General features: G+C 39.8%; 1 protein-coding gene across 3 annotated transcripts; it reads left to right on the top strand.

Moving 5' to 3' along the window:
• Nucleotides 1-23194: 23194 nt before the first annotated feature.
• LOC140726919 (short transient receptor potential channel 4-like) lies at nucleotides 23195-125179 on the top strand. Of its 3 annotated transcripts, XM_073043920.1 has the most exons (12): nucleotides 23195-23666; nucleotides 66922-67078; nucleotides 80002-80402; nucleotides 100340-100858; nucleotides 103313-103649; nucleotides 109946-110085; nucleotides 111966-112288; nucleotides 114912-115107; nucleotides 116495-116701; nucleotides 116830-116871; nucleotides 118276-118365; nucleotides 119091-125179. In XM_073043920.1, exons 3-12 carry the CDS (start codon nucleotides 80025-80027, stop codon nucleotides 119844-119846), a joined length of 2988 nt encoding a protein of 995 aa, XP_072900021.1. In that variant the 5' UTR covers nucleotides 23195-23666; nucleotides 66922-67078; nucleotides 80002-80024; the 3' UTR covers nucleotides 119847-125179. The 3 variants fall into 3 exon arrangements, with proteins under 3 accessions (XP_072900021.1, XP_072900020.1, XP_072900022.1); XM_073043919.1 differs by lacking the exon at nucleotides 66922-67078; XM_073043921.1 differs by lacking the exons at nucleotides 23195-23666; nucleotides 66922-67078 and adding an exon at nucleotides 24733-24753.
• The last annotated feature ends 19000 nt before the right edge of the window (nucleotides 125180-144179 follow it).

Below are 144179 nucleotides of genomic sequence, written 5' to 3'. Positions count from 1 at the left end.
CTCACACAACATGCCGGAGAAACTCAGCAGGCCAGGTAGCATTCATGGAAATTAATACACAGTCTATGTTTTGGGCCAAGAGCCTTCTTCAGTCTTGATGAAGGGTCTCAGTCTGAAACATTGACTGTTTATATAGATGCTGCCTGGCCTCCTGAGTTACTCCAGCATTTTGTGTGTGCAACCAAGAAGCAAAATGCATAGATTTTGACTAACTTTTTAAACATTATACAATATGATAATAACATGTGTATCGATTTAATGTTAAAGTTGCAAGTTCCAAAACATTTTTTAATTCCCTTAGATTATACAATTCTTCCTAATGGCATCCATCATTAAGAACCCCCATCACCCAGGCTATGCCTGCTTTTCATTGCTACCATCAAGGCACACACTCAATATTTTACGGACAGCTTCTTCCCCACCACTATCAGTATACATGGGTACACACAGTAAATATTGCAATTTATAGTTTCCTTATTATGTATTTCAATGTACTGTTGCTGCAAAACAACTATCTCAGGACATATGCCAGTGATAATAAACCTGATTCTGATTCTGGTAAACTGTAAATTCCCAATCCTATAGTAGCTAACATGCAATTCTACTGACTAGGAATGTTAGTGACTTCCATCTGTATTAGAAAAAATTACTCCAGTCATAGAGTTGGGATAATCGTTTCTGTAAATGGCAAAGTCTCAGTTTAAATTTATATGAGAATTAGAATAATTTGGAATTCAACAAAGAGTCATGTCATTCTACAGTCTTTGACATTGGTTACGTGATAAAAAAATGTACAAGTTCACAAACTAGTATGATTACTGTTTTGGCTTCCTGTCTTTTGTTTACCCTATAATTGATTTTATGGTCGATTTTGAAAAGACTGTAAGTTTAGAGTCCAAAATTTCACATTCTGGTTGCATTTCCAAATTTTGTAAGCTATTTTCCCTTAAAAGGTCAGTTTACATGATTCATATTTCAAGTTAACCAGCTAGTCATTTGGGTAAATAAACAGGCACTTAATGCACTAAATTATCACTGGAGGAATTCCTACTCAGAGTTACAATTTTCTGTGGAGGGCTTCACTGACATTTAAACTGTTCATGGAGCCTCCTGAGAAATTTTTAGGCTAAAAATAACTATGAAAATACAATTTGTTCTTTCTTGATTGGCAATTGTTATAGCAACAGGGCTGTCATGATGGTGTTAGGTAAAGAAACTCCAGGTCTTTCATTCAGTGATTATGAAGGAATACCATACCAAGTTAATATGTGGTATGTCTTCAAATAGCAATATGAATTGTGTGTTTGATAAATCTGTAAATAGAAGAGCTATCACTCACTCAAACAAGTACTGTTACAAACTACACTTGATTGATTACTCCCTTTGATGTTGCATCCACTGCATACACATTTTAACTGAAGTGCATGTGATGTACAGATTGGAATGCATCAATTATTTACTTTTCCATTTGTGTGACTTTTAAATATGAATGTCAAAGCCAATAAAATCATTAAAATCAAAATCACAGACAATTTTGATTTATGGATACTGGGTCCAAAATGGTCTTTAGTTACTCATGCCAAACTGATAATGTAACAGCATGTGTGGACAGAATAAAGCATTTCAAAATACATACCCTCTGATTTTAACAGAATTGAATTTTTGAAATATAATATAGGTTTTGTAATGTGCACGGGCAAAGAATTTCAACCAATCATCTTTCTTTCAACTTTGTGAAATCCACCATGAACGAAAACTGTAGCAACATCAAACCTTAATGGTGAAATGGAATGTTTCACCACAATCTGTTTATTTGCCTCCCAATCTCCCAGTCAAAATATAAATTCCAGGATAATCCTCTGACCAAACAATGCATTGGGAGAAATAATTTAAGTTTAAAATGTTTTATAATCATGAGAAACATTTAAAAAACATACACATACAGGCAATTTGTACTTAGAAACTAATTATGCTTATGCTTTTCAAATTGCTAAAAGGAGTTTACCATTACCAACATACCCCTTGTAATCAAACCATGTTCCTCTGGAACAAAATAAACAGAAAATACTGGAAGTACTCAGCAGGTCAGGCAGCATCTGTGGAGAGAGAATACAAGTTATGTTTCAGGTCAATGACCCTTTATCAAAATATTACAAATAAGGCTGCATCTAGTACCTTTGGTTCTGCTTCCTGTCATCAATGCTTAAAAAAGCTTTTCATCGTGTCCTTCTAGTTCTTTTGGTAATCTTTTACATAGTATGATCCCCCAGTTCCTGTACCTTCCATCCATGAGAACAGTTTATTTCTCTCTGTTCTGACTACTGGCATATTTTCATGATTTTAAACATCTATTATCAGCTCTCCTTGCATTCCTGTCTATCCACATAAGGTTCCTCATACCTAGAATCATTTTAATAAATCTTTTCTGCATTCTATTCAAAGTCTATCCAGCTTTCCTAATGTGTGACATCTAGAACTGGACAAAATTATTCCATTGTGGTAAAATCAGAGATTTAAAGGGATCATTATAACTTTTACACTTGTTTTTGTACTCCATGTAGTAAAGGATCCTGAAGGCTTTTTAGTTAGTTTATCAACCTGGCATGCCACCTTAAATAGACTAGGCACAAATACCCCCAAGATTCCTCTGTTTTTATATCCCCTATTGCCTCTTAATCATTCATTCTTTCAATCAAAATACAGCAATTCACACATTTCTTAGTGTTAAATTTTACCAGTCACCTCTCCATCCATTTTACCAGACTGTCCATATCTCCTCAATCTATTATTAATCTTTTCACAGTTCAGCGTGTTTTCAAATTTTGTGCCATCTACAAATTTGAAAATTATGCTCTGTACACACAAATCCAAATCACTTATACTGAAAAAAGCAGTGGTTATTGTACCAAACCTTTGATATACTGCATACTTCCCACCCTTCTGTCCAAGAAACAAATTTTTATTATCACTTTATCTCATTACTCAGCCTATTTTCCATCCATGCTGCTATACCCCATGTATTCCATGTTTTCAATCTTGATAATGCCTATTATAAGGTAATTATTCAAACACCATTTGAAAATCTATGTCACCAACTATGTTTCCCTCATTGATCCCACCCCCTCCAGTGCTTCACACGAAAAAAAACAAATTCAAGCTTATTGTCACCTAACTGTACATATATACAACCAAACAACATTCCTCCAGACCACGATACACCCACAAAACATATATCACACACAGTACATAAACAAAAACATTACCACAAATAAGTTAATAAAATATACTTCAAACTGCATGTGGTGCACAGCATAGGTAAAAAGTGAACAGTAAAAGCATGCTGTCCCAATGAGGATACCTCAATGGTGGCAGGGTATTAATTAGTCTCACAGCCTAGTCCTGATGCTTCTGTACCTCCTTCCTAATGGTAGTGATTCAAAGAGATTGTAGGATGGATGATAGGGATCCTCATCAATGCTTCAGGCCCGTTGTATACAATACTTTAGGAAAATATCACAAATTGGGGTGAAGGAGTTGCCATTGATCCTCTCAGTGGTCTTTAGTATCCTCTGTAGGGTGTTGCAGTCTGATTCCCTGCAGCTTCTGTATCACACAATGATGTAGCTAGACATGACACTTTCAATCTTGTCCCATGGAAAGCTGTCAGAATGGGGACGGAAAGCCTTATATGCCTCAATCTCCTCAGAAAGTGTAGACGCTACTGTGTCTTCTTGACTAATAAGATCATAAGACATGGGAGCAGAATTAGGCCATTCAGCCCATCGAGTCTGCTCCACCATTCTATCATGGCTGATAGAACACACCTGTCTTCTCGGCATATCCTTTGATGCTCTGACTGTTCAGAAAAGAATCTACTTAAATATGCCCATAGACTTGGCCTCCATCACAGTCTCTGGTAGAACATTCCAGATTTACTACTCTCTAGCTAAAAAAAAATCCTCCTTACCTCTGTTCTAAAAGGTCACCTCTCAATTTTGAGGCTGTGCCCTCTGCTTCTGGACAACCTACCACAGGAAACATCCTCTCCACATCCACCCTATCTAGTTCTTCAACATTCAGTAGGTTTCAGTGAGACCCCCAGACAATCTTCCACTGAGTACAGGACCAAAGCTGCCAAACACTCCTAATATGTTAACACGAGTGAATCTGCAGATGCTGGAAATAAATAAAAAACACAAAATGCTGGCAGAACTCAGCAGGCCAGACAGCATCTATGGGAGGAGGTAATAAAGTTTCAGGCCGAAACCCTTCATCAGGAGTGAAGTAACATGGGATGGTTGAGGGGGGATAAGAAGTGGGGGGGGGGAGGGATAAAGTAGAGAGCTGGGAAGTGATAGGCTGGAGGGAAATGGGCTAGGGGGAAGGTGGAGAATTATGGGAAATAAAAGAGAAAGAAAGGTAGGGCTGGGGGGAGAAATTATAGTGAGGGGGGAAAAGAGAGAGAAAGAGAACCAGACTAAAATAATAGATAGGGATGGGGGTAAGGGTGGGGGGCAGGGGTATAAATGGAGGTCAGTGAGTTGGATGTTCATGCCGGCAGGAAGGAGGCTACCTAGGCGGGAGATAAGGTATTGATCCATCGACCTGCATGTGGCCTCATCTTGACGGTAGAGGAGGTCATGGACAGACATGTCAGAGTGGGAGTGGTCTGTGGAATAGAAGTGTGTGCCCACAGGGAGATCCCGCCACTGCTGGAGGACCGAGCGCTGATGTTCGGCGAAACGGTCTCCCAGTCTGCAGTGGGTATCCCCAATGTATAAATGGCCACATCGGGAGCACCGGATACAGTATATCACCCCAGTTGACTTGCAGGTGAAGTGGTGCCTCACCTGAAAGGACTGTCTGGGGCCTGGGATGGTGGTGAGGGAAGAAGTGTGGGGGCAGGTGTAGCACTTCTTCCGTTTGCAGGGATAAGTGCCCGGAGGGAAGTCCGTGGGGAGGGATGGGGGGGGGGGGATGAATGGACAAGGGTGTCGCGTAGGGAGCGATCCCTGCGGAAAGCCGAGAGTGGGGGGGAGGGGAAGATGTGGCTGGTGGTGGGATCACGTAGGAGGTGGTGGAAGTTACGGAGGATTATACGTTGGATCTGTAGGCTGGTAGGGTGATAAGTGAGGACCAGGGGAACTCTATCCCTGGTGGGCTGGCGGGGGGATGGGGTGAGGGCAGAGGTGCGTGAAATACGGGAGATGCGATGGAGGGCAGAGTTGATAGTGGATGAAGGGAAGCCCCATTCTTTAAAAAAGGAAGACATCTCCTTTGTCCTAGAATGAAAGGCCTCATCCTGAGAGCAGATGCGGCGGAGGCGGAGGAATTGAGAGAAAGGGATAGCATTTTTGCAGGAAACAGGGTGGGAGAAGGAATAGTCTAGGTAGCTGTGGGAGTTAGTAGGTTTGTAGTAGACGTCGGTGGATAGGCTGTCTCCAGAGATAGAAACAGAAAGATCTAGAAAGGGGAGGGAAGTGTCGGAAATAGACCAGGTGAATTTGAGGGCGGGGTGAAAGTTGTTAATATGTTAACCTAATATATGTTAACTTAATATGTTAACCCTTTAATTTTTGGAATCCTCAGAAACCTCCTCTGGACTCTCCAATGTCAACACATCTTTTCTGAGATGTCCTCCATTACTACCTCATCAGCATCATTTTCCAATATCCAATATCAACTCTCACTTCCATTTTACTGTTTATAACTGAAAAAAACTTTTGATATCCTGCTTTATATTATTGGCTAGCTTGCCTTCGTATTTCATCTTTTCCCTTCTTCTAGCTTTTTAAGTTGCCTTTTGTTGGATTTTAAATGTTTCCCAATCTTCCAACTTCCCATTCACTTTTGCTACCTTATATGCCCTTTTCTTGGATTTTATGCAGGGCTTAACTTCCCTTGTCAGCTACAGTTGCCTGCCACTTGAGAATTTCTGCTTCTATGGGACATATCTATCATGTGCCTTGTGAACTATTTCCAGAAACTTCAGCCACCTCTGCTCTGCCATTATCCTCATCAGTATTCTCCTCCAATCCACCTGGACAATCTCCTTTCTCATGCCTCTGTAATTCCCTTTATTCCATTATGATACTGAGATATGTAACTTGTGCTTCTCCCTCTCAAACTGCAGTATGAATTTATTCATATTATAATCATTGCCTCCTAAGGGTTCCTTTGCATTAAGCTTCCTAATAAGATCTGGGTTATTACACAACACCCAATCTAAGACAGCCTTTCCCTGAGTAGGCTCAAGCACAAGCTGCTCTAAAAAGCCATCTCATAGGCATTCAACAAATTTCCTCTTGTGATCTACACCAATTTGATTTTCCCAATCCCCTTGTATATTGAAGTCCTCCATTACAATTGTTATCATTTCCCTTATTTCATGTTTTTTCCAGCTCCCTTTGCAATCTCAACTCTAGATTTTGGCTACTCTTTGGAGGCCTATATATGATTCCCATAATGGATTTTTCACCCTTGCAGTTTCTTAACTCCACCCACAAAGATTCAGCATTCTCTGACCCTATGTCACCTCTTTCCAAAGATGTAATTCTATCTCTTACCAACAGAGGCACCCCACTGCCTATGACACTCTTTCTGTCCTTTTGATACAAAGTATATCCTTTGATGTTAAACTCACAACTAATGATATGGTGTTCTGGGTTCCAGTTAGATTGTCTGTTGTGTGCACACCTAAAAATGTTATGCTCTTCACTCTCTCCATGGCACATGCATTGGAGAGTGGTTGACCTGCACCTTACTGAAGTCCACAATCGTTTCTATTGTGTTGTCCATCTTGAGACTCAGATTGGTGTTTTCACAGCATTTGACAGGCTTCGCTAACTTCATTACTGTTGCTGATGAGGCCAATTTCTATTGTATCAGCAGCGAACTTGCTGATGCGGTTTGACCTGGATCTGGCAGTGCAGTCGTGAGTCAGGAGTGTAAACAGCAGCAGGCTGAGCATACAGCGCTGGCTTACTGGGAGGGGTGGGGGGAGGCACCAGTGCTCAGCATGATGGAGCTTGAGACGTTGTTGCCAACTCAGACTATCTTGGGTATTTCCATCAAGAAGTCCAAGATCCAGTTACAGAGAGGGGTGTTGACTCCCAACAAGGACTCTGAGAGTTGATCGTGTTAAACAGTGAACTGAAGTCAATCCTCAACATCCTGGCATATGCAAGTACTTCTTAAATAATACTAAAGTACCTGTTTCAGCCACTTCCTCTGGCAGCTCAGTTATACAATCACCACCTTCTGCATGAAAAATATACTACTCAAGTCCCTTTTAAATCTTTCCTTCATCCTAAGTTGATGCTCAGAATCCCAACCCCTGCCAATTTAGTTTAAATTCCCCCAAACAGCACTAGCAAACTTCCCTGCGAGGATATTAGTTCCTTTCCAGTTCAAACACAACCTGTGCCCTTTGCGCAGGTCATCTCCACTCCAGCAGAGATCTTAATGATCCAAGAAACTGAATCCCTGTCCCAAGCACCAGCTTCTCAGCCATGAATACATCTAGCCTACCTTTCTATTTCTGACTTTACTTGCAAATGGTGCTGGGAGTAATCCAGAGACCATTATCTTACACGTCCTGTTTCTTAACCTCTTAGCTAACTCACTATACACATTCTGCAGGATCTTATTATTGTGTCGGTGCAACTACATGTCAATTAAATAAAAGCACGCTTTATTTAATTGAGATGGCTTTAACCGGTGTACTCATGTTACAGTGAGAGAGAAAGAGGAAGTTCAATGCACATGCGTAGACAACAGATCAATGTGCATAGATAAGTCATCAGTCCATATGTAGTGATAAGGGGAGTCATTGCTCTAAAACAAATAAATCCATACATTACACTTCCTCCCCCTTTAGATTAATGCAACATAAAACTGTATATATACAAAATATTTAAGTTCCCTTTCACAATTCACAGTAATAGTCCATAACTAACTTCACTAAAGATTCAGTCTTTCGGGTGGCAATCTTTCTCGTTCAGGATAACGCCTCTGGACCTGTGGAGTAGCACCAGGTTTGGTAGGTGTCTTGTCAAAGACAATGTTCTCGGTTGCCGGTGTCACATTGCTGCCAGTGACATGAGAGGTAAGTCCGGTGGCTGTAGTGTATCCATCTTGTTGATTCAATCCACTCAGGTGAGATCTTCAGTTGAGCATCCAGTATCTAGTCCACATGTCATCTCCGTGTATGATCTCCAATGTCCACTGTGTACTTCAGTGGTCCAGTTCTTGTAGCTATCCTATCAGGTTTGAACTGTCTTCTCGGTAATAACACGCTAGGGCTTTCTGTCCAACCTCAAAGCTCCTTGCTGATTCACTTGCTCTGTCTCCTTAACTAAGGCTTTGTGAGTTGTGTGTGCTCGTAATGGTTGAGAGGTCAACACTGAAACTATCGGCTTAGGGCATAGTTTGCAAAAGAATAAGTAAAAGAAAGCAAATTGTAAAATGTTTACAGCAAATGACATCAAATAAAGGTTTCCTTAAGTTGTTACATGGGACAAGCTCCCACTACCTATTAAATGTTCCCAATGGCATGCATCTCAAATAGACTCTGACAACTATGTCCAGCTTCAGGCCTTCTTCACATGTGGCTTAGCTACTAAGCCCAGTAGAACCATTTTTTTACTGACAGGAATAGAGGCAAAGGTGGGTTACTGGTGCCTTAAAACAAGTCACTCCAGGGAGATGGGGTTCATCAGTCGTGGTTGGCAGCTCATCTAGGAGAAGATCTCTGATCTCCAACATTCACTGCCTTGCAGCTATACCCACTCATTAGGGGCCTTGGGAGTAAACCCCAAGGAAAAATCTGGAGCTGGAGTCCCTAAGGCAGATCTACGTTGAATTCAACACTGACTGGCAACTCCTACGAAGCCACTGGTGGCAAACTGTGTCAGTCTCTGCTGTTGCTTTGCATTCATCAGCTGCATGGAGAGGGGAAGCCTGCTGCATGGGTAATTGCTTATCCTCCATATCATATTGCCGTGGGTTGCATATTGACTGATGGCACATAGACAGCTAGGACGCAACATCCATGGTCAACAGCAACTGACGAAGGGCCTCAATAGGTGTGGGAGCACAAACAAGTCACATTTGGTTGTGAAAGTCAGTTGCCATATTCAGCCATTGCGCAAAAAAGAGGAAGAAAATATTTCTTCTCAGTTTTTAGAATTCAAAGTTGAAATATCAGTTTACAGTGGAGATGTGCTCAGAGTAATAGAAAATTATTTAGAGGATCAAAGTTCAGGGTGATTATTTTTCTACATTAACATTCCTGATTAATGCAAAGAATTCCATTTTGCACTAATCACAACTGGAAACCTCCGAGAAAAATCAATATATATTCCTATCTACAAAATCCTAAAGATGTAGATTTAGGAAATCTGAAATAAAAATAAAAAGTGCTGGAAACACACAACCGGTCAGGAAGCATCTGTGTAAAGAGAAACAGAGTTAATGTTTCAAGTTAAAGATACTTAATCAGAACTAGCAAAGAGAGAAAACAAATTAGTGTTAAGTTGAGAAGGTTGGAAAGCCATGAATAAGACAAAGAGAATACCTGATAGGATGATGCCAAGGTTACCTAAATAACGCTCATAGTTAGAGGCATCTAGTTTATAGATTAATGAGAGATACAAGGGAGAAAATAAAACTGAGAGACATATTAAAGCTGTGAAATGCAGGTCAGAGCAGTAATGAAACCTGAAACTGAAGGGAGAATGCTGATCATACCCCACAGAACAGACAGTATCTATGAAAAACAACAAGTTAATACTACAGACAGATAAGAACTGATCTGTTCTGATACAAGAGAAAAAAATGCAAGTTATGTGAAATTACTGAAGTGCACCAGATAGAAGATGAGATGCTGAACCTCAAATTTATGTTGGGCTTCACTGGAGCATATGGGAGACCACAGACAGATAGGTCAAATCACAGAATTAAGGTGACAGGCGATGGGATGCCCAGGAACAACCTTGTAGACTGAACAAAGATGTTCTTCAAAACGGACACTCAATCTATGTTTGGTCTGCAATGTAGAGGAGATCACATTATGCATTTAATTTGGTAGATTGTAGACTTGGTAAATTTGCTTCTCCTTCAGCCACGAATGACTCAACGTTTTCAAATTAGTGCTTGTACATTTCTCTTGTTACAAAACAATTCTGCTGTTTTCTGGTTACAGATGGCAACTTAAGAGTTATAAATTTGCCAGAAATATACTTACACTGAAATAATCAGAGGGAGCAATTGAAGTAACTGGGACATTTTTCTTTGCATCTTGTGTATGATTGAAACAAAGACTGAACAAATGTTGACGAATCTCTTGCAGATAAATTTCTGATACTTCATATGTTTACACCAATTTTACACTAATACTTGTATCAAAGAGATGCAAATACCAGTTCCCTGGACACAGCCAGGTATCTCCCTCTAGAGGCCAATGATAGATATATATGGGAAATATGTAAGTTAGGAACAGGGTGCTCTTTTGTCTTGAAAATTTAGGGTAACGCACATACAGTAATCATATACAGTGACTTGGATAAGCCAAATATCTTGCAATTAATTGAATTTCCTGTTAAGTTAATCTTTTTATAAGAATTAGGATTACACCTAATTTTGGAGCCCAAAAACAAGATATGATTCCAGTTTTAATTGCCTTTTATTCAATCTCAAAATACGCATCATCTTTTGCTATTGTGACTGGCAGATAGCAAAAGGCATGTTGTACGATCAAAATGATGGTGACATTTCAGCCAAATGTTGGGGGAGACTAGTGGTAGAGGGGAGTGGGTGGTAATAAAGGGATTGAGGTCTGAGGTTCATTCATGCATTAATTCACTTAGTGCCTTGCATCTACCAACCAGAAATGCTATCAGAGACAAAAGGCTGTTACCAGCACAAGAGGAAATGGTGAAATGATAAAGAAGATGTGATCCCACAACAAATTAAGAAAATGCTGGAAATACTAAGCTGGTAGAAAGAAGAGTTAATGCTTCAGGATTCATCAAAACCCCTCATCAGAATAAATTGATTTTCAATTATAATGCTCCTCCAATAGCTGTTTCTCTTTTTCTTGCTCACTTCTGGATATTCAGTTTCACTCATAGATTGACACCTTCCTAAGGCAGGGCTTCTTTAACAATCTGTACCTTCACTTCTTGGCTTTAGATGTTTTATTATTTTAAATTAGGAAGAATCTGTTGTTAAACAGCATGTTTTTCTTACAGCACTTATAGCAGCAGAAAATCCTCTCTATATCTAGGATTGAAGAATGCAAGTGCCTAAAACCAGATAAATGGAGAGTCAGTGCTGTTATTGGTGCTCAATTCCAATAGTCTTCTCTTGGTCACATATGTGCATGACTGTTGACCAACATCTTTTATATACCCACCAATTCTCACTGCTATCTTGACTATACCTCTTTCCACCCTGTCTCCTGTAAAAATATTATCCTTTGTCTCAGCCGCATCTGTTCCCAGGATGAGGCTTTACTCTCCAGGACATCAGAGATGTCTTCCTTCTTCAAAGATTGGGGTTTCCTTTCCTCCATCACTGTTGCTGCTCTCACCTATATCTCCTCCATTTCCCGGACATTGATGCTCACCTCATCTTCTCGCTGCCTTAACAGTGATTGTGATAACAGTGACAAGTTCCTCTTGTCCTTTCCTACCAACCCATGAGCCTCTGCAACCAACACATTATTTTCCACAACTTCCGTCATCTGCAAAGGATTCTTACCACCAAACATAGCTTTACCTTCCTTTACTAGTGATTATATTCTTTTTGGTTTTTTTTACTACCAATTATATTAAGAAGTTTGGTTTTAGTATAGTGATTATTATTTCTTTAGAGTTTGGGTGGATCTTTTTTTTATCCTTTATATACGGAGTTGTCTTCTGCTGATATGGGGGTAGATTTAGTTTCATCTTTCCTTTTTCCCAACCTATCCCTGGCTGGGGTGGTCTTTTTTTTCCCTCTTGGGTGGGGGGTGGGAGGTCTTTTTCTAAATCTTATGTTTCTTTCATCAGTTTTTTTTAGTTTTTTCATTTGGGCTGATTTTAAACTACAAAAATGTCCGCAATGTCGTCACTTCCGGGTCCGCCCCTTATTTTTGTTCCTCTTCCGGGTGCATGAGTTCATAATTTGGTTAACCCTTTATATACCAAAGGGTTGATTTCAGAAATATGGCTCAGACCATTAATTTTGTCTCTTGGAATACTAATGGCTTAAACCATCCAATTAAATGGAAAAAGATTTTCAAAGTATTCCAAAGACTTAATGCTCATATTATTTTTGTACAATAAACTCATGTGAGGAAAGAGGATAATTATCACTTTTTTAGGTTTTGGAGGGGTCAACAGTATCATTCGAATTTGAATGCCAAAGTAAAGGGAGTTTCAATTTTTATTGACTCCTCTATTGCATTTGTCCAACATGATATCTTTTCGGATCCAAATGGTAGATTTTTGTTAATTACTGGGTTACTTTTTAACAAGAAGGTTGCTATGGTTAATGTTTATGCTCCAAATGTGGATTGTCCCGATTTTTTTAAGTCCTTATTTACTTCTCTACCTAATCTAAATGAATATAAGTTAATAATGGGTGGTGACTTTAATTGTTGTTTAAATCCTTTGATGGACAAATCTATATCTACTCAGACTTTACCTAATAAGTCAGCCACTTGTATTAACTCTTTTTTGACTGATAATGGAATTTTTGATATTTGGAGATTTCGGCATTCTAAGGACAAAGAGTTTTCATTTTTCTCACATGTTTATCGTTCCTACTCGAGAATTGATTATTTTTTTATTGACTCTTGTTTTATTCCATCGGTAATTGGTTGTAATTATGATATTATAGCCATCTCTGACCATGCTCCATTAAAACTTTCTATTAAATTTACGGATACAGCTTCTAGTGCTAGACAATGGCGATTTGATTCTACCTTACTGCAAGATCTGGATTTTATTAAATTTATGAAGGAATAGATCGATTTCTTCTTTTCAACTAATTCCATGGATGATATTTCTTGCGGAACACTTTGGGACACTTTTAAAGCATATATACGTGGACAGATGATCTCCTACTCTGTTGGTCTGAGAAAACGCATCAAGAAGGAAACTCTTTTATTGGTTGATAAAATTAAAGAGATTGACAAGAAATATTCAATTACTCCTAGTAAGGAGCTTTACAAACAAAGGGTTGAACTTCAAACGGAACATAGTTTATTACTTACATTTTCGATTCAAAATCAATTAATAAAAACCAGATCTGATTTTTATATACATAGTGATAAATCGGGTAAACTGTTAGCTAGTCAATTGAAGAATGCTTTGGTTAAATGTCAAATTACTAAGATCGGTCAGCAGAATGGGGATCTGACAGTTAACCATGATGAGATAAATAAATCATTTCAAGATTTTTATACCTCCCTGTATCATTCCGAATTCCCTCAAGATCGTAATACCATGTGTGATTTTCTTGGGAAATTGAATTTTCCAAAATTATCATCAGATGATCTTTCAATATTTGAAACTCCTATTACGGATGCAGAAATTAAAGGGGTTATTTCCTCTATGAATTCTGGGAAAGCACCAGGTCCAGATGGGTATACAGTAGAATTTTTAAAATGTTTTTCCACTACTCTTTCTCCTTGGTTATGCAGGGTTTTTGAAGAAGCAATTAGATTGGGCAATTTGCCACAATCTTTTTATAGAGCTTCCATTTCTTTAATATTGAAGAAAGATAAAGACCCTACTGACTGTGCATCCTATAGACCAATATCTTTATTGAATGTAGATGCCAAGATCTTTTCCAAGTTACTGGCATCCAGGCTGGAGAAGGTATTACCCCAAATTATTTCGGAAGATCAAACCGGTTTTATTAAAAATCGCTATTCTTTTTTCAATGTTAGGAGATTATTGAATATTGTTTATACTCCTTCACATAGCACTTCAGAATGTGTCATTTCATTAGATGCAGAGAAAGCATTTGATAGAGTTGAATGGCCATACTTATTTAATGTGCTTGAGAAGTTTAATTTTAGTCCGACATTCATTTCCTGGATTAAACTGATATATCATACTCCAGTAGCCTCGGTACTTACTAACAATCAAAGATCTCCCTTTTTTCATTTATTTCGGGGTACTAGACAAGGCTGTCCTTCTTAGTCCATTATTATTTGATATTGCTTTAGAACCCTTGGCAATTGCTATCAGAGAATCACAGAACATTTTTGGCATTAATCGTGGGACAGATATACATAAGTTATCATTATATGCAGATGATTTATTATTATTTATTTCTGATCCTGAGAAATCCATTCCTTCAGTTTTATCATTGTTGGCTCAATTTAGTGATTTTTCCGGGTATAAATTAAATCTTAATAAGAGTGAACTGTTTCCTTTAAATAGACAGGTCCCAATTTATGGAAATTTACCTTTTAAATTAGTTAATGACTCTTTTATTTACTTAGGGATTAAAATCACAAAAAACTATAAAGACTTATTTAAGGTTAATTTTTTACCCTTAATCGATCAGATTAAATGTTTGTTTACTAAGTGGTCACCACTATCTTTATCTCTGATAGGTCGGATTAATGCTATTAAAATGGTTATTTTACCCAAGTTTTTATATATAGTTCAAGCGGTACCTATTTTTATTCCGAAATCTTTTTTTGCTGATGTTGATTCAAAAATTTCCTCATATATATGGCAGAATAAAAATCCTAGGTTAGGTAAAATATATTTACAGAAGGCAAGGAAGGAAGGTGGATTGACATTGCCTAATTTTAGATTTTATTATTGGGCAGTTAATATCCAATATTTGATATGTTGGTTAGAGGATTGGGATATATCTTTTAGCCCTCATTGGGTGAACCTGGAAATTAAATCTGTACAAGGATTTGCATTGGGTTTTATTTTAGGGACTTCTCTTCCCTTTGCTCTTTCTAAATTGCCGAAACGAATTGACAACCCGATAGTTAAACATACTTTATGTATATAGTTTCAATTTCGGAAATTTTTTGGGTTGACTCAGTTTGTTTTAAATATTCCTATTGTATCCAATTGCTTTTTTTTAATCCTTCTATTATAGACCAAGCTTATTCAGCTTGGAAGACTAAAGGATTACTATGATTTTCCAATTTATTTTTGAATAATTGTTTTATGTCTTTTGAGCAATTATCTAATAAATATAATTTGCCTAGATTTCATTTTTTTAGATATTTACAGATTAGGAATTTCTTAAATACTGTACTTCCTACTTTTCCAAATTTTGTGTCTTCAGGTATTTTGGAGAATTTGTTTGAACTAAATCCTTTTCAGAAAGGGCTAATATCAAAACTTTACAATATAATTATGAAGATACGTTCAGAGCCCTTTTATAAGACTAAAAATGATTGGGAAAGAGAACTTAACCTTACTATCCCTATTGAGAATTGGGATAAAATTCTTCAATTAGTTAATACATCATCTATATGTGCTAAACATTCATTAATACAGTTTAAAGTTGTGCACAGGGCTCATATGTCCAAGGATAAATTGGCTCATTTTTATTCCTATATAAATCCTATTTGTGACAGATGTCATTCTGAGATAGCGTCTTTAACTCATATGTTCTGGTCGTGTCCACTTTTGAAAAAATATTGGAAAGATATTTTTGATATTATTTCTGCAGTATTGAACATTGATTTACAACCTCATCCTATTACTGCAATTTTTGGTTTACCAATGATGGACTCACTCCATTTATCCTCTTCCGCTTGTCGAATGATTGCATTTCTTACATTAATGGCTAGAAGATCTATTTTGTTGAATTGGAAAGAAATTAATCCTCCTACTGTATTTCATTGGTTTTCTCAAACTATGTTATGTCTAAATTTAGAAAAAAATTAGAAGTGTTGTATTTGATACTTCTATTAAATTTGAAAAGATATGGAGACCATTTATTCAATATTTTCATATGATGTAATATGACCCTGTTCCAAGCCTATTTGTTTTTCCAGTTTTCATTATATATTTTGAGAGGATCGGAGTTGACGACACTGATGATTTTGTATTTTTGTGAGATATTATAAACAGCCTTTTTCCCCATTTTTTCTTTTTCTCTTTTTTCTTTTTTGTTTTCTTTCTTTACTAGTTATTAGATTATTAGATTAGTTTTTTGCATAATTTTTTTTTCTTTTTCTTTTTTCTGTTTTTTTAATATATATTATGATATACCTAGGTTTGCCTTGTTTATTTGTATATTGTATCGTCCATGATTTGGGAACACTCATTTATACTGTAATCATTGCTTATGTATTCTTTCATGTTCAGTTGAAATGTGTATGTTTGTAATCCCATTATTTATGTATCAATTTTATTTTGTTGATATTAATAACAATAATAAAAAGATTGAAAAAGAAAGAAAGCTTTACCTTCCTGCCCCCACTCTCCACTTTCCACAGGGATCACACCCACTGTGATACTTTTTCCTAATCTCCCTCCTGACACTTATCCCTCCCCCCATACTAATCTTCCTCCCGACACTTATCCCTGCAAGCAGCCAAAGTGCTACACCTGTCCACTCACCTCCTCCCTTACCTCCAATCAGGGCCACAAATAGTCCTTCCTAGTGAGGCAACACCTCATCTGCGAATCTGCTGAAGTCATCTATTGTATCAGTGCTCCCGATGTGGACCCTCTACACTGGTGAGACCTGTCCTAAATTGGGGGACTACTCGTCAATCACCTCCACCCCATCCATCTAAAGCAGAACTTCCTGGTGGCCAAACATTTTAATTCCAATTCCCATTCCCATTCCAACATGTCAGTCCATGGCCTCCTCTTCTGCCACAATGAGGCCATGCTCAGCATGGAGATGCAAACACCTTACATTCTGTCTGGGTAGCCTCCAACCTGATGGTATGAATATCGATTTCTCCTTCCAGTAAAAAATTCTCTCCCCTCCCCTCTTCCTGTATTCCCCATTCTGTCCGCTTACCTCTTCTTACCTGCCTATCACCTCCCCTTTCCCCAATGGTTCACTTTCCTCTCCTATTAGATTCATTCCAATCCAGTCCTTTACCTTTCCCTCTCACCTGGCTTCACCTATCATCTTCTAGCTGTCTTCCTTCCCCTCTCCGCAGCTTTTTATTCTGGCATCTTCCCTTTTCTTTCCAGTCCTCAAGAAGGTCCTAGCCTGAAACCTTGACTGTTTGTTCATTTTCGTGGATGTTGCGTGACGGGCTGAGTTCCTCCAGCAATTTGTGTGTGTTGCTTTGGATTTCCAGCATCTGTAGAATTTTTTCTGTTAATAAAATAAACATCTGTAAATCAAATGGCTACTACCAAACCTTTCCCACTTCCTAAAAATAGAAGTCCACAGTAAGCCTTGGGAAACATATACCACCTTCCATTCCTTGGGAACACTTCTCAGCAATGCAAGCATCGATGATGAAATTCACAATTATGTTTGAGAAAAAGAGCTTAAAAACTTAGAAAATCTCAAACACAGTATAGCAAACTATGAGCAGCAGTGATTCTCTCCCTCCTGTCAGTAGGTTTTGGAGACTACAGATATCTGAAAGCACTGAAGAGGTACCACTACTGTATATAATGTCTCCTAAACCTTTAAATCCATTGTTAGGGTATGTGAATCTGCATCAGCAAGTTCTACTAGTTTAACATCTATAGCATTCAAGCTCTAATAATATTTAGGGAGTTCCAAGTGCAGATCAAGGAAAAGGCTTCAGGCTAAATTTAAAGTCTCCTTTAGGAAAATGTAGCATTGATGAGTGTTATTGAAGGGTCTCAGCCCGAAACAGTGACTATTTCCCTCCATAGATAACACACACAAAATGCTGGTGGAACGCAGCACGCCAGGCAGCATCTATAGGGAGAAGCGCTGTCGACATTTAGGGCCGAGACCCTTCATCAGGACTAACTGAAAGGAAAGATAATAAGAGATTTGAAAGTAGGAGGGGAAGGGGAAAATGCAAAATGATAGGAGAAGACCTGAGGGGGTGGGGTGAAGCTGAGAGCTGGAAAGGTGATTGGCAAAAGGGATACAGAGCTAGAGAAGGGAAAGGATCGTGGGACGGGAGGCCTAGGGAGAAAGAAAGGGGGAGGGGAGCACCAGAGGGAGATGGAGAACAGGCAGAGTGATGGGCAGAGAGAAAAAAAAGGAGGGGGAATAAAAACTAAATATATCAGGGAAGGGGTAAGAAGGGGAGGAAGGGCATTAACGGAAGTTAGAGAAGTCAATGTTCATGCCATCAGGTTGGAAGCTACCCAGCCGGTATATAAGGTGTTGTTCCTCCAACCTGAGTGTGGCTTTATCTTGACAGTAGAGGAGGCCATGGATAGACATATCAGAATGGGAATGGGACGTGGAATTAAAATGTGTGGCCACTGGGAGATCCTGCTTTCTCTGGCGGACAGAGCATAGGTGTTCAGCGAAATGGTCTCCCAGTCTGCATTGGGTCTCACCAATATATAAAAGGTTCAGCAAATAGGATCTCCCAGTGGCCACACGTTTTAATTCCACGTCTCATTCCCATTCTGATATGTCTATCCATGGCCTCCTCTACTGTCAAGATGAAGCCATACTCAGGTTGGAGGAACAACACCTTATATACCGGCTGGGTAGCCTCCAACCTGATGGCATGAACATTGACTTCTCTAACTTCCATTAATGCCCCTCCCCTTTTTACCCCATCCCTGATATATCTTTTTTCTCTCTCTCTGCCCATCACTCTGCTTGTTCTCCATCTCCTTCTGGTGCTCCCCTCCTCCTTTCTTTCTCCCTAGGCCTCCCGTCCCATGATCCTTTCCCTTCCCCAGCTCTGAATCCCTTTTGCCAATCACCTTTCCAGCTCTCAGCTTTACCCCACCCCCTCTGGTCTTCTCCTATCATTTTGCACTTTCAAATCTCTTAGTATCTTTCCTTTCAGTTAGTCCTGACGAAGGGTCTCGGCCCGAAATGTCAACAGCGCTTCTCCCTATAGATGCTGCCTGGCCTGCTGCGTTCCTCCAGCATTTTCTGTGAGTTACTCCAGATTTCCTACATCTGCAGAATTCCTTGTATCTCTACATTGACCTTATCAACTGCCAAACTGTTTTCGAAGCAAGTTATCTTCAAATCTGAGAAACTGCCTGAAAAGAGAAGGGCAAGCTAGAAAAGGGCTTTCCTTATACAAAATCTATTTCTTGTTCAGCTTTTTCTACCTCACACTTCTCTATATGTTAGGTTATTTTAGATGCAAACAAAGTTGGTGATTAGGGGCTGTTCCTCATTTAAAATTTTTAAATAAGCATTGTAAAGACCACCGATCTTTCAAATGTAATTCCATAAACATTTATATCATCAAACAATAGAACATAACAAAAGTTTTTAACAAACGTTTTGGCATTCTTCTCAACTTGTTCTAAGTTCTTCAATAATGTGTGTACATACTAGCCCTAGCATTTTGTTAATTTTGCCTCTGATCCTTCTTGTTAATGATATGCATTACTGCACAAACTTCTGAATTAAATTTCAACTATGAAGTGCCTATCCATTTTGTTAGTTCTTAAACGTGTTACTATCATGGATCACAGAAAAGTACATCACAGAAACAGGCCTTTCCGCCCACAATGTCTTACCTAACTATGATGTAAAATGTAACTAATTCTGTCTGCCTACTTATGTGTTTGTCTAAATGCCTCTTAAACATTGCTATTCTATATAATTTCACCACCTCCCCTGGCAGCACATTTCAGGCACCTACCACTTTCCTGTTAAAAGAACTTGATTCACAAATCTTGTTCAAACTTTCCCTCTGTCACCTTAAGACTATGCCTTCCAGTATTTGACATACCACCCTGGAAATAGACTATCTAGTCCGGCTATACCTTTCATAATTTTAAATACTTCTGTCAGATCTCCCCTTAGCTCTAGCACTCCAGCAAAAACAAATCGTATTTGTCTAACCCATTTTTGGATCTAATACTTCCTAATTTGGAAAAGATCCTGGTGAACCTCTTTTACACCCTCTCCAAGGCTTCCACATCCTTCCTGTAATGTGGCAACCAGTCCAAATGTGTGCTTTCCACTCACTGTTTACAACTGCTGACTTCTATGTCATCTGTAAGCTTGATAAAATGACTCTTGTACCAAGTCTGGGTTACGAGTAACTGTTGAGAGTGCCACAATGGCATTGCAAGTACATAAAATATAGAATAGCACATCCAAGGAGCAGGTCTTTTGGCCCACTATTTCTGCACCAAGCACGATGCCAAATTAAACTAAACCTCTTCTGCTTATACATGATCTATATCCCTCCATTCCCTGCATATTCATGTGTCTAAGAGCCGCTTAATGCTACTATTGCACCTGCTTCCATCACTGCACCAATACACCATTGTCTATGAAAAAAAAAGCTTGCCCCCCACTGGGTACATGTCTCATTGGGTTAGTTATGTGATTGAATTCTGATCTGTCTGTAAAGCGAATAACAGGAAGAAAGGAAGTTTCTCCCTATAACCGTGTGGATTTTCCCTGATCCTACCAGTTCCCTTCTACATGCCAGGATGTAATTGCTAACTATAAATTGTATTGGAGGGCATGAAGGCTAGGAACAGAATGGAGTACAAGGTGGAATATTAATAAGCATAAGAAAGAGAGAGACAGCACTGTGCAAAAGTCTTGGATACATACTGTATATGTGACTAGGGTGCCTAAGACTATTACAGAGTTCTTACATTATGTCTCCCTAGTTACCAAATAAGACTTAATTACTTCTGAGGTAACATCGACAGTGTTTCTTCCTATAGATGCTGCCTGGCCTGCTGTGTTCCACCAGCGTTTTGTCTATGTACTCTTGTTTCTGTTTCCCAATCATCTTCCTATTTTAACCAATATACGTACTGTGCAAAGGTCTTAGGCACCCTAGCTATATATATGTGCCTAACACTTTTGCACAGTAATGTAAGTGGAGCATTTATAAGGAAATCAGTAGAGGAATGAGATAGCTCTGAGTACTAGCATAAACTCAATGGATCTCTTTCTATGTCAATGTCAACCTCTCCCTCAATGTCACAAAAACAAAAGAGCTGCTTGTGGATTACAGGAGGAATGGAGATGGGCATTCCTATTGACATCAATGGATCTGGGGTTGAGAGGGTAAACAGCTTTAAGTTTCTCGGCATCCTCATCAGCGAGGACCTCACGTGTTCTGTACACACCAGCTGTGTGGTGAAAAAGGCACAAAAGTGCCTCTTTCAACTCAGACGGTTGAGGAAGTTTGGCATGGGCCCCCAAATCCTAAGAATTTTCTACAGGGGCACAACTGAGAGCATCCTGACCAACTGCATCACTGCCTGGTATGGGAACTGTATTTCCGTTAATCACAGGATTCTGCAGAGAGTGGTGCGGACAGCCTTGTGCATCTGTAGTTGTGAGCTTCCCATGATTCAGGACATTTACAAAGACAAAGACAGGTGTGAGAAAAGGGGCCGAAGGATCATTGGGGACCCGAGTCATCCCAACCACAATCTATTCCAGCTGCTACCATCCGGGAAACGGGACCACAGCATAACAGCCAGGACCAACAGGCTCTGGGGCAGCTTCTTCTACCAGGCCATCAGACTGATTAACTCATGCTGATTTGAGTGTATTTCTATGTTACACTGACTGTTCTATTTATTATAAATTAATATAAACTACCGTGATTGTACATTGCACATTTAGACAGAGATGTAACATAAAAAATTTTATTCCTCATGTATATGAAGTATGTAAGAAATAAAGTCAATTCAATTCAATCTTTAATTCAAATGGAAAGAAAAGTGAAGAACTTGTTCCTAAAATTCTGAGGAACACTAATGCATAATTTTCCTTTCTTCTGAAAGAACAACCCCTCATCACTACTGTGATTCTTTTCATTAAATAATTTTGCATCCATTTTATCATTCTCCTATTCTTTTTTGTTTTAATTCTGCCCACTCATCTTTTATGAGGCATATTATCAAACACTAGTTCAATGTATATACAGGCTGCATCTATCATATTATCATCATTAACCTTCTCCAGTAGTTCAAAAAATCAATTACGGTAAGTTTATCAAATACGATTTATGCCTGAAGGGGAAAATCCTTCAAGGATTTTCAGTTATTTATGTTTTCTAAGTTCAGATTAACTTTTTGCAAAAAAAAACTGTTGAGGCTGGAATTCCAAAGCAGAAAATGTTATAAGAACTTGGCAAATGAGCACATAGAGCAAGTGCACAGAGAAAAAGAGTCAATGCCTCAGGTCAGTTATCTTTCATCAGTACTGAAAAAGTGAGAAAATAAGCATGTTTAGGTGCAGAAAAGTAGAACGGAGAGCATAAGAGGAGAAGTCTGTGATAAGGTGCAGACCAAAGTCGAGGTGAGTTAAATTGTGACATTTAGAGACAGTAGGGAAAATAAACAATTTGAAACTGAAATATCAAGCAACAGCAGTGTAGAGAGAGAAGTGCAGGTATCTGACATGTCCAGTACCCATACTGAGTCTCTGGAGCTGCAATGTGGCTGGGTAGATGAAGTAATATTCGTCCAGTTTACAATGGGATAGTGTAGGAAACATTAGAGAGGAACGATTGAGTGTGAGACAGAGAATTAAGGTGAGAATACGACTGGAAGCTCAGGGCCACTCTTGCTAGTAGAAAGGAGGCATCCAGCGAAGTGGTCACGTAACCTGCCTTCGCACCAAATGCAATGACTGAATTGGAAGAAGACTATTAATCCTGGTTTAGTGTGATAGCAATTCGCCCTCGGCCACCTTCTCTAAACAGAAAAAGTGTTTTGCGCTCTAACTGTTATATCAGTGGAACCCAATCTCAGAAACGGCTCCCACGTGGAACCGCCACTTCATTGCACGTTTAGCTCAATCTGCCCGGAACCGATGTTAACCCCGTTGACGTAAACAAAAAAGATTGTAGTTTCTGAACCCTGTCCCCTTTGCTTTCCTAAACTTTTTTTTCTTCATGTAAAAAATACAGGTACTGTACGAACTAATGCCTCGCCTCACCCTCGACGGCTTTCCGGGCGGGTCGACCTGCCCCGGGCTCGAGCGGCGGCGGCGGCGGCGGTCGGGGCACGTGCGCGGGGAGGGGCGCCGGCGGAAGGCGGGAAGAGCGGCGGCGCCGGCTGCGGGAAGAGGGCGGCCGCCGCTCCAGTGCGGTCCGAGGGTAGAGCGTGGGGGGGAGCTCAGCATTTCGACGCTTTCGTCCATTTCCAGCATGGGGTTTCTCTTCCCGCTGCAGCCTCGCCTTGTCTGATTTCCCCCCCTCTTGGTCAGAGTACAGAAGAAGCAAGTGGGGAACCGCACGCCGATTTGCTGGGGGGGGGGGGGATTATAAAGCGCTGTTATTGCTCAATGTTGAACAGTACGATGATACCAATGAAAATTTTCTCGCGTCGTCTTGATTTGGGATCGGAGCCTCACTTCCCAATTTATGTCGACGATAAGGAGTTACTGCAAGAAGAGATGTGTTTTAAGCCCCGAGGAACAGAGAATAGACGGTTGCTGAAGTGAATTTCTTGGGCAGATAGTTGCTGTCAAAATGTAAAACACCGAATGGTTATTTTTTTTTCCTCAGTGGGCAAAACCATCACGATGCGGCTTTAGAATACCAAGTAAGTGGTCATCCTCAGGTTGTTGTTACTGTGTTTTACGTGTAGGCGCAACTAGCAAAATATTGAACGATGTCCTTTTTAATTATTTTTAAATGCTGTTAGATTATGCATGTTAGGGTTTTAATGCATTTCGTCTTCAGCGAGTTTGTGTAGAATTTGACAGGGGTGCTTTTGTTAGAATTATTCCCATTCGATGGTTGTATCTAACTGAAACGCGTTCGGCAGCGATAATTGGTGTTTAGCAGATTTTGTTGGTGGTTCGAACGAATAGTTTGCGGGATAATAACGGTCCGTCGTTGACTTTACATCGCAGTTAAACTATTAAACAGTGCGTCAGTGGCTGGTACAGTTTTATTATCGGTAAAGGGCGCCACAAGTGGACAGAGCTGTATCCTGTTGATTTTTTAAAAAACGATGAATTCTCGTATATAGTTGCATTAAATAATTAAGGACACCAGTATCTGCAAATTATCGCAAGTTAAATGTACTTTACAGACCGGTTCCGAAAGTGTGAGAAATGTAGAGCAAGGTGCATGAAGCCTGAAGTTGTTACCTGGCATAACGAAAAAACAAAAGGCGAAGGGAGGCTCTGGTCCAGCTCTAAGTTAACCTTGTTTACCGCAGTTTGGTGTTGATCCATCCTGGCTCCCCTCCGAAACAATATTCGCTGGTGTTTTTGTCTGTGTGTGTCCGCAAGTGCAACGTCGTGCAGAAAAACGAACGCAGTTCGGTGAAATAATTCCTGAGAAATTTTCATTGTCCGGTTCAAGTCAATGAATTTTTATTCCGCTGGTTGTGAAGATGTTCACGAACAAAAAAAAAGCCATTTATTTTTAACAAAATTTCAAAATAAAATATTGAATATTGTGACTGTACGAGGCTTGGTGTAGGGGAGGACTGTGGAAACGTATGACAGGTTATTCGGATGCATATTTTCTCTTCGAAAATAATTTACGAAAATTGAGCAAATATGGTGTCCTTGAAGTTCTACTGCTTGGTTATGAGTTTATCCAGAAGGATTTAGTTTTGGGAATCCCCCCGGTCACTAGTTACAAACAGTTTCGGAGCAACAATTACAGAGGCAACTGTGAGTATGAACGCGGAGTTAGCCCTAGACTATCAACCTATTTTGCGTAAAAGATAGGGTTCTAGTGTATGCTTGATTTTGAATTCAACAAATGCGCCTTTTAAATCTCTATCTAATTTATATAATTTAGTATCAAATATGTTTATAATTCGCAATTTGAAGTGACTCGTTTGCATTTACACTAAGTGATGGGGTTGCTGATGACATTTTGCAAATGCACTGCGTAGAATTTTAGCATATTTATAAGAGCACATAGAATATGAGCTTACCTAATAAGTTATCGGCCATAGAACATTTAACCGGTCTATGCTTTCGTTTAGCTTTGGTAACTTTTCTTGGACGCCGATCTTCGGAGAAACCCCGTGAATAGGATAGAGGGGCAACGTTTCTAATCATTTGTGGGCATTCTTTTGCATTCATTTTAAAATACATTGTGGTAGTTGTTACAGTTATGTTTAATAGAGAACAATACAAGTACTGGCAATTCCTTTCGGAGGCACTGACGCGGGATAATTTCAGACTCCGCAAAAATTATACACGTGATTGGAAAAAATCGTTGGAGACCCCAATTTCATTTTATTGTACTGTACTGCGAATGTCTTTGAAAGAAAGTATGGTCGAACGAGTTCAAGAATATTTACGAAATCTACAGGTTTAACCGATTAACAGGTCGTTGACCGTGGTAACTGCATTGGCGTAATTTGTGTTGATCATTGGAATTTGCATTAAACCAAGTGGAAGCCCAGTTGGCTATTGCTTCAAGATTCTTATCTATGAGGACCAACAGGCAGTTAATAATCCACTATTTTTATGCTTAGCACCAGGAATCGTTGTGAATTCCTTTCATAATTTTAGTTTGCAGTTCATTGGTGCAACTAAGATTTAATGCAGTCTTGCTTAAATAGACAATACTTAACAGCTGATTTATTATTATTTCAGCCAGGCACATGTTCAAATCTGTGCAACTACACTTAGTATGCTCATTGTTATATCAATGTTAAGTAATTCTGTTATTTGCCTGTTACTGATATTGTAACAGGACAATAACCTGCTATTTACTTGTAGGCTATATTGTACTTCCTACATTGGTAGCAGCCAGCATTTTCTACAGGCTATCTCTAATTCAACCAGCGTAGATTTAATTTGGATGTCCTATATCCATATCATAGAGAGAAAAACAGCCCTTTTTGGCATTCTTTGTCACTACTGTAGGAATTGCAAGCCTGCATCCAAAAATAAGGGTTTCTGGTCGGTGACCAATATGCATGGTCTTTGCAACAGAAATTAGTGAAGCCAGACTATTTACTAGTATTACCATCACCATCTAAGCATAGTTCATTCCCTGCTTTGTTAGTGCTAGTGTCCAAGCCAACTTTAATTTCTTGGTCTTTATCCACAAGGAATATACAAGTATACACAATAGGAGCAGGATTAATCCACTTTCCACTTAAGCCTGCTCTACCATTTAATAAAATGGTTTGGTTTATTATTAGTATCACATGTTTCAAAGTCAGTGAAAAATTGTTTTACATGCTATCCATGCAGAGTATTTATCACATCTGTGCAAGGGAAAACAATAACAATTCAGATTAAAAGCTTTACAGTTGTGGTGAAGTGCAGTGCAGGCAGATAAATTGCAAAGCCACTGTCATGACTGGTCTGATTGTAATCTCAGTTCTGCATTCTTTTCTATGGCTGCAACCTTTATTTTTTTTCTGTCTCCCTTGAAACATATTCTGTTTCTACCATCTTTTGAAATGTCTTCACATCTCACCTTGAACACCCTAGTTTGAAATTTTCCCGCAAGAAGAAAAATTCTGTCCACATTCATGCTGTTTATTTACAAAAAAAACCTCAGGATTTTCTATGCTTCGATTAATACCCTTGTTCTTGTAAACCTCTAACCTGTGAACCTTCTTTCATCTGAGAACCAGCTTATTTTGTTTATCCTGACTTGTTGACTCTTGGTCTGGTATAGTGAAGTGAATGTGCAGGAAGAAGCTGCAGAGAATAGCGGATGCAGCTCAGTACATCATGGGCACCTGCTTCACTACCAATAGGCCACGTCATCTTCTGTGGCCTCTATCAGGCCTGGAGTCTCACACCATCAGTTTCAAGAACAGCTCCTTCCCTTCAGCAATTCTGTACTTGAACTGACCAGTACAAACCTAATCACGACCATTTAATAACACTGGACCATTTTGTACAAAAATGGACTTTCGTTCAAATTCTGTGATTTTTGAAAAATTATGTATAATTTATGCTGAATGAATGCTTTAGTTATGAATGCTGCTTGTATGATGATTTGTGCCTATGATACTGCTACAAGTAAGTTCTTCTTTGCACCGGTGTTTGCATTTTTTTTCAATTGTTACCAACAGGTTAAAATCTAGACGTACAAAAAAGCTGGATGAACTCAGCAGGTCGGGCAGCATCCGTTGAAAGAAGCAGTCAACGCTTAGGGCTGAAACCCTTCGTCAGGACTAAAGAAGGAGGGGGTAGGGGTCCTATAAAGAAGGTGGGGAGAGGGTGGAAAACCAATCAGAGGAAAGATCAAGGGGTGGGGGAGGGGATAGGCAGGAGAGGTGAAGAAGGAATCTAAGAGGAAAGGACTATGGGTAGTAGAAGAAGGCAGAGTCATGAGAGATGATAGGCAGCTAGAAGAGGAGACAGAGTAGAGGTGGGATGGGGAAGGGAGAGGGAGGGAATTACTGGAAGTTGGAGAATTCGACGTTCATACCAAGGGGCTGGAGACTACCCGGATGGTATATGAGATGTTGTTCCTCCAACCGAAGTTTGGCCTCATCATGGCAACAGAGGAGGCCATGTATGGACATATCCGAATGGGAATGAGAGGGAGAGTTGAAGTGAGTGGTAACCAGGAGATCCTGTCTGTTGTGGCAGACAGGTTAAAATCTTCCTTAAAAAGCAGCATGCTAACTTCCGGTGCTCCACGTAACTGAATTTCTACTTCCTTTGGCATCGATTGATGATGTTTTGTTACTTTACCTAATTTCTCACTGTACTTACAGACCTTTGTATTCAGTATTTACTGCAGAAGGTTTCAATGCCATTGTACAGTCTGTTAAGTATTAGCATTCATTTGACTATACCTAGAGAAGATTTAAGTTCAGTCATACTCTTGGGTTTTCATAGCGGTTAGCCCAACATTTTCCTGCACCGATGATCAGGGTTCAATTCCCACTGCTGTCTGTAAGAAATTTGTATGTTCTCCCCATAACCGTATGGGTTTCCCTATGGTATTCCAGCTTCCTCCTTATTCCAAAGTCACATGGATTACTATGTTAGTGCCACAGTATGGTGATACTTCTGGGCTGTCCCCAGCACCTAGTCACAAAGTCATAGAAAAGCACAGCATAGAAACAGGTCCTTTGGCCCATCTAGCCCATACTGACCAATTTTAATTGCCTATTTCCATCGACCTGAAGTGGGATTATACTCCTCCATGTACCTATTCAAACATCTCTTAAACGTTGAATTTGAGCTTGAGTGCACACTTCCGCTGGCAGCTCATTCCTCACTCTCATGACCCTCTGAAGAAGTTTCCCCTCATGTTCCCCTTAAACTTTTTACCTTTCTCTTAACCATGACCTCTCATTGTTGTCCCACCCATCCTCAGTGAGAAAAGCCCATTTGCATTACCCTTTCTATACCCCTCATAATTTTGTATACCTCTATCAAATCTCTCGTCTTTTGCATTCCAAGGAATATAGTCCTAACTTTTTCAATCTTTTCTTGCAACTTAGGTCTTCCACACCTGACAATATCCTTGTAAGGTTTTTTTTCTGTACTATTTCAAACTTATTTTCATCTTCCCTGTAGGTAGGTGACTAAAACTGCACACAGTACTCCAAATTAGATCTCACTAATGTCTCGGACAACTTCAACATTACATCCTATCTCCAGTGTGCTGAAAGTACATTATTGGACACTGGTCATTGACACAAGCAACACATTTCGCTATGTTTTGATGTACATGTGACAGCTAATCTCTTGCTTCTAGTCACATCTCAGCCTTTTCCTTGACTGTCTGCATCTACCGTTAAGCCCAATTAAAGCACTTCTTCCTCCATAATGGTACACTTGAGAATGGTAAGTGCCTGGAGTGGGCTGTTCGTGTTGAAAGCAGATATGATATTGGTGTTTAAGAAGCTCTTATAGACACATGAATATGCAGGTAATGTATTGTTAAAGATCATTTGTAGACAGAAGAGATTTAGTTGAATTCAGTTTCGTGTTCACTGCAGACATTGTGGGCCAAAGTGCATATTCCTGCGCTGTACTGTTCTACTTTCTCTTCTCTGGTTCACTAGCATCTATAGGATTTTAAAGTTTCTTAATTGCCAGCATATGCAGGAGTTTGAAAATACCTAATAGTTTGTTGTCAGTAAGAAACAGTTGTTAATGATTGTTTATATTTAGCTTAGTGGGGGTGGGGAGGAGAATGATCCCTGAACCTGACCTGTTTTTTTTTCAAATATTTTGATTGAAGCTTGAAAATTAATGCCTCTTATTTGAAAACAGATTAAACAATTGGACAGAAATGTAGAGACAGACACAGAAGGGAACTAGATTAAAGGGTGTTAACCAAGAGGCACAATGTTTACTTGAAAGTTCATCCCACATTGACAGTGATAAGCACTTTATATAGTTCATCAGACTTCAATTACATGAACATTCTGTAAACACTTTCATGAATGTATTTCAGAGCATCAACATTGGAACAAGTGACTGAAAAAGGAAATTTTTGTATTTGCTGAGAGATGGTAAGGGACAGGTTTTAGCAGGAGAAATCCAAGCAGGAAACAGGGAAAGAGCAACAGCATATTGGAGACATATGAATAAAAGAAAATGTATCTTCTCTGAATTGTTAGCATTATTAATTCCTTAAGCTTGTTATAGCCGGTGGGGGGGGGGGGGGAGGTGTGATAGTGGGAATGTTCCCAGTGTTATGTGTCTCACATAGCCTCTGACAACCAAGTCCAGCTCCCAGCCTTCACGTGTAGCTTAGCTACTAAGTCTGGCAGAACTGTTTCTAATGACAGGAGAAAGGGCAAAAGCAGGTTACTAGCACCTTAAAACCAGTCCTTCATGCAGATGGGGTTCACCAGCTGTGGTTGAAAGCTCATCTAGGAGAAGGAAAACTCTGATATGAAACCTCCACTGCATTGTCATGGGGAAGGCATTGGGAGTAAACCCAAGTAAATATCCAGAGCTGGAGTCCCTAAGGCAGTCCTACATTGAGATCAACACTGACTGGCAACTCCTGCGATGCTTCTATTGCCAAACTGCATTGGTCTCCACTGTTCATTTGCTTTCATCAGCTGTGTGGAAATGGGGTAGCCTGCTACATGAGCTGTCCATATCAAACTGCCCTGATTTGCATACTATGAAGACAGCTAGGCTGCAACATCCATGGTTGACCCTGACCAACAACCCCAATGCATTAATATTCTAAAGATGTTTTAAATATTGGCTGTGAAGTGGCTAGCAGTTTTTGTTTGTAGGGTTATTGCTGGAAAATTAAATGCTATTGAATTAACCTTGCAAAAGACAAGGATTGTTTTCTCTCCTAGCAGAGATAAGATCATGATACACAAGAGCAGAATTAGGCTATTTGGTCCATTGAGTCTACTCCAAGAGCCAACAATCTTTCTTACGTTAACCCTTTCATTCCTGGAATCATTCTCATGAATCTCCTCTGGACATTCTCTTAGATAAAGAGCCCAAAACAGCTCACAATATTTCAAGTGTGGTTTGTCTCATGTTTTAAAGTACTTAGCCTTATATCCTTGCTCTTATATTCTAGTACTCTTGAAATGGATGCTAACATTGCATTTGCCTTTCTCACTACCAACTTAACCTGCAAGTTAACCTTTAGGGATTCCTGCATAGGACTCCCAAGTTCCTTTGTACCTCTGACTTTTGAGTTTTCTCCCTATTTAGAAAATAGTATCTGCTTTTATTTTTTTCTTCTGCTAAAGTTCATGAGCGTACACTTCATTACACTATATTTCATCTGCCACTTCTTTGCCCATTCTCCCAAACTGTCTGTTCTTATGCAGACTCCTTGCTTTCTCAATACTACCTGCTCCTCCACCTATCTTTGTATTGTCTGCAAACTTGGCCACAAAGCCATTAATCTGTCATCCAAATCAGTGACATTAAATGAAATGAAGCAGTCCCAACACCAACTCCTGTGCCATACCGCTAGTCACTGACAGTCAACCAGAAAAGGTCCCCTTTATTCCCACTCATTGTCTCCTGCCATCCATACTAGAATCCTCTCCCTAATACACCAGGCTCTTATTTTGTTAACAGAGTCAATGTGCGGCATCTTGTCAAGGGCCTTCTGAAAATCCAAGTAAACAACATCCGCTGACTCTCTCCTTTCTCTGTCTTGCCTGTTATTTCAAAGAATTCCCACAGATTTGTCAGGCAAGATCTCACCTTAAGGAAACCAAATTTGGAGTATTGTGTACAGTTCTGGTCACCGAATTATATGAAAGATGTCAACAAAATAGAGAGGGTACAGAAGAGATATACTAGAATGTTACCTGGGTTTCAGCACCTAAGTTACAGAGAAAGGTTGAACAAGTTAGTTCTTTATTCTTTGGAGCGTAGAAAGTTGAGGGGGGGACTTGATAGAGGTATTTAAAATTATGAGGGGGATAGATAGAGTTGACGTGGATAGGCTTTTTCTATTGAGAGTAGGGGAGATTCAAACGAGGACATGAGTTGAGAGCTAAGGGGCAAAAGTTTAGGGGTAACACGAGGGGAAACTTCTTTACTCAGAGAGAGGTAGCTGTGTGGAACAAGCTTCCAGTAGAAGTGGTAGAGGCAGGTTCGATATTGTCATTTAAAAAAAAATTGGATAGGTACATGGACAAGAAAGGAATGGAGGGTTATGGGCTGAGTGCAGGTCGGTGGGACTAGGTGAGAGTAAGCATTCGGCACGGACTAGAAGGGCCGAGGTGGCCTGTTTCTGTGCTGTAATTGTTGTATGGTTATATGGTTAAACCATTTTATTATGTTCCTCCAAGTACCCTGAAACCTCACCCTTAAACAATGGACCCAAACATCTTCCCAACTGCTGAAGTCAGGTTTACTGGCCTATAATTTTCTTACTTTTTCTTACCTCCCTCTTATAGAGTGGAGTACATTTGCAATTTTCCAGTCCTGCAGAATCTAGTGCTTTTTGAAAGATCATAACTAATGTCTCTGCAATTGCTTCGGTTACCTCATTCAGAACCCTGGGTTATAGTCCATCTGGCCCAGGTGATTATTATTAAGGAGAAGGTGCTTTGGGAGTTGAAAAGTATGAAGATAAATCTTTCAGATCTTTCGGCCCCAAAGCACCACCACCTTAGTAATAGCAACTACATTTATGTCTCTGACATCCGTGAACTTCTGGCATACTGTTAGTGCCTTTCACAGTGAAGACTGACATTATTTATTAAGTTCATCTGCCATTTCTTTGTCTCCCATTGCTACCTCTTCAGCATGATTTTTCAGCAGTCCGATATCCACTCTCATCTTCCCTTTATTTATGATGTATTTGAAAAATCTTTTGGTATTCTCATTTATATTATTAGCTTGCCTTCCTATTTCATCTTTTCTCTCCTTATGGCTTTTTAGTTTCCTTCTGTTGTTTATTATAATCTTCCCAATCCTCTATTTTCTCACTTAGTTTGCTACTGTGTATTACATGCCCTCTCATTTACTTTCATGCTCTCTTTGACTTGTCAGTCATGGTTGCCTCAACCACCCTTTAGAATATCACTTTATCCTTGGGATATACAGTATCCTGTTCCCTTCCAATCTATTTTGACCAGCACCTCCTCATGCCTCTGTAATTCCTTTTACTCCACTGTAATACTGATTACTCTGACTTTATCTTATCCATCCTAGAATTCACCCTGTGGTTTATTTTATTATGATCACTGCCTTCTAAGGGTTCCATTAAGCTCCCTAATCAAATCTGGTTCATTACACAACACCCACTCTAGAAATGTCTTTCCCCAGTGGATTTAAACCATAAGCTGCTCTAAAAAGCCATCTCATAGGCATTTTACAAATTCCCCCTCTCGGGATCTAGCACCAGTCCGATTTTCCCAATCTGCCTGCATATTGAAATCCCCCATCACCATCTTAACATTCCTCTTTTTTCCATTGCTTTTCAATCTCCCTTTGTAATTTGATTATTATTTGGAGGCCTGTAACTACCATCAGTCTTTTTACCCTTGCTGTTTCTTAACCCTACCCACAAGGGTTCTACATCTTTGGATCCCATGTCACCTATTTCTAAGGATTTGGTTTCATTTTTTACCAACAGAGTCATCCAACCCCTATGTCTACATTCCTGTCCTTTTGATACAGTGTGTAATTTTGGATATTAAGCTCCTAACTATAATCTTCCAACCACAATTGTGATGCCCACAACTTCATACCTGCATATCTCTAATTGTGCTACAAGATCGTAAACCTTATTCTGTATTGACTGTATTCAAATATAGCACCTTCAGTCCTGTATTCATCACCCTTTTTTTATTTTTGTCCCCGTGTTACACTTTTACTCATCCCACTGACTGCAGTTTTGCCCTGTCATCTGCCTGTCCTTCCTCTGTCTCACTGTACACTGCATCTACTTGTATACCAACTTCCACATCTGCAACCCAATCACTCCAGATCCTGTCCCTCTGCCAAATTAGTTTGAACTCTCCCCAACAGTTCTGGCAAACCTACCTACAAGGATATTAGTCCCTCATGGGTTCAGGTGTAACCTGACCTTTTTGTACTGGTCATACTTTCCCAGAAGAGATCCCAATGATCCAGAAATCTGAAACCCTTCCCCCTGCACCAAGGTGATTCAATTCACAAACGAGAAAATCTGCAGATTTTGGAAATCTGAACAACACATGCAAAATGCTGAAGGAATTCAGCAGGCCAGACAGCATCTATAGGGGGGGAGAAAGTACAGTCAACATTTCGGGCTGAAAATCGATTGTTTCAATTGCAATTGATTGTTGAAAAGATACATCTGTACCTGGAAGGTCCAACTGCTGATGAATCAGTACCCTGGCAAAAACCACACCAGGACAAGGAACACTCCAAGCTACTCCATGAAAAGGTTATTGAAGAGCACAAGTCAGGACAAGAAAATTTCCAAGTCACTGAATATCCCTTGGAATACAGTTAAGTCAATCATCAAGAAATGGAAAGAATATGGCACAGCTTCATAATGGCAACAATTATAACAGTGCCCAAGAAGAATAATGTGAGCTGCCTTAATGACTATTGTCCAGTAGCACTCACATCTACAAAGATGAAATACTTTGAGAGGTTGGTCATGACTAGACTAAACTCCTGCCTCAGCAAGGACCTTGGCCCATTGCAATTTGCCTATTGCCTCAATAGGTCAATGGCAGATGCAATCTCAATGGCTCTTCACAAGGCCACAGACCAGCTGGACAATACAAATACCTATGTCAGGATGATGTTCATCAACTATAGCTCAGCATTTAACCCCATCTTTCCCACAATCCTGATTGAGAAGTTACAGAACCTGGGCCTTTGTACCTCCCTCTGCAATTGGATCCTCAACTTCCTAAATGGAAAACCAATCTGTGCAGATTAGTGATAACATCTCCTCCTCGCTGACTATCACCACTGGTGCACCTCAGGGTTGTGTGCTTGGCCACATGACTGTGTGGCTAGGCATAACACAAATGCCATCCATAAATTTGCTGATAATACAATCATTGTTGGTAAAATCTCAGATGGAGATGGGAGTGTGTACAGGAGCAAGATATACCAACTAGTGGAGTGGTGTCACAGCAACGTCCTTGCACTGAATGTCAGTAAGATGAAAGAGCTGATTGTGGACTTCACACCCTTCCTGATGAAGGAACATGTGCCAATCCTCACAGGGGGATCAGAAGTGGAGAGAGTGAGCAGTTTCAAGCTCCTGGGCGTCAAGATCTCTGAGGACCTAACCTGGTCCCAACATATCAATGCAGCTACAGGTTTCCCCCGCTATCCAAAAGTAGAACGTTCCTATGAAACCCTTTGTAAGCTGAAATGTCGTAAAGCGAAGAAGCAATTACCATTAATTTATATGGGAGAGATTTTTGAGCGTTCCCAGATCCAAAAAATAACCTACCAAATCGTATGAAATAACACATAAAACCTAAAATAACGCGAACATATAGTAAAAGCAGGAATGATATGATAAATATAAAGCCTATATAAAGTAGAAATATTGTATGTACAGTGTAGTTTCATTTATCAAAATTGGGAAAACAGTGAGCCAAAATCGATTTGGAGAAAAAAAGTCAGCACGTACACGCATATGTACGTACATGCGTACGCAAGTACACGCATGTGCACACAACTGCCCACACAAGGCTTCACGCTCATGGTAGTCTTTCTCGGGGTAAACACGTGTATAAAGCGGGTGTCTTTTTTCGTAAAAGCGAAAATCCTCTTTGGTTAGTGAAAACAGGTACTAATGTAGGTCTTACGTAACAATGAGCTGTCATAAAGCGAACATTCGAAAAACGGGGGCCACTTGTATAAAGACAAGACAGACTATACTTCATTAGGAGTTTGAAGAGATTTGGTATGTCAATAAAAACGCAAAAAATTTCTATAGATGTGCTGTGGAGAGCATGCTGACAGGCTGCATTACTGTCTGGTATGGGTGGAGGGGATTGCTACTGCACAGGACTGAAAGAAGCTGCAGACAGTTTTAAGTTTAGTCGGCTTCATCTTGGGTACTAGCCTACAAAGTACCCAGGACATCTTCAAGGAGCGGTGTCTCAGAAAGGCAGCGTCCATTATTAAGGACCCCTAGCACCCAGGGCATGCTCTTCTCTCATTGTTACCATCAAATAGGAGGTACAAAAGCCTGAAGGCACACACTCAGCGATTCATGAACAGCTTCTTCCTCTCTGCCATCTGATTCCTAATTGGACATTGAATCCGTGAACCTCACTTTTTCAATATATATTCTGTTTTTGCATGATTTTTAATCTTCAATATACATATACAGTTATTTATTCTTCTATATTATGTACTGCATTAAACTGCTGCTGCTAAGTTAATAAATTTCAACACATGCCGATGATAATAAATCTAATTTTGATTGTGATGGAAAGAATGTAACACAGCTGTAAATCTGCCTAGAGTAGGCTGTCCTCAAAAACTGAGTGACAATGCAAGAAGGGGACTAGTGAGGGAGGCCACCAAGAATGGTATGACACCTCTGGGGCAGTTACTAGCTTCAGTGGCTGAGATGAGAGAGGCTGTGCATACGGCAAGTGTTGCCCAAATGCTTCACCAGTTGCAGCTGCATGGGAGAATGGTGAAGAGAAAGTGGCTGTTGGGGAACAAAAAACCTCATGAAATCTTGGCTAGTTTGCCAAAAAGTATGTGGGAGACTGAAATCAGCTAGAAGGTTCTATGGTCTACTGAAACCAAAGTTGAGCCTTGCTTGGCATAAGTCGAGCACCGCATATCATCAAAAACACACCATCCCCACCCCCGTGGTGGTGGTTGCATCGTGCTTTGGGGAAGCTTCACTGCAGCAGGCCCTTGAAGGCTTATGAAGGTAGAGGTTAAAACGAATGCAGCAAAATACAGGGAAATCCTGGAGGAAAACCTGATGCAGTCTCCTGGAGAACTGTGACTTGGGAGAAGATTTGTATTCCAGCAAGACAATGACCCCAGCATAAAGCCAAAGCTATACAGGAATGGCTTATAAACAACAAAGTTAATGTTCTGGAGTGGTCAAGTCAAGAGTCCAGACCTCAATCCAATTGAAAATTTATGGCTGAACTTGGGGGAAAAAATTGTTCACTCACTATCTCCATGCAATCTGACAGGGTGTGAGCAGTTTTATAAGGAAGAATGGGGAAAAATTGCAGTCCAGATGTGCAAAGCTGATAAGAGACCTGTCTATCCACAGACTCAAAGGTGCATCCACTAAATACTGACTTGAAGAGGGTGAAAACTTGTGCAATCAATTATTGTTTTATATTTGTAATTAATTTAGATCACTTTGTAGAGATCTTTTTTCACTTAGACACAAAGAGTCTTTGTCTGCTGATCAGTGTCAAAAAAGCCAAGTTAAATCCACTGTAACTCAATGTTGTAAAACAATGAAACAAAAACTTCCAGGTTTGTGGGGGGGGGGGGGGGTGAATACTTTCTATAGGCACTGTACTTATTGAGGGGATGGCCACAGGGTGCTTTGCTCCTTGGAGTTCAAGATCAAGGCTAGGCTGCTGAGAATCGTGGAGGGGCAGAGAGTAGTGGGATGTAGTAGTTGCTTCAGATGACGTTGGGTAGATTGTAATAAAATTGGGAATGTTTAGGTCATTTACATAGGAGGTGTGGGAAACAAGATAGAGAAAATCTAGGTAATTGAGTTTTTTTTAAAGGTACCTAGCTAAGTCCTTTTTCACTGACAGCATGGGATAAGCTCATAAACTCACAGATACTAGAATCACCAATGTATCTGCTGTGTGAGGTGTCTGGACTGCACAAGCCACTGTTTGCTTTTGAAAACTATGGGTGCCATTAGATGCTCTTGTATGTTTTAGATATCCCATGCTTCATAAATCAAGTGCTTAGTAGGTCCAACAATGAAACTTGTGCACATTAATGAAAATTGAGGATTTCACTTTTTTTAACATTTACATTTCAAACAAAATGCATTGTTTTGCATACAAAATGAACACTCAGTTTTCTAGAATATTTATCTTACTTGGGGAGATCAACCTGGTCAATTGTTTTGGGTTGTTCATATTGAAATATATTTGTCACTTTTCACTCAGTTAATAATAAAATAGATTCTTTCAAAATTAATTACATTGTGCTCATTGCTTGATCTACTTTGTTTTTCTATCATTTGTAACATGAATTCCCAGCTTTTTTTATATATAGTATTCTTACTTACAAATTGGATTTCACCCATATTTGTGGGCCAAGATGGGGGTGCTATGTTCTGACACAGTGAGATCACCAAAGAATCATGAAATTTAAGCATTCTTGCTTTTAGAAATCATGTATTCACAAGCAGCAGCTGTTGCCTGAGCTTATGGATGCCTGGTCGGTGCGGGTCAGAACCTGGCAGGTAGGTTCTCATGCAAGTAAAGGAAAACAATGAAGAGGGAAGGAATCACATAAATAACAGAGGAGGTGGGTGTTAGTAACGAGTTTTAAGACTAATGCAAACAGGTTTAAAATTTACGTAGGACAAGTAAATAGGCAAGAATGTGACAGATGGTCTATAAGCAGGGGTGTCAAACTCATTTTAGGTCACGGGCCGGATTGAGCAAAATGCAGCTTCATGCGGGCAGGATCAGTCGGACGCGTGCGAACGCAGCTTTCATTGCCTCCGTTTTTTCAGCCTGCTCTCATGTAGATAGATAGATAGATATTTTATTCATCCCCATGGGGAAATTCAACTGTGTCTCAGTCTCTGCTATAACTACAAAGTGTTTCACTTTACAAATTCCGTTTCTTATGAAGAAGACTGCCGAATAAACACTAAAAACCCTGAAAACCTGGTACCTGAATAAACTCAGCATTAGCCATATCATACGCCATAGGCGCTTCGATTACTGGGGCCAGCTTTAATAGTAATTAGATATTATCTCGCGGGCCAGAGATAATTCCACCGCGGGCCGGATTTGGCCCGCGGGCCTTGAGTTTGACATATATGGTCTATAGTGTAGGAAATGTGAAGTCATTCACTTAGAACAGTGAGATTGTATAAGGTTAGTGTTCTTGGGGACTTCTGTGTCTTTGTATCAGGATCAGGTTTATTATCACTGACATGTGACATGAACTTTGTTGTGGTAGCAATACAGTGCAAAGAAATAAAATGACTATAAGTTATGAAATAAATAGTGCAAGAAAGGAATAATGAAGTAGTGTTCATGGCCGTCTCAGAAATCTGTTGGTAAAGGGGAAGAAGCTGTTTGGGAATCATTAAATTTGGATCTTTAGGCTCCTGTACCTTTCCCTGATGATAATAGTGAGAGGGAAGACAGCATGTTGTGGCTGGTAAGGGTCCTTCATGATGGATGACACCTTGAGACACTTTTGAAGATGTCCTTGATGGCTGGAGTGCAGCTGGTTTGATCGACAACCCTCTACAGCCTCTTGCAATCCTGTGAATTGGAGCCTTCATACAAGTCATGCAACTAGTCAGAATGTTCTCCACTATACATCTATTAAAAAAAATTTACTGATATCTTTGGTGACATACATATCTCCTCAAACTCCTAATGAAGTGGAGCCAGTGGTGAGCCTTGTTTGTAGCTGTATGTAATTTAATAAAATGTTAAAGGTAGAAAGAACAATTGAGAAAAATGGAATGCCAGTCCTTATTGCTTGAGGGTGGAATGGGGGTGGGGGATGCTAAATCTTAAGAGCTAATATTAAACAGACTAGACTTATGCAATTATAAGTTTAGAAGAATGACAGGTGATATCATTGTAGCAAGCCCTTAAGAGGTTTGAAAAGGGTTGGTAAAGGGCTGTGTATCACTGGCTGCATTGTTAGAATCTGGGTTATGATCTTAAAGGAATAACCTTTTATGGCTGAGAAGATCATCTAAATGGTTGTGAATCTTTGGGATTTTCTGTCCAAGAGGTGTTAGAAGCTGAGTTATTGAGTGTCTTCAAAGTGGAGACTAATAGATTTTTGGATATGAAGACAATGGATGTGCCAATTAGTGCAACAAAGTGGCACTGAGATAAAAGGTTAGATGTGATCTTGCTGTATCAAGGATCTGCCATGAAAACACAAGAAGCCTACCCCTGATTTTCTCTAACCTGTAGTTGTAACCCCCTCATCCAAGGAACTATTCTCACACATCTTTTCTGTACCCTTTCTAATGCCTGCACATCCTACCTCTTAAAATCCAGAACCAATTGTGGTGGTACAGAAAGTGAACTGGATCCAGACCATCTTTGAACTAGGAGTTGACCATGACTAACCTCTTAAAGCACTTCATTACAGTCAATGTAAGTGCGGCTATCACTTTCTTCTTGGGTACTGGTACAATAGATGTATTTTTATAGCAGATGGGAACCTCAAGCTCCAGAAGGGAGAGCTTGAGTGTATATATATAATACTTAAACTAGTTTGTACAGATCTGTGGCACTTAGCTTGGTATACCATCTTGACTAGATGCCTTTCCTGGATGCACCCATTTGAGGGATGTCCAATATCAGCTTTAAAATAGATTGCATGGTCATCTGGAGATGTGATGGCTTGTGTGTGTGCGTTAGGGTTCTTCAGATCCAATAGTGCATAAAGACCTTGAGCTCATCTGGGAGTAATTGCCACTTATGCTTCTCCATCTCTCCTTGTATGAATATTGTTAAGCCCTGCCATCGATGTCAAGTGTCTATCCATGATTCCTGTTCAGTCTGAAATTGCCTTTCTGAAATGAAGGCAGTGGTTCCATCCACTTGAGCCACTCAGTATTTATGTTTAATGCATGCTTACACTGCTGCTGTAACAGAGAGGTCCAAGATTTTAACCCAGGAGTGAAAGTAGTACAGATTTATATTTCCTGTAAAAGGCACATGACTCATGGAAAATCATAGGGGACAACTTTGTGGCTACAGCTCGTGTGCTAGAATCCTAGACAAGGCTGTACACTTGGGAGCTGTGGTCAACAAATTCTTGGGAGTCACTACTGTGCATTTGATGTAGTTATAGTGTGTTGATGGTGGAGTGCCCAGTTTTTGTTTTGGCAGAGTGTTGCTATGCTCATGATTGGAGTCCCAGTTGGGCAAGTTTCCATATTCTGGAAAGTACTGAGCTTGTTGAACGATTAGGATTGTAGTGAATATTAGTAAATCAACATCAAACTTGAATGACGTGGATGTATGGAACTCCACGAGTAAGAAATATTCCATCCTACCTCTGACTTGTGCAGTTTAGGCAGTGGAAAGACTTCTGATGACCAGCAACTGAGCTAACTTCCACAAAAACTTATGGCACTTGTATAGCACTTTATGGCACCAGTTTTCACTGTGGAAGTAATATGCCAGGGGTTAAAGAGTGTCAAGGGGCAGAAGTAAGTGCAATTGCTAATACTAGGGAGATAGTGCTTGGAAACTGAGAGATCTGAGGGTAGATAAGGCACCTGGACCTGATGGTGTACACCTCGGGGTTCTAAAAGAGGTGGCTAAAGTGATTGCGGAGTCATTAGTTATGATTTTTCAAGAATCAATAGATTCCAGCATGGCTTCGGAGGATTGGAAAATTTCAAATTCCACTCTTCAAGGAGGGTGGAGGCAGAAGAAAGGAAATGTTAGGCCAGTTAGCCTGGCCTCAGAGGTTGGGAAGATGTGGAGTCAATTGTTAGGGATGTGGTTTCAGGGTACTTGGAGTAACATGACAAAATTGGCCAAAGTCAGCAGTGTTTCCTGAAGGAAAACTCTTGCCTGACTAATCTGTTGGAATTCTTTGAAGAAGTAACAAGTAGAATAGACAAAGGAGAATCAGTGGATGTTGTATATTTGGAATTTGAGAAGGCCTTTGACAGGGTTCCAAGCATGAGGCTGCTAAAGAAGAGCCCAGCCTATTACAAGAAAGATACTGGTATGATTGGAGTATTGGCTGATTCGCAGGAGGCAAAGAGTGGAAATCGAGGGACCCTTTTCAGATTGACTGCTGGTGTCTAGTGGTAGTGTTCCACAAGGGTCCGTTGGAACTGGTTTTTACATTGTCAATGATTTGGATGATGAAATTGAAGGCTTTGTGAAGTTTACAGGCAATACAAAGATAGGTGGAGGGGCCTGTAGTGTTGAGGAAGCAGCGAGGTTGTAGAGGGACTTAGATTAGGAGAGTGGGCAAAGAGATGGCAGAAGAAAGTATATGGTCATGCACTTTGGTAAAAGACATAAAAATATAGACTATTTTCTAAATGGAGAGAAAATTCAAAAACATGTAGTCCAAAGAAATTTGGGAGTCCTTGTTCAAGATTCCCTAAAGATTAGTTTGCAGTTTGAATTGGTGGTGAGGCAGGCGAGTGCACTTTAGCATTCATATAAAAACAATGGTGTAATGCTGAGGCACTAGTAAAGGCACTAGTATAAGGCACTAGCCTTATACTAGTAAAGGCACTAGTATAAGGCACTAGTAAAGCATCATTTGGAGTATTATGAGTAGTTTTGGGCCTCTTATTTAAGAAGGGATGTGCTGGCATTGGAGAGATTTCAGAGGAGGTTCACAAGAATGATTCTGGGAATGAAAGGGTTATCATATGAGGAGTGATTGAAGGCTTTTGGCTGTACTTGCTGGAATTTAGAAGAATGAGGGGGGAATCTCATTAAAACCTATCTAATGTTGCAAGGCCTAGACAGAGTGGATGTGAAGATGTTTTCTCTGGTGGAGGAATCTATGATCAAAGGGGTCAGACTCAAAATAGAGGGATGTTCAATTAATACAGAAATGAGGAATTTCTTTAACCAGTGGGTAGTGAATATATGGAATTTGTTGTCATATAAGTGGTAGCTGTGGAGGCCGGGTCACTGGACGCATTGAAGGCAGAGGTTGATAGGCTCTTGATTAGTCAGGGTATGAAATGTTCTAGTGAGTAGGCAGGGAAATGGATCAGCCATGATGAAATGGTGCAGCAGACTCAATGGGCCAAATGGCCTAATTTTGTTCCTACATCTTATGGTCTTGTACGTATTCGCCCTAACCACATGGGTTTCCTCCAGGTGCTCCAGTTTCCTCCCACATTCCAAAGACATACAGGTTAATAAATTAGTCATACGAGTGTCATTGGGTGGCTTGAGCTCATTGGATCAAATGAATATGGTGAAAGATTTTAAAATGATATTCATAAAGTTCTGGAATTATATACATTCAGCTAAGAAGAAAGAATAAATCACTCACAAGATTCCACAAATGAATAATGACATGAGGTCAATTGACAGTGCATAAAGAGTTATCCATTATTTACATATACATCGGAAGGGACAATATTAAGAGTCTAATTAGGAGAGGAGGAACTCGGAAATTAAATTACCATGGAATGTGAAACAAGAGCAAAATAATTTACAGGCACTTCAACTAAATGGAAGGTTTGAATGTGACTAGCATCATTAGGGACAGAGGGTTCAATGGCACAGATAATGATAAGATGACATGAATTTATTATTTTGCTTTAGTCTTTACCGAGTATATAAAACAAGTTGACATGACATTGGAGGATGGGATGAATAATAAGTTAACTACATTTAAAATAAGAGAATATATTAACTAAACTAAATTTAGTGAACAGATTTCACAGATGTGACTACACATATTTAATAATTTGCTGGAGTGGCAGAGGACTTGCACTCATCTAATCTCTTAATTCCTCTTACATAATTGGACCAATATGTCTCTATTACACTCAAATCTTTGTGCAATGAAGGGCAATGTACCAGTTAGCTTTGAAATTGCTTTGCTGAACCTGTATTTCAACTTTTAATGATTCCTCTAAATTTAGGAAAGGTACAGAACCATAGCAGTTGGGATATCGCCATTACAGTGTAGGCAACCAGGATTCAATTCCGCCGCTGTCTGTAAGTACCGTAGATGCCGGATTATAAGCCGCTACTTTTTTCCCACGCTTTGAACAGCTTTGAACACTGCGGCCTTTACTACGGTGCGGCTAATGCATGGTTTTTTTTCATGCCGCCAAAAACATTTTGCCTCGTAACAGTAGACCAATAAAATTGATGAGTAGTTCACAGAGGTCCAATGAAATTGTACGATAAATCAAGCGCACTTTCACAATTAAATTATTGTAAATCAGTCATTTGTACTCACCCTCATCAACATGGAAAACACTCGAAGCATTGTGCTGCCTTTATGGCAGTTATTTAGTTTATAATATTTTTGCTTAGTAATTCATTTGTTAGTATTTTCTAGTTAAAGTTAGAAGTGTTTTAAGTATATTTGTTTTCTGTACTACATCCCGGGATGCTATGACGTCACATCCGGTTTCGCTGCGTCTTGTGGGAAAATACCGGTTTGCGATAAACGGAAAGGTGGGGGCGAGCGCATTAGACCCGCGCGAGAACACTGCTTTTAAGTTAAAGGCGATCAATAACTTTTCCTGGTAGGCTGCAGTATATATTTTTTTACCAGTCGTTAGGAGATATTGGAATGTTGTTCGTGCACTGTTCAGTAAAAAAGTATACGCAACGTAATTTGTGTGTTACCGATACGTATGTATATTTAAAAGTAGCCGTGTTACAGGCACGGTTCGAAAAAAAGCATTTGCAATATGTATTTGTTTATGTTACCATACGGATTTAATTAAAAGTTAAAAAATCCTCAGGTGTAATATCTTTCTGTGTAAATATCTCATATTACAACGTGGGACACCTGCAGCTTAAAGTCCGGTGCGGCTTGTACAAGTACAAAATTGATTTTCTTTCTAAAATTAGAGCCTGCGGATTTTAATCAGGTGCGCTCTGTAGTACGGAATCTACGGTAGTCGGTATAAGTTAATTGATCACACAGGTGTAATTGGAAGTCATGAGCTCATTGGTCTAGAAGGGGCTGTTACCATGCCATATCTCTAAATTTAAAAAAAAAGTCTAACAAATCATTGACACAGTAGCCACAGAGGTAGTAGGAATATAAAAGAATCACAGACTCCACAGACTCTCCTATCTACTCTTCCTGTCACCACTGCTTTCCTCTTTTGGCTCCTTCCCTTTTGAGCCTCAGTGCCAGAGACCCAGTCACTGTGGCACCTCCCAGTAGGTTCCCCCCTCCACCTCAGTATCCAAAACAGTATACTTGTTATTTAGGGGAATGGCCACATGGTTACTCTCTACTAGCTGCCTATTTCCATTTCCTCTCCTGACAATCACCCATTCACCTGTTTTCTACAACCTGGGAGTGAGTCTCTCCCTGTAGCTCCTATCTATGATCTCCTTAGTTTCCCTTTTGAGCTGAAGACTATCGAACTGCAGCCTAGTTCTTTAAGATCTTCTCGGTGCAGATGTGGTTATTTGGGAGACATTCTCCTTACAGACAGTGGCAGATTTGAATCCTGGTCGCTAGTGCTGTAATAGCCAAATGCTAAACGTGATGTTGTTGTGCCACTCCTATGTTCAGAGGAATCATTGAAAGTTCAGCAAAGCAATTTTGAAGGCAACTGATGTTTATTGCACAAAGATTTGAGTGAAATAGAGATAATTTGTTCTAATTATGTAGAAGGAATTAGGAGATTGCATGATTAGAATATGAGATCCAATCTCTTTGATATGTACAAAATTCATCTATCACCTTAAATATACAGTATATATTAGGTTAGGTGACTAAGTTCTCTGCCACAAGCAAATTATACTGTATAGCCTACAGTATAATAAGGGACTATTTTATGTTTTAGTAACACGTCATTGAATGTGCTATTAGGCGTGTATTGATCTGTACGTGTGTGTTAAAGTTCAGATTCTGCTAGTTAAAGCACCATGAAACTTAACTCCCGTCTCCAGCGTTTTTATTAATAGCATTATTGTGTAACCAGGCCATGTACGCAACAAATTGGCGACGAGGTTGATGAACCTTAATCTTATCAGAATGCCGTGTTTTAGTTGATAATGACATTTGGAGGAAGAGCGCAAGGAACGAGCCAAGGAGAAGGAGGTAGAGTGAGGCTGCGAGTCCGAAAGGAAGTGGGAGCACAGCCGGGGTCGGGAACATCGGAAGACCAAGAGATACAGTCAGAACCGCAGCACGTTCAGGCGAGACCACAGCCGGCACTGACCCCCAGGGGCTGAGGGTCTGCCTGCCCCAGAAGTGAGATGAAAAGGAGCGATACACACATCTAGAAGGAGTGCGCTCATGGTGCTAGCAAAATGACACGCGAGTCAAAAAGAAAGCAAGGGGAAAACGGGGCTAAATTAACATAACAAAGATGGCAATGATTGGAACCATTACAGCATTTGATAGTGGCATTGAAGACTGGGCAATTTACATTGAGAGAGTGGAGTTATATTGTGAGGCTAATGGTGTTAATGATGAAAAGAAAGCCAGCATCTTAGGCTATGTCCACACTAGACCGGATAATTTTAAAAATGCTGGTTTCATGTAAAAATGATAGGCGTCCACACCAGGAGTTTTTGAAAATACCTCCATCCACATTAAAACGGGTATTTGGGCAAATCTCCTCCTGCTGGGCAATGGCAGGACACGTCTACAGAAAACAAGTGAAGAGGAAATGGTATACTATTTCTGTCTCCGTGGTGGCGTTGTGCTATTTCCATTGGTCAAAAACTAGAGTACCTACAATAACAGCGAAAGAAGGTTTTCAACAATGTCTTCAAGGAATACAAAGAAAGGGGAGTAGTGAAAACCCATATCAAGTTGGGCAGCATTTATGAGCAGGAAAACTGAGTTAACATTTCAAGATGACAACATTGTTTTTATATGAAAATTGTGAAGTCTAGTTATCTAAAATTGTTCAATTCAGTGATGGCTGTAGAATACTCATAGAAAATGTGATGCTGTTCGTTGAGCTTTGCTGGAGCAGGAAAAGGTCAAATGGGACGCAAATGGGTTGGTATCTGCTGCATCTGTTCCGACACATCATGACAGCGTTTTTAAAAAGCTCCAGTTACCCTGTACACACTACACCGCCCAACTGGCGTTTTCAGATTTACACACTCCTGGAGAGCGTTTTAGAAAAGCTCCATTTTTGGGGGAGGAAACCGCCATTTCAGTGTGGACGGAGGGTCAGAATGAAGAGAAAAAGCTTCAGTTACGGATTTATCCGGTCTAGTGTGGACATAGCCTTGCTCAGTATTATGGAAGCAAAAACACACGGGCTGCTACGGAACTTGTTAACCCCTGGAAAGCTAGCTGACAAAACATTTAAGCAAATAGTAGACACTCTCCAACAGCATTTAAACCTGAAACCACTGGTCATTGCTAAAGGAATTAAATTTCACAAACGGAATCAGAGCAAAAATGTAAGCATTTCTGAATATTGTGCTTAATTGCGCAAATTATGAGAACATTGTCAATTTGGAGCTGGTCTATCGAACGCATTGAGGGACAGGTTAGTGTGTGGCATGCACTGTGAAACCACACACAATAAGCTCCTTGGTGAGAAAGACCTTACATTAGAGAAGGCGCTGAGCATGCAGTATCAATGGAAACAGTACCACGGAGTGCTTCAGAGATACGACAAAAATCTCTGGAATATGCTACCAATAAAATGTCACTGAGCAGAAATGAAGGAAAGAAATGTTACTGTTGTGGAAACATGTCACATGACCCTGATGACTGTTGGTTTAAAGACAAAAGAATGCAGAAACTGTGGCAAACAGGGTCTCACTGGTAGAGTATGCAAAGCTAGTAAACAGCAGGAAAGAGACAAAATACAGAGAAACAAGGAATCCCAGAAAGGAGAAAACAACAATGTACACAAACTGGAAGAAAGCAGTTTTGATGAAAATGACTCAGACAAAAGTGAATTGTCTTGTCTGCAACTTCACAACGTGAAAGAGACAGATGATGGAAGAGTAATATGGATCACTCCACGAGTGGCAGGTGTGAAACTGAAAATGGAGTTGGTTGGAGGCTCAGCTTTAACAGTGATCTCTGTACACGACTACAAATGACTGTTTTCTCACATACCTCTGAAATGAACTAAACTATTGCTAAAGACTTACACAGGACTGAGAGTGCGTCCCAAAGGAAAAGTTAAAGTGACAGTGACCTACGGAGACAAAACAGCAGCTCAACCTCTATGTACTGAAAAATGGAGGACCACCATTGCTGGGACGTGAATGGCTCAGGAAAATCCCGTTGGATTGGCACACCATCAAGGCACTAGATGTGTCAACAAAGGAGGGCAGCTCAGCGGGGAAAATGTCCACAGCTCTCCTCTCATCCATTATCGACTATTACAATGTCGAGGAGGAGCTAGACAGTGTCAACGATGAGAGTGAACGCAGTATCGGTGGCCACAACTCAGATGAAGATAGAGAGGATGCAAGGGGGACCGATATTGCCAATAAGCAGGATGTTGAAGACTATCTGGAAGGAAAAGAGCAGAAGAAATTGACATCTCTCAAAAGATAACTACAGCAGCGCACTTTGCAGGAGTATTAGAAACGGATGAAGAAACTAAATCGACAATACAAGGAAAGAATACGAAATGCAGAGGTTTTTCTGCAACTGGAGACAGAATAAGTGGAAAGGAATTAAAGAGAAGTAAGCAGCAGTGAAGGAATTTGAAGATAAGTGAGTTTGAAGAAAAAGATAATTGAGAATGAGAGGCTAACAATGGAACTCACAGGAGATTCTATGGAGGTAAAGCCAATAATGACTAGGAAACTAAGGAGGAGACCTAATGACCCTGTTCCAATTACAGACAAAAGACAAAAACCTGCACCTGTGCAGTTAAATTACTTGTTAACAGATGAACAGATAATAGAAGGTCTGCAAACTCTCAATAAGCTTATATCTCCAAAAAGACCAGCATCTCTGTCTTCTTCTCAGCATCTTCCCAGAACTCCTGCTGAATCACCAGCACAAATAGAAGATGGAAAGTTATATTACGATCAGAGATGGTATCATAAAGGTCAGGCTATCTATTTGGAATCTAAGGAGAATACAAAGTTTTGCTGTGTAATTAGCTCAGTTGGAACAAATGAGATATAGGTAAGGAAGACAGGTGATAGCAGACAGATACGTACATATTTAGGACAGCTGCACAGAGGAGTCCTTATTATGCGGAGCCTATCTGCTGCCTAGAACTCTTAGCGAGTTAGAGACACACATCTTTTTAACTCCCTATGCTCAGAGGTCAACTTTTCATGACTTTTATATGAAAATCTGTATTAAAACAAACAAGTTATTGACAGACGTTACCCAAAGAGGCAGAGAAGACCCCTCCCCCCCGAGGCTTGAGTTATAAATAGTTCTTAAACCAAAAGTTTTTTAAAAAGGCTTGTTATAACTTGATACTAAGTTACAAAGTAAACAAATGGTAGGTATCTGTATGTTAAGGGTAAAGATACTTGTTTAGCATAGTGCCCCAGTAAAAAAAAACAGTCAATACACTATTAAATTAAAAGGGAAGGAGTGTACCGTATAGCCTACAGTATAATAAGGGACTATTTTATATTTTAGGAACACGTAATTGAATGCGCTGTTAGGCACGTATTGATTTGTAGGTGTGTTCAAGTTCGGATTCTGCTAGTAAAGCACCATGAAACTTAACTCCCGTCTCCAGCTTTTTTATTAATAGCATTGTTGTGTAACCAGGCCACATACACAACACAAATTATTAAATATGTGTAGTCATGCTGTCGATCTGCCTTTGTTATCTGTGGTGGGATATGCTTCAATCCATCTATTAAAATTATCAAGAATTATAAGACAATACTTAAAATAGTGCACACGCTGTAATTTGATAAACTCGATTTGTAGTTGGCAGAAAGGGTGTCTTGGCAAAGGGATATATCCCTTTGGACATGAGATGCTTTTTCCTGGATTATGTTCTTGCCATATCAGACATTGTCCAGTAACATTCTCTGCTACTTTCTCCAGGTCTGGGCTCCACCATGTTTCCAATCATTGCCTTACCATTCCCTCCTTGCCAAGGTAAGTATCGATACATTCAAAATCTACAATATTGCCCAATGTAGTTTCAGGTACGCAGACCTGATGGGCAGGAGAAGCCAGAGGTCCTCGGTCGGTGAGTAAAAACATCCAGCCAATTCCCAAGTGGCTTTCTCTTTTTCAGAGGCGTCACTCTGTAAAACACATACATCCTCAATTCCAGGCTTACAGGCCTTTGATTCGGAAATGGAGGATTCAGTTTTTCCCTGGTGATTTGTCATTTGGAGAGCAATCAGTGCTCCAGTAAGGGCAGCTTGTTTTGCAGCTGAATCAGCTCTGTTGTTTCCACGGTCGGTCTCAGTAGTACTTTTAGTGTGTGTAGAGCATTTAATAATGGCCAATTGTGAAGGAAGACAGATGGCGGACAAAAGGTTGTCATCGTAAATTTTATTAGTGATGGGCATACCAGAGGAAATGACATAACCCCTAGCTTTTGTAAGTTGTCCGAAGTCATAAGCGACTCCAAAGGAAAATCTAGAGTCTGTAAGAATATTGGCTGATTTCTCAATGGCTAGGATGCATATGCTCTAGTGAGCGCAAAGAGTTCAGCTTGCTGCGCCAAGTGAGGAGAAGGAAAGGAAACGGACTCCACAGTTTCTATATCAGAAACAACAGCATAGCCTGCACAGCGCTGGCCTTGGTTGTCTATAAAGGAGCTTCCATCAACGTAGAAGATTAAGTCTGGGTTAGCGAGGGGGACGTCAGTCATGTCAGGTCGGACTTCTATCAATTGGTGATTTATTGTTGCACAATCATGGGTGGTGAATCAAGATACTCAGATGGGCATTCTAAAAAGGTGGCTGGGTTCACAGTAGAACAGGGGGAAAATGGAGAAGGGGATTCTGTGGGAGAAAGACCTAATATCTAGTGCGGCGGGAATTGACAAGGCCCAGGAATTTAGACATCTGAGTCAGTGTAGTGTATTAACAATGGGGGTTAATTAGCACAGGTCAAGGGCTGAATCTGGTACCTTCTAGTCTATTAAGATTGTACCACATTGGTGCCACACTTGATAACAAAACATTTTAAAAACAAATCGTTCTTACAAATTTTAACACACTAGATTTTTTTTAGAAAAAGTATGTGACATTATATTGTTCAGAATTGGACAAATTCAAAACTTCAAAGAAAGAAAACGAATGTTAAAATATAGAAGATTGCGCTAGCCACCCACTGGAAAAAGTTAGTACCCGGTACTAAAATTAAAATGAACTTTTTTCCCTTTTGGATGGCCTCTGTGCTTTGAAAAACTGAACTAGACACTTCTTTCTGACAAGGCCACAGAATGCTAATACAGTTACAATGATAAATAATGAACGTCTTCTATCTTATTTACAGCTTTCCTAGAAATACTTTCTTTGCGAACTACTAACTAATTTAAAATGGCTTTCTGAAGCTTGAGTGGATTCTGACCAGTTAATTTTGTTGACTTTAATCTTGTCGGCCAACTTGCTGGGTGGGGCTTGGAGGAGGTGAAATCCGTACTTTGGGGACTGGTTCCCTGCTGTGTACAACGGATCTCCCGATCATGCAGAATAAACAGCATTGAAGCATTCTAGGGAATCATCAGGGGTCTCACCTTTCCTGGGTTTACACTCTTAAGACATTAGTTACATCTGCGGAGGGAGCCAGAATGTGGGACAAAGGCGCCCAATCTATTTTCAATCATACGCGGTTCGGTTTGCCCAGTCACGATTAACTGGTCATAATTGCCATGTCCGCGCCAAGTCATGAATTGTGGCTGATCAGTAGGAGTAAGGGTGGCCATAGCCAGAGGGTACAAATCTTGGGAGTTGGCAGAATAAATAGGACCGTTCTTAAATAACTACAGAACCATTGGGGGCCCACCCTTTTGTCAGGGGCAGCATTCAGTATATCACAGAGTTCGGAAGGGATCCAGGGTTTATAGATTTGCATAGTAGGTGCTTGTCCAGCCACTCTGGCTTGTGGGTTAGGAACGGTCCTCGTGGGCAATTGATACTGAGTCTGTATTGGTCCCGGTAAAACCTCTGGCCCTTGTTCAGGGGTCCAGTCTGATTGCACGTGTGGGCAGAAACAGATATTGGGCTTCCCAACTGTTCTGGAGGAACTACATCAGTCGGTGGCGATGCAATGTCTGTTGAGTTGGTGACTGAGGCACCAGGAAGAGAACCATATGGGGGTAGGGAACTTGACCGTGATAAAACAGGCGCTGACGCAATTGTGGGTAGTATGACGGGATTATAAGGTTGCCTTACCCATTCCCAGTAATGTAACATGATGTCTGTATCAGTATGTCTGGATAGAGGCGGGGTGCCCTAGAATTATTTTTATTTTCTGTTTCCCTTTTCCCATTATTTGTTCTTCCATGGCCATTATGTTTTCTCTGATACAATTTCTTTCTCAGTCTCCTTTGTCTGTTTCTGTTCCTTATCCCATTCTTCACAAATCGCTCTCAACTCTTGCCAACTCCTCGGATTGCCTCTTTTAGTGAGTGTGTCAGTCCCTCTTCACGGAGCGTTATTGGTCCAACAATTTAATTTGTGTCTGCCTTCTTTTATTTCTGCCTCTTGTCGCCATAGGCCAATTAGGCGACCATACTCTTTCCCTGCCTTCCCTTTCCATATTCCCTGTTCGCTGTTAAATCAAATGTACCTCCTGCAGGCTGGTTGTCTTTTCCCAAATGCTTAGATAATTGGAACGACATTTGTCTGTTTCTTTTCATCATCTGGATATTTGTCTTATTATTTTCTGTAATGGACTACTTCCCTCCCCCTTTGTCTAAGCATGCACCCATTACATTCGGAGGGACTCAAACCACCCATCTTTACTGTTCGGAGGGACTCGAACCGCTTGTCTTGACTATACCCTTTGGGTCCCGTCTGGATTTTCCCTGCCAAAATGAGGGAACAAGCAGTCATCAGAGAGCAGAGAGGAACCACGGTTAAAGCTTACCTTGTGGGCCTGTTCATCTCTGACAGTTTACTTAAAAGTACATGCTGTTTATTAGCAAGCTTGAGTGTCAGTTGGCAACACAGTCTCCGCTCACCGAACTTGAGAAAATCTGCAGCCAAGTGAGCCCAGAATACTGTTGGGAGCTACTGATATACAGTGTTATCACGTACATATTCTGATAAGGGGTACACAGTGTAGTTCTCATGCAATAAACTCTTCTTTGTTCATACATTATTCTCACAGCACGACTTGTCAAGCTGCCAATTTAGGATTTAGCTCTTTTAATTCTGCATATAATTACTCAATGCCTGTGAAATCACTTCCCTGGATTTAGTGTGAATTAGTTTACTTAACATATTCTCTTATTTTAAATGTAGTTACCATATTATTCATCTCTTCCTCTGATGTTATATTAACTTGTTGTATATACTCGGAAGAAACATCATGAATTCATGTTATTGTCACATTTTCAGTTTGTTCATTGCAGATTTACAAAAGGATCAGCAGTGTTATGTGGCTTACTTAAGGCCATATCCAGCACATTGCACAGATAGGAAAAAGATTATGTAACTACTTTGTGTCTTGACAGCACCATCTCGGGAAGCTTAAAGTGTTGTGACATAGTCAAAAATTATGGGTACCATGGTCCTTCTTCTGCCCATGGTATTTGAATGGTTGTCAAAGTCAGTACCATTCTCTGCTTCAAAGTCTCGGAATCTTTCCATGGGTCATTTGCAAGATATTGTAATTGGTTACCACTAAACTAAATGATGGGTAATAATTCTTGATTTCTGGAATGTAGAAATACATGAATTTTAACTGTAATGTTACAGGTCATAATGATGGCCACCAGTTTCAGTTTGGATGAAGTGCAGGGTATCAGTGACTGAAGGCAATCCCTTGATCATTCAGAAGTAAGCATTACACACAAGGACTACCACTGGTATGCACATAGACAGAGCCTTTTCTGTTGATGATCTTGTATGAAGATGAAGCTAACTGTCTGGGGGTTGAATATGTAGATAGGTGCATGTACAGAAAGGATTGGGAATATGTGCAAGATAAGTTAGTGTGATATGCTGAAGTAGGTCTAAGAAAGCAAAGTGATAGGTTTGGGGTGAAATGCAGAACAGATATATGTGGGTACCCTGGACCTTCTGCCCATGGTATTTGAATGGTTGTCAAAGTCAGTACCATTCTCTGCTTCAAAGTCTCGGAATCTTTCCATGGTTTTTCATGTGTCGTTTGCAAGATATTGTAATGTGAACATTTGTGCCATTGTTCGCATCTTTTCTCATCTGGTTTAGATTGGGTGACCAGGAGTTTCCATATTGCACACTAGGAAGGCAAGGAGGTAAGTGATATGCAGTAGAGTTTTAGGACAGTGTTACATAACTTGGTTGATTGTGGTTTTCATTGTGGGATCCATAACACTTCTGGTTCTTCTGGATTTATACAGTTTTGCAACTGCTTTAGCAGACTTCTTTGCACTTCAGAATAGTTTCCCTTTTGCCTTTCAGAAAAGCTGTAATATGTCTATTAGCATTATATTAAAATGCAAAGGATAATCTTTGATTTATCATGGCCCATGTTTGCATTAAGTAATGACACTCGTGCTTCCTTTCATAGTGTGGTTAACTCCAGAGTGCATAGTTAAAATACCTGAGTAAGTAATAATCCTCTCTTTTACCTGTAGACTCCTGCTGGATGGGGGAAAACGTTGTGGGTACTAACCTCTGGAACATGGCAGCCTAAAACATTCATTGTTTTATTTTACTGCAGCTTTGAGAAGCTTAGATTTGAAACTATATTTGATATGTTAATAATTTTTTTTGCTAGGACACAGCAGTACATCTATATAATCTTTTAATCTTGCACGTCCACATGTTACTATTTAAAAACATAGAAACATGGAAAATCTACAGCACAACACAGGCCCTTCGGCCCACAAAGTTGTGCCGAACATGTCTCTACCTTAGAAACGTATAGGCTTACCCATAGCCCTCTATTTTTCTAAGCTCCATGTACCTATCCAAAAGTCTCTTAAAAGACCCTACAGTATCCACCTCTACCACCTTTGTCGGCAGCCCATTCCATGCACTCACCACTCTCTGAGTAAAAAAACTTACGCTTGACATCTCCTCTGTACCTACTCCCCAGCACCTTAAGCCTGTGTCCTCTTGTGGCAACTATTTCAGCCCTGGGGAAAAAGCCTCTGACTATCCACATGATCAGTGCCCCTCATCATCTTATACACTGCTATCAGGCCACCTCTCATCTTCCATCACTCCAAGGAGAAAAGACCAAGTTCACTCAACCTATTTTCATAAGGCACAATCTCCATTTCAGGCAACATCCTTGTAAATCTCCTCTGCACCCTTTCTATGGTTTCCACATCCTTTCTGTAGTAGGGCGACCAGAACTGAGTACAGTACTCCAACTGGGGTTTGACCAGGGTCCTATATAGCTGCAACATTACCTCTCGGCTTCTAAATTCAGTTCCACGATTAATGAAGGCCAATACACCGTATGCCTTCTTAAGTACAGAGTCAACCTATGAAGCTGCTTTGAACATCCTATGGTCTTGGACCCCAAGATCTCTCTGATCCTCCACACTGCAAGAGTCTTACCATTAATACTATATCCTGCCACCATATTCAACCTACCAAAATGAACAACTTCACACTTATCTGGGTTGGCCTCCATCTGCCACTTCCCAGCCCAGTCTTGCATCCTATCAATGTCCTGCTGTAACCTCTGACAGCCCTCCACACTATCCACAACATCTTCAACCTTTGTGTCATCAGCAAACTTACTAACCCATCCCTCCATTTCCTCATCCAGGTCACTTATAAAAATCATGAAGAGTAAGGGTCCCAGAACAGAACACTGAGGCACACCACTGGTCACGGATATTTATAAAAGTATTTGTAATACTTTTTCTGAAATTATCCTTGTTTATAAAAATCTAATGCATAATCTTTTTTTATTGACGAACAGTCCCTGGGTTTTGTAGATTATCCTATGAAATACCTTATTTCAGAAGTTAGAATACAAGTAAATTTAATGTGTTGCTTAGTGGACTCAGTTAAATCCCTTACTGATTAAAATTTGGGGAGTAAAGAATTCTCCAAATATGAAGTGGTCTTCAAAATTTCAGTTTTCCGTTTTGCACTTTTCTGTCTTTAACATTACCTGAAGAAAACCTGTATCTAGTAAATCTAGTAAAAATCTAGTAAAAACTAGATGTCATGTTTATATACCAGTCCGTGCCTAGCACTTGCATTCAAGGTTTCAAAGGTACATTTAAATGTCAGAGAAATGTATGCAATATACATCCTGAAATGTTTTTTCTTCACAACCATCCATGGATATAGGAGTGCCCCCAAAGAATGAACGACAGTTAAACGTTAGAACCCCAAAGTCTCCTCCAGTTGCCCCCCCCCCGTGCATAAGCAGCAGCAAGCAATAATCCCCTCGCCCCACTGCAGAGTAAAGCATTGGCATCCGCGACCGAGCGTGAACAAAACAACAGCAAAGATAGACTTGCAGTACTCCAGAGACTACTTGTTCACCTGGTGTTCGACATACCACTGTGTGTGTGTGTGTGTGTTTCCCCCCTCTCTCTCCCCCCATAAGGGAGAAGTGTGCCTCCATTTCACAGTGAGAGGGGAGACATCACAAACAACTGGCTGCTTTACAATGTTAAAAGTCTGTTGCATCGCTTTTTCCGAGCTCTGTGCCCAGAGATCTCGGGTCTCAGGGCACACAGCCTTAGATCTGTCATCTCCCACAACACACTGATCTGCCCAGAGACCAAACTTTGATCCGCCCATCTCCAGAGCCACATCATTTGTTACTTCAGTACGACCTCCTCCATATCAGCAAAGCTAATTGCAGACTCCACAATCATTTTGCCAAACACCTACACTCAATCCATGATAGTTATTCTAAGTTCCCAGTTGCAGACCATTTCAACACTTCCTCCCATTTCTATACTGACTTGTCCATCATTTGCCTTCTCCACTGCCAGATGAAACCCAATGCAAACTGGAGCTTACTAAATAATGTAAAGGAGGAAGAGTAAGTAGTAAGACACTGTGGAAGATATTTGTTCTTTAACAGTAGATACTTTCCAAACTCTGGAAGGCCATGCTTGGATTTTCTAAATGATAATGGTGTAGCGATGTGCTACACACAGCGCTGAAATAACGACACGCAGTCGGTAAGTCGTTTCGAGACTAGTTTATTCAAAACTCGCGGTGCTGGTATTTCAATCCCTAGTGCCCACCCTCTCCGGGCAGAAATGACATCAGAGGTGCATTACCAAAGTCTCTCCCCACGTGCTGGCTATTTGTGAGCCGGTTCGCCTGCGCAGAAGTGGGTCGCCACATAAACCCCCCCCCCCAGAACCGGCGATACACCCCTCAATGTCCTCAGTCTGGGTCGGACTCTGTTTGGGAGGTCTGCCTCTGCGCTGCGGTGCCTGAACCGCGACCGGCTGCACCAAGTCCACATGGGCTGGTTTGAGTCGGTCCACTGTGAAAACCACCTCTTTCCCCCCAATGTCCAGAACGTACGTGGACCCATTGTTGTTGATCACCCTGAACGGACCCTCGTACAGCCACTGTAGCGGCGCCTGGTGTCCGCCCCTTCGTACAAACACAAACTTAGTTTTGCAGTTCTTTGGTTACATGGGTCGGGGTCAGTCCGTGCTGTGAAGTTGGTACAGGGGCCAGGTTGCCGAGCCTTTTGCGTAGCCTGTACAGGACTGCTGCGGGTTCTTCCTCTTGCCCCCTTGGGGCTGGTATGAACTCTCCCGGGATGGCCAGGGGTGCGCCGTACACCAACGAGGCGTGCAGATCCTCTTTGGGTGCTGTACGAATTCCAAGCAGGACCCAGGGAAGCTCGTCCACCCAGTTAGGTCCTCTCAGGCGGGCCATGAGAGCCGACTTCAAGTGACAGTGGAAGCGTTCCAGCAGTCCGTTCGACTGTGGGTGGTAGGTAGTTGTGTGGTGCAGCTGTGTTCCCAACAGGCTGGCCACAGGCTGGAGGTGAACTGGGCGCCTCTGTCGGAGGTAATGTGGGCCGGTACCCCGATGCGTGCTACCCAGGTTGTGATCAGTGCTCGGGTGCAGGAATCGGCAGATGTGTCGGTGAGTGGGACCGCCTCTGGCCATCTCGTGAACCGGTCTACCACCGTTAGGAGGTACCGCGCTCCTTGGGACACTGGTAGGGGGCCCACGATATCCATGTGAATGTGGTCGAACCTCCGGTGGGTTCAAACTACTGTGGCGGGGCTTTAGTGTGCCGCTGTACCTTGGCTGCTTGGCACTGCGTGCACATTCTGGCCCATTCACTGACCTGCTTGCGAAGTCCGTGCCACGCGAACTTGCTGGAGACCAGCTGGACGGTTGTCCTGATAGATGGGTGCGCCAAACCGTGTATGGAGTCGAAAACCCGCCGCCTCTAGGCTGCCGGGACAATGGGGCGAGGTTGGCCGGTAGCCATGTCGCACAGGAGGGTCCTATCACCTGGGCCTACGAGAAAGTCCTGCAGCTGCAAACCCGAGACTGCAGTCCTGTAGCTGGGCATCTAGTCGTCTGCCTGCTGCGCCTCCGCCACTGCTGCATAGTTCACCCCCAGGGACAGGGCCTGGACAGCTGGTCTGGAGAGTGCGTCCGCCACGACGTTGTCCTTTCCCGAGACATGCTGGATGTCGGTCGTGTACTCCGAGATGTAGGACAGATGTCGCTGCTGGCGAGCCGACCAGGGATCGGACACCTGCGTGAAGGCGAATGTCAATGGTTTGTGGTCCGTGAATGTGGCGAACGCCCTGCCTTCTAAGAAGTACCTGAAATGCCGGATTGTCAGGTATAGCGCCAACAGTTCCCAGTCGAAAGCACTGTATTTGAGCTCGGGTGGTCGCAGGTGTTTGCTGAAAAACGCCAGGGGTTGCCAGCGACCCTCGATGAGTTGTTCCAGCACCCCACTGACTGCCGTGTTGGATGCGTCCACTGTGAGGGCGGTAGGGACGTCCATTCTGGGTTGCACTAGCATCGCGGCGTTTGCCAAGGTTTCTTTCGTTTTAATGAAAGCGGCGGCAGACTCCTCGTCCCAGGTAATGCCCTTTCCTGGACCCGACATCAGGGTGAACAGGGGGCGCATGATTCGGGCAGCTGAAGGGAGGAAGCGGTGGTAGAAATTCACCATACCCACGAATTCCTGAAGGCCTTTGATTGTGTTGGGTCGGGGGAAATGGCGGACTGCGTCTACCTTAGTGGGCAGAGGGGTTGCCCCATCTTTAGTAATCCTGTGGCCCAGGAAGTCGATGGTGTCGAGCCCGAACTGGCATTTGGCCGGGTTGATTGTCAGGCCGTATTCACTCAGTCGGGCGTAGAGTTGACAGAGGTGGGACAGATGCTCCTGACGACTGCTGCTGGCTATGAGGATGTCGTCCAAATAGATGAAAGCGAAGTCCAGGTCGCGTCCCACCGCGTCCATTAAACCCCTGAAACGTCTGTGCGGCATTCTTTAGGCTGAACGGCATGCGGAGGAACTTGAAAAGGCCGAAAGAGGTGATGAGTGCCGTTTTGGGGACGTCGTCCGGATGCATCGGGATTTGATGGTATCCCCGGACGAGGTCCACCTTGGAGAAGATCCGTGCGCTGTGCAGGTTTGCTGCAAAGTACTGATTGTGCGGCACAGGGTAGCGGTCCGGTGTCGTAGCCTCATTCAGCCTGCGGTAGTCGCATCATGGTCTCCAGCCCCCTGTCGCTTTGGGCACCATGTGCAGGCGGGAGGCCCATGGGCTGTCAGACCGCCATATGATCCCCAATTCTTCCATCTGCTTGAATTCCTCCTTCGCCAGGCAGAGCTTTTCCGGGGGAAGCCTTCATGCGCGGGCGTGGAGGGGTGGTCCCTGGGTCGGAATGTGGTGCTGTACCCCATGTCTGGGCATGGCTGCCATGAACTGCGGTGTCAGAATCAATGGGAAGCCCGCCAGGAGTCTGGTGAATTTGTTGTCCGACAGCATGATGGAGTCCAGGTGTGGGGCTGGCAACTTGGCTTCACCCAGGGAGAACGTCTGGAAAGTCTCGGCATGTACCAGTCTTTTCCCTTGCAAGTTGACCAGCAGGCTGTGAGCTCGCAAGAAGTCCGCCCCCAGGAGTGGTTGGGCCACTGCGGCCAGTGTAAAGTCCCACGTGAACCAGCTGGCCCCGAACTGCAGCTGCACTGTGCGGGTGCCGTAGGTCCATATTGTGCTGCCGTTTGCAGCCCTCAGGGTGGGTCCTGGCTTCCTGTTGCAGGTGTCATACCCGTCGGGGGCAAGACGCTGATTTCCACTCCGGTGTCGACCAAGAAGCGGTGTCCCGACTGTTTGTCCCAGACGTACAAGAGGCTGTCCTGGTGGCCAGCCACCATAGTCATTAGCGGCAGCTGGCCCTGGCAGGGCGGGCGACAACGGCGGACTTTTGTGCCCCACCGCTGGTGGTAGAAACACCACTGTTCACTGGCCTCCTCACTCCTGTCTTTGTGTTGTGTGTGCTCCCCTGCTGGGCCTGGTCTGGTCTGCTATTGGGCGTGTGGCCTGGTAATCTGACCGACAGATGCCACGCTCTCCCTCTTGGCTTTCCACAGCACGTCTGCCCAGGCCGCCACCTTCCAGGGGGTCGCTGAAATCTGCGACGGCCAGCAGCAGATGTATGTCCTCGGGCAGTTGCTCCAGGAATGCTTGCTCGAATATGAGTAAGGGCTTGTGTCCGTCAGCCAGGGACAGCATCTCGTTCATCAATGCTGATGGCAGTCTGTCTCCCAAACCATCCAGGTGAAGCAGGCGGGCACCCCGCTCACGCCGTGAGAGGCCAAAGGTCCCAATGAGCAGTGCCTTGAATGCTTCATATTTGCGTTCTTCCGGGGGCGACTGTATGAAATCCGCAACCTGGGCGGCCGTCTCCTGGTCAAGGGTGCTCACCACGTGGTAGTAACGCATGGAATCAGAGGATATCTGCCAAATCTGGAACTGGGCTTCTGCTTGGCTAAACCACACGCGTGGTCGCAGCGTTCAGAAAGTCGACAGTTGTAGCGAAACTGCGTGAACAGATGAAGAGTCTGTCATCTTTGGTCCAAATCCCGTTTGGACCGTTGGGGTCACCAATGTAGCGATGTGCTACACACAGCACTGAAATAACGACACGCAATCAGTAAATCGTTTCAAGACTAGTTTATTCAAAACTCGCAGTGCTGGTATTTCAATCCCTAGCGCCCGCCCTCTCCGGGCGGAAATGACGTCAGAGGTGCATTACCAAAGTCTCTCCCTGCGTGCTGGCTATTTGTGAGCCGGTTCACCTGCGCAGAAAGTGGATCGCCACAATGGCTTGATATTATGTTCAGTGAAGATCACTGACAAATCCTGATTACCTTCTGAATGCCTTCTACCTCCCACTTCTGGAAGATGAACTGCATTGTACATCGGAATTATTTTTAGTTGAACCTGTCCACAGTAACACTGTTTGACCTTTGTATTTTAATGAGTCAGCAGCTCAAGAAAATGCATCAAGAAAATGACAAATTTGCATAGTTCAAATCCTTCCTACTGGAATTAGAGAAACAAAGTTAAGAGCTATTCTCTTCTAAAGCTCTAAGTAGCAATTTAATACTAGACAAGCATACCTTTGCCGGAAAACCAACATATGTTCCTGTGAGGTGAAACTAATAGAACATTTTACTCTTAGAGACATATATCTACATTGCCACTTTCAGGGAGCTGTGGGCTTGCATCCCAAGATTTCTCTGTACATCAGTTCCCCTCAGGGTCCTTCCATTCACAGTATAGTTATCCTTTTACATCTGAGCTAAGTGCAAATCTAAAATTAGTCTGGATTGAACACTCTGCCACATTTCCAACTGGTCTATTTTTACTTGCAATAGAAGGTATGGAGGCCCAGGAACAACTGCTTTCCTACAACCCTAATCACATTTCGTCAACTGAGCATAAAGAACCACCTCTTGCACTACTATGGACCTGCCTCTAATTGTTTTTACAGGCCGTTTAGCCCACAATTTGTGCCAAAGTAATTAAATTAGTTATTGAATTCCCAATTAAACTAACTCCCTCATCTACACAATGTCCATCTAATAGTATCTTGAATGCCTCTATAATTTTAACCTGCACTGCCACTCCAGGCAATGTAAACTAGGTACCCACCACTCTCTGTGTGTGGAGGAAACTTGCCCCGTACACCTCCTTTGAAATTACCTTCTCCCCCCCCCCCCACCACCACCCACTCACTGCACCTCAGTTTAAATGTTTGCCTTTGAGTTTTAGATGTTTCAACCCTAAGAAAAAATATCGGCTGTCTTCTGTATCTATGCCTCTCATAGCTTTATAAACCTCTATCAGATCTCCCCTCAGTTTCTGCTGCTCCAGAGAAAATAACACATTTGTCCCACCTCTCAAGGCACATTCCCTCTAATCCAGGTAGCATTCTGGTATGCCTTTTCTGCACCCTCTCTAAAGTCTCAACACCCTGTAATGGTTTGATTAGAAATGAGTGCAATACTCCAGACGCGGTATAACCTGAGTATTATACTGCAACATAACCCCCCGACAATGATGCCAAATGTCATCGTTACCTGTGTAGCCTCATTCAGGGAGCTGTGGACTTGTACACTAAGATCCTTCTGTACATCAATATTGTTACGACCTTGCCATTAATAGTGTTACTATCTTTTTACATCCAAAGTGCAACACTTCACATTTGGCCAGGTTAAAACTGGTCTGCCTTTTTCTCCACCCATATCTGCAACTGATGTATATCCCCGTGCCCTTTGCCAGTCTTCTATGTTATCTACAAAGGCACCAGTCTTCATATTGTCTGCAAACTTATTAACCCAGCATCCACATTTTCATCCAGATCATTTGTATATATCACAAAGAGCAGAGGTCCCAGTACAGATCCATATGAAACACTACTAGTCACAAAATTCCAGCCAGAGTAAGTCCCATTGAGTACTACCTTCTGCTATCAATAGGCAAGTTAAATTTGAATTCAAGGGGCCAATTCACTATAGATCCCATGCAACTTAATCCTCTGGATGAGCCTCCTATGAGGGACCTTGTCAAATGCCTTACTAAAATCCATGTAGACAATATCTACAGCACTATCTTCACCATTCACCTTTGTCACATCCTTGAAGAGCTCAATCAAATTAGTAAGACTCAACTTGTTCCACACAAAGCTATTTTGTCTGTCACTAATTGGGCCATGGTTTCCCAGGTATTCATAATTTTTACCATTGACATAGGTAGGAAAAGGAGGAGGTTCTAAAGAGAGCATGTAGGGAGTTGGGTAGAAATCTGAAAAGCAGGACCTTCAGGGTAGTAATCTGTGTCATGTGCCAGTGAGGGTTGGAATAGGATGATTTAGCAGATGAATGTGTGGCTGAGGATTTGGTACACGGGAAGGGTTTCAGATTTCTGAATCATTAGAATCTCTTCTGGGAAGGGTATGACAGATACAAAAAGGACGGTTTACAATTGACACTGACGGGGATCAATATCCTTGCAGGCAGATTTGCTAGCTCTGTTGAGGATGGTGTAAACTAATTTAGCAGGGAGGTGTGATCAAGAGTGATAGAGCTTAAGGATGGGCAGTTGGTATACAAGTAGATGCAGTATGTAGTCAAACTGAGGAAGGACGAGCCGGATGATAGGGCAAAATTGCAGTCAGTAGGATGAGTTGAAGTGTAACATGGGGGCAAAATTGAAAAAAGTGCTGAATAGAGGACTGAAGGTGTTATATTTGAATGCATGCAATATAGGGAACAAGTTGATGATCATGTAGTGCACTTGGTCTTTAGGAGTGAGTCATAATTTGAAGTAGCAAGAGAGAGGCATAATTGCAAGGCAAGAGCCATTTTACAGGAACAAGTCACAGTGAGAGCACATTCTATTTAAGCCAATAAAAAGGAAGATGCAAGTGGAACAGCCATTGTTGGAGTAGACTGAAGTTGGAGCATGAGACTTTGACATAATAGACTTGGGCAAGCGCAGACCAAGGTTCTAAGAAAGTTTCTAGTAAGTTGTTTTTTTTCCTCTTTCTTTGTCTGTTAGCTGACAGTGACTCCAGAGTTAGAGGTACATTCTTTGTGTGAGATGTGGGAACTCTGTAAGATCTCTTGTCTCCATAATAACTAATCGGCATGGTGTATCAAGCTGCAGCTCCTTGGAGACCATGTTAAGGAAATGGAGCTTCAGCTCATATGGGTGAATGAGGAGGTAATAGATAAGAGCTACAGGGAAGTACAGGCAGTCCCCAGGTTACGTACGAGTTCCATTCCTGAGTCTGTCTTTAAGTCGGATTTGTACGTAAGTTGGAACAAGTACATCCGGTATTATTTAGCGTCAGTTAGTCAAACGTTTGTCTTAGTATATAGTATATATTTTACCTTACTATGCATAGAAAGCACTTAAGAAACGTATGTAGTCCAATAATTAAACTATAATTATTAAACCACTGTGTTGCTTAGTAATAATTGTAGCTTTCATCGGGGCAAGGCCTTTCACATGCTCCATTATTCTCACTTTATCCGTTATCCTTTAAAATTGTTCCGATCGTTGACCGACTGTAGCCTAAAGCTTTTCCAATGACCAATAGTGTTTCACCTCTTTCCAAACACTTTATTATTTCCACTTTATTTTCAGTCGCGATCACTTCCCATCAATGGAACAGAAACACTGCGGGTGGCAGGTCCTGAGCTCCGCTGGCTCCCGAAGTCCACTGGGTCTTAAGGACCACCGCACTGAGACAGGCTAAATGGGACAAGTGGGAGCTGTGCTGGGTTTGGGTATTTGATCCTCCACAATGTTCCGCATGGGAATTTAAACTGGAGGTGGCAGTGTTTTATTTTAAGAGGTCGAGTTGCAAGCTCAACATCAACCCGGCACGAATGGTACAGGAGTCACTGGATTGACATCAACCCGATACAGGAGTGGTCTTGTCACTGGATGGAACTTGAGCCCGGCACTGATCTCACTGCGCCACCAGCCCACCGGAATGGGGGGTGAGGGGCGGGGGTCAGGGTGAATCTTACTAAGAAAAATTTAAGCCAAAGTTAAACACTCAACACAGCGTCAACAGCAACAACTTAAAATGGCGGACGGCATTCTCCTTCCTTGGTTCATAAGTACGAGTTGTCCATAAGTCGGACATTCATAACTCGGGGGCTACCTGTAGTCACCTCTAAGTTGCAGGAAGCAAGTACCTGAATGACTGTCAAGAGAGGAAATGGGAATAGGCAGCCAATGCACAGTACTACTGTGGCCATTTCCCTCAATAATATTTGGGGGGGGGGACTGCCTACTGGGAGAAGCTGTTGTAACTGGGTTTCTAGCAGTGAGTCTGTCTCTATGGCTCAGAATGGAATGGGAGAGAAGAGGAGTGCAGTAGTGATAGGAGATAGCAGACAGAAGATTCTGTGGATGTGGGGGGAGAAGAGCCTGTTTGGTATTTTCCCCCCAGGTGCCAGGGTCAAGGTTACTCAGATCGTGTCCACAGCATCTAAAGGTGTAAGGCATATATGTCAAACTCAAGGCCCGCGGGCCAAATCCGGCCCGCGGTGGAATTATCTTTGGCCCACGAGATAATATCTAATTACTATTAAAGCTGGCCCCAGTAATCGAAGCGCCTTTGGCGTATGATATGGCTAATGCTGAGTTTATTCAGGTACCAGGTTTTCAGGGGTTTTAGTATTTATTCGGCAGTCTTGCTCGGCAGTCTTCTTCATAAGAAACGGAATTTGTAAAGTGAAACACTTTGTAGTTATAGCATAGACCGAGACACATGAGAGCAGGCTGAAAAAACGGAGGCAACGAAAGCTGCGTTCGCACGCGTCCGACCGATCCGGCCCGCATGAAGCTGCATTTTGCTCAATCCGGCCCGTGACCTAAAATGAGTTTGACACCCCTGGTGTAAGGTAAAGAGCCAGAAGTCCTGGTACAAATTGATACCAAAGACCTAGGAAAAGGGAGGAGATACTGAAGAAAAAATACAGGGATTTAGGTAGAAAGCTAAAAATCAAGACCTCCAGGATAGTAATCTCTGGATTGCTGCCTGTGCCATGCACCAGTGAGGGTAAGAAAAGGATGATTTAGCAGATGAATGCGTGACTGAGGAATTGGTGCAGGGGTCAGCATTTCAGATTTCTGAATCACTGGGATCTCTTATAGGGAAGGTATGACCTAAACAAAGAGGATAGATTACACCTGAACTTGAGAGGGACAGTTTCCTTGCAGGCATGTTTGCTAGACCTGTTGGAGAGGGTTTAAACTAATTTAGGAGGAGAACGGTAATGAGCACAGGACTGAAAGTGTTATATTTGAATGCATATAGTATATGGAATAACAGATGACCTTGTGGTGCAGTTCGAAATTGGTAGGTATGACGTTGTGGGCATCACTGAGTTGTGGCTGAAAGATCAGCGAGGGAGTTTGTAAAATGCCTACAAGATAGTTTAGAATTGCTTGTGGTTGAGTCACTAGGAAAGAGACATTTCTGGATTGTGTGTTATGTAATGAACCAGTTTTGATTAAGCAGCATATGATAAAGGAATCCTTAGGAGGCAGTGATCATGATATGATAGAATTCACACTGCAGTTGAGAGGGAAAGGATGAAATTAGATGTATCAGTATTACAGTAGAGTAAAGGGAATTACAGAGGCATGAGACGGGTGCTAGCCAAAGTTGATTGGAAGAGCACACTATCAGGGATGACGGCAGAACAGCATTGACTGGAGTCTCTAGGGCAATTCTTTGAAGAATCACTAGATTCTGGAATGGTTCCAGAGGACTGGAAAATTGGAAATGTCACTCCACTCAATGAGAGAGGGTGGCAGGAAAAAGGAAGTTACAGGCTGACTTCAGTTGGGAAGATGTTGGACTTTATTATTAAGGTTTAAGATTTCAGGGTACTTGCAGGCACATGATAAAACGGGCCAAAGTCAGCATGTTTCCTTAAGGAAAATCTTGCATGACAAATCTTTGATATTTGAGGAAATAACAGGCAGGATAGGCAAAGGAGAGTTGGTGGATGTTGTTACTTGAATTTTCAGACGACATTTGACAAGCTACCATGCATGAGGCTGTTTAACAAGATAAGAATCCATGGTATTACGTGAAATATACTAACATGGATAGAAGATTGACTGACTGGCAGGAAGCAGAGAATGGGAATAAAGGAGTCTTTTTCTAGTTGGCTGTATGTTTCCTCCTTTATCCATAAGTGGTTCTACCTGCTCCCTAGTTATGCCCTTGCTCTTGATGTATTTATAGAATACCTTTGGATTATTTTAAATCCTACTTCCAAAGGACTTTTCATGGCCCCATCTGGCTTTCCTACTTTCCTTTTTTGAATCCTTTTCTGGCTTCTTTATAATCCTCAAGTCTTCCTAAACCTTGTGTATTTTTTTTATGACTAAATTCACCATTTTCCTCAATATTCAAAGTTCCCTTATCTTGCTATCTTTGTCCTTCTTACTAGATTATATCCATCCTGTACCTGTGGAGATGATATTTAAACACACCCCACGTGTCAGATGAGGGCTTATGCAGAAACTGATTTTCCCAATTAACTCTCCCTCGTTCCTGCCCAATGCTCTTGGAATTCACTCTGCTGGAACTTGACACTCTCCCATAAGGTTGGTACTTATCAATAGCTGTCTTAAAATGAAAGAAGTTGTGGTCACTGTTTGCTGTTCCACTGAAAGGACTGTCAGCTGGCCAGGCTCATTATCCAATAATGAAATTCAGTATGGACTCCTCTTGTTAGGCTATCCACATATTGATTTAAGAAACTCTCCTAGATGCATCTAACAAATTTTGCCAAATCTAAGGTGTCCCAGTTCATCAGGGAAATTGAAGACACCCATCACAACAACTCTGTTGTACTTTTCTGTAATCTGCCTGCATATCTATTCTTTAGTGTTTCAGTGGCTATTGGGGGGGGGGGTGGTTCTGTAGTATAATCCCTTCAGGGTGTTTGTACTTATTTTTGAGTTCTACCCAGACAGATTCAGTGGATGTGTTTGTCCCTCTAACTGCAGCTGTGAAATTGTCCCTGATTAATAGTGCAACTATCTCCATCCTTTTACCACCTCCCCTATCATTTCTAAAGCATCAAAACCCTAGAACATTAGGCATCCATTCTCTTCTGAACAAAGTCTCATGGCCACAACATCATAGATTCATATACTGATCCATGAGCTTTATTGATCAGGTCTTTCAAACTACATTTATCATCAAGGAAAATGTATGTCACCATATTGTGACTAGTGGTGTCCCACAAGGATCTGTTCTGGTGTCAACCTGAAATTATTAACCTGCTCAGTTGAGGAAAAACACCAGAGACATGAAATTACCTCTGAAACGGTTTTTATTCAGAAAGGAGTTTGCAGCCCCACGCACTTCGGGCGTAAGGTAGCCAACTCCCAATTTGTCGGTTTACAAAGGTCATACTTATACCCAAAAGCAGGGTACTACATTCGCAAATATGGTTACTGATTCAAATCCATCAATTGATTGGCTATTGCATAGCTAAGCACGCAAAATACTCGGAATAAGCATAGATGCAAGCGTAATACTTGGAATAGGTATGGACGCAAGCAAAACACTCAAAATAGGAATATAGCTCAAAATACTTTGCCGAACACATTGTCTTGTGGTCGCAAGGTTCCTCTTCTTTGTGGTTGCCACATGCTGTCTGGAATCTTATTTTATCTACCTCTTCCCAATTCTACTACACTTCCCCAATGACGTATCCTTTCCCTGATCCTGTCAACATATTTTGCTACACTTACCCCTCGCCCACCCCTTCTACGCGTACCCCTTACCCTCTTCACATTCTCACTGGGACCTCTACTTTTTGTGATTTTCATTAACGACCTGGATATGGGGGTAGGAGGGTGGGTTGGCAAGTTTGCAAACGACACAAAGGTTGGGGGTGGTGTAGATAGTGTAGAGGATTGTCGAAGATTGCAGAGAGACATTGATAGGATGCAGAAGTGGGCTGAGAAGTGGCAGATGGAGTTCAACCTGGAGAAATGTGAGGTGGTACACTTTGGAAGGACAAACTTCAAGGCAGAGTACAAAGTAAATGGCAGGATACTTGGTAGTGTGGAGGAGCAGAGGGATCTTGGAGGTACATGTCCACAGATCCCTGAAAGTTGCCTCACAGGTAGATAGGGTAGTTAGGAAAGCTTATGGGGTGTTAGCTTTCATAAGTCGAAGGATAGAGTTTAAGAAACGCGATGTAATGATGCAGCTCTATAAAACTCTAGTTCGGCCACACTTGGAGTACTGTGTCCAGTTCTGGTCGCCTCACTATAGGAAGGATATGGAAGCATTGGAAAGGGTACAGAGGGGATTTACCAGGATGCTGCCTGGTTTAGAGAGTATGGATTATGATCAGAAATTAAGGGAGCTAGGGCTTTACTCTTTGGAGAAAAAGAGGATGAGAGGAGACATGCTATAGGTGTACAAAATATTAAGAGGAATAGACAGAGTGGACAGCCAGTGCCTCTTCCCTAGGGCACCACTGCTCAGTACAAGAGGACATGGCTTTAAGGTAAGGGGAGGGAAGTTCAAGGGGGATATTAAAGGAAAGCTTTTCACTGAGAGAGTGGTTGGTGCGTGGAATGCACTGCCTGAATCAGTGGTGGAGGCAGGTATACTAGTGAAGTTTAAGAGACTACTAGACAGGTATATGGAGGAATTTAAGGTGGGGGGTTATATGGGAGGCAAGGTTTGAGGGTCGACACAACATTGTGGGCCAAAGGGCCTGTAATGTGCTGTACTATTTTATGTTTTATATACAACCCTGAGATTCATTTTCCTGCAGGCATGTTCAATAAATCCATAATAGAATAATAACCATAATATAATCAATGAAAGACCATTTCTTTTGTTCAACCAGTGTGCAAATGACAACAAACTGTGCAAATACAAAAGAAAGAAATAATAAACAAATGGGCAATAAATATTGAGAACGTGAGATGAAGAGTCAGTGAAAGTGAGTGCATAGGTTGTAGGAACATTTTGATGATGAGGCAAGTGAAGATGATGAGTGAAGTTATCCCCTTTAGTTCAAGAGCCTAATTGTTGAGGGGTAATAACTGTTCCTGAACCTGGTGGTGTGAGGCCTGAGGCTCCTGTACCATGGCAGCAGCGAGAAGAGAGAATGGCCTGGGTGGTGGGGGTCCCTGATGCTGGTCACTGCTTACCTGTGACAACACTTCGTGTAGATGTGCTCGATGGGAGGGCTTTACTCGTGATGAACTGGGTCATATCCACTACTTTTTGTAGGATTTTCCAGTCACAGCCTGGTATGGAATTGTATTTCCATACCAAACTATGGTACATCCAGTCAGTATACTACTGTAATATACTAACACACACAAAATGCTGGTGGAGCACAGCAGGCCAGGCAGCATCTATAAGGAGAAGCACTGTCGACGTTTCAGGCCAAGACCCTTCGTCAGGACTAACTGAAAGGAAAGGAATATCCAGGGATATTCAATATTCAGGAGGGATAGACAGGAAAGAAAAGGAGGTGGGGTAGCATTGCTGGTTAGAGAGGAGATTAATGCAATAGAAAGGAAGGACATTAGCCTGGAGGATGTGGAATCGATATGGGCAGAGCTGCATAACAGTAAGGAGCAGAAAACGCTGGTGGGAGTTGTGTACAGGCCACCTAACAGTGGTAGTGAGGTTGGGGATGGCATTAAACAGGAAATTAGAAATGCATGCAATAAAGGAACAGTAGTTATAATGGGTGACTTCAATCTACATATAGATTGGGTGAACCAAATTGGTAAGGGTGCTGAGGAAGAGGATTTCTTGGAATGTATGCGGGATGGTTTTCTGAACCAACATGTCGAGGAACCAACTAGAGAGCAGGCCATTCTAGATTGAGTATTGAGCAATGAGGAAGGGTTAGTTAGCAATCTTGTCGTGCGAGGCCCCTTGGGTAAGAGTGACCATAATATGGTGGAGTTCTTCATTAGGATGGAGAGTGACTTAGTTAATTCAGAAACAAAGGTTCTGAACCTAAAGAAGGGTAACTTTAAAGGTATGAGACGTGAATTAGCTAAGATAGACTGGCAAATGATACTTAAAGGGTTGATGGTGGACATGCAATGGCAAACATTTAAAGATCACTTGGATGAACTACAACAATTGTTCATCCCAGTTTGGCAAAAGAATAAACCAGGGAAGGTAGTGCACCCGTGGCTGACAAGGGAAATTAGGGATAGTATCAAGTCCAAAGAAGAAACATATAAATTAGCAAAAAAAAGCAGGACACCTGAGGACTGGGAGAAATTCAGAGACCAGCAGAGGAGGACAAAGAGCTTAATTAGGAAAGGGAAAAAAGATTGAGAGAAAGCTGGCAGGGAACATAAAAACTGACTGTAAAAGCTTTTATAGATATGTGAAAAGAAAAAGATTGGTTAAGACAAATGTAGGTCCCTTACAGTCAGAAACAGGTGAATTGATCATGGGGAACAAGGACATGGCAGACCAGTTGAATAACTATTTTAGTTCAGTCTTCACTAAGGAGGACATAAATAATCTTCCGGAAATAGTAGGGGACCGAGGGTCTAGTGAGATGGAGGAACTGAAGGAAATACATGTTAGTAGGGAAGTGGTGTTGGGTAAATTGAAGGGATTAAAGGCAGATAAATCCCCAGGGCCAGATGGTCTGCATCCCAGAGTGCTTAAGGAAGTAGCCCAAGAAATAGTGGATGCATTAGTGATAATTTTTCAAAACTCCTTAGATTCTGGATTAGTTCCTGAGGATTGGAGGGTGGCTAATATAACCCCACTTTTTAAAAAAGGAGGGAGAGAAAAACCGGGGAATTATAGACCGGTGAGTCTGACATTGGTGGTGGGGAAAATGCTAGAGTCGGTTATCAAAGATGTGATAACAACACATTTGGAAAGAGGTGAAATCATCTGACAAAGTTAGCATGGATTTGTGAAAGGAAAGTCATGTCTGACGAATCTTATAGAATTTTTTTGAAGATGTAACTAGTAGAGTGGATAGGGGAGAGCCAGTGGATGTGGTATATTTAGATTTTCAAAAGGCTTTTGACAAGGTCCCACAGATTAGTGTGCAAACTTAAAGCACACAGTATTAGGGGTATGGTATTGATGTGGATAGAGAATTGGTTGGCAGACAGGAAGCAAAGAGTGGGAGTAAACGGGACCATTTCAGAATGGCACGCAGTGACTAGTGGGGTACCGCAAGGCTCAGTGCTGGAACCCCAGTTTACAATATATATTAATGATTTAGACGAGGGAATTAAATGCAGCATCTCCAAGTTTGCGGATGACACGAAGCTGGGCGGCGGTGTTAGCTGTGAGGAGGATGCTAAGAGGATGCAGGGTGACTTGGATAGGTTAGGTAAGTGGGCAAATTCATGGCATATGCAATTTAATGAGGATAAATGTGAGGTTATCCACTTTTGGTTGCAAGAACAGGAAAACAGATTATCTGAACGGTGGCCGATTAGGAAAAGGGGAGATGCAACGAGACCTGGGTGTCATTGTACACCAGTCATTGAAGGTGGGCATGCAGGTACAGCAGGCGGTGAAAAAGGCAAATGGTATGTTGGCATTCATAGCAAAAGGATTTGAGTACAGGAGCAGGGAGGTTCTACTGCAGTTGTACAAGACCTTGGTGAGACCGCACCTAGAGTATTGTGTGCAGGTTTGGTCCCCTAATCTGAGGAAAGACAGTCTTGCCATAGAGGGAGTACAGAGAAGGTTCACCAGATTGATTCCTGGGATGGTAGGACTTTCATATGAAGAAAGACTGGATCGACTAGGCTTATACTCACTGGAATTTAGAAGATTGAGGGGGGATCTTATTGAAACGTATAAAATTCTAAAGGGATTGGACAGGCTAGATGCAGGAAGATTGTTTCCGATGTTGGGGAAGTCCAGAACAAGGGGTCACAGTTTAAAGATAAAGGGGAAGCCTTTTAGGACCAAGATGAGGAAAAACTTCTTCACACAGAGAGTGGTGAATCTGTGGAATTCTCTGCCACAGGAAACAGTTGAGGCCGGTTCATTGGCTATATTTAAGAGGAAGTTAGATATGGCCCTTGTGGCTAAAGGGATCAGGGGGTATGGAGAGAAAGCAGGTACAGGGTTCTGAGTTGGATGATCAGCCATGATCATACTGAATGGCGGTGCAGGCTCGAAGGGCTGAATGGCCTACTCCTGCACCTATTTTCTATGTTTCTATAGTAAGAGATTTGAAAGTAGTGGGGGGAGGGGAAAATGTGAAATGATAGGAGAAGACCGGAGGGGGTGGGGTGAAGCTAAGAGCTGGAAAGGTGATTGGCGAAAGTGATACAGAGCTGGAGAAGGGAAAGGATCCTGGGACAGGAGACCTCGGGAGAAAGGGGGGGGGGGGAGCACCAGAGGGAAATGGAGAACAGGCAAACAACTAAATATGTCAGGGATGGGTAAGAAGGGGAGGAAGGGCATTAACGGAAGTTAGAGAAGTCAATGTTCATGCCATCAGGTTGGAGGCTACCCAGCCGGTATATAAGGTGTTGTTCCTCCAACCTGAGTTTGGATTCATTTTGACAGTAGAGGAGGCCATGGATAGACATATCAGAATGGGAATGGGACGTGGAATTAAAATGTGTGGCCACTGGGAGATCCTGCTTTCTCTGGCGGACAGAGCATAGGTGTTCAGCGAAACGGTCTCCCAGTCTGCGTCAGGTCTCACCAATATATAAAAGGCCACACCGGGAGCACCGGACACAGTATACCACACCAGCCAACTCACAGGTGAAGTGTCGCCTCACCTGGAAGGACTGTCTGGGGCCCTGAATGGTGGTAAGGGAGGAAGTGTAAGGGCAGGTGTAGCACTTGTTCTGCTTATAAGGATAAGTGCCAGGAGGGAGATCGGTGGGAAGGGATGGGGGGGATGAATGGACAAGGGAGTCGCGTAGGGAGCTATCCCTGCAGAAAGGGGGGGGGAGGGAAAGATGTGCTTGGTAGTGGGATCCCTTTGGAGGTGGCAGAAGTTACGGAGAATTATACGTTGGACCTGGAGGCTGGTGGGGTGGTAGGTGAGGACAAGGGGAACCCTATCCCGAGTGGGGTAGCGTAGGTGTTCAGCGAAATGGTCTCCAGGGAATATACTGTAATATACTTGTCATTCTTGCCCATAATATCCTAGCATTAAAATGCATATTGCAATCCTTCCATCTGATTCTGTTTATTACTTTGCCCTGCTTGCCCTTACTGGTCATGACATCTACCATCCTCTCAATCCTTGCACTTTCTGACCTGGTGCTCTCGTTCCCAAACCCCCTGCCAAAATAGTTTAAACCCTCCTGGCCCAGATATAGGTTTCCTTCCCATTAAGATGCAACCTGTACCTCGGGTACAGATCACCCTTGCTCTGGAAGCCATTCCAACGATCAAGAACCTGAACCCTGCCCCTTGTACCAATTCCTGAGGCACACCCGTGTTCTATCTTTTATTCCTGCCCTGGCTAGCACATAGCACCAAGAGAAATCCAGATTACTGCCTTTGAGGTCTTGCTTTTCAATCTTTTTACTAACTCCCTATACTCATTGCACAGAACCTCTTCCCCCTTTCTACCAATGTCATTAGTGCCAGTGTGCACCATGATCTCTGGCTGTTCATCCTCCCCTTGAGGATGTTCAGCAACTGCTCTGAGACATCCAGACCCGAACACCCTGGAGGCAACACACAATCCTTGCATCTCTTTCACAGCCACAAAATTTCCTATCTGTCCCCCATCAAATCTCCTATCCCTCTTGCTCTGTCTGAACTTGCCTTTCCTTGCCTTGCCAAAGTGTCAGAGTTGGCCAAGGTACCACTAACCTGGCTGCTGCTATGCTCTAATAGTCATTCACTCCCAGCAGCATTCAAAAGGTATACCTGTTCCTGAGGGTAATGGTTATAGGAAGGTCCTGCACTGATTGCCTACTCGCATAATCTTTCCTTGATCATCCATTTATCTGAAGCCTGTACCTTGGCTGTGACCACTTTAAGTAAAAGCCCTCAGTTTCCTGGATGATCCTGAGTATGTAAGACTCCAGCTTCAGTTCATTGATCATGGGATTCCCTCACTTCTTACATCTTGCAGTAGGAATATTCCACTGCCCTAATTCTATCCTGCCTATACTGAATTAAGGACTAAAGATGAACAACTGCCACAGCTATCGACTTGGCAGCACAGCAGATTGGGCAGTTGTGCTCATGAATATGCACATTTCAGATAATTATATTATTATGGCAGTATTTACCACCCTTTTCGTTGCTGTGCCTGCCAAGGCTAGAGCAAAGCACAGCAACAATACATTGCCTGCTTGCATTCAGCCTTACCTGATCGAGTGGACTATTGCATCGACTGACGCTAAAGACTAACAGTATTTGTTTTATATTTAGATATTCCATCTAGTTTTCCATTTGAGAGTTTTAGTAAACAACCCAGTTTGTCCTAATATTTATTGTTTTCCTTTCCCTTAAAACCTTGTTCACATCAGAGTCTTCAGTTTCTCTCCCTGACAGCAAGTCTCAAACACACAGAGGGCCCAGCAGAGAGAGAGCAGCTGACCTTGGCCCTAAGATTCATTGGTCAGGTAGGGGACAAGCTACAGGCAGTTGAATCTGTTTTAGGTGAAATTACTGAAGCAATGAAACAGAAAATCTTGTGCCTACAATCCCAGTCTCATCTGGAGGAACAGGTATCATCCCTTACCGCAGCTGTTCAACAGTTCACGACAGACAATTGGAATCAGGTGTCTGTGATTTCCACTCTCTTGACCACCATCTACAAATTCCCTGTGACAGTCAGTGTGAGCTGACAGCCATTAGTGCTCTCAACAACGCAATTCAGCAGTATCTGGCCACGTCAGTCCCACTCCTTCTGTCTCGCAGGCCGTCTATTTCTGCTGCCCTAATGCTCCCACTCCGTGGTCCAGAGTTGACTCCCACTGTTGGGCCACCACAGACTCGCACATCCATAGAAGGACCAAGTATTCCACGACCAGGCAGAAACCGACATTTTGTTGCAGAGTTAAGTAGGGTTTTTGACCTTCCAGTACAGGGTCAGGAAACTGCCCACTGTCTCTTGGACCTGCACTAAAGCAGGGGTCAGTGAGGACCTATGCAGTTAAACTCCGCAAGCTTACAGTTGAGACTGGGTGGAACGAGAGATCTCTCATCGCTGCTTTCCAGAATGGACTGAATGCAGGGGTCCGGCATGAGATTGCTATCCATGACAAGCAGGATAGTCTGGATGACCTGATGAATCTGGCTATTTGAGCTGACAACCAGGTAACTGAGTGGCGCGGGGAAAGAATGCTTCCCATGCGCTGACTGATTACTGTCTTTCCTTGCTGTCTCCCTCACCAGTCCACAGAGGAGCCTATGGAAGTGGAGTGTATGCGCCTGTTTCAGGAGGAGCAAGAGCAGCACAGTAGAACAGGTTCCTGCTTCAATTGTGATTCAGGACATTTCCACTTGGCGTGTCCCAGGCGTTCAGTAAAAGAGGATACCTGTCAACAGGGAGGGGAGTCTGATGGTTCGGTTCTTTCTGCAGTTCAGCTTCCCCTAATTGGACAATGCGTACAACTTCCTTACCGTGAGGGTCTTGGACCCATGAACTTAATGTGTTTATCGACTGTAGCTGGGAATCTAATGGACACTTCTCTAGATCAAAGATGAGGCATTCTGACTCTGGAAATAAGAGGAATGGTCAATGTTAAGGCCCTGGACAGCTGACTTCTGGACACTGGCCAGATCCACCTTTCCACCCAAGCCCTCCAACTTGTGCTCGAAGGCAATCATTGTGGAGAACCACCACTGGTGCTTGGTCTCCCTTGGTTATCCTGACAACTCACCAACCAATTGGTTTCTTAAAGAACTCCCAAAAGTGAGGTATCGGCATTCCTGTCTACCTGTTTGGATCTAGCTCAAGCTCCATTCCATGAATTCCCTCTTGTGTCAGCTAAGGATGTTGACCTGTCTGGGATTCCAGCTGAATATGCCAATCTTCTTGAGGTCTTCAGTAAAGGGAAGGCCACCTCTGTAGCCCGCACTGGCCATAAAACTGTGTCATAGACCTCTTACCTGACACTTGTCTTCCCGGGACCAGCTGTTTTCCCCCTCTTGTCCTGAAACGACCATGGATAGAGAAGGCCAAGCACCAGCGGCAGTTCAAGTGGATCAACCAGACAGTAGGAGAGTTGTTCCCTATTGTTGTGTTCAAGAACAAGTTGGAGGGTTCTGTGGAAAGATGGATCTTACTGATGCCCAGTGGTCAACTATCTAAGCCCTTGATGTCGATACTTTCTCTCTATTTCTGAGAAGGAATGCTTTATTTTACAGCTAGAGAGGTATCAATGATATTCCTGTTTGCCCTGGAGTCAGTAAATGCCTTGGCGTTCCTGGGTCTGAGACCCACACGACAAGGAAGCTGGGCTATCACACAATTAGAGAAGCTGACGGCAGGGAGAACCAACCCAGCAGATCTCCCCTTCTTGCTGATGGGTATCCTCTTTTACTGGGCGCTTGGGACATGAAGCCTGGAAGTGTCCTGGATCACTGTTCTGCACTGATCTCATTCCTCAGACAGGTGCATGTGCTCCATCTGCATAGCCACCCTCCGTGGACTGGGTACTGAGTGATGACAGACGGTGATCACAAAGCTCAGGATATTCTTTCCCTGTGCCACTCAGTGGTACAGTTGTCAACATGAATCAGATCATCCAGACTGTCCTTCTCATCTCAGATGGCAATCTCGTGCCGGACTCCTGCACTCAGTCTGCCTTCCAGTGCAGTCATGAGATGTCTCTCATTCCACTCCACCTCACCCCAAGCGTGCAGAACTTTATTACATTGCCCCTCACTGTCCATCTACCTTAGTACAGGTCCAGGAGTCAGTGGGCAGCCTCCTGACCCCATCTTGGTAGATCAAACTCTCCTTGCCTTGACAACAAATTGCCGAAACGACTGGGCTGTGGAGGAACCTTGCTCTTGTAGAGCATTGAACAGGTTGAATGAGGGTCAATCTAACAGGTTAACCACATATCCCAGACTATGAGCATCATCACTGAACCAACTAGACTGGGCTTTTTCTGTCAGATCACGTTGGTTAATAAAATTCCTGCAGCCGTCAGGATCACCGGAGTGTCTGCCTGGTGGAGGAATCCTTGGTTCTAGTCTGAATGTGGGAGTTGGGATATTAGTAGCTGAGGTTGATGGGGCAGTAGAAAAAGAGGACCTACAAATGAGACTGGTATGACCAAAGCTGCTGAATTGCATTTGTGAGAGCAGTAATGGCTGTCACCTAATGCTGGTTGTCAGCTGTAAGGTCCTGGACTACAGGTGTGAGAGCAGAAATCGTTGCCACCTGATTCTAGTTGTCTGCTGAACTGTCACTCTGAAGGCTGATACCCATTCTTCCAGCTGGGACTGAGCTTGTATCAAAATTATCCATCGCATTGCTTCAGTCGCTTTTCCCAACATTGATTCTACTGCTGTAACTGCGTATATTCATGTGCATATGACACTAAACAGTAATATACTGTTTAGTGTCATCTGCATTACTACATGCATCATGTTCAAGTTTATTGTCTTTCAACTGTATACATTTTATACTGCAAAACAAAACAAGGTTCCTAAATCAAGGTTCACAACACAAACACAAACTCTCGCACAACACAAAGTAATATCAAAATACACAAATCATAAGGTGCATTTATGGCACAGATTAATAAGTAAATAGTATAACACTACCAGCGCATCATATGTAGTGAGACCTCAGTAGTGGCAGAGAGTTCAGTAATCTCACAGCCTAGGGAAAGAAGCTCTTTCCTATCCTAACAGTCCTTATAGTACTGTAGTTCCTCCTGCCCTAATGGCAGAGGGTCAAAGAGATTGTTGGACGGGTGAGGAGGGGCAGTGTTGACTGGTGGAAGAGAGACCCTGATAATCCCCTCAGCAGCCTTTGCAATCCATAGTAGGGGCTTGCAGCCTTGCAATTCCCACATCAGATGGTGACACAGCTGGTCAGGACATTCAGAATGGTGCTCCTGTAAAAATTGGTTAGAATGGAGGAGAGCGGAGTTTCCCTCGCCTCAGTCTCCTCAGTAAGACTTTCTTGACTAAAGTGATGTTGAGAGACTAGGTGAGATTATTTGTTATGTGCATGACTAGAAACTTGGTGTTTCTAACTCTTTCCACAGAGGAGCCACTTGTGCTGCACCTTCCTAAAGTCCGCAATCATCTCTTTAGTCTTATTTACGTTAAGACTCAAGTGCCAGCCACTCAACCTCCTCTCTACACCATCTCGTCACCGCTGTTAATGTGGCCAACCACTGTGTCATCAACAAACTTGATAGTTTGGTTTGTATAGGTGCAATGAAAAATTTGGTTGAAGCAACATCACAAACACATATCATCTCATTCACAGAAAAACATAAATGTAACTTGTTCTTAATTTTTACAACAAAGAAAACGTAGATTGTTGTGCAAAGTAATCAAAGTGGTCATAGTCGTGTAAAGATATAGTGATTAGGTTTGTGCCAGTTGGTTCAAGAACCAAATGATTGAAGAGAAGTAGCTGTCTGTGAACTTGGTGAAGTTGGACTTCAAACTTCTGTCCATCCTGCTAGAAGATGGCATGGCATGGGGATATATTTTGATGGATGCTACCTCCATGAGGCAGCACTTCCTGTACATATTACCAATAGTAGGGAGGGATGTGCCATGATGTATTGGGCTAAATCTAATACTCACTGCAGCTGTTTACATTCCTGCACATCTGATTGAGATACCAGACCATGATGCAACTAGTCTGGATGCTTTCAACATTACATCTGTAGAAGTTTTTTTAGTATGTTTGGTGATAAGCCAAACCTCCTTAACCTCCTAAGAAGGACTAGTGGAATTGAATGTGCTGAGAGGGTGAGAGGCAGCCTTTCCTTTCCCTTGCCAGAAAGAGATGCAGTGCTTCATGATTCCTTTTGTAAGGTTAATTATTTCAATCTTTGAAAAAAAGATTTGTTAACAAAATAACAGGACTCAGAGCCTTTTCTTTTATCTTGAGGTGGCAAGTGTCTGAACAGAGAATAAGAAAATCTTAGGCTTTTAATGTGTTTATTGCAAGCATGTTAGTTTTCTTAGTTTTGCTGTTTTCTGTACTATTTATAATTAAGGTAATTTAACAATGTCAGAAGTAGGGGAATTGTTTGTTGTTTGATTTGTAAAATGAAGTACAACCATCACAGTTAGCCAGTAGCACAATCTATTAATTATTTTAAATAAGAATTTAAAAATCAGCATTTTAAGAATGACAGCAACTTTGATGACAAAAACAAAATTAATTATTTCAGGTCATTGATGATTTTGTCAAAATGGTCATCAATTAGCATTAATTCTGTTTCATCACAAATGCTGCTTGATTTGACAGGTATTTTTGTCACTTACCATTCTTATTTCAGATTTCCTGAATCTGTATATTTTGCCGTTATAACAAAAATGTAATTCATTATTTTTTCTCTTTAAGGAACACTTTGACATGCATGAAAGATGGCTCAGCTGTACTACAAAAAAAGTGACAATGCACCATATAGAGACCGAATTTCTCTTCGCATTGTGAGAGCAGAATCTGAACTCTCTCCTGCAGAGAAGAGTTACCTAAGTGCTGTTGAAAAAGGTGATTATGCAAGTGTCAAGCAAGCACTTGAAGAAGCTGAAATTTATTTTAAAATCAACATTAATTGCATTGATCCTCTGGGACGGACTGCACTCCTCATAGGCATTGAAAATGAGAACTTGGAAATCATTGAACTTCTTCTGAGTTTCAATGTGTACATAGGGGATGCTCTTCTACATGCCATCAGGAAGGAAGTTGTTGGAGCTGTTGAATTACTATTAAATCATAAGAAACCTAGAGGAGAAAAGCAAGTAAGTTACTTGAAATATGAAGTGTTGTGTAAGTGACATCTGCAATCTTCTAAGTATATCAATTATCACACAGCATTATTTTCATTTTACAGTTTCTTTGTTGTACAAGTGCAATTCAAGTACTGAGAATTTTGAATTTATATTGGAAATTGCACTCAGTGGCCTCTTTATTAAGTACCTTCTCTATCTAATAAAGTGGCTGCTGAGTATATGTTCATGCTGTTTTAGCCCATCTGCTTCAAGGTTTTATGTGTTGTGCATTCAGAGATGTTCTCCTGCACACCGCTGTTGTACTGCATGGTTATTTGAGTTACTTTTGCCTTCCTTTCAGCTGAACCAGTCTAGCCATTCTCTTCTGACTTATTTATAAGCTGTTTTTACCCATGAAACAGTCACTCACTAGTGTTTTTTTCCACTATTCTTTGTAAACTCTAGAGACTGTTGTACATAAAAATCCCAGATCAGCAGTTTCTGAGATACTCAAGTTACCCTGCCAGGCACCAATAATTATTCCATAGTCAAAGTTACTTAGATCTCATTTCTTGCCAATTCTGATGTTTGGTTTGAACTACAACTGAACCTCTTGACCATGTCGGGATGCTTTTATGCACTGAGTTGCTGCCACATGATTGGCTGATTAGATGTTAGCATTTAATGAGCAGGTATCCAGGTGTACCTAATAAAGTGGCCACTGAGTGTACATAGTCTAGTTGTCATCATTTGACATACGCAATTTTTTCAATATACATAGAAAGTAGATTGAGCTCTGATGCAACAGGTAGGCAATGAAAACATAATAACACAGAAAGGAAATTAAAAAGCTAATAATTACATTCAAGATAAATGGGATTAGTACTTAATTGTCAGCTTGGGTTAAAGAGCCTGTTTCTATGCCCTTTGGCTCTAGATTTTTGATACAAGTTTTAATAAATTATTCATTTGAAATTATTTAATGGACTTCTGCTTTAGATCATCAGCAATATCCATACTTTTAGTCTACTACACAATTGCTGTGTACACAGGAACAGGCCCTTTAGTCCATGATTTTATACCAAACTAATTAAAATGATACCTAATTAAGCTAATCCTTTCTGCCTGCACGCGGTTCATATCCTTCCATTTGCTGCATATTCATGTGCCTGTCTTGTTTTTGTTTTGTGTTCACTTATTGGGAATACGGAGGAATGTAAGAATAAGTACTTTCAATAATAATGGTGCTGAATTTCTTATCTTCACCCTTTCTCCATTTCTGGATATTAGGAAGCACTAAATGGCATTAGGGATAACACATTTTAGTATATCAACATGCAAGTTACTGGTTATCTCTGACGAAGGTTCTTTAAAAGAAAATTGAAGGAAAGATATTGCTCTAGAAGGAATGAACCCCCACTATCTTCACCATTCCCTTTTCTTGCTTCTAGCAGGACATGCAAGAGCCTGGAAACCCACACCTTAGTGTGCAACAACAGCTACTTCCCGACTAAACCGGAACCGACTAAAAATCCTTAATAATACTCTTATTTCCCTCAACTTGCACTAATGCCTTTGTTTATTTTTTGCTTATTTTGTTATGTCAGTTATGTAAACTATATTTTGTTATGTATTATATACATTGTTAATTTAAGTTTATGTTGTATGCTTGTCATGTTTGTAATGTACTATAATGCAGCTGCAAAAAGCTAATTTTCATTGCATTTATAACCTGGTTATGTACATATGCCTATGAAAATAAATTAGAACTTGAAGTATATATATTCCATTATTAGGCCAAAGTAAGAGGATATCAAAATGTAAAAGGCAGACAGTAAAATTGAGTGGTATTGTTCGACAGTAACAGACGTAGTATTAAATATTTTGGATGCAATGATTTCTGTTCCTTACCCACTTACCAAACCGTTAAGTGTATTCAAGCTTATTTTGCACATTTAGGAACTTGGCCTCATAGAAATTCCTCATCAAAGCTTAAAAATCCTTTTGAATTTACCTTCTACTGTCCTTACAGTCATACAACAATAATGGAATTACCAACTAATTCTAATAATCAAACACTGGCATTTAGCCTACTATAAACACAAAGACAAGGAAGCCACCACAACCTCCCCCACCCGCATCCCTTTGAGAAACTTTTGGCTAAGTCTACTGTGTCCATAGTCGACTGTGGTCTCCTCTTCTCCACCCTAAGCACTCTCCACTTAATACGTTGCTTCAAATAGCTCAAATGCTTTTCTAGACTAAATGTGTTCAAACTGCATTTGAATGAACCAGTGTAACTTGTTTCCATCATTGCTCGATAGTGTGTTCTTTTTCATTAGTGCACGCAGAAATAATGGCCCAGGATCTCCTGAAGCCAATTATCTCATAGAGATCTCTGAGTTGATGTATTTTCCCCACATCTCTCATGATCTTTTTTTCTGAGGTGACAAAAGCATTACAGCATCAATAACTTGGATTAGTCAGGCAGGGGCAAGGATTACAACCTTTAGTCTTCCCTTAACCAATGTATCAGCACTCCTCCACATTGAACACCATCTGGAATAAGCACAGGTACTAGCAAGGACAGAATATAATTTTTGCTGGGAACTTCATTGTTCAATATTAAAATGGCTGGCATCAGTGACTCAAGTGATACTACTGTTTAGAATATAGCAATGTTTTGGATTATACAACAAGTGGTAAGAGATAATGAATAAACCTGCTTTGAACACATTATTAACAATCCAACTGCTACATACGCATTTGTCCATGATGCCAACACCACGAGCAATTGCTGCAGTCCTTGTGATGAGGAATTCTTCACTGAGAATATCTGTCATCATCTACTTTGCATTACGTGACTTTAACATTGTGCTAAATAGTATGCAAAACAGATCTACTAATTCGGATCTGTATATCAGGAGGCTCTAAACATAATTGAAGCACAATTGTAGTCACAATCTATGATTTCAAGGTCAGTATATCTTCAATCTTTCGAACAAGTTAAGAGCAGTGACATTTATTTGACCATGTTGAAGATTGCCTTGGTGTGTTTCACCCAAGAATATTGGGACAGATGCAGTCAGTCTGTTGCTGATCATCAATAAAGTGTGGAATGTGTTTCTGATAGGCATAAGAAGGTCACAGTCTAGGAACCCTGTTGCAAGCACCAGCGAGATCATAGCAGCCCACTTGAATTGTACTCTATTCACGTCCATTTACTCACTCCAGTGGACAGTAGCAGCAGTTTGTGCCATTGGCACAAGCAGCAACTGGCCAAGACTCTTGAAATCACCTTATAAACCCACCACCTCTACCAGCTGAAAGACAATGGCAGCAAAATAGTGAGATCACCACCACCTGGAAGCTCTGTGTTGCTTTCGAGAACACAGGCCACCTTGGCTTGGAAATATTTTAACCATTAGTACACCATTGTTGGGTCAACATCTGGATCTCCTTCCCACTTTGTGGGTATACTTGCACCTCAGGGACTGCAGCAGTTCAAGAAGGCAGCTCACCAGTACCTTCTCAAGGACATTTAGGAATGACCAATTACATGCTGGCTCAGCCTGAGAGCCCCACATCCTATAAGTAAATAAAATAAAACTTTAATATGGCTGCAGTATATCTAGCAAAAGGTTAGCTGTGGATTTTGGAATTTAATTATTTCAGCCCCAGGTGTCATTTGCAGGAAATCCTTTGAGGATTGTCCTAGATGTAGAAATCACCACTATCCCATCTATGACCTTCCTAGGTACAAATGGAGAGTGCCTTGAGACCTTTTTATCAAAAGAGTAGAAGAGAGATATTTGTCGATATTTGAATTTTTAATCCCAGTGGCTACTTCTAGCTGATATGAAACAATACGTACATGCATATACACAGCAAAACTTGAACAAATTTAGCTGTGGGCTGATAAGTTGACATAACATGTTTTTAATGGGAAATAGTGTCCATCTTCAACAAGGATATACCAATATCTTCCATTGATATTCATTGGCATTTAGCTTCATTCCATTGCCTTTTAACAAACAGTTAACAAAATAATCACTTATTGTCCAGAAAATTAAAGCAAGCAAGCACAGTGGCTTTAGGAAGAAATCTGAACCTGAGTGTTTTCCATCATGTCACTGACTTCCTTATTGCCCAAAACCTTTTCACTTACTAGAATAGTATAAAATAGTATAGAACCTTATTGCCTTTGCTCAAGAAAGCAATATGGTGGCGCTAATCAAGACTGTGCAAAACAGATATTTGCAATGCATGTGGTATGGCTTAATTGAAAAAAAATCCCCAAATTTACATATGTTCCAAAACATGTCGGGGATTGGTGGCGTTATAGAAATATGTCTCAATCTGTACTTTATGTCTATACTTGGTGGTCTTGATTCCTCTCTTAATAGACAATAGGTGCAGAAGTAGACCATTCGGCCCTTCGAGCCTGCACCGCCATTCTGAGATCATAGCTCTCTTAAGATTCAATCTTCTCTTGCAGTATGCTTTGGTGTCACTGGATCTGTAGGCAGTGTCACGAGCTTTGAGCAGGTTCCGTAACTCATTCATCTAAGGCTTCAGTTTCGGGAATATCCTGATGTTTTTGGTAGTGATGACATTCTCTAAGCAGAAGTTGATGCAGCACATAACTGTCATTGTTTATTCCTCTAAATCAGTGCCTGAGTCATGCGTAGCCTGGCGTGCAAACAGACTCTCGAAGTCAGTACTCTCAAAGCAATCTTGAAGACTGGAGGTGGCTCTTTCAGGCCATACCGTCACTGCCTTGGAGGTTGGTTTCTCCTTCCTTACCAATGGTCTATATGCTGGGATCAGATGTAAAGACAAATGATCAGATATTCCCAGATTAGGACATGGGAAGGCTCTATATGCGCCTGCAATATTGTGTTATTACCCATTATTCCTACAAATCAGAAATGTGATAGAATAATCAGCATTTCTCTTGAGAAGCACAGTTCCAGCGTAAAGGCTGATTTATACTTGTGCGTACGGGCGACGCCATGACCCTAATTTTCACTTCTGCGTCGCTGTATGCCGTAGCGAGCATGCATTGGTGTGCGCCAAAACGCTAGCTGGCGGTGGGGTTTCTATGCCACTGTGTTGAGTTTCTTCATTAGAGACATGGACGAGGAGATACATTTCAAACGTTTTCGCATGTCGGCAGGTAGATTTGACGATTTGGTTCATCTATTTTGTATCAGTGTACGCATAGCCTACAATCATGGTGGAGAAGAAGCAACCGGAAATGCGTAGGAGGAAATGCCATGCTACCAAGCAGACCACTCAGTTGTTGAGGTCTGTGTCGCCGCGACGCATGAGTAACTTTTCTGGAGAGGTGCACGTTACCCTACAGCTTAGGGTACAGCGTAGGTACGGCTTAGGGTACGCGATACCTACGGCGTAGATGCGACGCACAAGTATAAATCAGCCTTAAGTCGAAAATCAGTACCACTCAAGTCAGTGATGTTTTCTTAATCAGCATTAAATCCATTTGCTATAACGTGATTGCAGTGAGTTGAGTACCATTTACAAAATCCATTGTGGTAACTTGACAGGTGTCTGGGTAGAGTACATCCTGCAAGTCGTCTTCTTGGTAATGGATCCATTGTAAAGCATTTTGAATTACATTGTATGAAAAGTGATCTATAAATAAGATACTATTTTTATTATTCACTGTCACCAGGTCTAACTACTGGAAGTCTCCACCTATATCACTGATATTATCATAATTGAATGTACTACAGCAATTCAATGAGCTGATTGACCACATTTTCACAAGGAGAATTGGGAGCAGGTAGTAAATGCAGGCCAAGTTCTTCAAACAACTCTTTCTGATTATATTTCTTTGAGTTATTTCTGCAAGTTTAATCAGATAAAAGCATTAGACTATCTGTAATAACAGAATTTGTGTTACCTTTCAACTGACACAACTTGGGACAACACAGAATTGTGATGAGTATGTTAATCTTGGATGCAAAATAGATCAGCATGCCAAAACTTTCTTCTCCACTGATATCAATGAAAGATGTAATAGGTTGAAAATTGACTACTGAACACTTATCTCGATTAGCACCCAAATTCATCCTAACTGGTTCAAGTAGTCATATTAATTGTGCTTTCCTTCCACATTCAATCATAAAACAGAAAAACATCTTGAAAATCCATGACCTAGAATCACCTGCAGTTATGCTCTGCAAGTACTGGGACAGGAATAATCGAGACCTCTTATAGACCAGCTTGTGTTCTAGGGAGAAAGGATAACCTGCATGGCCAAAGATAGGTTTGCTACCAAGCACAGAGAGGTCATGATGCTCTGAACCCATTGAAGTGTTTGGATGAAGAATATAAAAGCTACAACAAAAAAAATGAGAAGGTTTGATTAAAAGTGAGAATACAGGCTGAGAAATGGATTTCTGTGGCAGAAGGGACTTCCTTTCTTGGTTTCTTGCCCTAGTCTAGAAAGAAAGCCCCTTGTACCATTATTAATCACTTTCTCAGTCTATATTCTCACTTGTAAAACGTGCTATGATGAGTAATGATTGAATCCTAGCAGAGGATGCCATGGAGGTCCTTGAGATGAGGTTCCAGTATGTGGTACAATATGGGATCACAATATTATATTTCCCAGAAAAGGAATCCCATATTGTTATCATCTGTTGCATGAGGAAAGTACAGTGGATTCCAGTTAATCGGACCATTGGTTAATCAGGGAAGCTGCTTATTTGGGACAATTCTTAAAGAACAAAAACTAATCAAGAAAATAGATGGGATTCCCTTAATTTATTTGGGATACTATGCTGCTTAATTGAGACAGGAGACTGATGTCAAACAGTTTCTAACTAATGTCACTTGTGCACTTGCATGGCCATTAGACACTTCACCATGCTTTCAGCAAACCATTTTTAAATAGTGTAAATTGTTTGTGTTTGTGTTCAAAAAGCAGTGATTTTTGTCACTGATAATTGGTAAAAAAATAAGAACTACTTTGCTCACTGTGGTTTCAAGCATTCAGGATTGGAGATGCCAGAAAAGGCTGGGAGTGAAAATGAAATGATTTCACTACTTCAGCAAGTTAGAAACTCAGATATCAACAATCATTTTGAATGTTACAATAAAAATGAAGACTTGGAGGATGTAATGGTTGAAAGCATTATATGAAAGCAGTTCATTAACTGTACTAGGTATCTGCTGAATTTGTTTATTGACAGTCAATCAAAAGATTGACTTATAGTGTTCTAACTTGTTCTGTAATTCCTTTAAATACATAATTTGTTACTCTGTTAAATAGTAGTTTGTTCATTTTATACCTTTTTAACTATTTCCATGAAACTTCAGCTAACTTAAGCAGCCTTTTAATTGAACCAAAATGTACTGGTTCCAATGTGTCCCAATTAACAAGAATCAACTGTATCAGATGATAGCCAAGAGATGCTGTCAGAACACACCTCATGGCTTAAATATTTTTTTAAGAACTCCAAACTAATCTTCAAAGACATGAAAATGCTCTGCTAATTCATAGAGATGGCTTCTGCCCCTGCCAAATCTTTGAAGAACACTGAACTTTCACTTTTGGTTACGTTGACTGCCAGCAGGCTCAATTACAAATTAGACTATAAGTGCACGATTCATTTAACATACAGAGGCATCTTGGGGTCCAAGTCCATAGCTCCTTGAAAGTGGCTACACAAACTGATAGAGTGTAAAGAAGGCCTATGACATGCTTCCCTTTTTTAGTTGAGGCAATAAGTCAAGAATTTATGTTGCAGCTTTACAGAACTCTGGTTATGCGACATTTGGAGTATTGTGCTCAGTTCTGGTTGCAACATTGTAGAAAGGATGTGGAGGCTTTGGAGTGAGTGCAGAAGAAATTTACCAGGATACTGCCTGGATTAGAGGGTGTGCACTATAAGGAGTGGCTAGACAAACTGCATTTGTTTTGTCTGGTAAACTGGAGGGGAGACTTCATAAAAGCTTTTATTTATTTATCAGAAGTTTAGGTAGAGAACAGTTGTGTTCCCCTCCCCCACCCCAGGTTTGAAATGTCTAATCCTGCAGTATGCACTTAAGGTGAAGGGGGAAAGTTTAAAGGAGATGTACGGGGCAAGTTTTTTTTATACATAGTGTGGTAGATGCCTAAAATATGCTGCCAGGTGTAATTGTGGAGGTGTTTAGGGTAGAGTTTAAGAGGCTGTTAAATCTGCATGTGAATTTGGATAGGGACTTTGTGCCGGCAGAAGAGATTAGTTTCATCAGGTGTCATTAGCATAATTAGTTCAGCACATCACCTTGGACTGAAGGGCCTATTCATGTATTGTACTGTTTTATGTTATGTATCATCATTTAGAAACATTCCATTATGACAAATGCATAACTTCCTTCAATGTATGGATTGCAATGGATCTACAAGATTTGTCTTCCAACATAAAAGGAAAATAGCAATAGCCAAATACCAACTGCTGTCAGCACACAGGAAAGTGAAAGAATAAAGAGAAATAGTTTTTAAACATCCCATGGATTCCCTTGTTTGTCATAGTCAGTGCTTGGTTGATTTTAAAGTATTCAATGCTTGACTGAAAGTAATGATTTAGTTATATTTGTCTCACATAAGCTAAAGCTGTGCAGAGCAAGCTCTAAGGCAACAAAGTAATGTGTGTTCAGTTTTATGGGTAAGAGAACTTCCAGCTCTGTACCCCTTTGGCTGTAATGTGATTAACAGTATTTGAGAGAATATGTAAGAATAGAATTGGTCAATATGAAAAGGAAATATTGAATGCCTGTTCTTTAGCAAGTGAGTAGGATTTACTGTGTTTCTAGATTTTAAATGATAAGCTGTCTGGGATTGAAAACATGAAGTATCTTTTCACATAAAGCATCCACTGCATGCTGTATCATTTGAAATTTCCAAGATTTGACATTTCCAAGATTTGAAATTGATAGATTTTTATTGTACAAGTTCATCAAGAAATAGGGATCAAATGCATGTAATTGCATTTTAGATACTGTATAGGCCAGCCATGGATTGAGTTAATATTAAAATAAGCCTGCGGTCAGTAAATTATTTTGATTAGGAATTATTTAAAATTTACAATAAAGTTAACTTTTAAATCATGCATTTAAAATCTTTCAAGAATGAGCATAAGGGGACTGTGCAATTAACATGTAGTTAGAACAGAGAACGAAGTTCAAAGTAAATTTATTATCAAAGTACATATATGTTACAACCCTAAAATTTGTTTTCTTGTGGGCATATTCAGTAAATCCAAGATCCATAATAGAATCAATGAACAACAGCACCCAACAGTACAAACAACTCCATGATCATCTAATTCTTCTCTCCTACATGACCGATAACCCTCCATTTTTCTTATATCCATTACTAATGCCTGTACCTTCAGCTACCTCTTTTAGAGCCCTAGGATAGTCCATCTGGTCCAAGTAACTTACCTTTCACTTCTAAAGCACCTTCTCCTTAGTATTAGCAACTACACTTAATTCTGCCCCTTGACACTCAGATTTCTGGCATACTGCTAGTGTCTTTCATAGTGAAGACTGATACAAAATACTTATTAAATTCATCCACAATTTTTTGTCCCCTCATTACTACCTCTCCAGCATCATTTTCCAGCAGCCCAATATCCACTCTTGCCTCTCTTTTACTATTTTTACATCTGAAAAATCTTCTTGTATCCTCTTTTATCCTCCTTTGTATTATTCAGTAGCTTACCTACCTTCATGTCTCATCCTTACTTTCCTTAATTTTTTTTAGTTAATTTCTATTGTTTTTTTAAAACTTCCCAATCCTCCACTTGCCCACTAAGTTTTCCGATATTAAATGAGTTCTGTTTTCCTTTTATGCTGTCTTTGACTTCCCTTGTCAGCCACAGTTGCTTCATCCTCCCTTTAGAAGACTTCATTTTTGGGATGTCTCTGTCCTACATTTCTAAATTGCTCCAGAAACTCTAACTATTGCTGCTCTGCTTTCATCCCTGATAGTGTTACCTTCCAATCAACTTTGGCCGGCTCCTCTCTCATGCCTCTGTAATTTACTTTACTCCTCTGTAATACTGATACATCTGACTGTATCTTCTCCCTCTCAAACTGGAAGGTGAACTTAATCATATTATGATCACTGCCTCCTAAGGGTTCCTTTACTTTAAGCTCCCTAATCAAATCTGGTTCATTACATAACACCCAATCCAGAATTGCCTTTCCCCTAGTGGACTCAACCATCAGCTGCTCTAAAAAGCCATATTGTAGGTATTCTACAAATACCTTCTCTTGATATTCAGCAGCAACTTAATTTTCCCAAGCTACCTGCATATTGAAATCCCCAATCACTATTGTATTATTCCCCTTTTGACACGCATTTTCTATCTGTTGTAATTTGTAGCCCACATCCTAGCTACTGCTTGGAGGCCAGTATATAACTCCCATCAGGGTCTTTTTATCCTTGTAGTTTCCTAACTCTACCCACAAGAATTCTACGTCTTCCGATCCTATGTCACCTCTTTCTTTGGATTTGATTTCATTTTTGCCAACAGAGCCACCCCAACTCCTCCACCTACCTGCCTATTCTTTCAAAACACCGTATATCCTTGGATGTTAATCTCCCAAGTAATGTCTTCTTTCAGCAATGACCTAGTTATGTCCATAATGTTGTACCTGCCAATCTCTAAATGTGGTGCAAGATCATCTACCTTGTTCCATATGCTGCGTGCATTCAAATATAACACTTTCAGTCCTGTATTCTTTACACTTTTCAATCCCTCTGACTGCAATTTTGCTCTATCCTCACAGTAGCGTTACACCCTGCATTTATTTGTATACTAACTGCCCCGTCCTCAGTCCTATCATTCCATTTCCCAACCCCCTGCTATAGTAGGTTAAACCCTCCCCGACAGCTCTAGCAAACCTGCCTGCAAGGATATTGGTCCCCCTCAGGTTCAAATATAACCCATTTTTTTTGTACTGATCATACCTTCCCCAGAAAAGATCTGTGTGATCAGGAAATTTTAAACCATTCCCCCTGCATCAATTTCAAGTGAGGTTGGAGGCAATATCAGAAGCAACAGCAATTCTGGCAGGGGCTGCAAGACATTACTTCCTACAAAGCGAAACCCAATATTATGAATGGCAGTGATGCTTCACTACCAGATGAACTCAATGCCTTCTATGCACACTTTGAAAGGGAGAACACAACTACAGCTGTGAAGATCCCTGCAGCACCTGATAACCCTGTGTCTCAGAGGCCGATGTTAGACTGTCTTTAAGAAGAGTGAACCCTCGCAAGACAGAAGGTCCCGATGGAGTACCTGGTAAGGCAACCAGTTAGCGGGAGTATTCAAGGACATTTTCAACCCCTCACTGCTATGGGCAGAAATTCCCATTTGCTTCAAAAAGACAACAATTATACCAGTGCCAAAGAAGAATAATGTGTGCTGCCTTAACGACTATCACCTGGTAGCACCCACATCGACAATGATGAAATGCTTTGAGATTTGGTTATGAATAGACAGAACTCCTGCCTCAGCAAGGACCTCAACCCATTGCAATTTGCCTATCGCCACAATAGGTCAACGGCAGATGCAATCTCCATGGCTCTTCACATGGCTTTAGACCACCTAGACAACACAAACTCCAACATCAGGATGCTGTTCATCGACTATAGCTCAGCATTTAATACCATCATTCCCACAATCCTGGTTGAGAAGTTGCAGAACCTGGGCCTCTGTACCTCCCTCTGTAATCGGATCCTCAACTTACTAATCAGAAGACCACAGTCTTTGTGGATTGGTGATAATATATCCTCTTCGCTGATGATCAATACTAGCACACCTCAGGAGTGTGTGCTTAGCCCACTGCTCTACTGTCTGTATACACATGACTGTGTGGCTAGGCATAGCTCAAATACCATCTACAAATTTGCTGACGATACAACCATTGTTGGTAGAATCTCAGGTGGTGACGAGAGGGCTTACAGGAGTGAGATATTCCAACTAGTGGAATGGTGCTGCAGCAACAACCTGGCACTCAACGTCAGTAAGACGAAAGAGCTGATTGTGGACTTAAGGAAGGGTAAGACGAAGGAGCACATACCAATCCTCATAGAGAGATCAGAAGTGGAGAGAGTGAGCAGCTTCAAGTACCTGGCTGTCAAGATCTCTGAGGATCTAACCCGGTCCCAACATATTGATATAACCATATAATGTATTAACCATATATAACCATATTGATGTCATAAAGAAGACAAGACAGTGGCTATACTTTATTAGGAATTTGAAGCGATTTGGCACGTCAACAAATACACTCAAAAACTTCTATATTTGTGCAATGGAGAGCGTTCTGACAGACTGCATCACTGTCTGGTATGGAGGCGCTTCTGCACATGACCGAAAGAAGCTGCAGAAGGTTGTAAATCTAGTCAGCTTCATCTTGGGCACAAAGTACTCAGGACATCTTCAGGGAATAGTGTCTCAGAAAGGCTGCGTTCATTATTAAAGACCTCCAGCACCCATGGCATGCCCTTTTCTCCCTGTTACTGTAGAAGATACAGAAGCCTGAAGGCACACACTCAGCGATTCAGAAACAGCTTCATCCCCTCTACCATCCGATTCCTAAATGGACATTGAAGCTTTGGCCAATACCTCACTTTTTAAAAAAATATACAGTATTTTTGTTTTTGCACATTTTAATAATCTATTCAATATATGTAATTGATTTACTTATTTATTATTGTGTTTTATTTATTATTTTTTCTCTCTGCTTGATTATGTATTGCATTGAACTGCTGCTGCTAAGTTAACAAATTTCACATCACATGCTAGTGATAATAAAGCTGATTCTGATTCAATTCTTCAGCAACGCATTTATCTGCCAGTCATCCTATCCGTACCCTCACTGGCACATGACATTACCAGCAATTCAGAGAATACAGACTACAGAAAAGGTATGTTCCTGTTAGAAGGAAGGATGGGAATGGAAAGATAAGAAAATCTTGGATGTCCAGAGAGGTGATGAATTTAATCAAAAAGGAAATGTAGGTAAAGCTTCAGAAGTTAGGATGAAATGAAGCACATGAGTAGAAAGAAGACAGAAAAGAAATAAAGAAGGGAACTAGGAAAGCCAAGAGAGGCCATGAAAAGTCCTTGGCAAATAAAACTAAGGTGAATTCCAAGGCATTCTATACAAACATCAAGAGCAAGAAGATAACTAGGGAGAGAGTGGAATGACTAGGATAAAAGAAGGAACATTTGCTGGATGCAAAGAATGTGAGTGAGGTACATAATGACTGCTTTGCTTCAGTTTTTGCAAAGGAAAAAGATATGAAGGGCCAGGATGTCAATACTGAATGTATAAATATGTTAGGGCATTTAGCGTTCAAGAAGGAGGAGGTATTGGGCTTTCTAATGAGCATTAAGGTGGATAAGTCCCCAGGGTTTGATGGGATTTGCCCTAGGTTATTAAAGGAGGCAAGAGACGAGATTGCTGGGCCTTTGACCAGTATCTTTGTGTCCTCTCTAGCCACAGGTAAGGACCCAGAGGACCAGCGAGTGGCTAATGTTGTACCTCTATTTAAGAAAGAAATAGAGCTTTGACCAGCGACCTTTCCGAACGTCGGAAATTTTGAGAGGAGGGGATTTCACTCAGGTCCACTGTCCGAGTAGAAAAGGGAGCAGTGGGTAGCTGCTGCAACACAATAGAGCTTTGACCAGCAACCAATCTGCATTTGTAATTGATTAACAAAAGCAAATTAAAGGAAGGCAGGAGTAAGCATAGCAGCCATTGTCTGAGTGGGCAGAGTCAGAGTGGTGATCTTGAGGCTTTAGCTTTTTGAAGCTTCAGCGAAGAAAGGCTTCAGTCAGACAAAGCAAAAAAAAGAAAAACTCTAGGTTAGGTTTTTTCTCCTTTCCTTCTTTATGTCTGCTCAGTTAGGACAGTAGAGATGTCAGGCAGGATCTTGAAATGCTCCTCTTGCAGGATGTGGAAAGACAGGGAGACCTCCAATGTCCCTGAGACTACAACTGCAAGAAGTGTATCCAGCTTCAGCTTGGATCACTGGATGAACACCAGATCATTCAGGAGTCTGAAGGGGTGATAGATAGGGCACCCAAGGTGCAGGACACAGGAAACTGGATAACAGTCAGGAAGGGAAAAGAGGTTAAGGAGCCAGTGCAGAGTACCCCTGTGAACATTCCTCTCAACAACAAGTTTGTCACTTTGGATACTGTCAGGGGGGATGCCTTAACAGAGGAAAGTCACTGCTCTGGTCTCTGGCACTGAGTCTGGCTCTGTGACTCAGAAGGGAATGAGGGAGAAAAGGCATGTTGTGGTGATAGGGAATTTGTTTGTTAGTGGAATGGATAGAAAGTTCTATCGGCGAGAACGAGATTCCTGGATGGTATGTTGCCTCCTGGGTGCCAGGGCCCCGGACATCTCAGATTATGTTTTCAGCATTCTTAAGTGGGAAGATGAACAGGCAGAGTTTGTGGACTATGTAGGTACCAATGACATGGGTAGGACAAGTGACATGGTTCTCCGTCTGGACCTCAGGGAATTAGGTACTGAGTTACAGGGTAGGACCTCCAGCATTGTGATCTCAGGATTGTTACCCGTGCCACATGCTAGTGAGGCCAGAAATAGGAAGATTATACAGTTTGTTATGTGGCTAAGGAGTTAGTGTAGGAAGGAGGACAGAAGATTTTTGGATCATTGGGCTCTCTTCCAGGGAGGGTGGGACCAGTACAGAAAGAACAGTTTGCACCTGAACTGGAGTGGGACTAATATCCTAGCAGGAAATTATGTTAATGCTGCATGGTGAGGTTTAAACTAGACTAGAGTTGCAGGGGGATATGAACCAGAGTGCCAGAACAGTTAGTGGAGAGGTTGTGGAGTGAGATGTTGGTAAGTCCTCAGACAAAGCTAGGAATTAAAAGGTTGAGCATGGTGTGACTAGTATCCTGAGCTGCCTACATTTCAATGCAAGAAGTATCGTAGGAAAGGTGGATAATAGCGCTGAAGATGAGGTAGCCAGTTTATAAACAGGGGCAATGTGTAGTAAGGAGAAGCTATTGATAGGCAAAATTGCAGTCAATAGGACAAGTTGCAGCATAAAAGGCAGAAAAGATCAAAAAGGGTGAAAACAGGATTGAAGGTGTTATATTTGAATGCATCCAATACTCAGAATAAGGTAGATGAACTTGTAGTATAGTTGCAGATTGGCATGTATGATGTAGGCATCACTGAATCATGACTAAAAGAAGATTATAGCTAGGAGGTTAATGTTCAAGGATACACATTGTATCAACAGGACAGGTAGGAAGGCTCTGTTGGTTAAAAAATTAAATCATTAGAAGTGACATAGGTTTGGAAGGTGTTGAATCATTGTGGATAGAGTTAAGGAACTGTGAGAGTAAGAAGACCCTGATGGGAGTTGTATATAGACCCCCAAGCAGTAGTAGGGATGTGGTCTACAAATTACAATGGAAGATAGAAAATGCATGCCAAAAGAGCAATGTTGCAATATTCATGGGAGATTTTAATATGCAAGAAGATTGGGAAAATCATGTTGGTGCTGGATTCCAAGAGAGGGAATTTCTAGAATGCCTAAGAGATGGCTTTTTAGAGGTCTGAAGGTAAATAAGTCACCTGGACCAGAAGGGTGTACACGCCATGGTTTGAAAGAAGTAAGAATCACTAGATTCTGGAATGGTTCCAGAAGTCTGGAAAATTGCAAATATCACACCACTCTTCAAGAAGGGAGAAAGGCAACAATATGCCAGTTAGTCTGACCTTTACAGTGGTTGGGAGGATGCTGGAGTCAATTATTAAGGATGAGGTCTCAGCGTAATTGGAGGCACTTGATAAAATAGGCTAAAGTTAGCATGGTTTCGTCAAATGCATAAATAACAAGCAGTATAGGCAAAGAGAAATCTGTTGTTGTTGAGTACTGGATTTTCAGAAGGCCTTTGACAAGGTGCTACACATGAGGCTGCTTAACAAAGTTATGAGCCCATGGTATTACAGGAAGAATTCTAGCATGGATGAAGCAGTGGCTGATTGGCAGGAGGCAAAGACTGGGAATAACGGGAGCCTTTTCTAGTTAGCTGCCAGTGACTAGAGGTGTTTCACAGAGGTCTGTGTTGGGTTCAGTTCATTTTATGTTATATGTCAATGATTTGGATGATGGAATTGATAGCTTTGTTGCAAAGTTTAAGTTTGCAGATGATATAAAGGTAGGTGGAGGTGCAGGTAGTTGTGAGGAAGTAGAGATGCTACAGAAGGTCTTGGACCAATTCAGAGAATTGGTAAAGAAGTCATAGATGGAGTGCAGTGTTGGGAAATGTACGGCTATGCACTTTGGTAGAAGAAATGAAAGGGAGAGAAAAAACAAAAAATGGTGCAAGGGGACTTGAGAGTCCTTGTGTAGGGTTCTTTAAAAGTTAATTTGCAAGTTGAGTCTGTGGTGAGCAAGGGAAATGCAATGAAGACGACTAAAAGCAAGGATCTAATCTTGAGACTTTATAAAGCACTGATGAGGCCTCATTTGGAGTATCGAGCAGTTTTGGGTCCCTATCTTAGAAAGGACGTGCTGAATCTGGAGAGAGTTCAAAGGAGGTTCACAAAAATTATTCCAGGATTAAATGGCTTGTAATAGGAAGAGTGTTTGATGGCTCTGCGCCTGTATTCACTAGAATTCAGAAGTATTAGTGTGACCTTATCAAATGGTGAAAGGCCTTGATAGAGTGGATGTGCAGAGGATGTTTCCTGTGATGGGAGCTTCTAAGATCAGAGGACAAAGCCGCTGAATAGAGGGGTGTGCTTTTAGAACAGAGATGGGGAATTTCTTTAGCCGGAGAGTGGTGAATCTGTGGAATTCTTTGCAAAAGGCAGCAGTGGAGGCCAATTCTTTATGTATGTATAAGACAGAGGTTGATAGATTCTTGATTGGTCAGGGCATGATGGGATACGGAGAGAAGATAGAAGATTGGGGCTGAGAGTAAAATTGGATCAGCCATGATGAAATGGCGGAGCAGACTCAGTAGGACAAATGGCCTAATTCTGCTCCTGTATCTTATGGTCTAAATCCTGGGAACTATAGACTGGTGAGCCTTGTGTCAGTTGTCTTAAAACTGCTGTAGAAAATTCTTAGGGATAGGATATATGAACATTTGGAAACCCATGGCTTAGTTAGGGAGAGCCAGCATGGCTTTGTGTGTAGCAGGTTGCGCTCCACCAATTTGATTGAGTTTTTAGACAAAGTGATGAGAGAGATTGATGAGGGTAGGGGAGTTAATGTTGCCTACATGGATTTTATTAAGGCGTTTGATGAAATCCCTAAAGGGAGGCTAATCCAGAAGATTAAGATGCATGGGGTCCACAGCAAGTTGGCTGTTTGGATTCTGAACTGGCTTCTGCATAGAAGATAGAGGGTAGTGTTTGAAAGGACCTATTTGAATGGGAGGTTTTTAATTAATGGAGTTCTGCAGGGATCTGTGCTGGAACCTTTGCTATTTGACTTGGATAAAAACGTAACACACACAAAATGCTGGTGAAACGCAGCAGGCAGATGCGTGGGTTAGTAAATTTGCGGATGATACCAAGATTGGTGGAGTTGTGGATGGTGTAAAAAACTAGCAAAGAGTACATCACGATATGAATCAGTTGTAGATAATCGGCAGATGGAGTTTAACCTAGATAAGTGTGAAATGTTGCACATCGGTAGGGCAAATGTAAGGAGACAATACACTTTAGAGGGAAAGATCAATAACAGTGTTACTGAGCAGAGAGATCTTGGGATCCAAGTTCATTGCTTCTTGAAAGTGGCCACACAGGTTGATAAGGTGGTTAAGAAGGCTTATGAAATACTTGTTTTTATTGGTGGAAGCATTGAGTTCAAGCATCAGGAGGTTATATTGCAACTTTATAGAACTCTGGTTAGCCACATCTGAAATATTGCCTACAGTTCTGGTTGCCCTAATATAGGTAAGATGTTGAGGATTTGGAGAGGGTGCAGAAGAGGTTTACTAGGATGCTGCCTGGTTTAGAGGGCATGTGCTATCACAAGAAGCTGGATAAACTTGGGTTATTTTTTCTGGATCACCAGAGACTGAGAGGAGATCTGATAGAGGTTTACAAGATTATGAGTAGCATAGATAAAGTGGACAAAGACTATCAGTTTCCAGGGTTGCAAAGTCCTTTACCAGAGGGCATGCATTAAAGGTGAGAAGTTTCAAGGGGGATGTGAGGGTACGATTTTTACTCAGAGTCATGGATGCCTGAAATGTGCTGCCTGGTATGGTTGTAGAGGCAAATACATTAGAGGTTTTAAGAGAAGTTGGATAGGCACATGGGTGTAAGGAAGATGAAGGGATATGGACATGGTGCAGTTTGGAGGGATTGGTGTTTAGGTGTTTTTGATTTCCTTTTTAGCTGGCTCATCACAAAATTGTGGGCCAAATAGCCTGTTCCTGTGCTGTACTGATCTATGTTCCGTGTTCTGTTACTACGTTGGAGGTCCTGCTTCTCAGCTTTCTACCTAGCTCCCTGTATTCTCTTTACTGGACCTCCTCCCTTCTCCTACCTATGCTGTTGGTACGAATAGTTACTACGACTTCCGGTTGCCTTTAGAATGCTATGGACCAGATCCGATACTTCTTTGACCCCAGCGCTCAGGAGACGCAATTCCATCCAGGTTTCTTTTTCTTGTCCACAGAATTTTCTTTCCCTTATCATCACTGCACTCATCTTTTCCCACCTTCCTTTCTGAGCCAAGGAGCTATACTCAGTGCCAGAGACCCTGTTGCTGTGGCTTCCTGCTGGTAAGTTGTTCCCCCCCCCCCCCCACACCCTCCAACAGTAACCGAAGCTGTATACTTATGAGGGGAATGGCCACAGGAACACTCTGCACTGGCTGCTGATTCCCTTTCCCTCTCATGACAGTCATCCAGGTTCCTGCCTCCTGCAACCTAGGGGTGACTACCTCCCTGTAGTTCCTATCTATCTCCTCATTCTCCATATGAGTTGAAGGTCATTGAGCTGCAGTTCTACTTCCTTAGCACAAAGGAGCTGCTGCTTGATGAAATTCGTGAAGATGTAGTTATCAGCGAGACTGGAGGTCACCCAGAGTTTCTATGTCACACACAAAGAACATACCACTAACTGGACTAGTTCTCAGTGCACTAGCTATGTTCTAATAGAAAAAAAGAAAAAAACTTAGAAGCTTTCTTAGAACCTCCACCTGCGCTTGCCCAAGACTGTTCTTGCTGAATAAGCCTTTTGAGCCAAAGCCTCCCACTCGAACACTGGTTGACTCCAACATTGGCTGTTCTGCTCACCCCACCTTTTTATTGGCTCAAATAAAACTACCACAAAACTTGTTCATTTCAAATAGCTCTCACCTTATAACTATGTTTCTCTGTCTCTTACTTGTTACTTCAAATTAACCATGTACTCTGACTTTAAGTTTAATTTTCCAAATTGTATCACTTCACAATTTTCTGTATTCGACTCTATTTGTCACTTCTCAGCCCAGGTCTGTATCCCATGTATATCCTATTGTAACCTACAACACATTTACACTATCCACAACACTACCCACCTACCTCCTAATCTCAGTCATCCAAGATAGACTGAATTAAATAAAAATACAAAGAAAACTGAATCAGTGCTTTTTGATGTAACCCAATTTGAAATTCCTGATTTTTGTCATTGGACCAAAGGGCTTGTTGTTCCACTCTGATTGCACATAAAACCAACAGAACCAAACTTAAACACAAGAGATTCAGCAGGTGTTTGATCTCTAGAACAACACACTTAAAATGTTGCAGGAACTCATAGATCTGGCAGCATCTATAGAAAGGAGGAAACAGTCAACATTCTGGGCTGAGACCCTTCATCAGAAAAAAACATGGTATGTTCAGCTCAAAATAATATAATTTCTTTCTGTTCAACAGGTTCCACCGATACTACTGGATAAACAATTTTCAGAATTTACACCAGATATTACACCTATTATTCTTGCAGCTCACACAAACAATTATGAGATAATAAAGCTTCTTGTCCAAAGAGGAGTTTCTATACCACAGCCTCATGAAGTTCGTTGTAACTGTGTTGAGTGTGTTTCCAGCTCAGATGTTGACAGTTTGCGTCATTCCCGATCAAGGTTGAACATATACAAGGCTTTGGCAAGCCCATCTTTGATTGCTTTATCAAGTGAAGACCCCTTTCTAACTGCATTTCATTTGAGCTGGGAGCTTCGGGAACTAAGTAAAGTGGAAAATGAATTTAAATCAGAATATGAAGAATTATCACATCAATGTGAATCATTTGCTAAAGATTTGTTGGACCAAACAAGGAGCTCCAGAGAATTAGAAATTATACTTAATTATAGAGATGATAATAGCATTCTGGAAGTTCAGGCACTAAATGATCTCTCCAGGTTAAAGTTGGCCATTAGGTATCATCAGAAAGAGGTAAGATTTTTAGTTATAATATTTTACTTTTGTGCATGAGTGATGAATAAAATGTGCTCAATACGTAATTGAACCAATGAGTCAGCACCATTCTAGTTTTAATAATGTGTAAGTCCTTATGAAATAATAATCTAGATATTTTCCAGCTTCACAAATAACATTTTAGCATTGTTTAGGAAAAAGGACAAATGAATGATAACGGTAGTTCATTTTAAACAGGATATTACTTTTATTTTGGTGTAATTAATGTAATCAGAGTGATATTACAACACAAAATGATAACTTTTATTACAATTTCCTTAGGTAGTTGTAAGTATGTGTATTTTTCCATGAAGAGATCTATACAGCATTTTTACAGTTCAGTCACTGAATACAGAACTGAGAATGGACCATTGTTTATTGGGTCAGTGTTGATTTGAAAATGAGCTAGCATAATTGCAGTTATCACCATTAATGCTGACTTATTACTTTATATATTAAAAATGTCACCCTCTGTTGAATTGTATCATAACTTAGAACTCTGGAATTATCTCATCAAATTAAAACTGAAAATTCTGTATCCCATTTGTTGCAAATGTCAAGTTGCGCACATTGAAATCATTGGAACAGACTATCTGGAGCAAATAGCAATTGGAGCCAAATCTATAAAAGCTCTTCAGTGGAAGCAACAATAAAGTTGTTTCAACCAATGGTTAATTTAGTTAATTTGGTTACATTTTTTCTATGTTGCTGATTTCCGTGTTATATTTATTTTGAAGCGTTATTACATGTGCACAGTGAAACTAGCATTGGTAACATTATCAGAGAAAAAAGCCTCTTATGCTTGTGTGAATGAACAAGAAGTGTTTCATCAGGCAGGGCACTGTGGGTCTTATCTATCACTGATTTTTGGTGCTTTGCAGCTGTGCACAAAATTGGTTCATGGTTTCTTTCCGCACCCTACCATCACTATTGCTGTAAGACAATGTGATGCTTTAATATATCTGCATTCCCACAAACACTAAAGGATTTCTAACTTATTAAGTTTTAATTAAGCATTTTCAGTACTCAGAAATTGTTTTGAATAATTTACTCACTCTGCCAATCTAAAATTAGAGTCAATTGGCCTAAGATTTTATTGAGTGCATTAATAATGAAAGATTACTCTATCTACAATAAGATTAGTTTTCATTTGGACTGAATTTGAACTTTGTTTAAGGAAACCAAGATGTTACCTTATCCATCTTGGCATGTTACAGCACAAGCAACAACATAGAAACAGATACTTAGGAGAAAATAGTTGCTGACCTGGAAAGGGTTCTTAACCAAGTGATTCTATTTTAACCATTGTATACTAGTCAGAGAGAGAACCAGGGAATATAAAGATTCTCAGAAGGTAGTACACAGAAAGCAAAGTCCTAGAAGTCCAGAGTAATTGAGAAGTATTGATGTTGAAAGCTTTGTATTGTCTTTTATATTGGAAACCTCCATAGTCTAGACATCACCATCGATTGATTTGATGAAGTGTTGCAAAATTGGGTCTCAGCAATGCATCTAACGGCATGTATTTGATGCACTCCAGTATAGCCAATATATAGCAGACATTGTCTTGGTCATCTCTTAGTCTGTGTAATTACTGAAGGTGCTAATCAGAACAGTGTTATATACAAAATTATGACAGAAAGTGCTGAAAATGCAAAGTAGACCAGATAGCATCTGTGGAAAGAAGAAGAGTGTTAATGTTTTGTGTGGGATTTAAGATTCCATCAAATGCAGTTTTTTTTATAAACAAGAGAAAATGTGCTGATGCTGGAAATCTGAGCAACACACTCAAAGTACTGGAGGAAACCAGAAAACCAGGCAGCATCTAGGAAAAGAGTATAGTCGACATTTCTGGGGCCGAAACCCTTCGGCAGAAATGCAGGTTTTCCCCTCTTTTTGATGTTAGTTTGTTACTACTTACAAATGATAAAAAATAATCATATTTGCATATGAAAACCAAGAAAAACTGCCTATGCTTGAAATACCAGATAGGTCAGGCAGCTTCTGCGCACTGACATACTGTTATCCCTTTGGCTGATGCCAACTATTCAATGAAGAAGAATTGTTTTGGAAGACAAAATTCACCTTGCTCTACACTTTGAAGCTGTGGTGTAAGAAAGCACCACTTTATATAATGCATTAATATAAGTTACTTGTTAATGGATATTTGGTAAAAGTGGCACTGTGAGCACCTAATACTAATACTAATGGAATAAAATACTAATGGAATGCTTAGTATCTCACCTTAAAGATAGCAAATCTATATTTTAAACTGAACTACATGATAAATTTGTAATTGTATTCATTTAGTATAGATATTGGTTGAAGGAAATGGTGAGTACTTTCATTGAACGTAACTTTATCACTCACAGTTCTTTTTCTTGTGCATTAAATCATTCTGCATTTCTTAAATTTATAATTTTTGTCTTCTAGTTTGTTGCTCAGCCAAACTGTCAGCAGCTTCTTGCTTCTCGCTGGTATGATGAGTTTCCCGGCTGGAGACGGAGACATTGGATTGTCAAATTCATAACCTGCATCAGTGTTGGATTATTATTTCCAATTTTTTCTGTGTGCTACTTAATAGCACCAAAAAGCACATTAGGCCTTTTTATTAGAAAACCATTTATTAAGTTTATCTGCCATACAGCATCATACTTGACCTTTCTTTTTCTGCTATTACTGGCTTCTCAACACATTGATCGAACAGATTTAAATATGCAAGGTCCTCCACCGACTATTGTTGAATGGATGATACTGCCTTGGGTACTAGGTAATTTATTTGTGTATATATGTAAACATTATCTTAAATGTGTTGAAATAATAGCTTAACTGTTATTATTGTGTATATAATAGTGATTTTTTAAATTATAGTTTTAATGAAATAAACTCAAATTCATTACTGGAAATACAAATTAGTTGCTAAAACAATTTGAAAACATTTCAAGTGCTAAAATATGTAAACTTTAAAATTACATCATGTTTCTTTCTGTACATTGAAAGAAATGTCAACTGCATTTTTCTTAAACTGGTGTTTAACTGAACAAAAGAGCCAATTTGTATCTTAATCAAAATTTTAAATCAAATTGAAATATAGAATCACAGGAGACAAAAAGGACTGCAGATGCTGGAATCTAGAGCAACAAACAGTCTGGTGGATGAACTCAATAGGTCAAGCAGCAGATGGAACTGGAACCAGTTGGTGGTGGGTGGGTCTTCTTCTGGTTCTTCCCATTTTTGTCCCCCTCCCTAAAACCCCACCCCTCCGCTCTTGGTTTCATCCACTTACTACACTGCTCACCCATAGGCTCCCCATCTCTTATCTATCTGGTTCCATCTGTTATTCGCCTATTCTCTGGTTAATATCCATTTACATTTCAGATTCCAGTACCGATAGCTTTTTGTGTTCATGCTTATCTCAAACAGTTGTCTCCGACCTTCACATTCCTTTCAATTTTTTGTCTCTATTTCTCTCATTCATATGCCATTCCACCACCTCCCCCTTACCTCCCCTGACATCCTCCACCTTCCTTCAATCCACCAGTCACCTCAGACTTTTGCTTCACTACTCCCCTTTTCCATAAGAATTAGGCCATTGAGTTTGTTCTGCCAATCACGGCTCCTCAACCCCAATCCACTGCCTTCGTCCTATAACCTTTGATGTCATTACTAATCAAGAAATCAACTTCCCCTTTAAATATATGTAGTGGCTGAGCCTCCTCAGCTACCTGTGGCAATGAATTCCACAGATTCACCATCCTTTGGCTCTCCTCTTTATACTGACTATCTTGTATCTTTATTCTCAGTCCTGATTCAGGGTTTCAATCAGCAATGTGAAAAGTTCCTTTCCTCCCACAACTGTAGTTTGACCTACTGAGTTCCTTCAGCAAATAGTTTGTTGCATGAAATATGGAACAACAGATCTCAATGCAACTATCTCAATGAGAAAATGTAAAGAAGCTATATTATAAAATTCACTATGTTCCATGTCCAGTTAGAGTTCTATACTGAATTGTCATAGATAGGGCCTTGAATTTGATTTTGGTTGAAGAGCGTGTGGAGGGAATACCATGGAAGATTCTTTGTCTTAATCACCATCCTATGACACTTGTTGGAAAGTTTCAACACGTGAATTGCATAATTACAGAATTTGGTTGTGGTCTGATGCACATGGTTGTGAAATACCCTTCCAAAATAACTATATACATACTAGAAGAATGATTCCTCATAGTATAGGATGTCACAGAAACGGAGCAGTTAGTGCAATGCTATTACATCTTGGGGCATCAGAATTTAGAGTTCAATTCCGGCGACCTCTGTAAGGAGTTGGTACGTCCCCATGACTGCATGGGTTTCCTCTGAGTGCTCCAGTTTCACAGTCCAAAGATGTACCGGTTATTAGATTAATTGGTTATTGCAAATTGTCTTGTGATTAGACTAGGGTTAAATAGGTGGGCCATGTGGCTCAGGGAGCTGGAAGGGCCTGTTCTGCACTGTAACTGTAAATAAAATAGATGAAAGTATACTAAAGCAGAATTACACAAGGTATTGGTTTCCCTTGTTTGTAAATACCAGAATCTCTAATCATTCCACATAACACTGCATAGTAGGAGGAGGTTAATTCCATGACCATAGAATGGAAATTTCAACCTCACTGGACCAGCAGAACATTATTTATCAGTATACTTTACAAAATAGTCAAATAATAGAAATGAGGGCTGCCTGAGAGTTTAGGATTATATGTGGACCTAAATAAGTTAAATTGTTTTATTTATTTATTGATGAGGTAAATTACTTGAAATGTTGGTGATTGATTGGAGTCACACTGTACATTTTACCTTTCTGTTCCACCATGTGCATATTTTCAGTATTTATGTCATTCAACAGTTGTTAAACTGAGCTCTTTGAAAATACCAGTCTAGAAATTTGGTGGTCTCCATTTGGTAGCTCCTTCTTCTATGTGGCAAGGAGCAAGATGCATCCAGTTTTTGGATCTTTGGCCCTGTTGATGTGGAGCCGGCGCAGAGGATACCCAATTATGAACAGAAAGCAAATATCAGATTACTTGTTCATTATTACAGCTGACACTCAAATTAATGAATCAGGAGTTGAGAATCCTAGAAAGAAAGATGGTTTATAAGTATACCATGATAAAGGGGAAGGATAATGGAGAAAGATCAAGGTAGTAAGTGAGAAAGGGCGGGAAGGATTTGACTCTGGAAAGACATACTGGATTAGCAGACTGGGAGGTGAGATTATGGATGTTGATATTCAGGATTGTCAACAATTTTTGAGCTTGAGTTTGGGAAGAGTGTAAATTCTATTGGCTTCAGTCTTAGGTAAGTATATGGGAAAAGCTTACTGTGTCAGTAGTGAACAGGTGCAAGGTCTTATATGACTGACTACAGCCATTTCAGGCATGGGCTTCATCAAGGAATCCATTCCTGTTAAATCCTATTTCATTGGGGGTTACGGTAATTCCTATTTTTCCCTTTTCTAAGATGTTGACTTGCATGCACCAGCTATGTTGAATACTTGTGAAAATAATAAACATCTAGGAATAGTTCACAAAGCCTAACACTTTTTATAGGCAATAAACCATATGTTTTAAATGTATAAGTATAACCATTAAAATAACTAAAACATTTGTATTTGCTCTATTAAGTACCACAGTTAGCATGATGCTAATACAGCTCTGGGTATCACAGTTTAGAGTTCAATTCCAGTGTCCTCTATGAGCAATTTTGTACATTCTTTCCCTGTGCACATGAGTTTCCTCTGGGCACTCTGGATTCCTTCCACAGTCCAAAGATGTACTAGTTAGTAGGTTAATTGGTCATTGTAAATTGTCTCATGATTAGGGTAGGGCTAAATCAGTGGGTTGCCTGGTGGCATGGCTCAAAAGGCTGGAAGGGCCTATTCTGCACTGTATCTCTAAATAGAAGTGTTCATACACAATACCAACTGTGTCATTTTTAACACTTAGATTTTATACTTAATAAATAGTAACTGTCTTTTTATATTATCTAAAGTATTACCCTTTTTCATAGATGGTAATGCTCTTTTGTAGTTTTTCCTTCCTGTCCACTCAACTTATGTTTGCAAACATGGTGTCAACTGCATCTGAGAGCATGATTCTTTATTCCTTTATCTAAGTCAATGCAAAATATGTTGAAAAGCTAGTACTCCAGTGCAAATCCCTAGATGCTTCACATATCATATCCTGCCAACTCCCACTCTGTAACTCCTGCTGTCCAACCAATTACCAATCCATGTCACAAAATTATGTCCACTTCTATGCACATTTGTTTTCACTAATAATCTCTAGGTTTTTTTAAATGCCTTTTGAAATTCCATACAAAAAAGATCCATTGATATTCCTCTTTCTTCATCCTCTTGAAGGCATTTGGCTGGATCAGTCAGATAGAGACTTTTCACAAATTTCTGATGATTTTGTTCGATAATTCGTTGTCTGGGTGTTCAGTCACACTATTTTTGATAGTCCCTTACAACTTCCTCTCATCTGCTCTTAATGTGATCAGTTTGTCATTATCTCGCAATTCCATCGCTTCCTTAAACATGGATTGACATTCGTAGTTTCCCATTTCAAAGTAGAGATCCTTAATCGACACTGCCTTGGAAAATGTGTAAATGAAAGCACTGGAAATACTAATCAAGGCTGACCACATTTGCAGAGGGAGAAACAGAATTAATGTTTTATTGGGACTCATAATTGAAAACTATAATCTGAAATTATCACACCTATTTTAAAACACAGCCTGGAGTGTTATTTATCTCAGATCCCATTATCTTCTACAGTACTGCTTACTTACTGATATAAAATCCACTAAGTTCCTCCCTTGACTTATTTTTAGGTTCTCTTGTACTGCTGGTAATTTGTCCTCTTCCTTCACAATGAAAATGGATGCAAGGTACTTATTTAAGAAATTTGCCATTTCCATGTTTTTTTCATAGTCTTGCCTTCAATTGCTATTCATAGGCTCACATTCCCATTTACAACTCTCTTTCAATGAAAGTAATTATAACATTTTGCTGTCACCTTTGATATCCCTTCTAAATTAATTTTTACATTTCCTATTTGCACCACTTATTATTTTCCATTGCTTTGCATATGCATATGCTTTTTCTTTTGCTTTATATTTGTTTTTCACAGCTGCTTAATTACACAAAGTGAAACTTTCACCTGTTAGGGGTATGCACTGGTTTTCTATCATAACAAATTTTCATTTGAAAAATCTGAAGATTTCCCTATTTACAGTACTTCATAGTCTAATGGATATATTTCTCATCGCCTGAAGGTTTTTATTAAGTTTAAAATTTTAATTTATAATTTCCTTAGCACTTTCTCAATCCATTCACCAAATTCAGTAACATTACGGACATCATTTACAAGATGTCCTTATTGTCAAATTGTAATCTGATTCTTTATTCTCGGTATTAAATCACTTGGCTATTCAGTACTAAATATGTACTTATCCAAAACATTGTGAAGCACATAATAATAATTTGCTTCTTTTATCATGGGAGCAGTTTTGCTTACTGCAGTTATTGAGAGCATTAAAATCTTCAAACACACCCCCTATTTTTGCTCTATCTTATTAACTATTTCTATTTCACTCTGCCATCCTTCCCTTACACACACACACCTGCACACACAGTTCTACCAATGTTTTAAGAAGGCCTGCTGTTATTTCTATAAACCAAAGTTTATCCAAAGTTATTTCTATACTTCTTCCTTTTCTTTGACAATATAAATCATTCTGGCATCCTTTGACTTCAGTGCTTATAAGCATATTCACTATTTTGTGCCAATGACCCCCATTGTATAAATACTACTACTTACAACATTATCGCATAGAATCTAAACAAAAGATAAAATATTCTGGCCACCCATTATTGCTTCAGTTTGGTTAGATACAAAGTAATGTACAAAATTTCTACTGGATCTGTGAGCTATAAAGCCATTTATCCATCAATTTAATGGATGGCTTAGGGTTTATTGTTAGCTGTAAAGGGGAGCACTTTTGCGCCTGAGCTATTCCAGAGATCTAGGCAGAAAATTGTAGCACAGAAATGCTGCCCCATTATCTTCTGAATGAAATTTTAAACTGGGGTACTTCGTTCTCACATGGAAGATTGTTGGAAGGGTGGAGAGGTTCTCCATATTATCTTGCCCAACATTTATTTCTCAATCCACAATAGTAAAGGAAATCTAGTCATTATCTCATTAATGTATATAGAAGCTCAAGTGCAAGTTAACTATTCTTTCTGTTACTGATGGTGACTACACTTGCTAAGAAGTATTTTTTAGTCAAAATGTTCAATGAACTGTCATTAAATTATAAATGATACCAAAGTGGTTCTAAGCATTTTATTTGTAAGAGTAGATGTATAATGAATACATTTATTTTCTAAAAATAAAATGCAGAAATATTGATGGCATATTTAAATTTACAAATACATATTTTCTCTAATATGTAGATTAAATTGCTGGAAATCATGTCAAGGCTGTAGAGGAATGTTTCCATCCTAAAATAGAACATGATTATTATAACAGGTTTAAAATTAATTTTTGAATAACATTGTGGCTTGTGAAACATGTGGAATGAAACGGTTTCAAAATTGCATATTTTATCATGTTTAAAAATATAAAGTACTTTATTTGCTTCTGTAGCTGTCAAATCAGAAAGTTTGCCCTGTTATGCAATCCAGCTGAATTCCATTTCATCAAACTATGGAGTGAAATTCAGACTAGGTTTATATTGGGCAGACAGTTTATTCTGCATGATGAATCTAAAACGTTTAAGATCAAAATCTACCTCATAATGAGAAAAATGTTTTTTTAATGAATTGCTGCAATTAGGCATTCAGTAATTTATAACTTGAGAAACTTCAGGCAATAAAATATGTGAAATGGCAAAATATAGTTTGACTAAGTTAGGAGCAATTCACAGCTGTTTTTATTTAAGAATTTTGCTGCTGTGTATATTTTTATTCTTAAGAAAATCTAGATGTATTTTCAGAAGTACCTTCTTTCTTTAATAACAGGTTTCATTTGGGGTGAAATAAAGCAAATGTGGGATGGTGGACTTCAAGATTACATACATGACTGGTGGAATCTAATGGATTTTGTGATGAATTCTTTATACCTAGCAACAATTTCTCTTAAAATAGTTGCTTTTGTTAAGGTATTTATTTTCCATATCTCTATTGGTTTCAACTGAGGAAAAAATACTATTGACAAATATTTAACTCCAACTCAGTCAGAATATTAAATTGTGCATGGTTTGAAACAGCAAAAATAAATTTGTATATTCAAACAACTAAAGTCCTGCTCATTTTTTATTTTCTACAATTATGAAAAGACAGAAACAAAAGAGAAAGTGAAGTGAAATAGAGTAAAAGGGAAGAAAAAAAACATGAGAGTGAAAAGTATCTCAAAAAGTATGAGGAGAAAAGCCGTAGTGGAGGACAAATGAGGGAGGCATATCGAATAAGTGGAAAAAAAAACAAATGCAACCAGTAACATGTTGGAGGATGAGATGCTAATAAAATAAATAGATGACGAGGGTTAAAATAGACTAAAAGAATGATAAAGAGAGTAACAGAAAAATGTAAAGTTCTTGAGAGAAGCTAGTGATAGAAATGTTAAAACGGAAAAATAGAAATACAAAATATGACTATATATAAATATAAGAAATTTATCCCAGTAGTATGTGTTTCCAAAAGCACTAGGTGGCAATGTTAGTACATTCAACTCCTCCGCAGAAATTCATTGTGCAATGGCATTACATTTTGAGGCAAGTTCTAAAAAGTAAGATTAGTACTGTAGACTAATTTGTAGGCAGACTTACCCAGATATTATCACCAAAACCTCTGAAAGTATAGTCAATAAGAAACCAGGATCAATATACCAGGATAGAATTTTAGTGAGATTCTGACAAAAGAAAAGAGAAAATGAATTGATAAAGTATATAGTTTACCAAGTGTATTCTACAACTAAATATTCAAGATCAGTATAGTCTTTATATCATTTTTTAAACTCCATTTCTCACACTAAGACTGCTTCTTCATTACCTACTTGGAATATGAGTGTAATCAGATATCTTACCATGAGAAAATACTTAGAAAATCTAGCCTTTGATAGCTAATATTGCTTAAATAAAATTATAAGGAACTAAATATTAATTACAATGAAATTAATATAATATTGGTGTTTTAATTCGTACTTTAAATTACAAATTGATGTTTTGATTAAAACAGTTTCAAAGGCATATCTTTCAGTGTAACTTTATATTTAGAAATTTTCAAACATATTGGTAATTCACAATTTACTATATTTGTTTTGTGAAAAGCCCAGGAAGTTTGTCTTAGATGAAAGTTGATAATATTTTGAAATGAGATGCACTCGGATAAATGGTCATGTGAAAAGCTATTATTAAAGCATTGAATTGCACTTCTCAGAACTACAATTCTTCATTTATGAAATGTTTTGAATTCTGTTTTCCATTTTTAATCAAATAGTATCCTATAATTAACCAGGAGTTTGAAGAAAAGATTGTCTTCTGCATCATTTCCAGATCAATTGTAAAAGCAGTAGTTTTCACAGCAGTAACAATTATGTTTTCAAATAGATAAAGATATCTTTTGAATTTAAAAATATATAAAAATGCTGTCCATACAACACTAGTATTTGTAAGCACCCAGTTACTATACTTAACGTCTACTCCAAAATCTCAATAAAATAGCAAGACAAGTCAGTTATTGGCTTCATCATTGTATTTGATATCCTTATAAATAACAATAATTAAGTTAAAATAATTATATTCTAAGTATTTTGAAATAGTTATCAAATACACGTTAAGGATGGTAGGCTTTATATTTAGATTGCATTAAGTAAGCAAGACAAAACTCGTTTCTTTAAACGTGTTTTAGTATGAATATTTTATGATTTATAAAATAGAAAATGTTATTTTTGGGACCTTGCAATCAATCTTTAATAAGTCCCTGAAATAAGGAAATCAAAGTGAATACATGTTTTTTACTGACATTGTTATTTTGTTTAAAGTACAGTGGTTCACGCCAACGTGAAGACTGGGAAATGTGGCATCCGACCTTAGTTGCTGAGGCATTATTTGCCATTGCAAATATCTTCAGTTCTCTTCGCTTAATCTCACTTTTCACCGCTAACTCTCATCTGGGGCCCCTGCAAATATCTCTTGGACGTATGCTCTTGGATATTCTGAAATTCTTGTTCATATACTGTCTGGTATTGCTAGCTTTTGCAAATGGACTGAATCAGTTGTACTTTTACTATGAGACAAATGCATCAGATGAACCGAATAGCTGCAAAGGGATAAGGTGTGAAAAACAGAACAATGCCTTTTCAACGTAAGCACCTTTATTCATTTTAATTACGACAGTGTTCTTTATGGATGTAATTTTCCAAGTTTGTGGCCATGTTTCTGCTATGCATGGGGAAATTAAAGATGCTTTGTAAGGAAATAGGATCAAATGTTATTCTTTGAACAACCAGTGGAATCCTGGATCTCAACCTTCAGCTCATCTAAATTACTGCAGAAAACTATATTAAGGCCTTAGTAAGTTCCCAAAAAATATTCAAATGTTTTCTCTGTGCACCTTTCTATGATTGAGCTTGGAATTGAGGAGACTGCGCAGAGGTCCTTGGAAAATAATGGCGTGTTTTCTTTACTTTTAACATCATATATTGTTAACATGGAAGTGTCAAATAAAATGGATTACTTTTACCTGGCTGTGTTGGGGAGGTGGCATCATTGTTCAATAAATTTAAATACATTATTTTCAGTTTTGTTTCTTTCTTAGTTGAGAATTTTAGATTTGTTAACATTGTTCTGTTTTTTTTAATTTTTTTATGAGTTTTTACAATGCAACAGCAAAAAAAACAATAAAAAAGAGGTATATACAGTGCAAAACAAACATATCCAAGTATAATTCATAACAATTAAGCAAAGCACCCATAGTAGAATTGTGTAAAGTTAGTTACCACCCCACCCTCCCACTACCAACTCCAAGTCAACCTTACAATATATAAAAAAGTTAATCAGAACCATATCACCATAGAGCTGTATTTATAAAAAGAAGTTATATTGCCTACTACCTAAACTATAATATGCTTACAAATAAAAAAACCATAAATCTTAACCGTAAGAAGCTGGAAGTAAGGGATTTAAATGCAAAAAAAAGGGCTGGGATGCACCCTTAATCTAAATGGGCATTATGAAAATATTCAAGAAAAAGTCCCTACACCTTTTGGAACTTTATATCTGAATTAAGTAGTGAATAATGAATCTTTTCAAGGTCTAAGCAGGACATAATATCGCTGTGGTGAACTACATATACCTGTCTGGACACGCCTCCCCCCCCCTCCCCCGCTGACTGCTCCTGTGGCTCCTCCCACTGACCGTGGCTCCTCCCACAGACCCCGGTATAAAGGCGATTGGGGCCTGAGCCCTGTCCTCAGTCTCCAGGATGTAGTATGGTGGTCAATTGCTGCTTGTTCTTTCTTCCAGCCAATAAAAGCCTATATCTCGCCTCACGTCTCAGAAAGTTATTGATGATGCATCAATCGCTAAGCCATTGAGCATGGGTGGGAGGGGCAGCATCTCTCCACCTAAGAAGGACTGCACGTCTGGCCAAAAGAGAGGCGAAAGACAATGTGCGATGTTTAGTCAGAGTTAAATGCATGTCAGCTTCTCTCAAAGTACCAAAAAGAGCAATCAGAGGGTTAGGTTCCAAATAGTAATTAAGTATGTGAGATAAAGTTAAAAAAAATCTCTCCATAATTTCTCCAAGCTAGGCCAAGCCCAATACATATGAATAAGAGAGGCCTCGCCCCCTTTGCACTTATCACAACAGATTAATATCAGGATAGAACCGTGACAATTCAGTTTTAGACATATGAGCCCTGTGTACCACCTTGAACTGTAAAAGGCAGTGGCGAGCACATAGAGAAGTTGAATTAACTGACTTGAGAATTGAATCCCAAACCTCATTAGACAAAGAAAAATTTAAATCATGCTCCCAGGCAGTTTTAATTTTGTCAAAGGGGGTTTGTTTCAACATCGTTAACATATCTTGAATAGTAATAATTAAAACTTTACCCAATGGATTCATATGAAGAAATAAATCTACAATGTTTTTAACGGGTACCTCAAGAGAATTTGGTATTAAAGGGTTGATAAAATGTCTAATTTGGAGATATCTGAAGAAATGAGTGTTAGGTAGGCCAAACTTTACAGACAATTGTTCAAAAGTTGCAAAGCACTTATCTATAAAAAGATCTTCAAAACACCTAATGCCCTCTCTGTGCCTATCTAGAAATATTAAATCCTGCATAGAAAACGTCATTCTATTTGAACGATATGGCCACTACTGTGAAGTGCAGAGAGTTATTGTTGCTGAGTTCATATTTTGTTTTGAATTATTGCTTTCAGGAGACCCAAGGATATGGGAATCAATACTTGTTCTTCAGAAAAGAAAAACCTTGGAGCTTGAGATTTGTATTAAAGGTCACAGGAGACAGCAGAATTTGTTTTATTTCACAATGGATAGAAATCCAGTAGGAATTTTTAATAGCGGATTGGGTAAATACTTGAAAGCAAAAGAAGGATAAGTATGGGAAATAACACAAAAGTGTTAGTAGTTGGATAGCTCATTTTCAAAAGCAGGCAGGGATACAATGCACAAAGGCCTAATTTTGAAGTGTAATCTATGAATGTGTTTTTAACCAAACAAGGTGGATTTGAATGCATCTGATAAAAACATTCGTTGGCACTGAAACTTCATGTTGCTTTAATTACCTAAATTATTCCAAACTTGATAGGCAGCCATCTACTATCTTACTGGTTGATCTTTTGAAGTAGTTTTGGTAACTGAAATTACTTCATTTATTTGCTCATTTTTAAATTGCTGCAATATGCCAAATGTCTTCTTTTAAGCAATTAACTTGATGGTCACTTTTTTAATTTTGCAGGTTATTTGAGACTCTTCAATCACTGTTTTGGTCAATCTTTGGTCTCATTAATCTATATGTGACCAATGTGAAGGCTCGGCATGAATTCACGGAGTTTGTTGGAGCCACTATGTTTGGAACATACAATATAATTTCTCTAGTGGTTCTCTTGAACATGTTGATTGCTATGATGAACAATTCTTATCAGCTTATTGCAGTGAGTTCTTTCTGTATATATTTCAATGTATCAATTAAAATATGTGTTCGCATACTAGTCATAAAGCTAGAGATTAAAAAATCAATACTCTTACGTAATACTTTTGTCCATTTATAATTATTAGGATATTTATCTGCCTTTTCAGTTTGTATCCTGATTTGATTCTATATTGCAATTTCTATATTATTTTTAAGTTTAAATTCAATCTGTTTAAATTGATGTGGAATTACTTACATTTGGCTATTATAAAGGCTTAAGATAGATTGTCAAACTTTATAGAAATCTTAACAGCGAGTGGGAATAAAGGGGGCCTTTTATGCTTGGCTGCCAGTGGCTAGTGGTGTTCTTCAGGAGTTATTATTGGGACTATTACTTTTCACATTATATGTCAGTGATTTAGCTAATGGAATTGATGGCTTTGTGGCAAAGTCTGCAGATGATACGAAGATAGTTGTAGGGGTAGATAGTGCTGAGGAAGCAATGCAATTTCAGAAGGACTTAGACAAATTGGAAGAACAGGCAAAAAAGTGGCAGATGGAATACAGTTTTGGAAAATGTATGCTAATTCATTTTGGTAAAAGGAACAAAAGTGCAGACTATTATCGAAATGGGGAGGTGCAAAGGGACTTAGAAGTCCTCATGCAAGACTTCCAGAAGGCTATTTTACATGCTGAGTATGTGGTAAAGAAGGCAAATGCAATGTGGCATTCATTTCAAGGAGAATAGAATATAAAAACAAGGAAATAATGCCAAGACTTTATAAGTCACTAGTCAGGGCGCATTTGGAGTATTCTCAGCAGTTTTGGACCCCTATCTCAGAAAGGATGCTTTGTCATTGGAGAGAGTCCAGAGGAGGTTCACAAGGATGATTCCAGGAATAAAGGGGTTAATATATGAGAAGCGTTTGGCAGCTTTGAGCCTGTACTCACTGGAATTTAGAAGAATGTGGAAGAAATCTTATTGAAACCTACCGAATGTTGAAAGGACTAGATAAGGTGGATGTGGAGAGGATGTTTCCTATGGTGGGAGTGTACAGGATCCTTTAATTTCCATGACCATGAAAATATTAAAGTGAAAATTGATAGTTTCCTGATTGGTCAGGTCATCAAAGATTATGGCGAGAAGGCAAGGGTATGGGGTTGAGTAGGATCCAGCAGCAGCTATTGATGGAATGGTGGAGCCGACTCAATGGGCTGAATGGCCTAATTCTGCTCCTATGTCTTATGGTCTAATATACAGTAAATGACAGAAATGGTTCAGAAAATGATTACTCCAAAAAGGAATTGCCATTCACTTTTGTTTATGGTTCTAGAATCTAAGTACAGTAAATTAAACAACATCATAAACAATAACAAGTGATGTCACCATCTGATTTGATATGTTACAGGATCATGCTGATATTGAATGGAAATTTGCAAGAACAAAACTTTGGATGAGTTATTTTGAAGAAGGTGGAACTCTTCCAACTCCTTTTAACATCATTCCAAGTCCAAAATCTGTTTGGTATTTACTGACATGGATAAGAAATCATTTATGTGTCAAAGTTTTCTGTAAGCAAAAGCGAAGAAAGCCTGAAAGTCTTGGGTCTCTTGGGGTAAGAAATGAAATTTCTTCGTGCATATTTTATAGACGTCAATATTTTAGCAAACAGTTTCATTTACCTCCTCAAATTAAAATGCTTTATATGTTTATTTCATTTATATATTTTTTTTATTTTTAAAGAGGCGTGCAGCTAATAATCTAAGACGAAATCACCAGTATCAGGTAAATGTATTTTTTTAACATCTCCGTGTCTGAAACATTTATTCATGTAAATAGAATCATTACTGAGTATCTTATAGAATCAACAAGAAGACTTTTTTCAACTCTACAGTAGGATCTATGTGCATTTTTATTTTTCTAAAATCATTAACCAATCCTTAATACGTATTTTTGTGTTTTCTAAGTTTAATTTAGGTAAGATTTGGACACATTTCAAGTTGGAGAGAAGGGGAACAGTAGAAAGAACAGAAAGATGTCTGTGGCTAAAGGGGGGCCAAGAGGAGACTATTTTGGCAATAGTAATTGTACTAGCCAATAGAGGGAGTGATGCTTCTTGTTTACAGACACTCTGTCCGGATTAGATGGAACAAAATGGTGATGATAAAAGCACAATTACTTCTGAAAGTTGATTGAAATCTTTCTGTAAAGTGTGGTTCCATCTGCCTTTGGTTTCTTCAATTTAGAGAAGATCATATGGTGAGCACAATGTGCTGCACTTAATATGAAATTAAATACTTCGTCTGAAAGGAATATTTTAGTGTGTGGATGGTGGGAAGTGAAAAAGTAAAGTGGCAGGTGTTGCATTCCCTTCAGCTGGAAATGAATGGGGTGTGTGTTTTGATGGAGATTGAAGAGTAAACCAAAGAGTTACAGAGACACAGTGCCTTCAGAATACTGAAAGGGAGGGAAAGCTGTATCTAGTAATGGCAACCTATTGAAGCTGGTGGAAATGATAAGAAATGATCTTTGAATGTGGAGGCAGTTGGGGTGGAAGTTGAGGACAGGGAAACATGTCCTTTTCCACTTTGGACAAGAACTAAAATGAGAAAAATCAAATAAACTCATTTGAGGGTTTTTCCACAATAATGTAAGGAAGTGACAATTAAGAAAAAAGGAAGATTTCTCAAAAACACTGGCATAAGAAATACAATCATCAAAATAGAGTCTTTGCAAGTATTTGCCCATGAGTTATTGGATTCACTAGGTTAGTGTTTCTTTTTATGTATGCCTGGTGCCGCATGTCATTCAACACTTATATTCTGAGTACATTTCTGTCTTCGCAACTATTAAGCTTGCAGCCACCAATTAAATGCTTCTTTGTTCCCAGAACATTCAGTTTAAACCTTCAGCATACTTTAAAGTGGTAGAAATTTTGTAACCTTCATTGAGTTTACAATAGAACCATATGTTCCCAATCTTTTATTCTAATACTAGTTGGCAAGTTAACTCTGTATGCAAACCAAATGACAAATCCCTATTTTAATGAAATATTTTATTAATCTGTTTAAAATGTATGTTTTCTGCAAAGGCACATCAACATAATATTTCATTCCAAAGCTCTAACTGCATGACAGCATAGCTTTCTATAATCTATAGTATAAGTAATGTTTCTTTTTGTTCTTCCAGGAAGTCATAAGAAACTTGGTGAAAAGATATGTTGCTGCAATGATAAGAGATGCCAAAACTGAAGAAGGGCTGACTGAAGAGAATTTCAAGGTGTTATTTTTCAAATATTGTTTAACAAATTATTCTTAGCAAAATAATATCAGTAATATACAGTATGCATAATTTTAATAGTTGCCACTTTTAACAGAAAGTAAAAAGGAAAATATCTCATTAAAGACGGATAATTCTTTTAAGAATGCTGTTTATCTGGGGAATAGACAGGTAAATTACAGATACAACATCAGCCACTATAGTTCTATATATCAGGTGTAGTGAAACCATGACTCCATTCTTTCTAAACATCCTTAATGATTTGGTATATCATTTCAACCCTGTTCTCCACCTTTTCCAAAATAATATATAATCTTGAATATTAGAAAGTTTGCATACAAAGTATTACAAAGCAGGTACGTTATTGTTGCGTGCTTGACTTTAAAAAAAGGCATCGATATACTCAAAATATTATATAAAATGAGATTTTTCTTTGAAATTGCTATTATTACTAATGCAAATTTAATTATACTCTTTGTTAACTACTAAAGTGGAGTTTTAATAATATTCTCTATGGTTTAGATACAAAACCCAATATTAAATGCCATTTACGCAGAGTGGCTGAGCAATATGGTATTTCTCTGAATATTCCTGATTTTAGCAGCTTGATTTTATGAGACTTTTAACTAAGGCTATTGATTTATCATTTAAAAAAAATATATGTTTGCTTTGCTATGGGTTCACTGAATAATTTTTTTTAAAGTTAAATTTCATTGTGATTAAAGGAACTGAAACAGGATATTTCCAGCTTCCGCTATGAAGTTCTGGGTCTTCTAAAGGGGAACAAGCTCTCTGGTGTACAGGCCTCCAGCTTTAGCACAGCATCCAGAATATCAGATCTCAATGAAGTATTTAAGAATGAAGATCGAACAACTGAGCACACGACTGTTTCAAAAAAGTTAACACATGCAAGTGAACCGAAGAACAAACTAAGCTTTTATGACTTGACATCTTTAGTTTGTTCAAAACCAATGTCTAAAGTATCGGATTCTCCAGCACCTTGTAATACCTTAAGCAATGGATCAACTCCAAAAGCAACTGACATATCCAAGGAAAAGCAAAACAGTAAAAGTATTGTTAAAGAATCTTTCAAAAATTTAGGATTTTTTCGAAGACGAACAAAACCATGCAATGCAGATCAGAACTCTAATAAGATTTTCACAGTTTCTGAGGAAGTTACACAAGAAGTAAACCTACTGAAAAACAGAGGAAACTCCAACAAAGGTGGTGGAAGAGACTTGGAGCAAACTTTGGTCAGTAACAGTGACTCAGACAAGAAAGATCTAGATACAAGTAATATATGGAAATCAGAAATAGGAGAAAAGGTTAATGTATTTTCGCAAAGACAATCAACAGATGGCACTACAAGTGCTAATTCATTAGAAACAACGGAGGATACTCTGGCAAATGAATCAGGGAATGAAGACCACGTGAACCAATGGACTGTGACACAGGGTGATTACGTGACAACTAGATTATAACAGTATTTATTTTTCAGATTGCTTTTAAAAATATGAATAAAATAATTATATTAAGAAGATATGACAAACTCTCACATTAGCAGTGTTTGTTTCTATAATTTGTTCATTTTTCTTCCTAGTGCTCTTATATGTAGAATTTTGAAATGACCCAATTTGGAATGAGCCTCTGTAACCGAGAAAAGATCTGATTAACAATCCCTCATATTCATAAGCAAAAAAAAATCGGAACAGCACTTTATTTCCTGAGAAATAATGCAGCCACTGAAAGTGGAAGAACTCCTGTTACCTCTGACATCTGTAGCATTAGCCTGTTCAGTCTACTTTCTGTGGCAAAGCTTAATATACAGATGAGTTATAAATTTTTGTCAATTAACTTTGAAGTGATGAATATACATCATTTGCAACAGTGTAAATGAAGACTATATCAGAAACAATATTTTTACAGAAGTCATTTTCTGAATATGTTTTGGCTAAGATACCATATCAGGAGTACATAGGAATTTGCTACATGTGTTTTGTTAAGATTATTATGATCTAAGTATTTTAAATGGGATTTATGTTATAGTAAAGCACAATCATTTACTTCAGAACTTCACAGCAGTACCACACCTGTAATAGGAGAAATAAGAACAGAGGCTGTTTCAGATGTTTATTGATTTTTATGTGTATAAACGAGCTCTTAATGTCCCTTCTAAAATATCTTCCTCTCATATGAATAATATTCTTCTTGATTCCAGAATGGGAATTAGATTTTTAAATCCTTTTTTCATTATCTGTACCTCAGTCTCCTTGTATATGCAAACTAAGTTTTTGCAGTTATCTGATAGTTCAAGGTGCTGATGATATTCTTAAAAAAGAGCTTCTATAAAAAAGAGACTAATGAGGCAAATTTGGGACAAATATATGGGATTAAACAGATACTGTCTTTATGAAGAATAACATTAAAAAACAGCTATACCAGAGAACTAAGCATCATGTGCAAATAAGGAACTAAAATAAATCATTATTATTTAAAATGTAATACTGAGAAAAATTAATGAACAAGAAAACTGATGAGTCTCAAGAATCTGATGACCTGAATCCCAGAGTTTTGCAAGGTGGGGTTTGATAAGTTCTGTAATAGTTCCTACAAATTTAAGGTAACAAATATGACCCCACTATTTAGGAGAGGAGGGATTTAAAAACAAAACTAATAATCTGTTAGCATGACATCAGTTGTTGGTAAAGTCTTGGATTCAATGAAGGATATCATATCAAGTAAGAAAATAGTATGTTTGAGCAGAAACACCATGGGATTTTCAAAAGAAAGCCATATTTAGCTAATCATTCAGAGTTCTTTGTCTTTGTATCTAGTAAAGTAGACGAGATGGAACCAGTGGATTAGAAATATTTGGGCTGTCAAAAGACTTGCAGTCAGGTCCCATATAGGAGATTGCTGAATAAGGTTAGAGCACATACAGTTGGAGGTAATATACCAATATGGATTGTGGTTTGGTTAATATAGAGAAAGCAAATGGTAAAAATAAATTAGTCTTTCTCAGGTTGAGATACCATGACTAGTGGGGTGCCACAGAAACTGGTGCTTGGGCCTGACTATTCACAGCAAATATCATAATGTCAGAGAGGACTGAATGTATTACTCCTAAGTTTTCATGAGACCAAGTAGGATTGTGTGTAGTGATGAAGATGCAACACAGCTTAAACAGGACATAGACATGGTGAGTGAAAGGGCAACAGCATGGCAGGTAGTCTACAATATGAAAATGTATCCATTTTGATAAAAAAGCAGAAACAGTGAGTATATTTTAATGATGATAGGTTTAGTGATGTTGATCTTCAAAGGCACCTAGTGCATTGGGTAATTAGGAAGGAAAATGATATTTTAGCCTTAATTATAAGGGCACTGAATACTGAGTAAAGATATCATACTACAATTAAGTAGGGCCTTGATAAAACAACATCTGGAGTAATTGTGTACTGTTTTAGTCTTATTTAAAAATGCATAGATTGCAGTGATGATGGTTTGACATATGAAGAGACACTGAACACAAGAAATTCTGCAGATGCTGGAAATCCAGAGTAACACATACAAAATGCTGGAAGAACTCAACAGGTCAGGCAGCATCAATGGAATTGAATGAACGGTCGATGTTTCTACCTGAGACCTTCATCAGGACTAGAAAGGAACAGGCACCCCCATTTCCTTTCCAGTCCTAATGAAGGCCCTTGGCCTGAATGTTGACTGCTTAATCATTTCTTTAGATGCTGTCTGACCTTCTGAGTTCCTCCAGCATTTTTGTGTGTTGAAAAGATTAAGTAAGTTAGGTCTCTATGCTTTAGAATTTAGATTTGATACAGAGAGGATGTTTTTTCTAGCTAAGGGGTTTTGAAATCACAAAATAAGGGCTACATTTTTAGGATTGAAATTTCTACACTCAAAGCATGATGGATCTTTGGAATTTTCTACCCTGGAATAGTGTGAAGTCTTTGTTGCTGATTGCATTTGAAACTGAAATTGATAGATGTCTGGATATTTATTACACGAGTTGAATATGCATTGAAGTAGAAGATCAGCTGCAATTTTAGTTAATAGTGGATAGGCTCAAAAGGGTTGAATGAAGTACACATATGTAGTTCCCATGATATAGCTCAGTGATGTATTACTGATGCATTGAACCCTGTGGTGGCTCCTGTAGGTTCAATTTTCACTGCATTTAACTTCAGGGCGAAGCAACATAATGCAGAGCCAAAAAGACCACAGGCATCACCAAAAGCATTAAAGTGGATTTCAAGTGATATTTATCAATGAAGTGTTCTCTCAGCCAACCTTAATGTGAGATTAATAGAGCTTACAGATCTACACCAAGCCAGAATGTCTGTGTAAACAAAGAGGCAGATCTGTAAGGATACAAACTTGGCTGATTGCAGCCAAAGATGCAAAAGGATACTGCTGTGAAATCCTGTGGCATTTGTGGGGTGGATGCTTCAGGTGTATTGCTATTAGTATCATTTATTACTTTAAAATATTCTTGTGAATGGAGCAATTAATGCCACAGTCGGACAGCATTTTTTGCTATCCTATTGCAATTCTGTCTGAAATATTGGAGTAAACAAAAAATATAAACCTGTGTGACTATTTTCTGATTCAGAGCTAAAGGAAGATGCTTTTCTGTATTCTTTGTTGAAAATCCTGGAATTATATGCAGTATTTTGGTTTTGCATTAACTGCAATCTCACTTAGTAGAAAGTAGTCTTACAGCAATATCAGGAAGTATAACCACAGCCTAAATAGTTTGATTGGTTGAAACTATGCCAATAAATTTAACACCTTAATAAAGCATTTATTTCCTCAGCTACCCTTTCATTTTCATCAATTGATACCTTCATTCAGCTTTCCCAATCAGCAAAATAACTTGGACCACAATCAAAGTTGATTCCCAATTGTTAATAAGAAGATTCTCTTTACCCTACAGGTAGGCCTTTTTTTGTGTCTTACTTTGAAATTGAAATGAAAGTTCTGCCGTTGTGAAGAACTTCATTTTGAAAATTAACCAAGAATCATGAGAATCCAGACATAGAAAGGGATATCCAAAATGGAATGCAGCTCAAAGTTGGGTATCTCAGTTTGAGTCCAGTACAGTTATGCTGCAGTTGTTGAACTATCTAATGTTTATTCCATAGGAAATAGCGTCAATGACTATTTAAAAGTTCATGTGTTGTAAAGTAGAAATACAATTTAATTGATTATCCATGCTTTTTGATATTGATGTATACAATAATTTTACAAAATGCATCTGCTTTAGTGTATTGTTTAAACTGATCCAAAGACTGTAGAAACTGAACATTTGAATAGTGGTCAAGAAACCAGAAAACTCAATTATCTCAAAGTATTTCATCAACTGTCACAAATCAATCATATCAAGGACCGTCACCTGGAATTTCTGTAGAAGTTTTCCCTAAATGTCTAAACTTTTCTAAATGTCTAAAGGATAACATTGCAAAAAATCCACCAAATATAAATATTGTCCATTGGTAAAGTAATTGGCAGGTTCCAAGTTCGTAAACTTAGTTCCCACTGATTTTTATTTAAAATGATTGTTTTGGTTAATATATATATAGGTGTGTTAGTTCTCATAAACCACTAAGGTTAAAATATGAGTTATATTCCAGAACAGAGAGGCTTTCTATGTTATCAGTTTATATTATACCTAAAATATAATACTCACTGGTATTTCAGCTTATTTGTAGGTGTACAAATTCCTTGTCTTAATCACAATTTAGGAAAAAAATTGTCAAAGTACAAAGACCTGTAATTTAAAGAGAAATCTGAGCTTTAAAATAAATATTGCACTACTGCTGAACAGGAGCACATTTTCTATTCAGTTTGAATATTATAATTTATTGTCCTATATTGATACACCCTATTATAACAGTGACAATCTTAGAACTTTTTGACTTCATACTTTACATTTAAATCTGAATAATTAAAGAATGCTGGAATGTACTTGCCTAGTGATAAAATAGTATTTGCAGCAATATCTTGAGTGTGTAGTTTTGTTATTGGGTATATAATGAACAGATGCACTTACCTTCAATATCTCAGTCTCCTGGATGCTAACCACTTAAAAATAAATGGTTTAACACATGTAGAAGAGTTTCTGTGTTAAGAGTTCATCTACAAGTATCCTATGGTTTATTTGCTTTAATTCTTACACTTTATTTATTTTTTTGGATATTAAAAAATCACTTTACTTTTTTACTTCTTATTAAAGACAATAAAACACATGTTAGTCATGAGAAAAAAATCATATACATCTTTAATGCTTGATTATTAAGTTATATCAGATGTAGACATAAAAGCATGCCTTCCTGAAATTTAAATGTATTCAACATTCAGAAATCTTGCAAATACTGTAAATGATAATGGCTGTTTACCCTTTGGAACTGGTCACAAAATTCTGCATTCTTTCTTTAATCAAAGTTATCAAGTGCCTTAAATCTACGCTCTGTTGTAAACCTTGTTGTGAGATTCTAATTTCAAATTTACTGTAAACAATGAAGTTTTTTTAAATGTAATTTGTAATGATTATGTTGGCTAGTTATTGATTACAGAGTTTAGATTTGCATCCCCATCTTGCTAATGCTGTTTGCTACCATTTAAACATTGTTTGTGATTATTCACTTATCAGATCAATGATATACAAGACTTTCTTTTAGATGTTATCCAAATCAAGACTTTTATCCATTCAGAAGATTTTAATAAATTCAGGCATGCTGTGAACATTTTGTATATCATAAAAGAAAAACATGGATTTATATAGCACTCCCTTAAAAATATCCTCTGTGCTTCATTTATAATAAATTATTTTGAAGTGCAGAGACTCTTGTTATGTGAACAAATATATATAGCTTGAAAACAATATTGTGTTAAACAAGTAATATAAAAAAATCAAATTTAATGTGTTTTCTATCTTGCCATTTAATACAGGCTTGGAAACATTCTTTGTCTTGAATCAAAGAAAAAGTTTTCAAATTTATTAATGTTCAATGCAAATGCATAACACCAAAGTAGTTATGAATCCTGACTTTTCCCTTTGCTTCATGTTCTTCGTTACATTTTATTATCCAAAGTTCCACAGAAAATCTGAATCATGGCATTAGGAATATAAGACTGTGTAACATGAAGAGGACTTGTCCAATAACCCCTTTGAGTTTTTTATGGCATTCAATAAGATCATGACTGAACCAATCTGAACATTACTATTTCTCACTCTCTTTTCCTACCTCTCGGCCCAAATCATTGACTACCCATTCATTACCATAGATGCTGCCTGACCTGCTGAGTTCCTCCAGAATTTTGTGTGTGTTGCTTTTACTTCATCATTTTTCAGGCTCCATCTTTAATGTATTCAATAACTCCGCCTCCACAGCTCACTGGGAAAGAGGATTCCAAAGATCCATTAACTTCTGTGAGAAGAAGTTTGTTCTCATTTCTTCCCAAGTAAGCAGACCATTAGTTAACCTGATTTAGGGAAACACTCTATAAGCATCCACTATGTCAGTCCACCTCAGAATCTTGAATAATTCAATAAGAGCACCTCTCAAGTACCAATAATTTTTGGCCTATCCTGCTCAACCTCTTGAAATGCCAACTTCCTAAGAAACAACAGTGAACTTTCTCCACACTGTTCCCAACACAAGTTTATCCTTCCTTAAATTTGAAGACCAAAAGTAGAATTTCAGAAGTGGTGTCATCAGAATGTGGTAAAGTTTGTTACAAATTTACCATCCTAATCCATACTCCAGACCAAGGCCAAGATTCCATTAGCCTTCCTAATTACTACCTACTTAATAGTTATCTATGCTTCAGGCACCTAAGAATCCAAAACCTATTTGTATTCAATATTTTGTGGTTTCAATGCATTTAAATAATACTCTTCATTCTTCCTTCCACATTGAATATACACAGATCTTCCCACATTATGTTATGCCAATTTGTGAACCATGAGAATTGGTCAACACATAATATCATTTTGTTTTCAAATTATTAGACTTAAAGGGCATCAAGCATATGAGCTTCATTTAGGAAGGTGGCACTCAGATAGGCATCATCTTACTAAATAGTGAAGTTACCATAAAGAGCTGAAAGATCAACTGGTGCTATTTTTAAGTTATTTATGGTCAAACTTAATAAATTCAGCGGTTCTTAGCATATAACTTATAATGGTGTAGTAATCTAGGATCCTAAATATTTGTTAAAATATTACTACGGAAACTGCTGTTAATAATGGTGATAACAAAACAATGTAATTCCAAAAGCGCTTCTTGTTCCTTTGGAGAAAGCAAATTAGCTTCTTTGACCTACAATTGATATAAGTCCCAGAAAAACAGCAGTTAATTGGTCATTTCAGAGGACATTTAAGTGACTCTTTCATACCAACGTGCCACAATAAGAAGACTTGCACAAAGTATTAGAGGAACTCAGCACGTCAAGCAGCAAAGCTGGAGAGGAATAAACAGTCAATGCTTCAGTGTTGGCCTGAGATGTCGACTCAGAATCAAAATCAGGTTTAATATCAGTGGCATGTGTTGTAAAATGTTTTTGTTTTGTGGCAGCAGTATATTGCAATACATAATTTTAAAAACTAAATTACAATATATAAATTGTAGTGCAAAAAGAGAAGGAAAAACAGGTAGTGTTCATGGATTCGTTGGAGAGGAATAGACTGTTTGCTCCTCTCCGTAGATGGTGTCTGACATGCTAAGTTCCTCCAGCATTTTGTGTGTTACTCAAGATTTCCAGCATTTTCAGAATCACTTCTGTTTATAAATGGCTTGCTTTAGAATTTGATAGAACAAACATTCAACCAACCTTTCAACTCTATAAGATTCTCTTTGATAACTCGTCTCATTCATTAGTGACCTCAAAATCTAAAATCTAAGTTTAGCATCTGTATTTTTTTTCTAGTTTATGAATCAGTATTCCTCCATGCTGAACATCATTTGGAAGAAACAAAAGGAAGCAAGAACATACTCTTGAGTGAAGCACTTTGATGTCTTATCACCAAATATAGTTCAGTACACCAATATGAACTAAAATGAGTCATGAAGGCAGCATAACTAGAACATTGTTGGTAAGAGACACCACATTAGGAAATATCTATCCAATTTTGATAATATCAAGATACCTAACTCAGCAAGTGCTATGAAATAATCATTGATAAAATCATAGAGTGAGGGTGATTTAAGCCCTCCTGAAATATGACAAACCTATTCTTAAAAGCACCCAGATATTGGCTATGATAGGTTATCATTGGCTATGATAGGTCACACTACTTATACAATTTTTGGTGGTGCAAGCCACTTATGCAGAAGAATTATTGCCAAAAAGAACATACTTTTTAAAAATTAGTTAAACTAACCTACGAGTCACTATAGGGCCTAGTCTTGAGAATTAGAACCCTTTCCATCAACTGTCCATCAGGTAACCAAACCTACTAGCACAAGTTGGTCCTCTCCACAGCTTGATTGTAAACCAGACCCTTGTCCTCCATTGATTACACATGTGCCAATCCCCACCTCCACAAGCTATTGATTACAACTAATGTCCAAATTCCAATACCCACAGGGTTGTTATATAATCCCATAGCTGCCACCACTAATTCCCAACCATTCCCCCATTCCTCATGCCCCAATTCACACTGAGGGGTGAAGCAAAGTCAGTTCATCATACAGTGTTCAAAATAAAAGTATTCATTGGTCAAAGGTTTGGGGCTTCATGCACTATATAATTTTACAATGGCAGACCATGAAAAGTTTTGATCATCTGCTGCATACTACCAATCTGAAAAGACGCTGCGGTTACATTTTTAAGATGACAAATCCAATCCACCCAATTATTCTTCATCAGTCTGGTCTCAAACATCAGTAACTGAGATCATTGACATTATTGTCAAATGACAATGATCAATAATCTGCTTAATAACTCTCAATTGTGTCTACTAGGGCACTCAACTTTATACGGTCCAAACTTAAAGTAAAATTCCAGTGGTGGAGGAGAGACTAACTGTTATGGAGATCAAGGCTCTGTTTCATTGAGTATCTCTTCAAAACTCCTAAATAGAATAGATACTAATGGGAAAAGATGAAAACTCCCCAATGTCTAGGTTGTATCTCCATGGAAGAAAATGATTACAGTTGTTAGACACCAAACACCTCAAATCCACAATATCACTTCATTTGTTCTTTTTGGCAATGCCCTAAGCTCAGTAATCTTAAAGTTCAATAAGCTATGATAATGCTCTCGTTCAGCTGTATCTATATGATTTGAATGATAATTAAACTTGATTTGATAAAGACAGAAGAAATGTTCACTAACGATGGAATTATTAGTGCTGTATTGTTCCATTCACAATTTTTCAGATAACAAAACAATTTCTGTGTGCTTTCAGCAAGATTTTCACATCATTCACATGATACAGTTATGATGCATCATTGTAACAAGCTGAATACAGCAATACTCCAATAATCAGACATTCAATTGTTCTAAAATCCGGATGGTCCAGCAATTGGTTTATTCATTAATTCAGAAAATGAGCCAAGGGCCCAAAGTGGAAGCCAGGTGTGTGGCCAGAGCCAAAGGGGCCAAAGTGCAGTTGGAGCCAGGATCCGGACTGAGCCAGGCAGAATGAGATTTGGGGTCCAGAAGGCCAGAGGTCAGGAAACTGGGTAGGTTTGTATGAAAGCCAGGTTCCAGAGTACTTATGCATATGTTGCTCCCTTTAGACTCACCAGTTTATAATACTAATATGTAATATATAAAAAAAGGAAACTGGTTTATTATCATTTTTGTCACATACACCAAGGTATAGTGAAAAACATGTCTTGCATAATGTCATAGCAGATTGATTCATTAAAGTGCATTTAAGTAGGCCCTTGTAAAACAATAACAGAATGTAGAATAAGATGATACAATACAGAGAAAGACAATAAGGTGTTACGTTACTATGAGGTACATTATGAGGTCAAGGATATACCTTATTGTACAAAGGAACCATTCAATAGTCATATAACAGTCTGTGAGCCTTGAGGTATGCACTTTGTATCTTCTGCCTGACTTGATGGGGTGGAAGGTGAAGGACAAAGACCTGGGAAGGTAAGATTTTTTATTAGGCTAGCTACTTTACCAAGCCAGCGAGAAGGTGTTCACAACTCTCAGCGGTTATTTTGTGATCGTGGACAAGGCGACTGCCATACTAATTTGTGATGCATCCATTTAGGATGGTTTCTATGGTTCATCAATAAAAACCAGTGAGGGTCAAAGAGGGCCTGCCAAATTTCTTTGGCCTCCTGCGGAAGTAGAGGCACTGACATCAATGTAGTTGGACCAGGACAAGCTATTGGTGATATTCCCTCCTAGGAATTTGTAACTCTCAACCCTCTCAACCTCAGCATCATTGGTGTAAACAGGAGCACGTGTACCACCCTCCATCCCAAGGTCAATGACCACCTTTTTTTCTTTTCCTGACATGGGGGAAACGTTGTTGTCATGATACCATGAAATTTGGCTCTCTTACCACCCTTGTGTACTCCGGATCATCATTATTTGAGATGTGTGGTATCATCTGTAAACTTATAGATGGAGTTAAAGCAGAATCTGGCTATGTAATCATGAGTGTTTAGGGCAAGGTTGATGAACCTATATGAGAGTGTGTGCCTTAATTGGTGGTAATCTAAAAAATTTTCTTGAGTGCCATGATAATTTTGAGCAGAGATTTATCATTGATTAATGAAAAAGCAACAATAATTATGGACTTTGTTCACAAAATAAGTGTCTTGTTGCTTTGTTCATTGTTTCATTATTAATAGAAGTATAATAATGGCAGATTGAAATAAATTAAGCATTTTAGAAAACCTGTTAAAATTATTAATATTAAAAAGCCAATTGAAAAATAACATTTCTAAATAGTACTGATATTGTACTTCATATATAAGATAAAAATGTGAATGTGAAATGATAAGCTTTGGAGCATGTTCATAAAAGGTCAAGGAAAGGAAAATAAACACACTTTACTCTCAATTAAACTTTGTTGCTGCACTAATGATGACAAGTATCTTACATCCAGCTTGTATTTTGTTGGTTTGAGAATTATGCACATAGCACTAGTTTAATCAATAAGTCTACTCCTTTACCTAAACTTGACAAAGTTCATCACTGAAAACAGTGACTCAAATAAATATGTTGATGAAAATACTGTTAGGATTTCCATTGCAAGTGTTTTCAGACAAAAGTTTCTGAAAAGAAATTCCAGAGTTTCTGAACCTCAATGTCTAGATTTTTATGCTTTGACCCAGACACAATTTGATCTCTTTCACTATTTTCTAGTTCAGATCTTAAGTCAATAAGTTTTTGCCTCCAAATTGAGCTGCTTTGTAAATAAATCAATTGTAATTCAAAATTATCCAAATCAATCCACTACAATAATTCCTGTTTTAATTTGTCTAATGTTACACTACACACAAAATTCACTTCATGAATTTTGCAGTTTCTTCAAATGACTTGAACTTAGCAAATCTAACAGAAAATTGTTCAGTATTTGAACCAATGATGTTCAAATAGTGCATTAGAAGGCTCTTAATGGTGATCTTTTCAGGAATTTCAAAATCTGCCTTGTGTTTATTCTTAGGATTGGGAAATAATTATAAGTGCAATTTTTGGTATTAGATTTAAATGCTTACAGTTTGTTTCCAAAGTTTTTGTTATATTATAAAACATAATATCAAGTATTTTGCCAGATCTCTGTGATTTGGTGTTCAAATCATTTAAACGTAAGGAGACATCTGGGAAAAACATCAATCTACAAATCCACACAACGTCATATAATTCTTGACAAGAATTTTTTTCATTCATCAAAACAGATGAATTTTATCCATTCAATAAATCTTTTAAGGATAGAACCTCTACTAAGCCAGTTTTACATAGGTACACTGAATACACCTCAATCATTAAATATTGAAATGGTATTTTTTTCAAAGCAAATCCAGAAATAAAATTACTTACCTTAGTTACAATTTTCATCATTTCCTCATTACAGCCAGCTTTTGCACACAAATCCTCTTCATGCACTATACAATGAAAGCCTGTCAATGAATATCCAACATATTTATCAAACAGATTGACAAAACTTGCCCCTTTACCAATCATGCTAGGTACACTGTCAGTTGTCATGGAAACTATTACAAGATTAACTTGTCGACCAGACAATTCTTTTACTATTGCCTTTCACACTTCAACCCGTGATGTATTCAGGTAACATTACCAAGTTAAACAGTTCTTCACATATTTCACCACCCCTACAAAACTGAGCAATGATGACTAGCCTAGCTGATGAAATAACATCAGTGTTCTCATTAAGACAAAAGGGAAGAAATTTAAATGAACTAAAATCTTTTGTTTGTTCTTCTGCTACATTCCTATAATTAAAATTCTATCTTTTATTGTGTTTCTGCTCACTCTCAACCCTTAACGTACTGCATGTTTTTCCTTTTCTAGAAAACCACCAAAAATGAAAAGTGTACACCATAGCCATGATTCTTTAATGTACAAACATTTGTATTTCCCATCACTGAGTGGCTTTCCATGTTGAGCAATAATCTTGGAAGCTTAAAAACTAGCAGCAACTAAGTTGGAACTGCCTGAAATAAATGTTATCAAAATATTATTAAACATGAGAAAGTCTGCAAATGCTGAAAATGCAAAGCAACACACAAAATGCTGGAGGAACTCAGGGGGTCAGGCAGCATCTGTGGATTCCACTTTATTAGGTACCTACTGTAAAAAAGTGATCAGTGAGTGTGTGTTTGTGGTCTTCTGCTCCTGTAGCATATCCACTTCAAAATTCAACGTGTTGTGCATTCAGAGATGCTTTTCTGCACACCACTGTTAGAATGTATGGTTATCTGAGTTACTGTCGCCTTCCTGTCATCTTGAACCAATCTGGCTATTCTCTGCCCTTTCTCACTAACAAGGCATTTTTGCCCATAGAACTGTCACTCACTGAGTGTCTTTAGTTTTTTTTGCACCATTCTCTGTAAACGCTAGAGACTGCTGTGCATGAAAATCCCAGGAGATTAGCAGTTTCTGAGATAAGCTAGCCACCCCATCTGGCACCAACAATCATTCCATGGTCAAAGTCACTTAGATTCACATTCTGATGTTTGGTCGAAACAACTGCATCTCTTGATCATGTTTGCATGCTTTTACGCACTGATTTTATAGATTGCTGCCATATGATTGACTGATTAGATATTTGCATTAACGAACAGTGAACAGGTGTACCTAATGAATTGGCCACTGAGTGTATGTTACAGATATTTCTGTCAGCTAATCTGCGGAGGATCATAGGACACAGCTAGGGAAACCATCCAGGGAATTCCCTTCTATGTGTTTACTCTGTGTCTGCGTGTTAGTGGGAGTAACTCCCAACAGTCTAGAAAATCAGCTGGTCCAATATTATTAAAGTCCCAAGGAGACTTAGAGTCTCTGAGATTTACTGTATATAAGTAAGCAAAAATCCCAAGTCAAATGTGCAATAGATGCAAACATGCACTGGATGGCAGTAAAGAAGCATTGCTCTGGAAAGTAAACACCATGACATATTTTAACAAATGCAAATTTAACAAGAAATACAGTTTATTGAGCTCTGTTACAAGGATTATGGTAGCAATACTTATAGATATAAGATCATGTTAAGGGCTTAGATCTTTCCTATGTTTAATATACTCAATGAATGAGAAATATCAAGGTGGCATTCCTCTGTTTAGTCTTTTATCAAGGTGGTAAGTCAGAAAAATGTTTAAAAGAGAAAAGCCTAGACTGGCATACATTTAAGCTAATAACTCAAAAATAAGCATGTGCTGTCATGAAATTCTATGAAGGAACAATCATTTATAATAATGCATTGTTTTTTTTCCTGAATAATACAGTTAGAGCCTTCAAGTTTCCTAACCAAGATGTGAAAAAAATTATCTGCATAACCAGCAAGTAGGCAGGGTATAGTTGTTAATCACTGCAATTCTTTCCACAAGTCATTTGAAAGTACTGTTAAGTAAATAGTAAATATTAATTTACTTAAAGTACTGTTAAGTAAAGATATGATTAGGATCATTTTATGCAGAAAATCATTTGAAATAAAACCCTATCTGTGAAAGATCAGCTGAAGTACCTAATTACTAAATGAATGCACGGAGACGTGAGATGTTGATGAGACGACTAATCACTAGAAATGTAGACAACATCTCATACAAGGACATAGTAAAAACCTTGAAGGAACATTTGAGTTTGCCATCATCATAGATTTTTTAAAAATATAAGCTTGGTAAAAGATAATTTTCAGTATTTTTGTATGAATTTACTTGATATGCAGATTGACAAATGAGAGAGCTCAAGTGCAATTTTACATTCAAGACATCATATGGAAGGAAAAGAGGTGTGAGGCCATTTCATTCAGTACAGAACTCCAAGGTGCAAGTCATAAACAGGACCACAGAAATAGTAATGGTAGTGTGGATTTCTTCACACTACCATTATCATTTCTGTAAACTTGTTTATGACTTGCACTTCGGAATCTGTGTGCAGAAGGTAAAAAGGATGCAAGACCACAATACAAAAGGAAAAAGGCTTTGTCATGGATATTTTGGGAGCAATCTAATTTCAAAATAACCATTCAAGAGGGCCATATGATGTCACAGGGCAAATAAAAGAAGTGTGTACATAAGTCCCTGAAGAAAGTGACTTGACTTGCATTAAAGATAATAGTTCCCATGTGAGGAGCAATGGTATGGAATTATATGCAGGATAAAATCAGATAGTGAGGTATGTCAAACATCTATAGCATATCTAAGGAGAAGGATGAAGGCAATATATTTAAGGCTTGCTAATTGATTAGGAAAGGAACTATCAATACAGCTCCTTAGAAGTTTGCAAAGATTCAGCATGGCATCTAAAACCTTGACAAGTTTTTATAGATGTGTGATGTAGAATATATTGACTGGTTGCATCATGGCCTGATTTGGAAACACCAATGCCCTTGAACCTCAACTATCAGGCTATTGAACCAAAGGGGATAATTTCACTCAACTTTACTCACCCTTTCACTGAACCTATGGACTCATTTTCAAGGACTCAACATCTCATGTTCTTAATATTTATTGCTTATTTATTTATTGATTGATTTGTTTGTTTGTTCGTTTGCATTTGCTCAGTTCTCTTTTTTTGCATTGGCTGTTTGTCCGTCTTGTTGGGTGCAGTTTTTCATTGATTTTATTGTGTTTCTTGGATATACTGTGTATGGCCCCAAGGAAGTGAATCTCAGGGTTTTATATGGTCACATGTATCGACTGATAATACTTTTACTTTGAACTATAAATCACTTTAAGATCTAGCATACGTCTGTCATGGGTGACAATATATCTGTGAGATATTTCAACCACTTTGTGTTGGGCACACATACAGAAAGGTTATTTTAAATCATCGGTGGAGGTTGGGTTGCCAGTGGAGACTGATTGGCCAAGTTATTGATGATAGCTTATGAGCCATAGGTTTGGTCTCGTGAGATTAGGCATAGATTATAATGAGTCATTGAAATGAAGGGATTGCATTTTTTGAAGAAATCATAGCTTTGGAACAAGTCATGTTTCATAATGCTCTAGCCCACTGAAATGAACTGGAGTTCGATTCAGACATTCAGGTTATATTTGGGATGGTTATATTTGAATGTCCAAGGTTACGCATTATATTGGAGGAGTAGGAAAGTAGGCAGAGAGGGGTAGTGTGGCTCTATTGGTAAAGAATGGCATCAAATCAGTAGAAAGATGTGATATAGGATCGGAAGATGTTGAATCCTTGCAGGTTGAGTTAAGAAACTGCAAGGGTAAAAGGACGTTGATGACAGTTATATACAGGCCTCCCAACAGAGGCTGGGACGTCGACCACAGATTACAACAAGAAATAGAAAAGGCGTGTCAATAGGGCAATGTTATGATAGTCATAGGAGATTTTAACATGCAGGTCAATTGGGAAAATCAGATTGGTAATGGATCTCAAGAGAGTGAGTTTGTTGAATGCCTAAGAGATGGCTTTTTAGAGCAGTTTGTTGTTGGGGATCAGCTATGCAGGATTGGGTGTTATGTAATGAACTTGAGGCAATTAGGGAGCTTAAGGTAAAAGAACCCTTAGGAACCAGTGATCACAACATGACTGAGTTCAACTTGAAATTTAATAGGGAGAAGGTAAAGTTTGATTTAGCAGTATTTCAGTGGAGTAAGTGAAACTACAGTGGTGTGAGAGAGGAGTTGGCCAAAGTAAATTGGAAGGTGCTGCTGGCTGGGATGTCAGCAGATCAGCAATGGTGCGCATTTCTGGGGGAAAATGACGAAGGTGCAGGATATATGTAATCCAAAAATGAAGAAAAACTCAAATGGTAAAATGGTACAACCATGACTGTCAAGGGAAGTCAAAGCAAAAGAAAGGGCATACAACAAAGTAAAAATTAGTGGGAAGACAGAGGATTGGGAAGTTTTGAAAAACCCTGCAGAGAGCAACTAAAATGATTAGAAGGGAAAAGATGAAATATGAAAGCAAGCTGGCAAATTATTTCAAAGTAGATGGCAAAAGTTCTTTCAAGTATGTTAAAAATAAAAGAGAAATGAAAGTGGATATAGGACCACTAGAAAATGAGGCAGGAGAAATAATAATGGGGTCAAGAAGTTGGCTGATGAACTAAATGAGTATTTTGCATCAGTCTTCGCTGTGGAAGACACAAGCATTATCCCTGATGTTGCAGTGTATGAAGGAAGAAAAGTGGGTGCAATTAACATTACAAGAGAGAAGTGCTCAAAAAGCTGAAAGACCTAATGGTACATAAGTCACCCAGACCAGATGAACTGCACCCAAGGTTTCTGAAAGAGGTAGTGTTAGAGATTGTGGTGGCATTAGAAATGATCTTTCAAAAATCATTGGACTCTGGCATGGTGCCAGAGAATTGGAAAACTGAAAATGTCACTCCACTCTTTAAGAAAGGAGAAAGGCAGCAGAAAGGAAATTATAGACCAGTTAGCCTGACCTCAGTGGTTGGGAAGATGTTAGAGTCAATTGTTAAGGATGAGGTGATGGAGTACTTGGTGACATAGGACAAGATAGTACAAAGTCAGCATGGTTTCCTTCAGGGCAAATCCTGCCTGATGAACCTGGTGGAATTCTTTGAGGAGATTACAAGTATGGTAGATAAAGGGGATGTAGTGGATGTTGTATATTTGGACTTTCAGAAGGCCTTTGACAAGGTGCCACACATGAGGTTGCTTACCAAGTTAAGAGCCCACGGGAAAGTTACTAACATGTTTAGAGCATTGGCTGATTGGTAGGAGGCAGTGAGTGGGAATAAAAGGATCCTTGTCTGATTGGCTGCCAGTGACTAGTTGTGTTCTGCAGGGGTCGGTGTTGGGACCACTCCTTTTTATGCTGTATATAAATGATTTAGATGATGGAATAGGTGGCTTTGATGCCAAGTTTGCAAATGATATGAAAATTGGTGGAGGGGCAGGTAGTGTTGAGGAAACAGATAGGATGCAGTAGGACAGACAGATTAGGAGAATAGGCAAGAAAGTGGCAAATGAAATACAATGTTAGAAAATGCATGGTCATGCACTTTGGTAGTAGAAATAAATGTACAGACTATTTTCTAAATTGGGAGAGAATCCAGAAATCTGAGACGCAGATGGACTTGAGAGTCATTGTGCAGAACACCCTGGTTGAGTCGGTGGTGAGGAAGGCAAATGCCCTATTAGCATTTATTTCAAGAGGTCTAGAATATAAGAGCAGGGACGTGATGCTGAGGCTTTATAAGGCACTGGTGAGGTCTCACCTTGAACAGTTTTGGGCCTCTCATATTAGAAAAGATGTGCTGGCATTGGAGAGGGTTCAGAGGAGGTTCACAAGGATGATTCCAGGAATGAAAGGGTTATCATACAAGGAACATTTGATGGCTCTGGGTCTGTATTCACTGGAATTCAGAAGGATGAGGGGGGATCTCATTAAAACCTTTTGAATGTTGAAAGGCCTAGACAGAGTAGATGTAGAAAGGATGTTTCCCATAGTGGGAGAGTCTAGGACAAGAGGGCACAGCCTCAGGATAGAGGAACTTTCAAAACAGAGATGCGGAGGAATTTCTTTAGCCAAAGGGTGGTGAATTTGTAGAGTTTGTTGCCACATGCAGCTGTGGAGGCCAGATCGTTGGGTGTATTTAAGGCAGAGATTGATAGGTTCTTGATTGGACATGGCATCAAAGGTTACAGGGAGAAGACCAGGAACTGGGGTTGAGGAGCAGAAAAAAAAGGATCATCTATAATTGAACGGCAGAGCAAACTTAATGGGCCAGGTGGCCTAATTCTGTTCCTATGTCTTATGGTCTTATGCAGTCAGGTGGGCTGAAGTAGTGCTGGGAAGCCTCAATATAGTGAGAAATGGAAGACCAGAATTATTGAATAATGGGCTACCTGAGAGTGAAAGCAGTTGTGCTGAAGTATGCTGATGTAACTAAAGGAATTGAGAGGTCATACAGTAAAAATACATAGGTCATAAAGCCTATGAAAAAAACTATATATAATGAATGAGAAAGTGACAACTCTGGAAATGGGGTTACAATGAGAGGGACAATATATAAGACATGTAGTGAGTACTGTAAACATTACTCTGGAATAATGGATATGCAGTGCTGACATTTTGGGTGTTTGCCAATAAGTGCTGAACAGATATTTCTTTTGCCATAATTCAAATGGTGAAACAGTTATTGCTTCACAATAGTGGTGAAATACTAAGTCATAAATGCTCACTATAAAAATGTTTGTGAAAGTCACTTGAAGGTTGAGAAGATTGAAAATAAACAAAGTAGCAACCTGGCCAGAGACTCAAGCATGTGTGAGGCATCCCTAAGGGAAGGATAAATAGAGTCCAAGGCGAATGAAGAACAGTCCGTTTTCAAAGTCCTAAGTAGAATTTATTTATCAGAGTATACACATATCACCACATACAACCTTGGGATTCTTTTTCTGCAGGCATACTTAGCAAGTCTATAGTAACTGTAAACATCAGGAACTGTAAACAAACTGTGCAAATGCAAATATAAATAAATAGCAATAAGTAACAAGAGCATGAAATAACAATATGACAGAGTCCTTAAATGAGTGTCGCTATCCACTGTTGTTCAGGAGCCTGATGGTTGAGGGGTGGTAACCGTACTTGAACTTGGTGGTGCGAGTCCTGAGGTACCTGTACCTTCTACCTGATGGCAGCAGTGAAAAGAGCATGGCCTGGATAGTGAGGATCTTTGATTACAGATGCTACTTTTCTATGCCAACTTTTCAAGTAGATTTGCTCAACGGTTGTGATGGCTTTACCCATGATGTACTGGGTCGAATCCATTCCCTTTCATAGGATTTTCTGCTCAAAGACATTGCTGTTCCCATACCAGGCTGTAATGTAGCCAGTCAGCACATTTCCACCACACATCTATAGAAGTTTACCAAGGTTTTCAATTACTTGCCAAACCTCCGCAGGCTCCCGAGGAAGCAGAGGTGATATCATGCTTTCTTCACAACAATATTTATATGATGGGTCCAGGACAGGTCCTCTGAGATAGTGACACCCAGGAATTTGAAGTTACTGACCCTCTCCACCTCGGATCCTCAGATGATTATTGTCTCATGGACCTCTGATTTCCCTCTCCTGAAGTCTACAATCAGTTCCTTGGTCTTATTAATATTGAATGAGGGGTTGTTGTTATTACAACCCTCGGCCAAGTTTTCAATCTCTCTCCTGTATGCTGATTCATTATCTCCTTTGATACTGCCCACAACAGTTGTGTCATCAGCCATGTTGGAGCTGTTCTTAGCTACACAGTCATGGGTGTAAAGCGATTAGAGCAGGGGGCTAAGTACACATTCCTGTGGTGCACCTGTGCTGATGGAGATCGTGGAGGAGATATTTTTGCCAATCTGAACTTACTGGGGTCTGCAAGTGAGGAAATCCAGGATTCAATTGCACAAGGGGGTATTGAGGCCCAGATCTTAGAATTTACTGATTATTTTTGAGGGGATGATGGTTTTAAAAGCTGAGATGTAATCGAAAAAGAGCATCCTGATGTATGCATCCTTGCTGTCCAGATATTCCAGGGTTGTATGAAGAGCCAATAAGATAGCATCTGCTGTAGACCTGTTGCCTCAGTAGGTGAATTGGAGTGGATCCAAGTCACCATTCAGACAGGAGCTGATATGCTTCAACACCAGCTTCTCAAAACACTTCATCACTGTGGATGTAAGTGCCACTGGGCGATAGGCATTTTGACAGATTACCATTTTCTTCTTGGGAACTGGTACAATTGAAGTCTGCCGGAAGCAGGTGGGGACCACACACTGCTGGAGCGAGAGGTTGAAGATATCCATGAATATATCAGCCAGTTGGTCAGCACAGGTCTTCAGTACTCAGCCAGGTACTCCATCCGGACTGCTTTCCTTGGATTCATTCTCTTGAAGGCAGCCCGCACGTCATCTTCAGATACTGAGACCAAAGGATCATTGGGAGATAATGGGTGCGCAATGGTTCCTCCCTGTTCTGGTAGTCAAAGCAAACATGGAAGGTATTGAACTCATCTGAAAGTGAAGTTCTGTTGTCCCCTATGTCACAAGATTTAGTTTTGTACAAGGTTATGGCATTCAAACCCTGCCATAGCTGTCAAGTGTCCCTTGTTGATTCCATTCTTATCCATAATCACCACTTCGCCTGAGAGATGGCTTTCCAGAGATCATACCTGCACCTCTTGTAGCATTATTGATCTCCAGAATTGAATGTGCCTTTGATCTGGCTCTCAGCAAGTTCTGGATTTCATTGTTCATCCAGGTCTTCTGTTTGGACAAAACCCTGAATGATTTTGTGGGGATACTCTGATCCACAGCTGTTTTAATGAAGTCTGTAATGACCCTGGTGTAGTCATTCAGGTCCTCAGATGAGATCTTGAACACAATCAGGTCCGCTGATTCAAGACAATCCTGTCATCATTCCTCAGCCTCCCGGAACCTCCTCTTGGTTGCCTTGATCTTTGGAGCCTTGCTCTTTAGGCTCTGTCTGTATGCAAGTAGTAGGAGTACAGCCAAATGATCCAACTTACCAAAATGCGTTCTCAGAAAGGAACAATAGGCATTTCTTATTGTAGTTAACAGTGGTGTAGTGTCTTGGGACCTCTGGTGGAACAGGATACATGCTGATGATAAATGGGCAGGGTTTTCTTCAAATTGGCCTGGTTAAAGTCGCCGACTATAATTTGAAATGCGTCGGTATGGGCTGTTTCTTGTTTACAGACAGCGTTGTGCAGTCTTGCAAGTGCTTGCTTATAATCAGCTGCTGATGGTATGCAAACTGTAGTCAGGATCATGGTTGAGAACTCCCGAGTCAAATAGAATGGTTTACATTTAATTGTTAGTTGTTCTAAATCAGGGGAACAAGAAGTTGACATAATTCCAACATCCATGTACCAACGAGAATTAACTAAAAAGCATATGCCACCACCTATTTCCTTACCAAATTCTGAGGTTCCATCCATTCTGAAAATCGTAAAAACTTCTAGTCGGATAGCTGTGTCCAGTATGTTCACTGTTAACCAAATCTCTATGCAACAAACAATTGTGATCTGCCTCTGATACAGTAGCCTTGCCTGAGATCATCAGTCTTATTTTCAAGTGATTGTACATTCACTATAAGATGGTAGGCAGAGGCCTAATTCCTCTATGCATTTAACTATCAAATGTGAGATCTGAAGATTGTGTAATTTCATAGTCCGTTGTTAAGAGGTAATTTACATGCTGCAGACTGTAGTTCAAAAGGAGTATTATTAAGAGGAAAACTGCTACAAGTTCCTACAGCCTGCGGAGAGTCGCCAATGTGCACTGGTGCCATCTTTACCAAAGATAAGCAGGCATCATTATGATTAGCTACATCAAAGATGTAAATTTGGGCAGTAACATGACTGCCTCAGAACAATGGGACTGCACACAAACCTCAACAACAAGTAACTCAAAGAAAGAGTCTGTAATTTGTTTCAACAGGATATAGTTCATTTCAAGCAACTAAAAAAGAGCAACTAGCTCATTGGTACTATAGCAAGTTAGTATCGATTATGCTTTGCACAAATGAAAGCAATAGAGATGATGGAGACTATATAAGTTCTGCTGAAAATCTCACCATCTCCAAGACTGCTAATGTTCAGGATGAGTATTAACAAAGGACTGCGTTGCCCTGCAGAGAGTGTTCGGAAACTCTGAAGGTCCTGTGAAGGAGGTCACTACATGTGTGGAGGTTGAACACTGTTGTATGAACAGGTAACACCATCAACATGCTAATCCTGTATATTCACCATTATGAATAGCATAGCTTTGAAGCAACAATTACAAAATAGGATTTGAGACAAGTTGCTTTGAAGTCTATGTGGGGAAAGGATCCACTGAATCTCGGTGCCTAGAATGAATATTTCAGAAGTGTCAAGTGCAGCTGGCAATAAACGGTTCAGTGAAAAGCAAAGTGGGTGAATTTATGATTAGTTGAATTGACGACTATATATTAGTGTCACAAAGCCATCAGGCCCTTCAGCCCACTTTAGTTATTCATACTCAACTCATATTCTCAATATTATTTATTATTATTATTATTTCTATATTTCAACAGTTTGTCTTCTATACATTGGTTGTCTGTCTCTGTGTGTACTTTTCATTAATTCTCTTATGCTTCTTTGTATGCCCACAAGAAAATCAATCTCACATATTTACTTAGAATGTTGAACTTTTAAACTTTGAGCTTTATTTTGTATACCAGTATTATGTCATCTCTCAGCCTCCTGCGTTCCAGAGAAAACAAACTCAGCCAATCCAGTCTCAAACTTAAGCCATCCAGTCCAGGCAACATCTTTATGAAACTTTCCTGCACCCGCTCTAGCTTAGTCACATGTTTCATGCATGTGGCAACCAGAATTGTACACAACACTGCAAGTGTGTCAAGCCAACATTTGTGCAACTGTAACATGACAGCCCAACTGTCAATTCACATTTTAATTTAAGAAACTGTCTTCAATGTACCCAACAAATTCTTACCCACCTAAATATCTTACGTTAAAGGGGTCCCCATCTATAATAGGAAAGTTGAATATGCTCATTACAACAACCCTGTTGTTTTAACCTTTCCCTAATCTGCCAACATATGTGTTCCTCAATGTCCTGTTGTAGTGTCTAATATAATCCAATAGGAGTGACTTCATCTTTCTTATTTCTGTCTCCAAAAGTGAAATAAGTTTAATCTCTTATGTAAAACCCAAAGAAATAAGAGGATTATAGGGTCTATGGTCCAGGTGCAGGCAGGCAGGACAAGGGTGAAACATATTTCAGTATTGGCTAGATGGGTCAAAAGGTCTAGAAACATAGAAACATAGAAAACCTACAGCACAATACAGGCCCTTCAGCCCACAATGCTGTGCTGAACATGTACGTATTTTAGAAATTACCTAGGCTTGCCCATAGCCCTCTATTTTTCTAAGCTCCATGTACCTATCCAAGAATCTCTTAAAAGACCTTACCATATCCGCCTCCACCACTATCACCAGCAGCCCATTCCACGCACTCACCACTCTCTACATAAAAGACTTACCCCTGACATCTCCTCTGTACTTACTTCCAGGCACCTTAAAACTATTACCTCTCGTGCTAGCCATTTCAGCCCTGGGAAAAAGCCTCTGACTATCCACACAATAAATGCCTCTTATCATCTTATACACCTCTCATCCTCTGTTGCTCCAAGGAAAAATGGCTGAGTTCACTCAACCTATTCTCATATGGCATGCTCCTCAATCCAGGCAACATCCTTGTAAATCTTCTCTGCACCTTTCTATAGTTTCCACATCCTTCCCGTAGTGAGGCAACCAGAACTGAGCACAGTACTCCAAGTGGGGTCTGACCAGGGTCCTATATAGCTGTAACATTACCTTTCAGATCTTAAACTCAGTTCCACAGTTGATGAAGGCCAATGCACCATATGCCTTCTTAACCACAGAATCAACTGCACAGCAGCTTTGACTGTCCTATGGACTCGGACCCCAAGATCCCTCTGATCCTCCACACTGCCAAGAGTCTTACAATTAATACAAGATTCTGCCATTATATTTGACCTACCAAAATGATCCACCGCACACTTATCTGGGTTGAACTCCATCTGCAACTTCTCAGCCCAGTTTTGCATGCTATCAATGTCCCACTTTAACCTCTGACAGCCCTCTACACTTTCCACAACACCTCCAACCTTTGTGTTATCAGCAAATTTACTAACCCATCTCTCCACTTCCTCATCCAGGTCATTTATAAAAATCAGGAAGAGACAGGGTCCCAGAACAGATCCCTGAGGTACACCACTGGTCCATTCAGAATATGACCCATCTACAAACACTCTTTGCCTGCTGTGGGCAAGCCAGTTCTGGATCCACAAAGCAATTTCCCCTTGTGTCCCATTCCTCCTTCCTTTCTCAATAAGCCTTGCATGGGGTACCTTATCAAATGCCTTGCTGAATTCCATATACACTACATCTACAGCTCTTCCTTCATCAATATGTTTAGTCACATCCTTAAAAAATTCAATCAGGCTCATAAGACATGACCTGCATTTGACAAAGCCATGCTGGCTATTCCGAATCATATTACGCCTCTCCAAATGTTCATAAATCCTGCCTCTCAGGATCTTTTCCATCAACT

This window comes from Hemitrygon akajei, chromosome 4 (genome assembly GCF_048418815.1).
Source record: "Hemitrygon akajei chromosome 4, sHemAka1.3, whole genome shotgun sequence".
Classification (NCBI taxonomy): Eukaryota; Metazoa; Chordata; class Chondrichthyes; order Myliobatiformes; family Dasyatidae; genus Hemitrygon; species Hemitrygon akajei.
The sequence above is the reverse complement of the archived record's forward strand: the minus strand, read 5'-3'. Positions and strand labels throughout refer to the sequence as shown.

Excerpts from the sequence above, each read along its gene's own strand:
- LOC140726919 (XM_073043919.1), top strand. The coding sequence starts at position 80,025 with ATGGCTCAGCTGTACTACAAAAAAAGTGACAATGCACCATATAGAGAC. Across the intron at positions 100,859-103,312 it reads TTAGGTATCATCAGAAAGAG|TTTGTTGCTCAGCCAAACTG; the intron begins GTAAGATTTTTA and ends TTTGTCTTCTAG. Across the intron at positions 116,702-116,829 it reads AAAGTCTTGGGTCTCTTGGG|AGGCGTGCAGCTAATAATCT; the intron begins GTAAGAAATGAA and ends TTATTTTTAAAG.